This window comes from Cylas formicarius, unplaced genomic scaffold (genome assembly GCF_029955315.1).
Source record: "Cylas formicarius isolate icCylForm1 unplaced genomic scaffold, icCylForm1.1 PGA_scaffold_6__28_contigs__length_40554024, whole genome shotgun sequence".
In the NCBI taxonomy this organism is placed as follows: Eukaryota; Metazoa; Arthropoda; class Insecta; order Coleoptera; family Brentidae; genus Cylas; species Cylas formicarius.
The window spans coordinates 24,273,934-24,418,112 of record NW_026844347.1 but is presented as its reverse complement, the minus strand read 5'-3'; the positions used below and the strand labels follow the sequence as shown (position 1 = coordinate 24,418,112).

Sequence of the window (144,179 nt, the reverse complement as noted above, 5' to 3'; positions counted from 1 at the left end):
AGCTTCGCTTTTATATTATTTTGATAAAAATTGCAATTTCTGATTACCATTTTTATTATTATTATTTATCTATATTTAATATTTATTATTTTAGAAAAATGTAAAAATAATAATGCGTTCCGCTCGTGCCAAATTACGCTACTAAAGTGGGGTTTATCAAAATTGTTGCATAATTTAATTGAATATAGTACCTACTAATATACGGTACCCTACTCTAATCTGGGCGTCGCATGCGGGGACCCTATTTAAATAACTCGTATTGCATTTTGTAATAGGTTGCAAAATATAAAAATCGCGGATTTTTACAATAAAGGTGACGATGTAATTACGTACAAACACGTACAAACGGAATGATGAAATTTTTAATTATTAAATATCGTGAAAGTGGCAAAACTAAATGTCAAATTAAATGACAGCGACAATTATCCACTGCACGAGCAGGTGCGACACCGTGCAGGTAAAATCTGGTCGATGGGAGTTGTTCGTTTGGATGGGTAAAAACCATCTCGGGTGCAGATGCGCCCAGCAGTGCTTCGGAGCAGCTGTTATTCGTTCACGGCACAAGAAATTTTATAAAATTACAAATTCGATAAATATTCAATATTTCAAAATCGTAAAAGGTAGGACAGTTTTGAAATTTCAATTCCTTATGTATCCGTCCATTACCAAAACTTTATTTATGTAAAACAAGACGCCTGATGTTGTACCAATTATTTACAAAAGTACGATGTTGATGCTGAACATCTGCCTGTCAGTACGATGAGTTTTTAGCATTTGTTTGTTACTTGCGGTGTGTTTATTTTAATTCGTTACCGTATGCGCAACTTCCTAGTGAAAGTGCGCCGGATTGATGAAGATTTACGCACCTTTAAAGTGTAATGTTGAAAAATAACGCATTTGATTGCACGCGCTTAAGTGCAAGTTACTTGAAATAATTAACTAGTGAATCACATTAATAAATAAAATAAATGTAAGTGATAAAAAATTATCCAACTCAAGTAAACATCTTTTATTCCGAGATAACGAGCGCAGCGGATATATTTTCCAGACTAGTAACCACGAATTAAAGATTATAAAAAAGTCGGTACAATCTCCTTTGGCGTAGGGATGTGGCGACCCCACCGCCCAGAGGGCCACCTCTGCAAACAGCCAACCCGGTGCTTGGGGGGTAAAATCGAGCCACCCTGTCTCAGGGGGTCATAAATTCTGAGACCTGGTCCTCCAGGTTGGGGGTTGTACTGTAGGCCAGCAACCTACATATGGAAAAACTTTATACGCTGCGAATCAAACACTTTTGCCTCGGAGACGGACGGATAACCAGGATAATCGACCTAGGCTACGAAATAAGGATATTCTATTAGGCACATGGAACGTTTTAAGCTGGTTTAGACCAGGAATAGCTACAAGAGCGATCGATCAATTGGAAAGGTACCGGATGGACATTACTGCCATTCAGGAGATTAGATGGCTAGGCACAGGCAGTGTACAAATGCAGAACTCTTTAGTGTTTTGGTCAGGGTCTGAAAATATACATGAATTCGGATGTGGTTTTGTTGTAAGCAAAAAATATCGAACGGCTATTATAGCATTTAAGCCGGTGAACAACAGAATATGCAAACTCAGAGTGAAAGGAAGGTGGCACAACGTAACTATGTTCTCAGTACATGCCCCGACGAATGAAGCAGAAGGTGAAAAGAAAGACGAATTCTACGAGATGTTAGAACAGGAATATCGAGCAGCTCCCAGGAACGACATAAAAATCATAATGGGGGACCTCAACGCCCAGCTAGGAAAGGAAGACCATCTGAGATGTGTAGTGGGAAGACATAGTTTACACAACGTAACAAACGATAATGGGGACAGATTGGCAGACTTCGCAATAGCAATGAACATGTCGGTTAGGAGCACTCAATTCCAAAGAAAGAACATCCATAAAATAACATGGGTATCCAACGATGGAGTAACGCAAAACCAAATTGACCACGTCCTGATAGATGGTCGTTTTTCCAGTAATATTGAAGATGTCAGAAGCATGCGGGGGGCAGATAGTGACTCAGATCATTTCTTAGTAAGATCCAAATTGAAAGAGAAACTGTCCACCAAAAGATCAAGCACGAAAGAAACGAGGAAAAAATGGGACATAAACAAATTTACAAGACTTCAAAAGGTACAAGAATATAAAGAAGCAATTAGGAACAAAATGCAAATGCTACAAACTGAAACTACTGAAGAAAATGTTGAAGTCGAATGGCAACAATTAAAGACGATAGTAAGAGAAGCAGCTAGTGAAACTATAGGAACAACAACAGGGAGTCAGAAAAATGGATGGTACGACCAAGAATGTAAAAATATATTGGATGAGAAGACTAGAAAAAGAATGACTTTTTTGGAGAACCCCACGAATGAAAACAAGGAGATATTTAATATAGCACGTGCCAAAGCCAGAAGACTACTGAGAAAGAAGAAAAAGGAACATTTGGAGGAAAGAGTAAGAAGAATAGAGGAAAACAACACGAACAACCAAGTAAGAGAATTTTATAGAGGAATAAGAATCGGAAAAACAGGACAGACGATAAGAGAACTAAATTTTGTAGAAGATAGCACCGGAAGACTACTGACGTCGGAGGATGATATAATTCAAAGATGGGGGCAATATTTCTCTGAACTGCTTAATAGACAAGTAGATGGAAGTGACAAAGACACGCACTTCTATACTGCAGAATTGGAATTGGAACCGCCTACACTAGATGACGTTAAGAAGGCTATCAACAAATTAAAGAACTACAAATCCCCAGGGGAAGACGAAATTAATGCAGAACTCGTAAAGAACGGAGGAAATGAACTACACCAAATGATACACCAGATCATATCAACTATATGGAAACGCGAAAAGATGCCAGATGAGTGGAACAGTAGCATAATAATACCAATCCATAAAAAGGGAAAGAAAGCGGACTGTCGTAACCATAGAGGAATATCATTGGTAAATACCACCTATAAGATAGTGACATTGATCCTTGTGCAGAAACTAACACCATATGCCGAGGAAATATTAGGAGATTACCAATGTGGATTCCGACCGGGGAGGTCTACGACGGATCAAATCTTTATAGTCCGCCAGATTATGGAGAAATGCTGGGAATTCAATAAAGACATACACCAAATATTCTTGGATTTCCAGCAGGCCTACGACTCAGTCAACCGGGATCAGCTATGGTATGCAATGAGGGAATTGGGAATCCCATTAAAATTAATAAGTTTAACTAGAATGTGCGTAGGGGGCTCCAAAGCAAAAGTACGAATTGGTGAGACTACGTCAGAAATATTTGAAATACATACAGGCCTGCGACAGGGAGACCCTCTATCCCCTTTGCTTTTTAACCTGGCTCTGGACTGGGCCATGAAGAAAATCTCTCCCCAAATAACACCGGGTTTCGCAACGGATGGTACGAAACTTATGTTAGCCTTTGCCGATGACATAGATGCTGTGGCACATAATACTATAGATGTTAGAGAAATATTCTCCTCTTTTGAAAATCATGCTCAAAGAATGGGATTAAGGATCAACGAAGCTAAAACTAAATATATGATAACGTCTAAGAACCCCAGGCAAAGAATACGGCAAAATATTACAATAGATAACTACAATTTTGAAGTCGTAAAAGAGTTCAAATACCTAGGAGCGACAATAACAGATGACAACAGGAACGAAAAAGAGGTAGCCGCACGTATTGCATCGGCAAATAGGGCTTTCTATGCGCTATCAGGATTCCTTAGATCCAAAATACTTACAAGAGGAACTAAGATAAAAATATATAAGACCATAATACGCCCTGTTTTATCATACGGTAGCGAAACGTGGGTCCTAAACAAAAGAGAAACCGACAAGCTTCTGGTCTTCGAAAGAAAAATACTACGAGCGATTTTTGGATCAACCAGGGATATTGTAACAGGAGAATGGAGACGTCGAAATAATAATGAACTTGAACAACTATATGGTGTGGAAAACATAGTAAGATGTATTAAATCTGGTCGACTGAGATGGGCAGGGCATGTTGTTAGGAGCAATGATCAGAGACTCTTAAATATCATATACTGTGAAAGGCCAGAAGGAAAGCGATCTGTTGGCCGACCTAGAAGGAGGTGGAAAGACGCAGTTACGGAGGACGCGAGGAAAATGGGTATAACCCTTTGGGAATTGGAAGCTCAGGATAGACAGAGCTGGAGGACAATAGTGTATGCGGCCAAGACTCACCCAGAGTTGTAGTGCCAAAAAGAAGAAGAAGAAGAAGAATCTCCTTTAGCAAAATAATTGGTCAATGATGTTATCTACCAACGAACTTTGAAGAACGTTTATGCTGCACCCATTGTCAGAACGTGCTATCAAAAAAGCAATTACAGTATACATGCTGTAAACAGTCCAATTCGACCTTATTTAGAGACTAAGATAAGGCGATAAGAATATTCGTAATCTTAAAACGGAACATTGTGGTGAGTTTAGTCGCGGGCGAGGCTACTTAAGCTTCCGTATGTGATTTACTCTTAGCAGGAATACTGTAAATACTATAATTTAGTGCTTCACCTCTACTGAGGCCAAAGTTAAAGTCTCTTGCAAATCAATGACTTAGGAAACTTACACCATATTTTATAGTATATCATCCAAACACTCGAAACATGTAGGTATACTTGGAACAATTATTTCCATTTTTATTGTAGACTTTTATATCAATAAAAAGTTTTCACATTCCCTCGCCACCGTCCTACTATACCATCAAAATAATAAATACATATTTACAAACACACTGAATTCTTTAATCACTCTAGCCTAAAATCTTATCAAATTTTGGGCACTACATTTATTAGAACATAATTGAGATTAATTTCCACAATTTTTTTTTATTAATAAATACCAGAAAGTAAAAAAAATTAAGAAAAAATACATCTTATCAAATTCCGGTACAGTACTTACAATTTATGCAAAAATAAATATTTTTGTATAAGACATGACATTAGAAAAAGGACAACCAGAAAAAAATTAGATATTAATGACAAAAAATTAGAGCTTCAAACGCGGCGAATATTCTACTTACCTCAAAGACCAACATTGCGAGAGATTTCGTCTCAAATTTTGAAAAAAAAAGTCCAATTAACCAACCTACGTCACAGAACCATAACAAAACACGGAACACGAGAAGATTTGGGAAAAGACGAGTGCGTAAATAAACAAACGCTTTCGTACGTAAGCGAGGCGACCAATTCACGTCAACTGGCGACCAAATGCTTTCGATTCCGAACGGCGACTGCCTGCCTATGGAGACGACGTCAGTGATATCAGATCATTCACTCTCACAAAGCGCAGAGCAACTAGGTGGAGGAAGAAAGAAGCCGTGTGGGGGATATATTGTGCACTGCCCGCGGGCCTGATTTTGCTTCTTCTGGTGCGTCTGGGTGTCGCAGTTAATAGCTTTTTGAAGTTATCTTATAGGTATCCTTCGACCTGTCAGCGACCCTTAGGAAAACACTCGCTATGCGAAGAACCTTATTAGAAAAATGACTTCCGTTTGTTTTTCCTGAAAATTCTGAATCCGAAATCCGAAAATAAGGATTTTAATAGTATATTATGCAACAAGTGCGGTAAACGGCATTTGACTCACGAGTTTATTTGACACGAGCGGAGCGAGTGTTTAATAAACGAATGAGTGGAAAAGTTTACCGAACGTGTTGCATACTATACTTTTTCTACGACCGTTAGTTTTTGGGTACATTTTCGGAAAACACGAATACATTCACTGACATGACTGTCAGAATTGACAAACGTCAAAATTCAAAGCTTGGGAAATATATCCGAAAACTTCCGATTACTCCCAAACCCGTGCAATAAAATGTCCGAAATGGCTTGGATTCGTGGAAAACAAAACCGACGTGGTAAAGCGACATTTCCCGCACGCTAGATCGGTGAGTAATTAGGCATTTTACAGACGGGAGTAGAAAAAATCATATTAAGAACTGGAAATACTACGGATGAAGTAATATCGAATGTTAACAATAAATTTCTTGTTTTTTTGGCTATTAATAAATAGAAATAATATTCTAAATAATTATTCTAAATGGCTTTTTCATACGTGAACAGAGAGAATGAAAAACGAGCCACGATTATTATGCGTGCATTAAAATCAGTATAAAAAATAATCAGCAGCAAAGATATTACCAAAAATGTGGTTTCAAAAAAGCTTTCCTTTTAAATATAAATAGCGGCAACAATCAATCAATCAATCAATATCAGTTGGATAGAAATTTTGGTAGTAAATATATATATATAATTATTAATGCAAAGTATTCATCTAAAACCAGTAATTTAGCAAATAAGGCAAATTCTTTCGGTATCTGGTAGATAAATGCAGAAAATTGAAGTTTATTGGAAATATTTAGGTAAACAGTGAATGTAATTTTTAAGACAATGCACAAAAGCGATAGAGCATTCTATTAATATGAGTCTCTCCACTCGCTTAGTTATTGATGTTTCTGTTGTCATTCTCATTCTTAGTTCACTTATTTTTACCATAATTATGAGGAGCTGGGAAATAAGGTATTTCACATATAGTAAATAGTGTATTTTTTGTTCGTTTGTACATAATTTCGAGAAAATAGTTGCTAAATAATAACGCATTTTATTTTTTCAACTTCCTTTAAAAACCAAGTCTTGAATTTCAAATTGTCTGAATTTTTTATGGCTGGTGTACCAAAAATCATTTCTATATACTGTTGTATGTTTTTATCATCTTTATTGTATCCTGGATACAAGGAAAAAATCAAGATTCTCGAAGGCATCAAAATCGTTTAATGCTCATAAACAGAAAGTTTCAAGAAAAGCTTATATCGCTTGCCATCATTTCGACGAAAAAAATTTGTTTTAAGTGCCCCATCATTATATCATCGCTATCTAATCTAAAACGGCAAATGGTCCATCAAAATCGGGAAACTCCAGATAACCTAAATATTCTCGCAAGACGAGTGAGTCAGAAAGCAACTAGGTTTTCTCTGGAACGGGCGCAAAATCTGCTTTCTTTCACTCCCGTACCGCGAATTTATCAAATCGATCTATATGCTACGATAGAAATAATATTAATTTTCTAAATTAACATTTACGTACCTTGCGTCGTGTCTATTTCCAATGCAATGATTAATTGAACTGAACGCCAATACGTATCTGTTATCTATTAGAAACCCACTTGGCAAATTTATTTTGTAGATTATTGTCCAATGGAAATTACCTTTTCTCATCTAACTTTTAGTAGATTCGTTATTTTGTAATAACCTCCACGCGCGATATGAACAATTATTTTTTTATATTCGATACGGTAGCAACAAAAGGTCACCTGGAGTGTCCCACCATGCATGGTGGCTCAAAATTAAAATGCGAACATTACATGAAGGTGTAAGTAAATCTTTATTAAGGTGGGGCTTACAAAATTTTTCCCAATGGATGGAAACTTCTTAAAATTGTTTTTTTTTTTTACTAACAGACAAAATATGTATAGAGGCAATAGTTTTAATGATAGTAACTATTCTGTAAAAACTGTAAAAATTGTTTTTCTTTGAATTAATATTAAATACTCGACTTCAAAAAAATCTTCTAATACGTTAAAGTTAATATGGTTTAAACATTTTAAAACCAAACAAATTGATTTTATTACAATTCGAAGCATAAAAAATTTTCCCGTATGGTGTGGACTTTAATGATGACATGGTATTTGCAATAATATTCACGGTATTTCATTGAAATTTAGTAATCGCCGCAATTTACGATATTCCAATATAAACGAGTTTAAGTAAAAGGTTGGGGTAATGTGCAGTTAAATTTAATGAAAAAAAATCCTAAAAAAAATTTGTCTCTTTAAACAACATAAAGTGTTTTGAAAAGGGAAATTGAATTGAAGACGCCGAATGTTGTACCAGTTATTTACAAAAGTACGCTGTTGATGTTGAACATCTGCCTGTTAGTACCATGAGTATTTAGCATTTGTTTGTACCTTGAAAATTAGTCGTAAAAAGAGGTGCTTTTGTAAATGTTCTGAGAACTATTCAGTTTTTTCGAAAATTTTTGAATTGTTACGCAAATAACATCAGTAAAATATTTTTGTGCTTATGGGAAGCCATCTAAAAACGGATCATGCCAAATTTAATAATACATCAAACACACACGCAAATATAAACGAACAGTTTACAGAAAAAGTTGGTTTTAAAAGAAGACGACCTGAAAACGTCTTATAAACGGCACTTTAGACATAAACAAAGCGCAGTGGAGCGAGTTTTAGCGAAACAACAGGAATCCTTTCACTATTTATCTACCGAATCCGTGAATAAAATGCTTCAAACTCTGGAAATGGTGTAAAGGTTTAATGAAACTGATATTTAAAGTGATACTTTGCATACGCCCTGATCAATGCACATGGGTACTTAAGAATGGTAAGTAGAAAAAATATTTGAGGCCATTTCTCTTTCTATTAGAATACTACCATGAACCAAAATGTGACGAAATGTATCTAGTTAAATGTTAAAAAGCAGTGGAAATACAACTTAGAAATGGTAATCACGGCAGTAAGTTTTTCATGCAATATTTGCTAAACATTCCAGTCATATTTTTATTATATAATGATTAGCTTATATTGTTTGTTGAAACACGCTTAACTTGCAGCTATTTTAAAGTGATAAATTTGAACGTTTATCAAACCAACTTATCAAACGTGTTCTTAGTAAGCAGTAATTTGCTTTAGTTTCTAAAATCGTTATTGTTGGCAACCATTTACTTCAGGGGAGAGAGAGCCCTTAAGATTGTTATTATGGTGTAGCTGATAATAAAATAACTGATTAAATTTTCGGATATAATATCGGCAAATAAGAAATCATATTAGGTAATTCAATCCCTTATTCATTTAAGAGAGATTAGCTTTGTCCGAAACTATCAACAAATTTTATTTACAATATTCAACAAGAAACAGCTGGCGTTTAGTGGAATAGCAATTCAACTTTCAGCGGGAAATCATTCTATTTATGTCGACAGGGCGACCCTTATCTGACAGACGAATTATTTTCCAAATACGTTATTAGGCATGCTATCTGATTTTGCTGCAGACAATGGACTAAAGACTAGGCTCGTGATAACCCCAATCCGATTCAATAACAGATATTACCATGAACTAATTGACAGATATTAAGTTACGCCATAAAAGTTTACGACCGTTGTCGTCGAGAAATATACTTCGAATATGGACCTTTTCAATTTGTAAATGAATAATTTGTAAAAAAGTTGGAATAAAACATTTGATGTGAATTGAAAATTCGGGGCGCTCATTACCTACGAGAACAAAGGAACTAGTAGCACCAATTAGATATTTATCTGTTGTCATCTTTACATCATTGTTTTTTTTTTCACTTATATAATTACAAAATATAAAATTTTTAAATATTACAAACATCATATTATACTTCAAATTACAAAAAAAAAGACTATTGACTGGAATTTGAAGTCACTCCTGCTAACAGAAAACAAAACAGCGGTATTTTATTAAACTCGATTTAAATACGCTATTTATGGCAATCCCAGGAAATGGAAATTTTGATTTCGGAATTATCATATTCCCTGTTGACTGAAGCGTATGCTGTTCAGTATAAATGTCAACTGCACAAACCCATGCAAATGCGAAGAGTTGCAGCCTGTCGTGGAAGAAAAATTAGAACTTCAGCTTCAGAGCGCTTGTTTTGTTAATCAAGTTATTGTCATCAGCAGATAATTTACAGAGTTATGTAACGGTTTATTGTAGTAGTCCATACCACTTTAAAAGTAATAGTAGGTTAATTAAACATGGGTAAAAATATGCTTAATTTTATAACTGAACCATTATCATCAATTTGGGTGGCAATTTCTCTTACTCATAGTCACCATTAAAGATATGCGTTTTTTTTAATAGGCAACCCATCGAAGTCTTAGCAGAAACAACATAAAAAATATTCTTAAAACGTTTACCATACAAGGCGTCAATAAGTTATAATTTAAAAAAATATCACCATTAATATCGTAATGATGATTATGACGTACGATTTTTCTCTTTAGTTTTATAGGATTAGTTGAATTTTGTACAATTCTGACTGCAAACGTGAGAGACAAATTTCCAATTATCTCAAAAACTCTTTGATACATGACGGATATATTGTATTTTAGAAAAAGGAAAAAACTAAATACATTTTATTAAAACAAAAAATAAAAATAATAATAACTTTAACGTTAAGATAAATGAATTTACTTTGGAAAGAGTTTATAAAGTAAAATACTTAGGGTTTATGCTTGACGAGCATTTGGAATGCTCACATTAGTCACATAAAAAACAAAATTGTTCCCTTAGTTGCCGCGTTATACAGTAACTATTTTTCAAGTGAAATTTAATAATATAAAATTTATAATGCGTGTTTCTTGTCGGTTATAAAATATCTTATTGCAGTCTGGGGTACATGTAATAAAACAAACTTTAACAAAAATGAAAATAATACAAAATAAAATCCTTAAAATTCTATTTAAGTTAGATTACAAAATGCACCCTGTATCTCTGCATCTTCAAATTAATCCGATTGAAATTATGTTAAAATTTGTACAATCTACACTTATGTTTAAAATAATACAGAACAAAACTAAAAGCAACAAGAAAATAACCTATATCAACTAAATACACTCACACAACTTAAGAAATCACATTGACATACAGTTATGGAATGCCAGAACAAATAAAGAATTGCAAAATAGAATAAGTTCGGCCTCAAAACCTATTGCCTAACATTGTGAAAAATGAGACTTCTTATAATATTTTTCTTAAAAACGTAAAAATATTTCGACAATAAAATAATACATTTAATTAAATTTTTGCTTAATGCATTGTTTAGAAAGTTGCCTTAATTCAGGTCTAGATAATACAATAGTGAATTACAATATAATTATAATATGTATATGTGCCTGACTGAATAAAGTATTATTAATTGAAAAAAAAATAGATATATTTTAAAACAGCAACAATTTTTGAAAAAAAAATAGGGTCTATCACTCTTTTTCCTTAAAAAACTTTAGGTAACCCATATCTACGCTTTTTTGAAAAAAAAAACAGGGTCTACCACTCTTTTTCCTTAAAAAACTTTAGATAACCCATACCTACGCTAATAGTCAACTTAAAATTAACCACCCTATCTTGCAAACTAGAAATTTGAAAACATACAATCATGCACATCGTACAAAGTATGAACCCAATTAAATTAGAAGCACCCCTGTAATCTGGCAACAGCTTAGCAACTTCTATTTCGAATAAATTATAGCACAATCTCATCGGTAAATTGTAACAACATCGAGACAAATAAATAATGAAAACATAATTAATAACACACATATAAATCTGTCACAACCCAAACAGGTCGAAGTTTCCAACAATCCTCTATCTGATTTTATATAAACATTACTGGTGTCTCGTGTACATATGCCTGTTTTTAACTGAAAGATACTAATTTCGGTTTTGTTCTATAGAGAAAAATTTCTAATAACACTTCATAATCCCATTATTTAGTTGGGGCACGTACTTAGAATAAAAACTAAATAAGTCAGCACATTAGCTAAATCACTTCCGTGAGTTTTAAGACGTGGTAAAGCAGGTGGTTAACCCTTCCATTTTGTTCCCTTCCAACCCGTGAAGACACCCACGGGATTTTCTTTCAAAAGACCTCGCCTTTGTTGAACGAGTTTTAATATCAGCATCAAAATACATTGAACCCTTGCTGCTGCGCAGGTAGAAATTATCGCAAAATAAATCAATTTTAGGCGGACAGCGAACTTTGTACGCACACACATACATTTTACACTGATCGCCAAACGGTAGTGAAAAGAAAAGCAAGAAAGTAAAGTTCGATGCCATCCCTCGGACGTCATTAGGTGAAGATACTCCACGGAATGCAGCATTGTGTTAAATGGTCACTACCTGTCTTATTTAAATTCACGTTAATGAATTACTGATTAATTAAAGCCAGATTTTTGTCTTGTGTAGCTTAAATTATCAAAACGCAGAACTTTTGATTTAGTTGAGCTTGTTAATGTTTCTGGTGATACATATTACTACAAAATTCTTCTTTATTCATATCAAGCGAGTTTTTCTTTAGTATTGACGACAACCTATGATCACAGGTCTCCAGAACTGATTTCGATCTTACTGAAAGCACGCACAAATAGTACTGATTCAAAATTTCCGGTCCAACGAGATCCGATTATCTAAGATTCTATAATAGTGCAAAGTGGGTAGGCCACCCATGTTAATGAATAGTCAGACCTTGGTGGAATGGAATTCATAATTTTCAACCCAGTAAAAAATCCTATAAATTCAAGCTGCAAGCAAAGGGGCCGTCATTCCGGAACTTCCAGAAAACGACCCATCGCTCTGATTGTTCCTGGTCTCCCCTTTGCAATGTCTATGAAAGAGTACAGTATAAGTTTCGGAGGTATGTAGCATTTTAGTACCACTTAAATTGAGGGAAAGCTTGGATTACCAAATGAAATATCTTCGTGTTCTATGTTTTCAAATTTCCATGGTTCTCAGACTACGTACAAGATCAGCTTGATGTTCTCGATTCTCATAATATTAGATATTTAAGATTAGATTAATTGATGGTACGATACGTACACTGAGTAATTCAAATTCCACCCCCACCATTGAGATTTGAAATTACCATTTAGAAACTTTTTAAATTTCAAGTCAGTTCATTACATTTCAGTTTTTAAAAAAGGACATAAATCTGCAATCTGAGTTTTAAAGAAAAGAGGCTTTGTCATGGGAAGAAAAATGATGAGTTCCTTGACGTTTCTCGTAAACGTATAACACATGTTTCGCAATGTTAAACAATGTTAGTGAGTTAGCCTTTTTTTTAAAGGCGAACAATAAAATACCGTTATTTAAATGTCGTCAAATTTTAGTGTGTCCTAAATTCATTTCAGTAATTTCGGTCCTCCCGTAAGGCTGGGCTACGGTATCGATACTGAACAACTTAAAGTTGTTTATGCTTAGCTGCATTAGATTACGATAGCTCAAGAGATAGTTCATGAGGACTGAAATAGGCAGATGAATTAACGAAAAAAAAACTACTAAATAAATTCATAAATGTCAATTTTTCGTGGGGACAGTGACATCATTATTATTTTTATTCGATACCTATCGACATCGACATTATACGAAAATAATATATTCCCATTCCTAGTTAGCTCTCAACCGTTTGTTGGCTTTGTGATTCATTCATGTCTCGTATTTCGAATCTAAACAAAGCCGCTGAATGTATCAAATATCCGCGTTTTGCCACTGCAATTATACTCATTTGCGGTTATTGTTTATTTTAACAATTCCTATTTATTGCACGAGCATTTCACGCTGGCCGTTGTTTTTAAATGGCATCTAGTTATATGCGTTGCGTGCTTTTAGGATTGACGTCGATTTCAAATTTCTGTATTTGACAATTTGTTCCCGTATACATCTCTAGATATATTATATATATATTTTATATGTATATATATATTGTTGGGTTGGCAATATATATTGTCATTTTCAGTATCGGCCGAGCCAATTTGACGTATGTGATTCTAAATAAAGAAAAATAATTTCTAAGATGGGGATTTATTAAATAAAATGATATATAAAACTTTTGTGGTAGATATGGATATTGTGATATTGCGGATTGCCATATTGTATTTTAAACAAAAACAGCACCCTAATTATTGTCCTTTTCAGTAATAAACGAGTAACTCAAGAAGTTTATTAACATGTTTCATTCTATATTTTTTCTACCCTCGAAGACATGTGAATTTGCAATGCAAAAGGCACGTGTGATATGTGAAAAAACGATCGCTCCCAAACCCGTGACTAAAAACCGGCACCGAAAACCGACATTGCTCGCGATTGTGCGTAACAAAGCAGCGTATTAAAGCGACCCCAACTAAGCTAGGTGCCTTAACAGTTCGGAACAGGTCAATTATAGTTTTGTAGGACAGGAACATTATGGCGGTTAAAAAACAAAACTAGTTGCTAGTTACCTCTAGAAAGTACTTACGTATGAGCTCTTAATATTGATGGGAAAGTTATCATTACATTTTTGCATTTTCGATTTAGTCTCATATGTAAATCATATCTCATCACCAATAATTATTTTATTAATAATTGCTAATATATGAAATTGAACGTTCTACAAAAATGGTCTCTTATATTTTTTGGTAAATCTAATCATTTCAAAGATATTCGAGGTCAAAGATTGAAGAATTTAAAGAAAAATAACTTTTTGTTCTGAATTTTGTTATTAACTGAAAAATAATTATCGTGAAATGTTTTCAATTATTCTTATAGGAAATTTAATGTTCTACAAAAAAGGTCTCTTGTGGTTTATATATTACTCAAACCATTTTGAAGATAATTACATTTCAATCCCAATTCTCCCCTTTTATTCACAGTTTTTAATAAATATTTTCAATTTACTTATTGAATTTCCAAATTTAATTATACAAATCGACAGTCAGCACATAGTTCTCGATGTTTTTTGATAACTTGCAGTAAGTGTTGAAATTATTAAACAATGATTATGTTCACAGACCAGCAGCGTCACAGACCAGCGCTACTCAACGCTCTGCTGCGTCATTTATTTGAAATACTCTTCTTTTTCCTTATAACTCTCATTTGAAGCCGACATTAATTAAATCATATGGTAAGTCAAACATTTTGAACAAATTCAATGATTTTCGAGAAACGTCACTCAGATCGTTCTGAATAATCGAATCGATCGATCTCAGTTTTTTTAACCCTCGAATTTACACCAGTTATAAATTATCAATTCTTCTTCTTCCTGTGCCTTATCCTCAGTGGACGTTGGCGATTACTATGGCCCATCTGATTTTATTTGCTGCAGCCCGAAATAGATCCATAGATGTCATTCCCGTCCATTGTCTTAGATTTCGCAGCCACGATATTCTTCGTCTTCCAGGACCTCTTTTGCCGTTAAGCTTGCCCTGCATAATAAGCTGGAGTAGGCTATATTTCTGGTTTCGCATAACATGGCCGAAGTATGATAGTTTGCGTTCCTTGATTACGTTTAAGACCTCTTTTTGTTTTCTCATACGCTGTAGGACGGCTTCGTTGGTTACGCGGTAGGTCCATGATATTCTAAGCATGCGTCTGTAGCACCACATCTCAAATGCTTCCAGACGTTTACATGCAGCGTCGGTTAGAGTCCAAGCTTCCACCCCATGTGTTAGTATTGAGAAAACGTAGCATTTAAGAACTCTGACTCTGAGGTGTAAGCCTATATTTAGATTGCACAGCACGCTTCTCATTCGGTTGAAAGCTGTTCTACCCTTCTCAATTCGGATCTTAATTTCATTCATTTGTTCCCATTTATTGTTAAGAAATGTGCCCAAGTAGTTTATCGATGTAACCGTTTCTAATTGGGAGCCATTTGCATAAAACTGGCCATCAATATCTTGTTTGCTTATTATCATGACCTTTGTTTTATTTATGTTTAGGTGCATGTTGTAGGTTTCGCATACTTCCGTTACTCTGTCTATTAGCCTTTGAAGACCCTCAGCTGTGTCTGCAATTAGGACTGTATCGTCAGCGTACCTTAGATTATTAATGAGTACGCCGTTTATTAAAATGCCGTCCTCTGCATTCTCCAGAGCCTCTCTAAACAGTCTCTCTGAGTAAACGTTAAAGAGCAGAGGAGAGAGCACGCATCCCTGTCGAACTCCTTGGCGTACTTCAAACTCTTCAGAGAGTGCATTCTCCACCCGAACACGAGCCTTTTGATTCCAGTAAAGGTTAGATATAATGCGGATATCCCTGTCATCCATGCCTGACTGTCTGAGCGTTTCCAATAGTTTCCTGTGATTTACTCTATCAAAGGCTTTCTCGAAGTCGATGAAACAGGCAAAGACATTGCAGTTAACATCGCGTGCCCTTTGTATTAGAACATTAAGGCTAAACAATGCTTCCCGTGTACCGAGTCCGTTCCTAAATCCGAATTGTGTCTCTCCGATATGTTCTTCGAGTTTGGGATAAATACGTTCATGTATGATTTTTAGGAATGTTTTTAGAACGTGACTCATTAGACTAATGGATCTGTAGTCTTCGCATTTTTTAGCTGTGATTTTTTTCGGTATGGGGATAAATGTTGAAAACAACCATTCTTCTGGGATTGTGCCGCTCTCATAAATGTAATTGAATAGCTCTGTAACGAGGTCTAGGTGGTTTTGTTCTATGAGCTTTAGCAAGTCTGCATAAACTTCATCGGGTCCTGCTGCTTTGTTGTTTTTAAGCTTCCTGATTGCATGCGCAACCTCTTCCGTGGTTATAGAGGGCCCAGTTTCTATGATTTGTTCCTCTAAAGTGCCTCGGTTCTCGTCATTATAGAGTGCCTGCATGTACTCCCTCCATCTTTCTATCTTCTGATCAATCTCCAGTAGTGCCTCGCCATTTATGTTTGTGACCATCCCTGTGTTTCTAGGTCTGAATAAACCTGCAGCTTCTTTGATTCTTTTATGTAGATTAAACGAATCATGTTGGTTTTCCAGTTGCTCGATTTCGGTGCATTTCTCTGCCAGCCAAGCCTCCTTTGTCTCCTTGATCTTTCTTTTAATCAAGCTATGGATTTGTCGATATCTTTCTTCGTTGTTGTTTTTATATTTTCTTCGCTCCTCCATGAGGTCCAATATTTCCTCGGTCATCCATCTGGAGTTTTTCTTCTTCCTTTCTGTGAGAAGTCTAGACTTTGCCGTCTCCACTATGGTGTTCTTTGTATCCATCCATTTTCGTTCAATATGGTTATATGATTTTTCTTTGATTTCAGCTATTTTTCTATTTAATTCCTGTTTTGTTTCGGTTTTAACATTTTCGTCTTTAAGTTTTTGTGTATCCACTCGTTCTGCTCGTTTTGATTTTGCTAGCTTCTTTAATCGTAGTCTTAAAGTGGATAGCAATAGATTATGGTCAGATGGGACGTCTGCACCAGGGTAGGTTTTTACGGTTGTTATCGAGTTTCGGAACCTCTTGTTCACCGTTATAAAATCAATCTGATTCCTTACTATGTGCCGTTCATTATCAGCGGGAGACATCCAGGTATATAGACGCCTGGGTGGTTGTTTAAACCACGTGTTCGTAATTATAAAATTAAATTCTTTACAGAATTGGACAAGTGCTTCTCCTCTCTCGTTTCGCATTCCTATCCCGTATCTTCCGACAACGTCATCATCTTCCCCATAGCCGACCTTGGCATTAAAATCACCCATAAGAAGGGTGATCTCTTCTTTTCGCGTGTGTTTAAGAGCTTTCTTCATGTCCATATAGAACTCATCCATCTCTTCCTCGGTGCTTTGTGTTGTTGGTGCGTAAATCTGGATTATATTTAACTTGCAGGGCTTTGCGTTGATCTTCATTATCGCTACTCTGTCAGAGATGGGTACAAATCCTAGTACGGCACTATCGACCTCTTTCGTTACTATTATTGCGACCCCATTTCGATGTTGAGGGCTATCTTCTCCAGCATAGTAAATCTGATGTTCCTCTATTTCGCACTTCCCAGAACCAGGCCATCGCGTTTCGCTAATTCCGAGTATATCAATTCTCAATCGCAACATTTCCTTAACCGTGTTAGCCGCCTTTCCAGCCTGAAACATGCTCTGCACATTCCATGTGCCTACTCTTCTCTTTGATGTAGCTTTTAGGATACTGGCTGACCGGGAGATTCTTAGCACCCTCTCCCCATTTAAGGGGTGCCCGGGACTGAGGGCCGTGGTATTTTCATTTTCAGCCATAGTAAATATCCTGGGGAAAATTATTGTACCTAGGTAGTTTCCCGTTGCTTTCCTAGGTTTAGGGATCAGCCGCCCAATGTGGGTCAGACGCTGTTGGAGTACCGCTCCTGACATGGAGATCCGTCGTGTCCTGTGCTAGTTTTGGTCCACCCCGGGTATTTTATTTCCCCGGTACCCAGCATATCTGCTGAGCGTTCCCCTATCCGCCACCTGGGGAGGCGCCCGATGGGGGACTAGCAACCCCGCACGGAATTATCAATGAAATTGGCTTAATGATCTATTGGTGATATGATATGATTATTTATATATGACACTAACTCGAAAATGCAAAAGGATAATTTTCCCAATCAATATTAAGAGCTCATACGTGACAAGTACTTTCTAGAGGTAACTAACAACTAGTTTATGTGTGTCAGATCCAAAAAGAAAAATACTATTTTTTTTTACCCAAGCTAAGAAACAAACGCTCAATCCTACATTAATACGTGTTACAACCTGAGACGCTGTCTCACCTTCAGCACCAATGCTGGACCACATGCCCCCGCACTTACTAGAAAACTTCCTCGGTAGCCTGCAAGGTCACGCGGACTTATCTCCTATTGAACATTTGTGAGATATGGAGGAAGAAGGCCAAGTCGATTGTCGCATCTTATACTGAATGTACAACGACGTCAACTCTATGAGGTAGATTATCCTACCTACCACAGGCTGTAATAAATAAATTTGTTTGAAAATTTTGATTGATATTTGTCGAAATATTATTGTAATGTAATTTCTGTACATTGGCTGTCGGTTATTCTTTGTTCAGTCTCATTTGGATATGATATCATTGACTTTAACCTCGATACTCAGTCAATTAGATACCGTTAAATATAACCAAACGATCCGGTAGTACGTATAATACATACGAGCAAAATTACTACAGGTTTTTCGGTCGCAAAAAATGATTACGAATTGAGATATCAACACGTTAAGCGTCAGTAATTAGACATTACGAATCTTGTAACAACACACCACTAATCCCACAATTAAACTTCAAGTACGTACGCTCATAAATAAACAAGCAAATTATAAAAATGGGATTATTAGGCCAATAAGACATGTTTCATAAGTGTTGTCAATCCCACGTTTTCCACGATTTCAATCGCCCATTGATTTATTATTAAAAAAATATATGAATAATAAATGTACCATGCACGGCGTAACAGTTAACTTATTTGTCGGGCGAAATTATTGGATATGAATATTTGTTAAATTATTTAGTGCTGCTTTCACTTCGGGTTTCTATCGGATCCCCCGTCTATCACGGAATTTTCATATATCGTGATTTATTTCCGTGCCTACTACATGTTTCAAGATGAATTGATCTACAATTGTAAAATAATCAGTAATAATTCAATCAGGAACACAATCAATCAACCAAATTCCTTTTATTTAGATATGTATGGAACGGCTGATTAATGAATTAATAAATACGGCCGAATAGCAATCATCCTTTTGTCGTCTGCCATTTTTTCTTTGGTTGTCTTCGGCTTCACGGTAAGAAGTGACATTTCTACTATAAGGGTCTTAATTTGCTACATAGAAGAAATATGCGTTAATGCTTTCATAGGAGATGTGATTTTGATGACTTTGATGCGGGTTGTTTCTAGACTAGGGACTGGTACAAGGAATGGAACCTGGAACGAGGCTACAAAAAAAAAAACTTGAAAATTAAAAACCAATTAGGATGTCGAATTTAAACTATCCGGCACTAACATTAGAATAATGCACCAAAAATGTCAGGGCATATTGATTAAAAAACATTTCACATCACAAAATTTTTGTGAATGGGACGGCATATTTACGTTATCCATTACCCAAAGGAAACCCGACATTGATAAACTGCCTACAAAAATTATTGAGACGACTCTCGGAGCTGTCATAGCCTCTGCGGAATCACTGAGCTCCATGAAACGGGCAGTCAGATCAAGATAATGCTTTCATAGCTCCTTTGGGTTTCGGAGCCGTGACGTTGAGATGTTTACTATTGCTTTACTGCCTCTGTTTTATAAAAATTACTTTTCACAAATGTTCACACTTTCCTAATTTTAATTGCCAGTTAATAATTAAAAAGTACCCACATAGGGTGTTTCATTAAAAAAAAATACATTTTTAGTTTATAAGCAACATTCTCTCAAGAATAGTTTTTACTTGTTCAAAGGCGAAATCTATAAGGGTCATCGTTTTATAAAAAAAATTGGATAGAATTAACCTGCAAAATGAGTAAAAGTAGGCACTTACTAAGCGTTAAGAAATTATTTTATAATTCGAGGCGTTCAAAAACTTTGCTTCTTTGTAAATAAATTTCTAAAAGTACTTTCTCAAAGAAAATTTGCGTATTAATTATTGTCAGTTGTAAATATTCAATTTCGCTTTCAATTATACTAATCTGATAATTGCACACGACATTGACCGACGAATAGAATTTGCGTAAGTGACACTAAATGTAGGTCGACAAATTTATTTAAAAATATTTGGGTGCTCGCTCATTAACCAATTTGCAGATCAGGCAGAGGTGTATGTGTGACATACATTGTTTAAACAAACAGAACATATTTACGAATCTAATACTGGCCTCTTTATTGATCATATACCGGATGTCAACCAGCATAGATTCTTTATGTCGAAAGATAAATATTTTTTAATTTGGACTACATGTATGTTTTTTCCCAAAAACTAATAGTTGCAGAAAACGCGTATGCTACACATCTATAAACTTCTTAAGACGCTCGTTTGTTTGGGCCAAACAAGTCGCAAAACCAGACACCAGAAATGATGTTAGCAAATCTAATAGAAGCAACACAAATCATTTTAATTTAAAATAAATCAAAAAATATAACTAAAAACATTTATCGCACATGCAACCATTTTGAATCGAAAACTTTTGACAAAAATTATTAGGTTTATGAAATATGTCTCAAAGTTTACGGTCCCTTAGTTATTAGAACATAAATAAAAATTCATTGATTTTGCAATTCATTCATCATAAATATCGATGATTTTTTTATAATGATGATAAAATAAAATTGTCTCGGATGATATTCCAATTTAAATCTACTGTCGAAGAGATGCTGCAACTGCATAAAAAACACACAAAATGAAGCTGAAACTGTTTGTGAATCCAGTTTGATCTGCTAAAAAAAATTGATCTGCCAAAAATGACATTTGAAAATCCCCACATTTTTGGCCTGAATGATTTATAAATTCACTCAGTGAACGTATTCGTGCTGTTTTGCAAAAATGTACCCAAAAACTAATGGTCGCATGAGAAAGCATAGTGTGCTATTAAAACTTCTTCAGTCACTGGTTTATCAAGCATTGGCTCCTGTCGTGTGTAACTAAACCCATGAAATGACATTTATCAAACTTGAATAATATAGGTAGCTTCTTAATAATGATCCAAATTCCATTATATTGGTAATGAAGTTTATTATCCATGAAGACACTTTAAACTTATTGTAAAAGTGCTAACTATATTGCAGTTTTCAATAAGTTTTAATAAGTTACAATAAGATTTATTTGTAATAAAATGAACAAATAAATAGGATACGATATTTTATTATAGTTGATTTTTTTTAAACTAGGTATTTATCCAAATTAGTTAACCAGGCTTTTTCTGCAAAGAATCACCTCCACCACTCTCGTGGTACTTTGATTTCATTTACAAATATAGGACATATCCTGTGGACTTAAATCTAAATATTTTTCAACAACAATGAATATCCTAAAAATAATTTAGATATCGCTTGGCCAAAGAAACTTTTGATCATATACAACGAAGTTTTTCATATTCCACTGGTTTTCTTTTTTTAAGGGTTAGTTTTGTTAAGGGGCGGACTCTTAGAATTTCGAATACTCTAAACCTATTGGCATATGAATTGGGAGAGCAAAATGAAGAACGAAGGTTGAGTGCAAACTTATATCCCAAGTTTGAAAATTAGTACTAGTTACGATTTTGAAATAATAGAATTCTCGTTAATTCTGGGTAATTTTAGATAATTGAGCATGTTGTATACCATATATTCCACAAAGAAATGGTTCTCTGACCGGTGCATAACTTTACCGACAAAATTATAAAACAAATTTTGATTATTAAAAAAAATGTTGAACCCGAAATTGCAACCCAAACTTGAACCACTCCAATTAAAACTCTCAATTTGAGATTTTGTAATGGCTCGTTTCAGAATCAGCCAAATGCAATGGATTTAAATAAATAAAACCTAACGAGCCATGATGGGGTTCCAGCAATCTCGGACTGGGCAATCAGCGCGAAATCTCGTCACACGGCTCGGTACCGTGTCCGTTGAACCCGATACGATTTTCGTTTATTTAAATTACGTTCGCATATGCAAAAATTGGTTACTTCAAAACCGATGCCGCCAATTTGAATTACAGTAAGTCCGATTGGCTTCGAACCTTATTCCCACACAAATAATATTTACGCACACACAATAAAAATTACTCTGAATTTGCGGGACCGGTTTTTTTTTTGCACTTTTCTGAGAAGCGGACACTACATCAAGAAGAAGTACGCCCTCAAATCGCTAGGTTTATGAGATGAGGGAAATGAGGTCAGTAAAGTTGGCAACCACACCCAATCCGCGTATTTTCTTAGAATTGATTAGAACTTAGCAGTGAATAAAGAAAAATAGTGGGACGTTAGTGTTTAGTTATTTGCATATTATTAATGAAATAACTACAAGTGAACTACAATATATAACCACCAAAACAGGAAAATTAAAATTTTAATATAATATAACCGTTGGCTTTGATGTTACAGTGGATGCCGTAGCTATATAAATGAAATATAAATGTTTAATATTTCAAAATCACTGTAAATTGAGACCATAGCCATCAGAAGGTCCCATAAACCCATGGACCATTTTTCGGCGGATCACTATTTCGGCCAAGTTTGTTAACAATATCGTAAACCTATGCGATATACCGGGTGATGAATTGCCTAACGGAACATATGAAATTCCATGTAAATTTTTAGGTATCCGAATATTAACTCCCCTGTAAATTTTATTGCAAAGTTTTTGAAAGAGTCGGTATGATTAACTCAAGTACCGAGTTTGAATAAATTTTAATAAGCCAATCTTCAGTTATTGAATTATATATGATGGCACAACTGCAAAAGGTCAATACAACAAACACCAGCGAATACTTTCCACGACGCTATTTCAAAAACTTGACGACGTCAAGTTGGACAATGACATATCAAATAATAAATTACAATGAAAACATGCACATTTGGTTTCACAGATTCAAAACTAAGTATGCAGGTATATTATTATGTTTTTCTTAGGACCATACTCGGTTCTTAAGACCTCCTTATCTCTTAAAGCATTCTTGGAATGAATTTCTTTTAAAGTATGGTTTAAGCAACAAGGAAGCTTGAAGGAACGATTATAAATTTGACCATCAAGTCTTCAAAACTAAGTATGCAGGTATATTATTATGTTTTTCTTAGGACCATACTCGGTTCTTAAGACCTCCTTATCTCTTAAAGCATTCTTAGAATGAATTTCTTTTAAAGTATGGTTTAAGCAACAAGGAAGCTTGAAGGAACGATTATAAATTTGACCATCAAGTCTTTTATTAAAAATAATTTGTAATTATAATAAAAATACGGCTACAAAACATCGCTAAAAAGAAACATTATTTAAAATAAACATTAACAGTTAAACAATCTCCTAGTTATTGTGAAATCCTGTCACATTCTATGGAAATAGCGTTTTGTAACTGGTTCAAATTTTCAAATTTAACATTTTTATAGATAACACTTTTCAAGTGACTCTATAGAAAGTTGTTCGGCATGAGGTCAGATGACCTGGTTGGCCGAAGGATTCTGCACTTTGGGTCAATAGTATTCCCCTTAAATTATGGGCGGAACAACCATCCCTCTGGTACCAGATGTCCTGATCTTCGCAAACAACTTCTTCTAGGGCGGGTTTAATTTGATCTTGTAATAAGTCCAAATAGGTTTCTGCCGTGACTTATATAAAATTGCACAATAATATGATGTTCACAAATTCCCATCATAACATTAATTTTTTGAGGATATTGGCCTCGAGTATAAACAAAACGATATTCATTGTCTTGGCTCCAGTTTTCAATAATTGGTTAATTGTTGAGTGTTAATGTAGATTCAACAATGAAATAAATATATTTTTTTTAAATCTCTATTATTATTTGCGTGTTCCATCATTTCAAAACAAAATGCTACTCTTCTTTCTTCGTCGCTTTCGGTCCTGGAGCTCTTGGTGCTTTTTGTGTTTATAGGAAAAATATTTGTGTTTTTTTAATGTGCGTAACACTGTGGTTTGATCCTGATTTACCGTTTGACCAATAATCTTCTGCTCTATTATCAACATTTTCAGCTGAACATTCGCAGTTATTTATTATAGTGCCTTTGGACTCGAAATGGGTAAAAATACGTTTAAATGTTCAAATTGAAGGTATAGTTCTAGCAGAAAATTAAACTAAAATACTTGAAACACTGCTGTAAGACTGTTTCCTGCACTTAATTATGGTTACATAATGCATATTTAGCTTTAATTAAAGCGCGTTTAATAATGAATAACAATCACATATCCAAATATTGTTACTGGTGTTTAATTTATTACCTAAACTATAAAAATTTTCTAATTTAGCCATCGTATTTAATTCAATCACTAAAGATTGATTTATTATATACTATAAAATGTAGAGGGGAGCCAATACTTGGCCACCTAAAAATGTACATGGAATTTCCTATGTTCCGTTCGGCAATGGTATAGTCTGGATCATATCAATTTTTAACCAAACGAAGTTTGTCATTTTTAAGTGACATGAAAAAGCTTTAAAGACGGACATCTCAATCATGACATTAAGAGATCTCTTAAAATCGGTATAATATACCAAAAACCAAAATGGATGGTCGCCGTTGAAAAAGAGAAACGAACATAATAGGGATCTGTTTGGCGCTAACCTAATGTAAACGAAGCAAATGTAGGTGTAGACAAAGAGATAAATCTAATTTAGTGCATTCGAGTTTGCACATTGACTGGTCAATGCCTGCGAAGTTTAATATAGTTTACTTAAGTTAAAATTGTTACACATAAGGCGGCTATGACATTTTATGACAACGACTTACCGCTTAATATAAGTTGAATTAAAAATATATAAATTTACGTCAATTTTTTTAATAATATACGATGCAACAACTTTGTTTTGTGGCGAGTGACTTATCACACGTGTTGCATCGACTTGCTTCAAATGATTAAAAAATATCAACCTGAATAAAGCCATTTCTCCTTAACAACCAATCGTATTTCATATGTTTAGAAATAACTACAGAGTTCAGGATAATCGGAATGACAGTCGTGTAGTGAGAAAATATCTCAAGAAGAAAATCGAGAGGTAGGGATTGTACTTAGTATAATGCAAAATGTCCAAGTCAGTTTAACTGATCAAATATATACTACTGAGGGCAAACTTTTTGACAGTTTATTAGGCGCAAATATGAATTCTTGGAGTTTTGATTCATATTTGACTTAATCTTTATCTTATTCCTTCATTTCGTTGGTTGTATTTAAAATTTTAAAGTACTTTCAGTAATTAGTATATTTTATACTACGTAAATTAAAATTTAGAGGAAGAGGCGATGGATATATAGCTAAACGGAATACAAATATGATGCAGGTCTAAATTTGCTGTCTGAAGCTGTTGCCAGTTGCCCCCTGAAATTTCTTTTTACGCGAACCATAACAAAACCGTTTCAATAATGGAGGACAAGTCTCTTAGTCTTCTATGTAATTCATCTTTTAAGTATAAATATATAAAGATATCCCCTATAAGTCTTAACAGAACATCGAAAAATATGGACCCAAAAATCCTAAACCGCAATTAAATATAATTGAAAAGCTTTACTAAAACTATACGCCGCTACTAAAAGCTATTAAAAGCAGTGCACCAAAGATTCGTCAACTTTTGAATAGTTTTGAAAATTTTGTGGCTTCACATTCTTCTTTGTATTCTTGCGGATTTATCGAGGGCTTTATGCAACATATAACACAATATCTGTTAACGGAACTTTCCGATTAATGTTTCAAAATAATAATCATCATCCGAACATGGGTCAATATTGCAATGGAAAAAATTGTCTCTTCAAAACCTAAATAGGGCACTAGCGTTGGCAAAGATTTTTGAATTATGTACAGGAATGTTATTTGAATTTTACAAGAAGTTCGATCGAGTTAAAAATACAATGATACCGAGAACGCAAAGCAGCAATGTAAACAATGTTGTATGATAAATCTTTCTCATTTCTCATTTAGAAATTTGAACTGATTTGATGGCCCAGTCGAATCGAAACCAAATATAAACAAAATAAAAATTTAAATATCTAAATAGTTTAACTAAAAATTTGATTGTGCCGTGGAGATGCTATTTATTTAATTTTTAAATTTAAAAGTAAATCTACAAGGATTTTTTTTTGCTCGATTATTGCTGGCTATTGGATTGTGCCTGAGGGAAAGAAACTCTAAAGAGAATTTTTGAACAAGATCGTTAATTATAAAATTACCTTTAGACCCACGATCACCTAATCCCATGTGACTTAAAATTCGGCAAAGAATTTGACATACAAACACGCGGGCAACTCCATACTTATCGTTTCGACAAAATTGATAGAACTAAACTAACCACATGTCTACCAGGAATAGGCTGATTAAAAAGTCGAAGAAACCTTTGGTATTTTTGCGTTCGGTTGACACCCGACACCACATCACGTTGCTGTCTCTATGTCAGGGACGGTCAAGTACAACCCCTATGAAAGGAAGTCAAAAGCCCAACTAATACCTGGTTTAATATATATAAAAATATAAATGTTGATGAAATTGAAAATGAAAATTTATTTGATTGCAAAGAAATCGGATAGCAAGCAAATTAAACAATAAAATTATGTTAATGGTGATGCAATTGCTATAACAAAAACTGACTGGTCTGAATGCCTCTTTATTTATTTAACAAAAAACGATTTATTGAAATTAAGTTAGTAAAGAGCCTTCTTTAAAAAGTGTGAATTACTTTGTGTATTAAATATACCTTACCTAGTTGACAATAAAGAATTAATTAAATTTTAATGCAATATTAACGTGACATCCTAAATGATGCAAAAATAATGACCGGGGTCAAAACTTATCAGTTTGAAATTTGCCAAGCCGGAGTGGCTTTTATTTATTACTGCAATTGTTTTTTGTTTAGTTTAGCATTTTAAAACAAGATTTCGTTCAGTATAACGAATTTTTTAAAAAATGCGTCGTCAGACTACAATTTCTGAGATAAATTTAATTATTACTCGTCACAGAAATGGATACAGCCAAGGAGGCATAGCCCAAATGGTAAATAAATGTCCGTCAACCGTTCTGCATATCATTGAGCGATACCGAGACGAAAATAGGGTCGAGAATGAGTCAAAGTTAGCTCCAAATAAGATCTTCAATGAACATGAGTAAAGATGGATTGTAAAAAAAAAATCGAATTATCAAAAAAAAAGTGCTTTAAAGATGTGTGCAGAGGAAAAAATGCGACGAATCCTGGGAAAAAATAATTTTCATGGTCGAACTGCCAGAAATAAGCCTTTCCTTAGCCGAAGAAATAGACGCGTGAGATTGGCATTCGCTAGAGAGCATATCGATAAAGATTTAAACTTCTGAGATTCAGTACTATTTGCCGATGAGACCAAAATAAACTTATTTCGATCCGATGGAAAAATATCAGTATAGTGAAAACCTAAGCACGGTGGAGGTGGAGTGATGTTATGGGGCTGTATGTTATCTGCAGGAGTAGGTAAGATGCATTTCATTGAAGGAAATATGAACCAATATGTGTATTTGGATATGTTAAGACAGCATCTGGTTGCTAGTGCCCAAAAATTAAATATGGGTAACAATTATCGGTTCTATCGTGACAATGATCCAAAGCACGCGTCATTTCGGGTCTGCAGTTGGTTGCTTTATAACTGCCCAAACGTTATTAAGACACCAGCCCAGTCACCGGACTTAAACGTAATTGAAAATTTGTGGTTGGCAACAAAGTAAATAGTACTAGTAAAAAAAAACAGTGAAGTATGGAACACAATTTCCCCGTATACCCAGAAGACTACAAGCCGTTATTTCCATTGTGGTCTGCCTTTAACTATATACATACCATGTACATTTTTCGTTTTCTTTCAAACCGAAATGCGTGCCCTCAATATAATTATAAATAGATTTCCAGAAAGCACAATTCCAAATTGTCCCTAAGAAAGCACTACTAGTAATAATAATTATTTCAATTTCTTTTTTCTAATTTAATTCTTTTTGTTAATTTAATACATTTTTGTTGCTTACTTTCATTATTAATCCAACTGGTTGGTTTGTTAATAGACATCATTATTATTATTTAAGTTATTTGTCAGATCTCTGTTAATGCTAGTTAATAGGTACATATTTATTTTTTAAAGGCCTTGCGCATCCGCCTTGTTCGCTATTTAGTTCATTTAGTGGATAAAACTTATTGTAAAATCGAAATCCGGGACACATTTTTACATTTATATCTTATGGCAAATCTGCAAACTAATTACATTTACGCAATTATGGTAAATGTAACCCAATCTAGACTAGACGGTAGCACCGGCAGGCCACAAGTTATACTGACAATTAAAAGGGATTTAAATACATGATGCGTATTATGAGTTCAATTTGCATTTACTGAATTTACCTAAATAATTTTTAAAACCAGAGATAGAACAAGGCTAGCAGTGGCAAGGAGGCATGTATAGTACAAATATAGATGCTAAATCCACTATAAAAAAAATGTCTTTTCATCCAATTCGAAAAGAATGGGAATGTTTACACGCTAACCTGCACTTTGCGCGAATTTCTTTCGAAATAGCAATAGCAAAAATTTAAAAAGATCTCGGCATATTTCAACAAAACACTGCCCAAAAAGTACCACATCTATACGGGGACCGTCGAACTGATAACCTGTCAGCGGCCATGTTGGTTGTTGAATGCAGCAATGAACCTTTTCAAAAATGTTTTCATAATTGCTTCAGAAGTCCCTGTATTATCAAAGTAGGCAAAACCTATATCTCTACTACCTATACGGTTGAAAACCAGATTTGAAATGGCGGATCCTGCGCCATGTTTTTTCTTAATGGTGACTTTAATAGTATATTATAGCATATTATCTATAGTATATTATGCAACGAGTGAATTAAAAAGTTTACCGAACGTGTTGCATACTATACTTTTTCTACGACCGTTAGTTTTTGGGTATATTTTCGCAAAACGCGAATACATTTACTGACATGACTGTCAGAATTTACAAACGTCAAAATTTAAAGCGTGGGAAATATCTCCGAAAACGTCCGATTGCTCCCAAACCCGTGCGGTAAAATCCCGGAAATGTACGAAGTGGCTCGGATTCGTGGGAAACGAAACTGACATGGTAAAGCGACGCGTCCCGCACGCTAGATGGGTGCGTAATTAGGTATTTTACAAACGGGAGTAGAAAAAAATGTAAATATAACTTTATGAGCGACTAGATATCATATAGGAAAAATCTAAATGGAAAATATGTTTAAGAAACAACTGTAGAACCGGCTATAGACAGAACACTTACTCCTTCATTGAAAGCCTAGTAATTGCAAATGCAAGTTTCGCCTCCCAAATAAATGCCAGAAAGTGCCAATAGGCAATTTTTTTTTAAATAAATCTAAAAGATTCGTTACGTTAGAGAGCAAAACTACAACAGGTACATATTTACATAATACTAATAGCAATTTTTAAATTGTATTTTGTGCCTAAGCATTCCTTAACGTGTGTTGGGCTAAATTACTTTGATCATTCGCCCATTACCGACTTCGGTAGAGTCAGCTTAGAATTCAATACATGATCTGTTTAACCTTAATATTCAAATTTTAAAAATACCTCTCGTGGTAATCGGCATTTCGCATGTGGCTTCCGTCGTAGTGTGTTGATTGGTTATCTCATATTGGTTAGCTCAAATTCATTTAGAAACATGACGAAAGTTCCATTCAAAGTTGGTAAGTAATGATTAATACAAAATTTCTACAAATCTGAAGCGATTGTTTATTTTAGCCGATCTTAAATTGGCAGAATGGGGCCGCAAAGATATCGAGTTATCCGAAAACGAAATGCCTGGTCTTATGGCCCTTCGTCGTAAATATGCTCAAAGCAAACCCCTTAAAGGCGCCAGGATTGCGGGATGCCTCCACATGACTATTCAAGCTGCAGTTTTAATTGAAACTCTTATTGAACTAGGAGCTGAGGTATAGTTTGATGTTTAATTTTAAGTTTTTGCGCTTTTATTTCATCATCAGAATATGAATATACCAATAAACCTTGAATTTAATCAAAATCTGAAGTCTAAGAATATGGTATAAGATTTAAGTCCGTCATTATTTTAGCGACAATTTTAAAACCTCTTAACTTATAATTATGTTGTTAACAATATGAATATTTTGTTAAAAAGGTTTTTTGTTTTTTACGTAAAAATCCAATAATTGTTTTTGAATTGTGAAACAATTATCGTTTTCAGATAACCTTCAATATGTTGTTATTTTAAAAGCTTTGGGAACAACAAAAGACTTAAAATTATTTTTGGAATACCTCTTAACACAATTCTATTGTTATGTATATTTATTTCTCTTTAGTTATACCTCTTGGACGTTTTTAAAAAGAAATAGTTTCATGGTAAAATTTTAGAACCTCCTTTCAAACTCAAATGTTTCATCATAATTTATTATCTCCATTTAGATCATATGGAAATTATTTTTATAATTCATTTTTTTCTTTAATGGTTTATTATATTATTATTATTTATATTTGGCAGTGTTAGTAATGATACAAAAAGAAATCAAAAACATGTTTAAAAATTCTCCAATAGAAGGTAGAACCAAAAACATATCTACAAAGTAGAAAAAATGCTTTAAGTATTGCTTTGTTAGTGTTAAAATTTCAGCAATCATTTATGCTAAATGCGGGGTTTTGTCATATTCCCCTCATGTTCAGGTCCAATGGGCAAGTTCCAACATATTCAGCACCCAGGATCATGCAGCTGCCGCTTTAGCTAAGAGAGGGATTGCTATATATGCTTGGAAAGGAGAAACAGATGAAGAATTCATATGGTGCATTGAACAAACCTTAGTTTTTCCAAATGGAAAACCTTTGAACATGATTTTGGATGATGGTGGTGATCTCACTAACTTAGTTCACGATAAGTATCCACAATATTTGAAAGATATTAAGGGCCTAAGTGAAGAAACTACTACAGGTGTGCACAACTTGTATAAAATGCTTAGGGAAAAAAGGCTTAAAGTGCCCGCCATTAACGTCAATGATTCTGTAACAAAGGTAAATATCCTGTTTTACAGAAAAACTGTAAAATTTTGTACTTATCCAGTTGCTTCATTTTCAATACTTTGAAATTGAATTTGGAGGTCTAAATCTACCTTGTTTTTTCTCTAATTCAATTTCTTATGGGAACCTAGTATTATTGTACACCCTTATTGACAGAGTAAGTTTGACAACCTTTATGGCTGCCGGGAATCTCTGATAGATGGCATAAAAAGGGCAACGGATGTCATGCTTGCCGGCAAAGTATGTGTAGTTGCTGGCTACGGAGATGTGGGTAAAGGTTGCGCTCAATCATTGAGGGCTTTGGGTGGAAGAGTCATTATCACGGAAGTTGATCCAATTATTGCCCTTCAAGCTGCTATGGAAGGTAAGTCAGTTTATATAAAAGCGCCTAGGATACAACAAACAAAGAATTGATATTAATTATTAATGTTCTCAAGATAATTGATACTGCCTCTATTAAATTATCTTTTGTGATTACAAAGACAAGGAAACCTTCTCCACTGTTCAGTGGCACTTCTTGACTCTGATAAGCATACAGGCCATAGAATTAATTTTATCTCTACCTTTTAGAGGTGGAGAATAAGGGGTGCTGTTTTAGTTACTATTCAGTATTGCCATTAAGCAAGGCTTATTATACCCGTAGTAGGTTTCAGTACTGTTGCTCCCCATTTCACAGAAATGTTATTTGTTTCTAACCAAACGAAAAAGAAAAAATGTTTTACCTCTTATAGCTGATTAATAAATGCAAACGAACCATTTTGTGCAAAAAAATTGTGTTAAAAATTTTTGGGCAAGACTTTAGTTTTCATAGAGAGGAAGACTGACTCAGGTTTTCCACTCATTTGTACAATATCCTATTTTTTGGGGACAGACATGAGTCAGTAATTTGTACTTAAATAATTTTTTTTAATTTTTAATGTCCCTAAACCTTTCAAATCAAGAAAGCTCTGTAATATAGAGTGAATAGTTACAATTTTAGCATTTTCCCTAACTGGTGATATACATTAAAATACTACTTTAGGTTATGAAGTGACAACGATGGAAGACGCAAGCAAAAGGGGTCAAATATTCGTCACCACTACTGGTAATATAGATATCATCAAAGGGGAGCATTTGGCCAACATGAGAGATGATAGTATCGTATGCAACATTGGACATTTTGATTGCGAGGTCGACGTGAAATGGTTAGAAAAAAACGCAAAATCCAAAGTAAACATTAAGCCACAAGTGGACAGATACGAACTCCAAAACGGCAATCACATCATTCTCTTGGCAGAAGGTCGTTTAGTAAATTTGGGATGCGCCACTGGCCATTCTTCCTTCGTGATGTCAAACTCGTTTACCAACCAAGCTTTAGCGCAAATTGAGTTGTGGACAAAGCCAAACGAATACGCCGTTGGGGTGCACACTTTGAGCAAGTTGCTTGACGAAGAAGTGGCCAGATTGCATCTGGACCATTTGGGTGTGAAACTGACTAAATTGTCACCTGAACAGGCCAAATATATTGGTGTGTCGGTTGATGGGCCTTTCAAACCGGACCACTACAGGTACTAGACCGTCATATCCATCTTTTTCTAGAATCATTAAAAGCAAGCATAAATCTTGTACATCAATGTGTCAGTGGTAATAAATATCTCTGCTATGGGTTTTAAGCTGTGAAGTAAAATAAATTGAATTACAAAAGTTTTGTTACGAGATTTTTTTTACTTGAATTGTTTCTCACCACTGTTAATTTTTCAGATCTTTTTTGAACAAAAACATATGCTTGGATTTCAAATATTATAATTTCCAACTATTGGACAATAAGTCTATTATAACAATAACAGTGTCAAAAATTACATATAGTGTGACATATAAAGAGGTGATACGATTTCGTGAAACGGTCGGGATTCTTTTGACTAGTCTGACGATGGCGCATCCAATCCAAAAAAGACACCTACTACTTCAACTGCAAATCTTGATTACCACATATGAGTCTCTCGGATTTCGCTTATAATATGTGACGCTCTCTGCAACGCCTAAAAAACATTTTTTCTGTTGAAAGCTAATTTCAAAGCGATAAGATTTTAATCCTGATTGATACTCGCAAAAATTACCTTTAACATGTCCGCGGCCTCCTTTCTTCTCTGAGCAATATGCTCAGATTCATCCAACAACTGGTCGGCGTTATCTGATTTATATAAATGAGTAACCAATTCCGATTGCAAGTTGTCCTTAACGAAATTGACTAGAAAATGCATTATCGCCTTTGGAACAGTATCCTGGATTGATTTCCGAACAATATAGAAGTACGATTTAATCAAACGTTCTGAAATCATTGAACTACTGTTAAATCAACCATGGGCTTGGATACACTCGACACACCTATGATTTCACAGTCATGCTCCTCGTTTTCAGATAACTTCCGGAAACTATTACTATTTATAGGAACCTGCGGTAATAAATTAACCGGCTTGTCAGGACTCAGAACAGATCTGAGATCGGCTTCACCTCTGGCGTCGAGTATCGGACGATCGATATCGTTTTCTTTGGTTCCGTTTTGAACTGAAGTGAGGTTAGAGACCCAAGACGTTGCATCGTCGTTATTTAGTTGGGGATTACTGGACGATTTGGCCTAAAATTTATTGATTACCTATACGGAGTACTCAAGTTGCCTTGTTTAAGAAAAAAAGCATTCTCCATGATGTACGCACAAAAAAGGGTTTTAAGTTATAAATATACCTCTTTCCTTTTGCTTTCCGTTTTGAAAGACACGCGGGATGTGGGACCGTTTGTTATCTAAAAGGGGGCCATTTTAAAATATATCGTTACTGTTTTATCAAGTAACTTATCCAAAATGACGTGTTAATGCATAAAGCAACAAATCGTTATAAAAATGAGCACAATACCAAATGATTTCAAATAACCAGTCAAAGCATATCCTGCAGTTTACATAATATTTAAGTATCTAAGTACCAAAAATATATATATGCCTAATTAAATATTAATTGAACCTCATATCGCTCACTAAGTGCAATAGTGACACATCCACAAAATAATACTTCTCAAAAAATCCGTGATTTAGGAAAATGAAAACTGAAATATTCAGATAACTCAAATCAATTCTCCTCCGTATTACAAAATGTAGTGATATCCCTTTATAATTACATATTGATTTGTAATATTCTCTTTTAATTATTAATTATTCTCTAAATAGCTATTTTTTGATATGTGCACTCACTGAGCAATATTTCGAATATGTTGAACTGCTTTATGGCATTTACTAGGGACGCTTTCCTCGAAAAATAGTTTATTAGGTAAATCACAACATTCCATAAAGTGATGTTATAACCTGGACATTGACCACTTGAATATTCTCCCGCGAATGCATATCCACAGATAACAATATGCTAAAATTGGTGACGCTCATTTTTGTTATCGATTGATGAATTTGTTTATTATCAAAACCAAACAATTGAATATCGTAAATACCTCAACGACATTCACGAAGTCATAATAAGTAGATACGGGCAAGATATGAAAGAGATAATCGAAAAAATCTGCTTGATTTGTGGTCGAGGCCTTAATATTTTGAGCTCTCTACAGAGATAGAAAAAAAGAGATAAATATATACTATAATCTTATAAGAATATTCAAAATCTTTTGAGGCAAGTGGCTATTTATTCCATAGAATTTTTATTTAATATTTATCGATTGTAAGAGGTTGCAGCCTGTGGTGGGTAACTATTTATTTATTTATTTATTCACGGTTTAACCAATTTAATTAAGTTTTACAATCATTAAAAAGGTAGAGAGAAAGACAGCGGTATAACAGCTAGAACCAAACGAAAACAAAATATAACAATAATAATAAAGTTGTAGCTAACATTCTGCATAAGCACCACATAATCCTAACTAAACATCAAAATACTGTAATGGTCAACTGACCTCAAAAAATAGTGAATAAGCGCCACAATCGTTAAGGAAAGATCTGCGCACTTGCTTGTTGGTTTTCATTCATTATGTATAGAAATTCATTCAAATGAACTTACCAATTCCTGCGGTTCCTGAGCGTGTAGGGCAGCCATTTTCCCATACATACTTTTGGGTCTCCCAGGTCTGGATCCCTCTGATTTGATCATCGACGGAACCATGGCGATTTCTTTATAAAAATCCGGGTGTTTGGTGTTGATGTAAGCTAATTCTATGGCGACGAGGTTCTCCACCATATTATTGGTGGTGGGCAGCCTTCTCCTCAACAGGTGCGTGACCACGTCAACTATACTTTCATAGAGCTTTGGAAACCGGAGCATCTCCTGCTGAACCTCGCTGCCGCAGTGCTAAAAAGTGCAAAAACGAGGCTTAAGTGCATTACGTCGGGCGGGTGGATAACATACCATTAGGATGTCAAGTCCTAAAAATTGCTGCCCAGAAAATAACAAGTAAATGACTATAACAAATTACACAAGTGTGAGAAAATGGTTGTTAAATGACAACAAGTGTTTAGTTAAATTGCAGAATTTGATAGGTGCATTCAATAAAATAAAAATTCCAGTGTTTTTCCTTTGTTTCAATTTGAAACATAAGGATACTCTTCTATTTTTATTTAGTGAATCTCACGACATAATAGGGAGTTCACAAATGTCACTGATAACTAGACTTAAGAAAAAATTGAAATTGAGAATATAATCTACGGTATTCAAAGGGCTCGTGCAAAACTGGTCGCGACCTAGCAATATTTTCTAATACACCAACGCAAAATTAAAGATTAAGTTACCTGTATAATACGTTGCATTTCTTCATGGATTAGTTCAACACATCTCAAAGAAGGCTCTTCTAACCGCCTAATCTGTCTCTTGACTAGTAGTTCAAAAGACACCTCAGGCACAAAGAGTGCGGGGCGTGGCCCATTGGCATTCCTATAAAACATTACCTGAAGTACTACGTAAAATTATTTATATCAACCATAAGGTAATTTAGATTTAACAATAGTTTTAATAGTAATGTGTTGCAAGCCCAGCATGCACCTTACTACTTTCCATAAGTAAAGATACTTCAGAAAATTTACTATTTTATGAGAAAAAACATCTGGACCAAGATGATTAACAAATTAACATCATCCTATGCTTGATCAATATTACTGACAGTATTTCGAAAGACTACCCAGGAAATTACAAAAAATTTTTTCTCGTGCAGGTTTCAAGCTGCAACTGCACTGCAAGGCAGTAAGGAGACGACTGGCAAGGTTTGCACCTTGGCAACTGTACGAAAAAGAAAGAATGTTGAATGTTTAACAAAGATCAAATACAGGAAATGAAAAAAATTGTAAAATAATGTTCCAACTTACCTTATGGCTGTTAAAATATCCATTTTTGTTAATCCAGCAAGAGGATGTATTGAATCCAAAGTACGTCCAAAGGTTTCATGAAATATATAACATATTCTAGCACCACCACACAATTCAGTAGTTTCAATATTTCTAGCAGTGCCCTCAATTGTTGAACAGTATGCCGAGGCAAATTTGGTTATTATTTGCAGAAGAGTTTTGCTCTTATCAGAAATATCTTCCCCATAGGAATAGAGCAATGATTGGAATTGAGATATCATTAAATTTACTCTGGTCTACGATATAAAAGAATATTAACCTTCATTCAAATGCTTCATATTTTTTGGTAATTTTACAAGCTTATTTATATTTAATCATCTTATATAATTAATACCTTTATACAATTTATTAATACCCACCTTAAGATCAGGCAAGCAATCCCTAATGTGATGCATGAGAAGTCGATTTAAAGTTTTTGCTAAGTAGGGTGTGCCATTTCTTGTAGCTAAGGTAGGATATTTTGTTTGTAAAAATGTTGCTTCATCTTTTAATGACTCCTTTATACTCTTATTGTTAATAATATCCTGCTGAGATCTATTTACAACTCCTATAATACCCAACTTAACAGGTATTACTCGGCCACAAAGAATATCAATTGCATCAGTACCAGCATCCATTAAATCTAACTTTGTTACAACCGCTAAGGTTCTCCGTCCATCTGGATCTACATCTTTGGCGATTGCCAAACTCTCTGATGTAGCCATATCAGTGTTTGCAGTAACAACTGCTAATATTATTGAATTTGGGTTTGCTATGTATTTTGTTACTAGTTCCCGTATTTGCTGCTCAATGTCGGCAGGTTGGTCACCCACTGGAACCTGCCAGAGGTAACATAAGACATTTTTAATAAAAATTATAAAAACTCACCTTTGTTATTCCAGGCAAATCAACTAAAGTCAAATTTACAACTTTCGTGGAGTAAATTTTAAGATTGATAGGTTCGGGACAAATTCCTTTGTTACTTCCAGCAATACGATTGGTTTCTTCTTCAATCTCCTGCCTGATATCCTGAAATTCTCGAAAGATCTTGTCTTTGGCATGTAGGAATACTCCCCAATCTTCCAATTCAATAGTTCCTGAAAATTGGAAAGATATTTAGATTTGTTAATTCATTAACAGTTCAACACCTACCATCCTTGGCATTTCTATGTTCTTTGTCTTCTTTTGGACAATATACTAATTGTAAAATTAAAGGTCTCCTTGTAACAATACCGGTACCGCGAGGCAAAAACGACTTGCCCACCAAACTTTCTATTACTGAACTTTTTCCGGAACTCTATTGAATAGGTTATGTCATTTAGTAAACATTTAGCTAAAGTTAAGCATCTCATACCTGTGATCCAAGAACGACGATTTGAGGCAAATGAATGGAATCAGATCCCACTGTATTAAAGACATCTTGCAACTTATTTATGACGGGAATAAGGGCCTCCATTATTCAAAAAAATAATCAGAGTAAGCCACAAACTGCCATAAAATTATTCGGACCACAGAACGGATAAATGTCAATTAAGGTGATCAACATCACAGAGTAATAGGTTTTTACTCCATAGTTTTCTATGGTCCAATATTCTTTTTTTCTTTAATGCTGAAGGTCGCCAGGATAAGTTTTTGTCATGATTCATTCTTTTATTTATTTCTTATAATTATGCGGCATATGGCAAAAAAATTGTTAATTTTTGGGGACTTGTGACTCCAAAAGAATTCATGGAAAAGTCTGAAGGAAATCACAGATCTCAAAAACTTTCTAGATATTTCAATATATTTCGGTGACATAAACTGAGTCTTATTTACTTCTTAAGGAATATGCACTTATTACACAAACAAGAATATTGTCCAAAATTTTTAAAATACCTATGCTAGTCATTATTTTGTGATAAAGTTAAGAGTAATCCTCTTGGTCATCATTGGAAGTCAAAGCTAGAGATTGAGCTTGCTGTGCAGCTGCTTGAAGCTGTTCCCACTGTTGCTGATCTGCATAAGCTTGCTCTTGACGGGCCTTTGCAAACAATTCTTGCTGCTGTCTCAGAAGTTCTTCTTCAGGGATACCTAAATTTTCTAATCGTGTACTTTGTCTACGTCGCTTCGCTGCTACCGCTTTACAATCTTTCAATACAGCTTCTGCTTCGGCATGATAGTCACTAAATCCCAATTTATCAAGGGCTAAAAAAATTAGTCCTTATTGAACAATGAAATTCAATTGATTCAAAAAGCACTTACCCATTAACACATGTTCGGCATTGATGGTTTTTTTATGAAGTTGGTTGCAGATATCGTTTGCCTCAGAACTAAGAAGGTGGATGAATTCTGTGCAACAATTTAAAACCAATTCCCGAGCTTCATTAGCTATTCGAACAGATGGAACTAGTTCTTTAATCATTTTATTTATGCTCGCTCGTGGGAGTGTTAGCTCATCATCTTCGGTATTTCCGGACAATTCGGATGACCTAGTTGAATTTGCCATTAAAATGTAAATTCCTGAATACTCTCAAAATAAAAAGAGGTTATAACCATAGAAAAAAGTTTTGAAATTTAGTTTTTTCGTGGTTGTATTGAGTCAGTTTTTAAATGGGCGAAAATTCGTCCCAAAAAGTGTTTAACTAAAACTTGCAGTTCAAGCTATAAGCTCTTGTTTTGTTAAACTTTGCTTAATTTAGTTAAGAGAAAATGCTAATTCTATTATCTATGAATATAACCTCCCTAGGTTTAAAAGTTATTAGTTATTTCGTATATTATCATAACTTTTTAATGTATTAAGAAGCAGTTTCGCAGACGATACAAGCAGTTACTTATGACTACAATTTTGGATACTTGCTTTTCTGGGCTAAAATAAAATTCCTGGTTTTTGCACATGAATTGGCCGGTGAGAGTTAAGTAGTTTGGATGATCAAATTTGAGTACTGATTCTTTTTTTAGATATATAATTATGAACTTATCTGTGGAGAAATATGACGATAAAATAAAAAATGTGAAGAATTATGCCGCATTGGTTTAGTTATATTACAGAATCAAGCTGCAAAGGAAAGTAAGTGGCTTCCTTCCTAATTCCTAATGGGTAACTCAAAGTCCTTTGCTATGTACATAGTTGCCTCAGATTTGTCAAAGTTAAGTTGATTTTGTTTTTGCATCTAATTTGTGTTAGGATAGGGCAATATTCTCCTAAAAACTTATTCTTGCTTCAGTGCAAGCTGTCAATAATATATGTGATATACTTCCTCTGCTGCTATTAAGCTTACTATAATTATTATCACAATAATACAACTTTTCACTTGCTCAAATCTTAAATTAAATTCTGTCACGCTATAACACAATGTGAAAATATGGAACAGGGAATTCTACAAGACACATATTTATCATTCCTTTTTATATGGTTGCAGAAAAAATAAATTATTTCTTTATTCCTACTCCACTAGGGTGAAGTTTTATTTCCCGCACTATTTACACAACTGCACTGACAGGCTCAATGGAAGGCCATCGCATTTAAAATCATTAAGACAGGCTCTGAAATTCTGTTTAGAAACAGTAATACCAAGTAGAAATTAGTGCACATAGATGCTATAGTTTAATTTTCTTGGTTGTGTGTTTTCCTTTTATTGGAAAGGCTCAAACTCGTGTCAAAAATTCTTTTGCTTTTTCCCAACAGTTAAAATGGAAAACAAAATATCGAAGAAGGTGGACAGTAAGGAGACATATTGTAACTTGCCTGCAGGTGTTAGCGGAGACCCTGCTTCTAATTGTGATAGTAAAGATATACCAAAAGACGTAAATGTGCCAGAAAATGGAAGTAAAATCAAAATAGACATTGGTCAGAAAGGAAAAAGAGGGAGACCCAGAAAAAAAACTCTAGATCTTAAAGCCGACAATATTGACAGAGATTCATTAATAACAGGTAGGTAGAAAGTAAAATTTTAAATTTTATTTGAAGTTTGGATGTCATATATCCCAAATTTTGACATGCTTTACAATCTGTCTACTGATGTGGAGGGTGAGTCTATTTTTCGATACTAACAAAATTATCTAGGGCTTACTTGATTTTTTTCTGAATTATTATCAATTTTGAACACTGAACATATTCCTGTTTGTTATTTACTCTATCAGATAGACAAAAACGCTGGTGGGAAATATTTTGACCTAGACTGAACTAATAGTCATTAAATATTAATGATAAAATAAATATTTGCAAGTGCACTATGTTTATTATCAACTTTTTTTTAAGTAATTTTTTTGAATGCCAGTATGTGAAAGTAGATCACAGAATATAAAATATATATATATATATATATATATATATATATATATATATATATATATATATATATATATATATATATATATATATATATATATATATATATATATATATATATATATATATATATATATATATATATATATATATATATATATATATTATGAGAAACTGAATCTATTATGCAACCGCAATTCCTTTTCCCTGACCACATTTATAAGATAAAAAAAGTGTATTAATTTCAAATATAAATTAAACAAAATGATTTTAGACTCTTTAAAAATTAGATAAAAACTGATGTTTTTTTGGTATTTTTTTAAAACTATATGTTTCTTCCAAAATATTCGTGGCGTTGTAATAAAACGAATAATCCCTTGATTAGGAAAACGTTTTTCCCAAAAATGCACTCATCTTTGCAAGTTTCTATATCTTCGGTTCTTAACAAACAACCACTGATTGTGGTAGGTTTTGCTACGATTTCAAAATTGAAGAAATTTTTAGATGTTAATACTACTGTCACTAAAAGTCCCGACATAACTATTAAAAAGAAAAGAGGTAGACCGAGAAAAAATTCGCCTTTAGAAATAAAAATTGAATCATCATCAACTTCTACGGAAAGCACATGTGATCCGACAGAGAGGAAAGGTAGGTTCATTAAAAACGAAGTTGTTGAGTCCGACTTGGAAATGGAAGAAACAGTGATGTCAACCTCAAGTAGAGGTAGGAAACGTAGAGAATTGGATTATTCAGTTCTGGACAGCGATTCTTCCGTTTCTATTGATGATCAGCCAACAAAAAAAAGAAAAAAAATCCATATGATTCTACCTCATAAGACAAAATGCGCAAAAGGTGACGTTTCCCGTGAAATGGATGAATCCGATCCTTTGGAAATAAATAGCATTGTGGATACAGGCGAAGGCGCTGGCAATGTAGAAATTACAAATCAAAATAAATCTAGGTACAGTTTTACGGGTAATACTACAAAAATGTTAAAGCAGGTGTTTCAAGCAGCTCAGGGTACCTCTAAGGAATGCAGGTGAGATGTTCGTGTCATTTCTGCACTTTGGAACGCACAACATAATGGATTTTGTGCTATGTAGGCTCGAAAGCTATTATACACAATACGTTTGTTAGCCTCTAAACGTTGGAAATTTTTAAGACCTTTAAAAATAAAGTTGTAATTAAATTGTCAATGAATAAGACGCGTGATGCTTTGTATTGGAATTTTTTTATTATTCTATGTTTCGAGTTTTAATGAATAGTCAGTTATTATAAGTACAAAAATTTCCAAACATAACCAGAATTTGGGTAGAGAGCCACCAAAAGTGAACAGAAAACATGTTTTCAAAGTTTTGCAAATCCAAATTCCCAACATCTTGATTACATTTTAATATTGGGTTAATATAGAGCAAATTATCTTCATTTAAAGGACCACTGGCATCTGTGCAATATGACCGTTCCAAAGTGCAAAAAATAAATAAATATCCATTTTGATTGGGTTTGACTTTAATTTCTTAACAGTGATGATTCGTTTGGAGTAAAAGAAAACGACCGGGAAAATAATAGGTAAAGGGATACCCATTACAATTTGAGAGTAATCTTGGTTCTTTTAGTGATATAAAATCCCCTGCCGAAGGTGGTCCAGTTATTTGTATGGTATGTAACCAAACCATCGACTGGTCGGAATGGTCATATCACAAACAAAAAATTCATCACAACTTGGCTTGGCGGAACGGAGAAACCCCCATAGATATTCACAACTTCAAAGTTGTTATGGCTACTCTAAGAAATTTATTGAAGCAGCAAAATAAACTAAAGTGCCATAGGTGTGGAGAGAAAAGCACCCTTGCGAAGAAGTTTTATGATCATCTGGAGCTTTGCACCGGAGCTGTTACCGCTACGGGCAAAGTAACATGCGCTGTTTGCAAGAAAGTGTTGACGAAACAAGAATGGCCTTATCATAAGTATAAGTTGCATAATAATTTAGCTTGGCGAGTAGGAGATATTCCATTGGTAAGGAATTTGGTTGTCTTACTTTCTTGTTTTTTTAGCTTATATCCTTTTAAAGATTCTTAAAAAAAAAACTCACTTTTTGATATTTAAAACTGTATTTTAAAACTAGGATTAAAATATTTTTGTGTGTTCAGGTTTGTAATCCAAATTTTTATAAGAAGACAGTTAAGTTCTAAAAGGCAGCAAAAAATATAATTGTGACCCGTATATAATATGTGGTATTTGTATCAGAACACATAAAAGTAAGTTGATCTCTACTTGGAAGGTTTTGACTATTGAACTTTGCTCTTAATGTCCTGATACCAAATGGATATTTTATTCTATTCAACTCGGATTTCAAAAAGTTATCCACAACTGTGGTTGACTCAACATTGTCAACCACTCAACATTGTCAAATAATCGGGAATTGCTTATTTCCAATATTTCATGTTTTCCAGACTATAGATTTTACACTTTGAAAGTTTTTTTTCTATTAAATCAAAAATGAAAGTGTGTTGTGACACTACAGTAGAGTTATGGAAGATATACAGATCCATGGTCGATCAAAACTGTATAATCTAGTTCAATAAATCACAAATATTCCTTAGTAGATATTTTGGACTGTAATATGTCAGTACTACCATTGAGACTTAGAGATAGTCTTCCATAGTTCCTGAATTATTTGTCATGACGTTTTGCTAACTTTGATTTATTCCAACTTTTCACCAACGTTCCAACATATCAAATGCAAAGGCAAGCTCTTCTCTTGTGCAATAAAAATTGAAAATGTCCCAAGGGAAACAATGCATGCATCTTTTAGGATCTAAACGACCAGGATTTGGTGATGCGCATATTAAATCAGCTTTATAAATCCAAGAAACCCTTAAATTGCGAGAAATGTGGCGCATCCAAAAAATCTGTGGTGGGATATTTGTCGCATAAATCGACGTGTCAAAAATCGGACCAAGAATTGGAGGAAGTGAAGGTTCAGTGCAAGTTGTGTTTCAAGAAGTTGCTACCAGTCAGTTTAGAGTATCATTTAAAAACAAGCCACGCCCCTCCCAAAGCAAACCAATTGGATGAGAGAGATTGGACATCAGCCAATACTGATCAGGGTGATCTGAAGAGGAGAGCGGCTCAAAAGTATGGCAAATGTTTGTAATGTTATAAATTCAATTAATTTAATTTAATTTAATTTGTGGGACCTCGTACTAGGTAAGAATTAAAATGTATTTATGTACATATTATAAATACATTTTAATATGTGTTGTACTGTTCAGTATTAGGTACCTACCATAAAAAAATAGACGAAAACAACAGAATTGAGTTTGGTGTCAAATAATATAAATTACCGAAACTAGTATTTGTTGTGTTCATTTTATAATAACATTGTGTTTTGTTATTTCAATAAAGCAACTGATGGCTTCCATATTAATTTTTTGTTTGTAAAAAGTTCAATAAAATCCTGGTTTACAAAATTTTGAAAATTGAAAAACAATGACAACAACAAAAACTAAAAACTAAATGTTTTAAACCCAATAGATAGAGGCCTCACTAAATGAACCATAGCAGTCCACAATAAAACATGACTAAACTTGGGTAGGTTTTAATTGTTATAATATTTTTTTGTGTTAATATTTTAATTGATTGATAGCCACAAGGTAACTAATACTTTAGTTTTTAAAATTGCTAAATATTTGAATAGAAAAATTTATTTGCCGGATTAAAATTTGCCGGAGGAATATTTGTATTATTGAAGCTCATGCCACGTTCATTGTACTTGAATTTCTTAATTAACTAATTACTACAATTTTTTTCTCTGGTGTTTGTTGGTCGAATATTATTTCACTAAAAAATATTTCAAATAGTCAACATCATACAACAACATACAAAAGGTAAGTCGGAAAATATCTATTTAAATTAAGCGTAAGTACTTATGCTTGATATGTCCATACAGCAGACATATGGGATATTGCAAACTACAGAATAAATTATTTTTAAACGGCCAGAAGTAGATGGACTAGTTATTATTTTTCGAGTATGTACTAGGTATATTTTAGTATTTTTTATTTTCAAACAACACTTCCAATTATTTTAGGGCTCTTCAAATGATTAACAAGTATGGAAGAAACATATGTGCTGATGATATTGAAACGGTAAGTTTATTTTCCAGAATTTTAAGTTCGTTTTGCGCTATCTATAAAAATATTGTAAACAATGTAGCAGAAAGATACAAAACGTCTTTCTCTGCTTATTTTAATTTTTATATTTAATTAAAATAATAAATCACCCCGAACTTGATTTGTTGTTGCCATTTTAACATATTGCACATTAAAGGAATTTTACGTATTTACTTAGGAATACTCATTGCGATAGTCTTAGGATTTCAGAAGGTGAGAATGTTGTCACTAAGCTAACAATTACCAAAAAACACCCTGTGTAATCTAGTTTAATTTTTCTATGTCCTCTATTTTATTTATCTAATACCACAGAGTTACTCAAATTTTATTTTACCAAATTCATATATAGAAAAATCGGAAACTTCTGCTTCACGCGAAATGCCCCATATATGAGACGTTTAAAATACATTTGCAGAAGTACTTTACGCACGAAGACTTCAAGTCAGCTTCGATATCCACAGTGTTGGCGCAACAAGTCGAAAATGCGTCTACCATCACTTGCAAATTTCCAGAATGTATTTATACAGACACTTCGGTCGAAAGTTTAGCGGTGCATATGGACAGCTGTAATAAAAAACCTTCCCAGGTATACGTTTTAAGTTAATAATAAACCTTCATTATTTGGTCTTAACATTATTTGCATGTTCGTGGCTTCTTATTTTGAATTTGGATATTCTATTTTTTTTACACTATAAATGCTTTTATAAGAATATTTACTGAATAAATAAATCAGTTGAATGCTCATTAATTCACCTTGATTGTCATTTCGCGCATTTATTCTCCATAATTCTTCAAATTGCAGTTCTTTGCGTGTAAAAAATGTATTTCCATATTTGAACAAGAATCCGAAATTTTGAAACATCTTCATGCCGAGCACGGTATGAACATAGACGAAAATTTTGAAATTAGCGATGACGAATTGTTGGAAGATAATGCGGAGTATTTCAAACTTTTCATGATGGAGGAAAAAAAAAAGTTGCAAAAGAACGCCTGCTATAAAGGTATGATGGGTGCTTGAGCTGACATTCCACGGTCTTGCCTAAATATTTTTTTAGTTACCCCAAATTTTTTGCTTGGTCTGGGCAATAGGTCTGAAAAGCAAGGCGTATATCCGTTTTCGTATGACTGGATGTTGGAATTGTAAGTTCCTCTTAGTATTTTTTTAACCTCTTTATTACTAATAGATGAAATTTTTTTACACAGCGCGAATGTTAAACAGTAATATAATTAAAAATAACACTATTTAGTTCTGTAAGCGATTGGAACCTTGATGAGTGTTTAGTTATACTCTTTTCTTAGTTGATACTGGATTACTCCTACTACTTCTTTAGTATTAGCAAACTTTACAGAATAATTCAATAAAATTCAAATTTTTGAAAATGCGACAAAACAGTTGCAAAAATATTAAAAATATCAAAGCCAAAAACATTTTTCATTAATGCCCTTTATTTTTAGAACTAAAGTTATAACTTGTAAATAAAAAATATTTTAAATTACACTCTTAAAAAAATAAAATTCAATATATAGAATAGAATAATCAACACCTAGTGTTGATTATTCTATTCTACATCTCTAAAACTAAAAGAGGGAACCTTTTGACAACCTATGTTTTAGAAATATTTAACCATTTTTCTTTTTTTTTTTCTAAACGTATGAGGTAAATTTGTAGCTACGAGAACAACTGCAGCAATAGACAACTTTTTCCTAATTTAAAAAACGACAAAGGTTGGCAGTTGTTAGAATGCGATTTATTGGCCCAATATTTGCCTCAAACTCAAACATCTTGTTATGTCGCTGCCAAAACGCTTACAGGGAAGAACAATTCTGAAGGGTTAGAAGATTGCCTTTTTAAAAGAATCGATTTGTTTCAACCTGTGGAGTTATGTGAAGGTATTTTTTTTTAAATATTTTTCTTGAAGTGAAAATTCCTGAAGGAGTGGTAGTACCATTTGTATTCTTTCAACCTGCCGTTGTGCAAATGTAGGTTCATAACAAATTCGTCTTTGCTCCAGATGATACAACTATATTTTGTGGAGGGCCCATAAATGCGATGGCGTGGTTACCAACACCTTTCAACGAACCTGATCATCGTCAGATTTTGGCTGTGGCTTCATTTGGTAGCATGACTGAAAAATATTTAATAGACGCGAATTATAATTGTCAATCGCTGATTTTACTCTGGGATTTTGGAGTCTTAAAAAATAAAGAAGTAAACCACTACACAAATATTTCTATAGAAGGTGTTTGAAAAAGTTAATGCAAAGCTTAGGTGAAAGTGAAATTAGATACACAAATACACCAATGGGAAAGTTCTATCCATATGTCAAGTCCAAGCTGTACCTAACAAAAACCTACCTACACTGTATGTTGTTGTGGAATTTTTTATATTACTACTACAAGCACTAAAACAACTTTTTCAAACACTCAGTATACTAAAACTAAAGTACGATTGCATTTTTTTAGTCAAAATTAGTACCGTCGCTTCTATATGGTTTGGGGATAGATGAAGGACCAATATGGGATCTGGAGTGGTGCCCTTCCGGATGTTTTGATACTTCGAATGGGCCGTCTAAAAATCGTCTAGGATTGCTGGCGGTGGCTGCTTCCGATTCATTTGTACATATTTTTTCAGTTCACAATTTATTGGAGGAGGACCGGTAAGATATTTTTGGTGGATTTTTTTATAAAGCTAACTAAAAACTAAAGCGTAGTCCTTGGTATTTGTTTTTAACTCAATCTAATTCAATTAAGTAGTATTTTGTGAAATTTAATTTAATTTTAAATTTTCAGAGGCATGTTTTACAAAGGCACTTCAATTATTAAGCTCCAATTGAATTCGGGAAATGTAGCTGAAGTAGATAAATATTATCCAGTGAAACTATCGTGGAGCAAGGTAAACGCCATCGTGTTGACTTGAACCCGTGGCTTTTTATATCAATTGTAGGCTGCCGGACATAGATATATAGCCGTTGGCTATTCAAATGGTATGGTCGGCATGTTCGACTTAAACTGCGAGTCTAGTTTATTGAGAAGAACTAGCATAAACGGAGACGAAATAATTTTCTCTTATCTTGCGATACAGGCTCACCGTTCAAACATAACCGGTAATTTTATGTCATGGTATATTTTAATGGTCCCAGGGTACTCCTCAATTTTAGTTTTTTATTTAAAATTCCTAATATATAAGTACAATATTTTTTTATTTTTGAAGTTGCTAAAAAACGTTTGCGATCAAAACAACTTCTTTAACTAAACTTGAACTAAAGTTTTGATATTTTTTTTTCTATAAAACGTTTCAATTTAAAAAAAGTGTTGGTGATTAGGGTTGACCCTTAGCCACCTAAACGGAGGCAACAGGTGGCTAGCGACCTCGTCATTTGATAGAGAAACGATTTGGTGGGATTTGACCACCTTGGACAAAACGTCTTTTCAGAGAAGTACCCCTCTAAACGATTGCGTTTGGTTAACGCATTGGCTGTGTTGTGCAATCGCTGAAGACGAGTCCTGTTCTTCTGCGAAAAGTATGTCAAGCGCTTTGTATACTTAATTACTAAAAGAAAGCTGCGTATTGTCAATTAATTATTATAGGATTTTACTCACTGGCGAAGCCCATCAGAGATTTCATTTCGGAACCAGCCACCCTTACAGTGTCAAAATCCGGTATTAAGTGCTTGTCGTTTAGCGATTGGCTCAATGGGATTGTTCACGGTTCTTTAATGGGGGAAATTATGTCAGTGTTTCCCAATCAAATGCTGCGTAGCATGGAATCGAGACGGAATAAATTTAAAAAATCAGTACGTTATTTTTTTCATTATAATATTTGCAATTTGCAAAGCAATTAAACTTCATGAAGAAATATACGGTGCTGTTTGTGGATTCTGTAGTTTTGGCAAAAATTTGGTTTATTTTATTAACAAATTAATATAAAATCCCAAATATTATTATTTTCACGTTTTCAGTTACTCTCTTATGCAAGAATTGTCGCTAAAGCTGATATACAAGGAAACGTTGTTGAAGATATTTGTAGTTATGAACACACAATTAATAATTATGCCCTCTGTTTACTAGATTACCGACTGGTAAGGTGTAAATACTGTTCCTGATTGGTTAGTTTTTCATTTTTATTTTTCTGTAGGAAGATCCAGGAAATTTTCCGATTGTCAATACGGAAGTAGTAGACAGTGATAAGTTTGCAAATTCTTGGACGGAAATTTATCCATTATCGTCGATAAATAAAATTTCGTTTAATTCGAATCCTCAAGCATGTAGCTATTTCGCCGTGGGATATCAAGCAGGATTTCTGAGACTAAAGCATTTGTCATTTTTGAAAAATGAGAAACACCTTTTGTGATTTTTTTGATAGTTAGTGTCTATTGTTATTATTTGTATTTTTTTTTGTTAAAATAGATGGTCCTATGTAGTAGTAGAGAATATGTACTTTGCAAATAAAATATCAAAATATATTTCAATTCAATGTGTACATTAAGTTGTGAATTAAATTATGCTAAGAAGGAATATGATAATAAACTTGCTTTAATAAAATTGAAGTTTGACCTCGATTTTAATGCATAATATGACATATTATCATAAAGAACTACCAGGAGCATAATATAATAAAATTTTCAAGACAACCTTTAAAAACAAAATTACACTAAAATTACAACATGTCTCCCACCAAAAAATTACCAGTTAAAAATACATGTATTTGGCGGGCCCAAACTGCAGTTTTCTTGATGTTGGCAAAAACATTTTTAAAATCTTGTGGACATTGTAAATATTTGTTAATAAAATTGCAGTCAAAATCAAAATGGACGAAATATTTTTGAAGCAAGAGACAAAAGAAACTTGTGACTGGCGATTATCAAACTTGTTGCATAATATACTTTTTTAGAGTAGAACAAATTTATTTGTGATTAACGTAAATTTTTATTTTTAATATAAAATTATTATTATTGTTATTTTCATCTGGGATATGTATTTACATCGTAACACGGCGAGTATTTTTTTTATCGATTTACGAAAGTTGTTGCTTAATGTAAATTTTGTTATATGGAGGTGTTATTTTTTAATCGAAATTTTTTAAATAAAATAAAATTAAAATAGTTATGGCCACGTATCATATTAGAATTACCTCTTTTTGACCCAGTATGTGAATTGTAAATCAAAAATAATGCAAAGAGTGGTGAAATAGCTACGTTTATTGTTTACAATTTTTTTTTATTAAAGTTAATAAGGGTTACCTTCTTAGTGACTACGAAAAGCATTTAATTCCCTGCCCGCGTTGTCCAGTGCTTTATTACGCTAATTGGATGGGCTATCCATTATCTCTATAACAGGTTCCGATTTTATGGCTAATTTCCCAAATTTATTGAAATTTTGGTGCGTTGATGTTTCCAATTGTTGTTTGAGATGTTCGATTTGTTTTAGCGAACATTTATAATTTTTTTGCAGCCTCTTGTTGGATTTTATTAACTCGACATTGTTCTCTCTCTCGACGTACAATTTTTCATTCAGAAGTCTGAGACATTCATCTTTTTTCTCCATAGTATCTTTGTGGCGCCTATGCATTTCCGTACACTAAATAGCGTATTTTTAATTAGTCGTGCTAAATATTTTAGAGTAAAAATTAAATTAGCTAAAGAATTAAAAAGAATACCTATATTAACACTGTGGACAGAGATAGTAAATTTATGTTTTTTTTTGCGATATGATTTTTTTGGAATTTCGTTCTTAAAGAAGTGTTTAATGCTACTAATGCTACCTGTTTTAAAAGAACTTCTGTTTCTAAATACGGGTGGCTACCAATATTACTCTCATCAATAAGTTCGCACAACTTGTTGTTTTTGGCTGTAAGTAAAGTGGAACATAACTTTCCGAGGGTGTTTTTGTGGAAAAATTGTTACCGTCTAGTTTTACGCATAACTCGTCGAGAGCTAGGTTTGCGTCGGCTAACTTTTTGCATTTGTCCTTCAGCTGGTCACATTTTTGGATTGCCCTCGTAGACAGATCAATTTCTCTTGCCAGTTTGGAACTTTCCGCTTGGTTCTTTTTTACCATTTCGACTTCACTTCAATCAATATTCACAGGGTTACAGGAAATACTTATTATTTATATTTTAGTGTCTATATTTTCGAACCGCAATATGGCAATAATTGGAAGTCCTACTAACTATAAATTATTAAATGTACCGAGACGAAAATTAATGATTATCGTTTTTGTCATTTTTTAGGTTCCTCCATTCAATGACCATGCGTCTTTTTATATTTATATAGTTACAGAAGGTCGGTTCTAAATGTATAAATTATGGAGGGAACCGCATTGTTTGCTAAAAAATCCTAACAGGAAAGTCGAAGGATTTATTGGTTTTGTAAAGGAGTTCCTTTATCTCAGTTAGGCATAATTAGCAAATGTGACAATGATTAAGGCGTTGCGCTATAAGCAGGTGGATTATGATTAAGGTTTGAAACTTAAAAGATTCCGGGAGTTCGCTTTTATCGGACTTACTATTTGACATTATTAACGACCTTTTTGATGCCTTTTATTTTGTCTGAAATATCAAGTTGATTGGTGGATGCCTGCTTAAAATTTTCTTCCACACTAGAGAGATGTTTTTGAAGTTGAGCCTTTTCTAAGTACACACTTTGCAGATCCTCGCGCAAACTTTCAACTTTAGCCACCTAATTTAGATTAGCCTTAAAGTCATAAGTACAATTTTGTAATTGAATCATGGTACCGCTATTTTGTACTGAAGTTGAGTTTTCAACAGCAAGTCCCGTTTTTGTTGGCATTTCTGTTCGTATTCATTGGCCTTTTTAGTAAACACCTCCAATATTATTTCATTTTCCTCGAGAGACTTTTTCATTATTTCTAACGATGTTTTCAACGTTTGATTTTCATTCGTTAGTGCTTCCATTTCAGTTTTTAGTTTGGAATTTTCCTCCTAAAATATGCATTTCATTAGGTAAACTAACTTACAAACTAAAAGTTTAGATTTTCACGAAATTATATATTATGACATGACAATTGTTTCGACAACACCGTGTCTTTATCAAATGACATCTGATAAAGACACGGTGTTGTCGAAACAATTGTCATGTCATAATATATAATTTGGTGAAAATCTGAACTTTTAGTTCTTATTAATTTGGATAAATGGATTTTCATCAAGTAAAGGCCACCTCAGTTCAATTAACTTACAAACGTTTTAAAATTTCCGATTTTTGATTGCGGTAAAAGTAAAGATACAGTGGAACTTCGATAAGTCGAACTGCGATTTGACAGATGAAAATTTCGAGTTATCAATAAAAACTACAAATGCATGTACTTTTTTGTGAATGAACATTTATTCATTCATTTTTAAAAATGGGTTATACGTTACATAAATGCCCTAATATCTATGATTTTTGAACAAAAAATGAAAATTATGAAATATATATGTATTGTATATGTACCCGGTATATATAAACATAGTATGTGTGCACATATACATACATACGTATGTACATATTAAAGTTTACTCTTTCACTGGAAAAAAGTCAGTTATTTGTGACTGACGACCGGATTTCTTATTTTGCTTTTCAACAAAAGCTTCAATTTTATTTAAACAATCATAGAGGGAATCGGTTGTGTATTCACTGGTTTTCAAATAGGAACGCAAGGCAATCAACGAATTTTCAACCAATTCATTTGAAGGTGGTTGCTGAGAATCATCTTCCAATTCCTCCTCCATCGTGTCACTTTCACAGTCATCTTCGATGTTTAACTGTACCGGTTCGGATCTGCAGGACTCGATGGTATCTTCATCAGTAGGAAACTCTGAAGTAACAATATCCTCATCCACATGCATAAAATTGTTGATGGTGCTACCTTCTGCTGTACCTCTAATGTTTGTCCAAGCTTTAAACTCGATTTCTATTTGGATTTCGTCTTCACTCTTTTCTTTGAGGCGTTCACTTAGGAAAATGAAGGGAATCTCATCTTCTTCCCATTCAGAAAACTGACCAAAAACGGCTTTTTTAAAACAATTGGAAATTGTTTCAGGCTTAACGTCGATATTCCATGCGGTAGTTATGTCGTCAACACAATCCATTAGTGTAATGTTATTGTTTTTGTTTTCTTCGAAACGTTCCATTGCCGTGATGACCGAATGTTTATTTTTTAAAATTATAGACACTGTACTTGCCGAAATCCCATACTTCACAGCTACATCTTTATTTTTTGAGCCACTTTCCACTTCTTTTATAACCTTGAATTTTTGATCAACAGACAAAGCTTTTAAAGTACGTTTTGATGACATGTCAACAAATGCAAAAATCCAAAAATGTCTTTAATATAATGTGTAAATTGAATAGGGACAGTATTTTTGACTTAGTATTATATAGTAAGTCATACAAGTGAACTTACCAAGCACGGAAACTGAACTGCTTGCATAGATACGTTAAAAAGACAGGTTAAGATCGGTCGTAATTAGGGGGTTCCCCGAGAAAATTCGACTTATCGAAGTTGGCACCATTTGTTTCGTTCGAGTTATCAAGATATTCGAGTAATCAAGACAAACTAACACGCACGAGTTATCGAAGTTCGACTTTAATTCACTTTATAATTTAATACTTTTTTTAATTAGTTGGAGTCCCAAATATCCATATTTTTCAAATTCTGTCTTTTTCGTATATACATGCAAACAAACATTTATTGCTACCAAGGTTGAAAATATTAGAGAAAAATTAATAATTAATTAAAATTAAAAATTAATTAAATTAAATTTTTAGCTTCGCGTTATAATTTGTAATGTAGATATTCTCTTCAAATCAAGTAGGTTTATTTTTTGAAATTATGAACGAGAGTTAACATACTTAAAAATGCGTTCTTACCCGTTTTCTGTTAATCTCAGTTAAAAGTTCTCTGCAGTATAACTCGATGTTGGCAAACTCATTTTCAAATTCGTGTTGACTATTACTGGACATTGTTATAACTTATCGCAATCGAAATGTAAAAGTGACTTCGTGAATTGATTGACTGACGCGGGGGCTGTCATTTATCGTTGCAAGAGAGTGCCCTGGATGTATTAGTTTTTAAATCAAGAGCCCTTGGAATAATACCAAAAGTTTTTTGTAGGGTGAGTAGTTGCTTGATGTCTGTGTTGGCAGTTTTTGTTGAATTGTATCTTCGATTTTGACGTTGATGTTAGATAAAAGGTAATACTAAAATTTTACACATACACTTTTTTAAAATAACATTTATTCCTTAGCAAAATATTTACGCTACACTCTATTGTTCAACTGAATATCGAATATTTTTTAAACATTATGACTTGCTACTATATTCCCAGAATACCACAAATAAAATTTAAATAATCCTAAAAAGCAGTCCTACCTAACTTAAAAACGCAACTCGAATCTATGTAGAGATAAATATGTATGTCACCGTGGTTAGTAGGAACGCCTTTCAAAAATAGTTATAGTTATAGCTAATAGCGCCATCTTTTGAACGAGAGTAAATTATTGTTATTATTATTGTTATTATTATTATTTTAGTATATTATTGGATAATCTGTTCCGCCATAAATTTCTTGTCATTTTTATACGAATTTTTAGTTTAAAATACAGCTCCAATTACAGCCATATTGGATATATCATTAGAGGGATTTTTAATTGTCTCCCAAAATAGTTGTTCCCACCAGTATAATAATAATTCTAGGCTAAAACTCAGCTGCACGAATTCAAATATGGCTGTAAAAAATGGGAAAAATTATTAATATCTGAAAAATCGCTAAAGATATGGAGAGGCATTATAGGTTATTTTTCAGAGATGGATGCAACAAGATATAGCATTTCCGCTTGTGCATAGAATTTGGGGAGGGTTAGCCAGGCACGTCACTATCGAACGCCTCTAACCAAAAAGTTTTATTTAACATTTTCTAGTATCATGTATGTATGGCAAGGATACGTCAAATCGTTTTAAAGTATTTGGCGAAAATAATTGTTTGACCTAAATCGTAACAATATGTGGTCATGCGAATGAATCACATTATGTGAACAAATGATTTAATACCTACTCTCAGTGATATTAGTGGCATTGGAAGAAGCAGTACACGCGCAGACGTGTTTTGGGTTTCCTGAATCAAGGTAAAATGCTATTTGTGTTTTGAAATTGTGACGCGACATTTGTTATTCAAAAATATTTTCTATATATAGAACACATTTATCTATCAATCTCCCAAAGCTTGGTTTCCCATTATATTATAATAACCGTATTTCTTTGAACCGGACAAAGACTAAGATGATGTTGTTTTCGCTTAGGGATATGAACAAGAGCTTATTGGTTGGAATGCAGGATAAATCGATTAATCAGACTAACGTTGTCCAGTATTTGAGTTTGTTCACAGACAGTAATTTGTCCTGGATATGCCAAATTTATTCCGTATTAAACAAAATGGCTATGCATACTTTTGTTATTTGGCGACTGCGGTCGAGTGTGGATCTTCAGCTTTTACTATTGTATTATTTCGGATATGTTTAATCTTGCCTATCTTACGCTTATATGCTGGGAAAACTCCTCCAGAGTAAAGTTTTTGTCCAACAAACACGTATTGTTCGAACAATGTTGGAGAAGTCTCGTGGTCACTCTTGTAGAACCCTGTTCCCAAAATTAAATATTTTAACGTTTCCCTCTTTTTTCATATTAAAGACATAATTTATTAAATACATAATTTACATAAGGAGTAATCTAATTATTGTATGACCAGAATTGATGGAGATTTCAATTTTAGAGCCATTCTTAATTTGCAGGTGCCAAGTCAAGTTATCCAAAGTAACTAACAGCCCTATGATTTTACCAATAAAACTATATAAAAAGTTGTCTTTGTCCGTCAAACAGATATTGCCTGTCCATCTATTTAAAAAAATAACAGGTCATTTTGAATAAGAATGTTTTTTATTCTATTGATGAATACTTTGTAGTAATGCCGATCTCTCAGAGTGATATACTTTGTGCGTTTGTATGTATCTGTTTTTAAAGTTTGTATTTTAGTGTTCTAATGTATTTTTTTTACTTGTTGACATTACCCGATACTTTTGTTAAAAGTCAATGGAAATAAACATTATTATCTATCTTAATTGCAAGTTTTATCAAGGATTTATCGGTCTTTGGATACATAGGAAACTATAGTTTCGCAGGTCATAAATAAAATCCTTTAGAGTTAACCCAGAAATGATCTATATTGCTGAATTGAAACACAGTTATCTTTATGGTTGTAAATGTATTGTTCTATTGAACGGTCGCACGTCACTCGTTCCCATTGCGTCCGAACCTCATATGTCCGTAGTCGTCGAACTGTTGGTCTCGTTTGCCGAATCGAAGGTGCCCGTAGTCGTCCTGTTGCGGTTGCCGTTTGGAAATACCAAATTCGTCCTCATCTGTAAAAAGTAAAAGTTAGTACCATTGCTCAGCACATACTTTTAGAGTAATCGAGCAGTTAGTTTGTTGCATTAATGGTTTTCCCATTACACACAATTGAGATATCAAGCAACCTTTCAATATATTGTTTAAAAAATATAGTGGTATGGACGGGCTACAGAAATTATAATTTTTTTTTTGCAAGAATAGCACACAGTATGTTATAAATTCGATTAACTTACGATTACCGTTAACTTACGATTGGACTAGTTTTCACTAACACTTAAGTTGTAAGATAGACATCTGAAATTGGGGTGGTTTAAAACAATTTTACGCTGATGCGATGCGGAAGAGACCTTCAATTTGTAAATGATACGCCCTTCATTCTTTTAAATTTGTTGCCTGCTTACTCTACACCGGATAGTGGCGCTTTTCCATTTGTTTTAGTAAAGTAAGCAAAAATTATGAAAATATGACCGGGGATGCGGTAGAAAATAAAACAACAATGGATAATTTCGTGTCTAATGGACAACAAGACAAATTGTTTCAACCATCACATTATCTCCTACAATTTTTGTTTTTCTTTAAGCTTAAATTATTAATTACATTATTTTTGTGTACCTTTATGACTTTTTAATCATTATCAATATAAATTTTAGATATAGTTATTATAGAAACCTACTTTTTTTTTCATTACTATCCTTTTTCCGTTATTTTCATAGGTGTCAATTCTATGAAAAAGAAATGAAATTGACAGACATACTAATTGTTGTTCGACATCTAGTTGGCAGCTAGGAACATTAAAAGTGGAAAAAAAGTTATAATAATTGAAAGATGAAAGATTTAAATTGAAATTTCATTATATATCTCCGTTATACTATACGAATTTTCAGGCAAACCTAAACTTTTAAAACGCGGTGTTCAACGCAGAGTTTTAGAGTGAAATACAAGTAAGAATCACATCAAGTTAATTAATCAAAATATTTTTAAAGTAAGTAATACCAACCGTCTAAGTCATTTAGAAGTGGATCAGATTTGGCTGGAAAATACTGATTGTTATGCCTGGATATCATTCTCGTTGGGTTCTGACCTCTGCTGTTATGGGAGACAATATTTCCGTCTCGCATGACGCCGAAACTTATCCCGAACTGGTACATGAATATGAAATAAAATATCATCACCAGCATCATGCTGGAACAAAGACTTTTCATTTCTGCTCTGAAAGAATAAAACATGTATAGGTACTTTTATTTTATTATATTATTTAGTTATATAATGAATTTAATAATATATAAGTAACTTAGACTATTGAAGACAACTGACGAATTTTTAGTTTACCCCTTGGCGAATTTTGAGGATATACAATATTCTTGCACGCATGCCCACAAATTTTACAAACCACTCTGGCAGAATGGTCAACACACAAAATTAAATCGTTGTTCGAAAACTGATTGGAATATCAAATTGTCAGTTATTTTTGGGTAGATAAAATTGTTTTTGCAGTTTTTTACACCTATTTAACATTACAGGTAAAACATTAAAAACATACAACCCCATAATAATTCTCATAAGCATAAGCTTTCGGGCTATATAATTTTGTTAAAAACAAACGCAATGCAATGTAGAAAAATATATACATTTGTTCTCAAGTATAATTTTCATAATAAAAAATATAATTTTTCTCTCATTAAAAAATCTACCGAAAACACCCGATAAATAAAATTAGTTGTGTTAGTGTGTAAGTTGGTGTGTTATAGATATATTAAATTTAAGCACGAGAAAAAATCGTATACCATTTGACTTAGTAATTATTGTCCAGCCAGTACTGCCTGTTGTTGCAATTTGTGCCATACTTTTAATAGTTTTCTACTCATTGAAACTTTTTTATTATTTCTGTTACTAAAAATATTCCTGTAACATCAAAAGTACGAACATAATAATGGTACATAACGCTAACTAACTAAAAAAATGAGTCTTACCACCCCTTGACATTCGACAAAGTCAAGACACCAACTATACTTCGCCTGGGTCTGTAGCAGCTTTTATATAATCCGAATGAAGCCAAAATGCGGCAATTGTAAATTCATGGTGCGATTTTTCTAACGAATTGAACGAAGTAATTTTTTGACAGATTGTCGATAATAAATACGTTTAGCGCTTTCGAACAGTGCAATGTCGACGAAGAATATTTAATATTCGAAGTTTAAAGGGAAGGCTAATTTTAGCTGACATGCTGGGATGATCGAGAAAATGTGCTTTTTCGCTTGCTTAGGAATTAGGACGATTTCTTTAGAAAAATGTTAATGACAATATAAAATGAAACGCGCCATATTTTGTTTGAGCTTATTAGGATTAAGCATTTTGTATCAAATAAATAATCCAAAAAAATCCCTACATTTCCCAATGGACTTAGCAGATACAATTCGAGACTAATATTTGGGACGTGTTTAGTTCAACATTTTCAACATGACAACTAGTAAGAGTGTTTTGAAGGAATTTTGCTATCAACTTATAGCAGCCAGATGCACAACAATTAGTATTACTTAAAGTCACCTCATATGGTCAGTATTTTCATTACAGGTTTGATCGTTCCCCAAGACTTTCAGGCTCTTAATCTTACTGACAAAATACTATCAGTAGTATTCAACCTAATCCTGAATCAACACATCAATGCACCAATCAATCAACCAAATATTATTTTGGCCAATTAAAGACATTCTATATCCACAGCATGTTTTTTTTATTATTTATATCAGATTAGTGCCTACTTATATTTTTATATTGTACTTATACCTACTTATTCTTTTAAAATGAAATAAAAAAAAACTGACTTAATTTTACCGTATCTGTTTTACAGATTATTTCCATATTTTTTTTGAAGAATAGTAAGCGAACTATCAATTTGGGTTAAGTCAATTTTGGAAATAGGTCGCACTTTATGTATAAATGGAGTATTTAGGTGCGTTTTGTGAAAACTAAGCAAATGTCGTACTTGTCGAAAAATGTACAGGGTGATTTATCGGTAAGTGTCCATACTTCGCAGGAATATTTATAGCACATACCCAGTGGTCTCAATTCACCAACTTTAATGTGACAATATTTCTAGTTACCAGGATACAGCTAAACCACTAGGTATAAAAAATAGTTTGACGAATATAAAATTTTTTTACTGAAGTTTCTCTCAGTTTATAAAACTGTGTCTTTGCGTAATAACAGACTTAATTTCTCTATTTGTGCAGTTTAATAGCGTAATCTTATCAAATCTATCGGATATTTTTACGCTCCTTCCACATCATAAAACAGATTTTCGATTTCGGCTTTGTATTTAATGCATACTTAACCGAATTTTGTTTATTTATAGTGATCCCAAGAAAAGAATTTGACCAAATCAATAAAATAACCTGCATTTTCATAGCTATTGGATATTGCTCCGTAGAGTATTGGTGGTTTGTGTATATTTTTGTTTTGATTAGGTAAATATTTTTCAATGAAACAACTCTTATCCAACGAACTGATGATACATTTATTGTGTCATCACCTAGACATATAACATTAAAATATTGTATTCTATTCCTAAAAGTACGTACATATTTACTTAATTACGTGAATTACCAATTTCATTATCCCTACAAAACATTTTGTAAGGTGCAGATTATAATATGGAATGTTTATGTACAAAAATAATACGAGCTAGTGCTTATATTAACAAAACGTCATACTGTAGTACTGTTGCACTCTCTTCTTGTGCAGATAGAATCGTTTCTGTTGCAGTTTCCAAGATCTAAAATAAAAAACTTTGTTACTTCCGGGTTACTATAACAGAGACGTCGAATTTTGATAAACGTTCACTATTTTAAAGTCGTAATGTCTTTTTTGAAATGCCCGTGCATTCGAAACCCTCTTATCGAGATTGACAAAAGCGTTGTGTTTTATTAAACGCTTTTCGAAAAATTTTGTGAATATACTTAAAAATGTTGATTTATACCGTGAAGTTCTTAATTTTCAATTCAAAGTTAAATATATAATTATTGAGAAATTCTAGCATATTGAAACATCACGTAGCTTGCAATATGACAGTATTGAGGTTACGAAGACGAAGTTTACATATCCACATGTTATGTTACCACTAAATGCCAAGTATGCACTAGTTTCTTCAACTAAACTGACTTTTTGACATACTTTTTTACCTAAAATAAGTATTCATTAGATCCTAATGTATTTATTTTTTGGTGAATAAAGTACTCTGTGCTAAAATTAAGAAGCTGTGCGAATCAGTATTAATGCGTATATCCCTAAAGATACAAATGGCAGAAGGGTGGAATTTCAAAAAAAATAAATAAAATTCTGAACTTGTAAGAAAATTTGTTGTATTGCTTCTAGCAAAAAGATATGATGCGTTTCAATACTTAATATTGAAAAAAGTGTGGAAAATGTGACATAAATTTAAAGAAATATGAAATTTGAATACTTACTGCCGGCAACACCGTTTCTATCGTATGTGACCAAAACTGATGCAATTTTGGGTCTCCTGTCTTTCTCCTTTTGACTTTGCCTCTTAAATTTCAGACTTCCAACGAGACTGGACGTTTGTCTAACGAATTTGTTCTGCTGTCTGTCGCACTCTCTCGCGTTTTCAGTCTTTTTTTGTGCAATCTTTGTTTCCAAACTCGGATCCGGTATTAAAAAACGTTCTTCGTTTGTGCTCTCGTTTCTCTTGAATATCATCTTAATAGCGGACGAAATTTTCCGGCTCCCGAATGCCACTTCGTATTGGTTTTTGATCCAGTGTTCCATTTTAAAAGATAGTTTTGTATTCGTTTGATGTTGTAAATGCAACGCAGCGATTACTAAATCGGAAAAACATAAGGGACACAAGAATAATTTAATTATTGGGTTACTCTTAAGGTTTCCTTCATCGAAAATAACGACATCGTTACTACAATTTAGAGTTGCGTATTTTGTGGATAACCTTCAAAGTGATATTTAATGCAAATTAGAATATCTTTGAACACTTAAAAACATCGGAAATTTGTTGAATAAAAAGTGCGTTTAAAGCTCTGTTTGGATTTGATGATCAGTATTGATTTTGTATAAAAATGAAATTTTAAAAATTATTGTAAGAGTTAAAAAAGCAAAGGGGGCTTAAAGCGTTGCAATAAATCCTCCATTCTCCAGAAAAAAATCTTTGGTTGGATATGCAAGGTTGCCTTCACAACTAAATCTTGTAGCTAGTATTGCATTTTCTTTTTATGTTAAATATACATACCTAAACAGGGATCCCTTTTAAATAATACCACTATTGCCGTCTCCGAAAAGGTGACAGTGTCGGTTTATGTTCATTTAAACAGTATAATAACAAGTTTTATAAACGACACTTCAGATGAGTTTGTAAAAATGTTGAATGAGTTGGACAGTATACTTTTTGTACCACCGTCATAAAAAAATTCACTTTAATAAGTTACGTGATAAACGCAGAAGACCATCGGAACCATCAGAACTGAAAACTGCCAAAATACCATCACTGCTTTAAATATCTAAGGAAAATATCCGATTCCTTCCAATCCATGACTAAAATACCGAAAACGCTAGAATTGGCTAAAGTGGTACCTTGCACATGCCTGTGTAGAAAATAATGACATTTGCTTTTATATATATATAATCAAAATTTTGCTTCTTAAACACATAAAACTAATGGATATATGAAATTAAAAAATTATCTTTTTTTTGTAATTTAAAATGATCATAATTATGTTTTATGGATTCTTTAAATATTACAAGTCGCAAAAATAAAGTATTCTGACTTTTCAAGGAATTACAATAACTGCAAATTTTGATAGGTGTACTACATAATAATTTTCATGAAGCCATAGCCATGAATACATTTTCATGAAGTCAAAAAAACTATTCACATTGCGAACTGTAAATTAAAATTTCTTCATAACTAAATTGCAGAATGTGTATTTAAAGCCTTTTGCATCCTTTCTCTCTAAATAATAGTGTAATTCTGGTTCAGGAAGTACAGGATGTATGAAGTTAAAATTCTATTTCTTTGTTTTCCAAGATAGGCTGTATTATCAGCATTTTATTTTACAATTTGTTGTCATATTTAACCCCGACTAACTAATGTTAAAATGCGTAAATAAGATACAAAATGTATTTTTTTGTAGATGAAAATCCTTATTATTTAATATTTTTAACATTTCAATCTGTTAATAAATAAAGAATACTGCTGATTCGGCATTCAAGGATTACGTTTAGACTTGTCAGAAAACCTTAAAGGAAAGCAAAATGATAAAAACCGCTTTTTTAAAAAAGCAGTGCCTCCGAATTTGCACAAATGTAAAGTGACTTCTTTTCGAGACCGTTTCAAATTTCCTCCCCTGTTTGATGCCCATAATTAAAATAAGCTGATAAATAACTTTATTTATGACAGCATAGACAAAATGGAATTTTTTGCTTAATTTGTAGCGCTGGTCATTTACACTATTATCGAGTTTGATCTTGATTTGGCTGAACATATCAAGTAAGTAGTTTATAATAGTGTTACGGGTTTACCCCTACTAGCCGTGACGTGGACACAACATCGTCTCTAGGCATACTGTATATCGATTCACTAAGGATAAAAGGATAGGTGGATATTATAAAAACGCAACATTATTGTTAGTAACCTTTACTTTTTTGAAACATCGTTGTTAGTGTTTAAGTTCACATAACATACAATATATCAATTCAATATTATGATTTTGAAATAATGCTCAGTGAACAGATTTGGATATTTTAAATTTTTGTACTTTCGCGAAAATAAAAATTAGCGAATAATCTTACAGTATTTGTTTATGAACTAACAACAGTTTTATAGAGATTCTTTAGACTTTAACGACTCATTGACTAATGTTAATGCAGTAGTCCTTTAAATATACCTCAGAACTATTTTGATACACTGCTAAGACATTGTTAGTGCGACGTGAAAATGAATAAGAATGACATCACAACGTTACGAGTTTATCAACACTGTTAGCTTGCTTTTTGGTGACTTTACCTTTAGGGGAAATAGGGATGATACGGCGTATTGTGGGCACATATCAGACAAACTTTACTCTATATGTGAAAGTATAAAATTGAGCCTCTATTGTATTATGTGTCCATTTGAGTACATAGTAACAATGTTCTCAGGATGGATCCATTTTCTAATTATCTTACAGTTTTATAGAAGTCGCTTAATGCAAAGTATAATTTGTTATTTGAACAAAACCTTTCATTCCTCGTCATCTTCATTATTTATTTTCTACCCTCCTCAATAGGGTAAAATGTGTATGATTCCATATGGCACAATGTACACAGGAAGTAACAAATGGAATGTAAATTGATATTTTATTTATTACAAAGGTAAGTTTATGCTTTTAAAGCTTTAATCGGAATTTAGTGATATAAAAGTTTGCCTCATTTTATGAATAGAAACAATAAGAAGTTCAAAAGAAATTTAGCTCATATTGGATAGCCAAATTAGTACGAGCACTGCTAGAAAATTTTACCAAGTCTATTGTTTCCTAAAGGAATGTCTGGAATATCGCTGAATGGCTATCGCATAAAGATATAAAAATTAAGTATAGTTAAAATCGTAATTAATTATTTTTAAAGTATTCACTATCAATAAAAAATGTTTCAAAAGGGTAATAAAACATATTCCCAGATGGACACAACATTTTTCTTTGTTAATTCATGGAGCTAAAATTTAAATCAATTTATTTAAATAAAAAAATTTATATCATGCCATTCATAAGATTTGATAAAAAGAAAACATGCCTGCGTGTTGGCCCATTTTTCCCCATCGGCATGAACGACCAAGAACAAATGAAGATGGACAGGTAGAGCAACAAAATTATGCAGCAAGAATAGTTATGATACATCCATTCCGTTGTAATTTTTTGTTAATTTCTCATAACAAAAACACTAACAAAGTCCTTCGTCCTCCGCCAAACAATTTTCGCGTGAATTTACTTATATTCTGAATACGAGCAATTCACAGGGTCGAAGCGCAGCTTCTTAGGTATGGCTTAAAATAAATACATAACATATATATACAACATTAAAAGTATATAATATAAGAACAAAAATAATTTAAGTAATACTCAAAGTTAATGCGTAAAACATAAGACTAGGAAAATATTACATGATTTTAGAAGGTTCAGTGGGCTAATGCAATCGGTAGTGTAGCTATGTACAAATTAGACTTCTCCTTGTGCTCCAATGTTAAAAAATTTGGCAACACGTTCTCAGAAATCAAAGTGCCGACGATAAAATTTATAAAAAAATAATGGATTCGTTTTCGAAAACATCGAAAACTAACGCATTTTCGAATGTAAGAAGGCACTACACGAACCTGTTCAAAATGAAATAAAACTTTTCAAACTTCAAGATTTTAACTCACACTTTTTGTGTAATTATACAATATTTGGTTTGATGCCGTTCGAACTTAAGACCTTGTTTACGAAATTGACAATGGCTGTGGCAGGCTGATCGGGGTCTAGTTCAGCAAATAAATGACACTGGTTGTCGGGGTTAGTCACGTTGGGCTTTCTCGCCACGTAACCAAAGATTCGGCTGAAACAAGTTAGGCGACTACAATATAACAAGTGCAAAAACATATTTCATAGAACGGTTAAGCATTCACAAAAATGCTAAGTTAATATTTTTGAAAAGCTTACAGAAAATTTGTATTATTAGTGAAAACAAACACCAAATGGTTGGTTTTATTTGATTGTTTTTTTCATCTGTTGCAATGTCTTGTAAAGCAAATTGCCTAAGTTAAAGAAAATGTAAATCACAAAATTTGAAATTGAAAAAGAAAACTAAGTCATAATTTACAGTTTAATTAAAAAAAAAAACAATATCTACATTTTCTTTTTAGAATCGTGTCTTCAGAAAATGATGGAACGTCCGATGGGACATTAAAACTCACTTGGAACTTTTCGCTGAACCCGTTTCCTCCGCATTAACTAACCAACGGTGTTCTTCTGGATCTAGACCGCAGTGCGATATTGTGTTAATTGGATAGTGTTTTCGGAAAAATAGCTTCCTTTTGTTATCGGTCAACGTAATCCCTTGCCCGTTAACCTTGAAGTGAACTATGGCTGTGTCGGGTAGGGGCGACATCTGAAACAGCTGCATCACCGCTTTTTTCATGGCTTGCGGACCAGTTAACGACTCCATTTCAATAGTGCATAAGTAAATAACATTGCACGCCGCTCCTTGTACTTGCAACTGCTGAAGCTGAGCTGCCTGCTGACCTTGGGCGTCGTATCTTAACAATATTTAATGTAATGGTCAAGCATTATGCATTTGAAAAGGATATAAGTAGCAAAATAGAATTGGTGGATGAGCTTCATGTATATAAATTAAAGCTTTAAACCTTAGTTCTGCAAAATGTGTAACAATTTCTTTTTTAAGCATTTGGGTCTTGATATTATAAAACATACAAGAGAATTTTTTTCTAAACTAACTAAAATGACCACGGTTTGGTTTTCTCGTAAAAAATTAAATCTAGGTGTGGACATGCTTCTCATAATAAGAATGATACTTGACGCTCCCGTGAGCAAAATATCTGCATTTAGTAAAAATAAACGATAAACCTATTGTCAATTTAATTATTAGATGCTCTTTACTGCCGTTGCAGGCCCAGGTTTTCTTGTAATTATACTTACTTTAAATCGCGCTCAGGTAAGACGAGCCGACAAGGCAGAGCTATTTGCGTTATCGAATGTTGATAAATCAGAGCCGAAAGTGAGCTGAAAATGGGTTCATTGGGGCACCCTTTTAATCGCACTCCTTTCGACGTTGGCTCGATCAGAAAATGTCGAATTAATTCGTCGGATGAACCCTTTACTTTCGTCTGTATATTCGACGGCACTGTAGCCACCCTCAATGCGAGTCCAAAGGCACCAGGAAATGAATTCGAGTCCCTAACGACAAAAGTGCCGGGCAACTGATCCCGCAGCATGTTTATGGCTGAAAGGAAACATACACAATAGTATTTTCCACAGTTCTATGTTTTATGTGGTCTAAAATTGATTACTTCCCACCAAGTTAATACATTGTCACAAAAGACGCAGTCACAGTTTGTCACAAAATACTATCAACGTGCGCTACCTGATATTGCAGTTTTACTTTTATTTGTTTATAAGAATTTTTTGGATCTTCCAAACTACATTAAATTTACAAATGCAAAAAACTTGTCTATAACTTTAGATAACTACTGTAAAATTAATGTCATTTGAGTAAAGTAAAAAGAATTTTGCTAATTTATATAAAATATATTTTATACTTAGACATTACAAACTTTTTACTAATAATTACTAAATTTTTCAAAATTTCGGGAGCAAAATATAGTTCAAACATTTTCAACATTCGATTTAAGATTTTGGCAGTTATTCTTAAATAAATCGCAATACTTTAGTACCGCGGGGTTTTCCAAATTTGGTCTAAGGTGATAATAAGATATAGACGACATATAATATTACATTACATTGGGTATTATGTTGTATTAATTGATTACCTTCTTCCCGTGTTATAGTAGGTTTGTACCAGAATTTGCTGGTGTCCCGAACTATTTTAACGTGAGCGGCTGATACTTCCTGCGGTGACTGCTGCTCGCTACTGGACGATATCGAGCCGTGTCGTGAGTGACCGTAGTAAGACGTGGGTGACGCGGACCCGTTGTACTCTCTAAAACCCGAAGCAGATGCGCTTCTTAATGTACTTTGCGAATATTCGCTATCGGAAATGCCGTAAAATTGATCGTTGGGGGTCAAGGGTCGGTCCTTTCTAAAATTTAGAATTGGTAGGTATTGATTCCTATACTATTGATGCTCGTTAGGTCTATTGGGGAAATAAGATCATTAAGAAAACTCACCGCTGGGTTGTAGGACTTTTAGGTGGCAATCGCTCATTGCCCAAATCAAATTGGACGGTCGGTGTCGGAGCGTTGAGGTACGGCGTTCGGGCGTGCACGGGAAAAGCTGGCGTTTGGGGACGGGGTGACGAACTATGCGACGGCGATGTTTCATTGTCGTTCGACGTCCTCCAAGTTTGGATCGACTCTTCTCGATACTTGAGAGAACAGAGTTTTATTAGCACTTTTGTTGTTGTGCACTGTTTCGGCGCTCAAGCAAGTTTCACGATTAAAAAATATATGCTTTGTCACGGTCAGGTAAGTACATGATAAATATATTTTAAAAAAATTGTCGAATCTTCATTTAATATCATGCATCTGCAGAGAAAAGCAATCAGCACGTAAACAGGGCTATACGCTAAGGGCGCGCTTTTTAACAAACAAAAATACAATAAAAAAAAACGCAGAATGGCGAAACTTTATTCGAATTCTTTGATTAGCACAACAAGAAGTCGGAATGCTAGTGACGGCAGATATATTGAAAAATAAAATCTTCGACGGAGAACCGGGGACGTCGAAGTTATGTAATACAACTACTTTGAATGTTCTAATTACACGGAATATAACTTATATTTTGTAAGTTTCGTAACTCTTCACTAAAATAATATTATTTTTTGCATTAAATTTAAAGGCGCACTTTCTGCTAAATAGGTTTATTATTAAACATATACGTTCCAAACCACACCTATCATAAAATTTTTAAACCCTTACAAAACTACATTGTTATTAAGCTAATTCAGTAATTTTTTGAGATATCTTCTCATTTTCAAATTTGTTATTTATCTCAACTTGAAAATAACAAGTACATAAACAAGTAAAGAAGTTCCCATTAAAAAACGGGCTTGTTGAAAATTTATTTTAACTTTAGACAAACTGGAGACTGGAATATGACCATTTTTTAAGAAGCAGTTATTTTGCGGCACCCTCGACCAATAACCTTGTACCTACGTAAATCTTCGACGCTATCCGCGCTATGTAATGTAAATAAAATATAGAAACAAAAATCAAAAATAGAGCGTGTTAATACCTGCTGCCATGCTGTGTTATTAGGACTGTTACTAGAGTGCTCAGAGCCACTAGACAGGTTAGCGATTAGATCGTCAAGAGCGGCTAGCCGAGAGTTCTCATCCAGCATGTCGCGTTTAATACCCACCCTGCTGCTTTGCTGGGCGCTACGCGACATTCCGGGATCTTGTCCGGTTGTCGAATAGTGACGGTGTTCTACTACGGAAAGTAATCGGTTATCTACCTGGTCTCTATCAGTTCCAACGTCCGATGGTACCCTTATTATTTGTCCATGGGGGTTAGAGGTTAGAGCAGTTACTGGGTCGGTGTTCTGCAATATTACGGTGCTTGTAGGTGATTACGGGTGGTGTAATGTTGTCAATTTAATTATTTTACAATGAAAATGACTCTTAGAACATATAAGCGTTGATTTGTTCGCTCTGGGCTGGTTTACCTACGAATATAAATTAAATTCGTAATAGCTGTTGTCTTCATGAATGAATCATAAATATACGAAGTAATACGTTGGTACTTTTCGTAAAAGTTAAACTAAAATGTTAAATTAATTAAATAAAACAAAAACAAAAAAACCCGGAGGCGAAATTTTATGAGGTAAAGTGGAAAAAGACACTGTCGTGTAAGTGCAAGTGCATCGTCAAATAAAAATATCACCAGAATCAGTAGAAATTAAAAAATTTCTGCCTGATCGTAATATAAATTCAGAGTTTTTAAAACTAAACATATACGAAAAATAGAAATCAATGTTGCTACTAATGTAAAATACTAAGTAATATTAGAAATATTTAACTCTTAAAAATGATTTAGACTAACGTACGCCTGTCGAAGAATTGAGTTTTTCTTGTACCAACAATCATTTTAGTGTGATTTTGAACGTTATTTTAATATTTATCAAAAATCATAAACCGCTGTTGGGTGGAACTCTCATCAATATTTTCAAAGCGGTCCTGCAATATCACTTTTAAACAAAATTAATAAGAAATAGTTCGATACAGACGTGAAAACTGCAAGCTATTGCAGAGTGTACCGAAGTTTTCAAATTTGTATTTAAAACATCTGTAAAAAAATAAACTGGTGATTGTGAACTCTAATCGCTACCAAAGGAAGATTTAAGAAAAATGATTTAGTAGATAGAATCTATATCATAAGAGTTCATGATGAACCCCAATTGAAGTTACCTGCGAATATTTCGCATGCGCTGACTTGACCATCATAAAAGGCCTCTCCTGTTGTGAAGCGTACGACGATTTCAATGTGCTAGTGGTAGAATTTGGCAGCACCTCGTAATTTTTCTGCATGGTGTTGATATGCAAGGGGATCGTGTAGTCATCGTCATCGTCGGGAAAAGCTGTGGTGTCGCTAGTGTAGCCATCCAATCTGTGGCTAGCCGTAGGCCTCATATGACGCGACTGAACGGTTTTCAGTTCGGAGAGCAACCGTATTTCGTGTGGGTGGCGTTCTTCGCGCAGCTGCATTTCCCTTCGATCTTTCAGCTTTTGTTGCTGCCGCTGCAACCATGTGAGGTTTCCATTTCGCGTAGTGCTGGAACAATTATAACCCAACTGGAAAGTCGAAATATCTTGAACGGATTTCGATAAAATACCATATATTATCAGACAATCTTTTTGATGATGATGAAAGTTTCTGACATAATGAAGATAGTCTTCTTTAACGAAGTGGACTAGTGTAACATGTAATTTACAAATACAATTCTAAGCATAATATGTTATTAAACTATTATATAATACCAGTATAATATATTTTTTGTGCTTGTTACTCTAATACTTTCGTCACAGCTTTGGAAGCGATGGAATGATTTCGGTAAATTTTGACCGTGCTATTTTGACATTTGTCAGGTGTCACAGTTCACTCACAAATTAACAAAAACTAATGGCCGTAGAAAAACTTCAGAACTATTGAACGAAAATTTCAGCTATCTGTAATACGAGTATAACATTATTTCTCAAAAAATAGGATCTGAAATTCAAGAATGCAATTGCACCCCCTGGCGGTAATTCTAGAAACTTAAAAACAATTTCAGCATTTTTTTTGGGCCGCTTTAGTTATATAAGTTACATATAATTTTTCATTCCAAGTCTTTACAATTACTTTCCGAGAATGCCCGGAACAATACGTTAGGTGCCATTATAATTCTTGATAACACTGCCTAAATTTTTAATATCATTTTATATTTGTCATTAAATAACTTACTAGATAATATTTAAAAATATGTAAACATTTATTTCTTACAAATAAAAACATGAATACGGATCTGATACTTGGAGAGTCACTTGCTGCAAAATTTATGACAGATAAGTAGTAACTCACAATAAGCAACTTAAAAAGGCAATTATTTGGAGACCGACTATATACAATATCTTCCAGACATTTTTTCTAAAAACGGTCCTAAACTAATTATTTCCTTTATATATCAGTCTTCAGTGTTGCGCTGCGTGGTTGGTGTGCTTTCCCGCAATAAAGCTCGTGACCGTACCAAGAAAGTGGAACAGAACTTTCTAATACCATATACCCTGAAGTAAACTATGGCAGATAAGACCCTGCCTAAGTTTCTGCATTCAAGCGAGCAAATACGTACATAACAAATAAAGGGCATATTCCGAATGTTTACCATATTTAGTTCGCTCGCATATCAAGTTATTTCGGACAGTTAGTTCCGACAAATATCCCGTCTTTTAACCGTTATCGCAACAGGAGCGTGTAACGTATTCTTGGAAGCGAGCGGTCATAAACACAGAAGTTTTCATTTTACGTCACCTAGATAAAATGTTTTAATTGTTCAAGAGGAAACCAGTACATAAACTGGTTCTGAGGTTTAATTTAATCGAATTAATTTACATAACATACTGAGAATGTACATGTAAAATTAGCAACAGCGAAAAGATATAAAAAAAAAATCATTTTAAAATAAAACTTTGTTATAACTAAAAATGGCGTATTTAAAACTCAAAAAGTCGTTCTTTCCGCAAATGTCCGCAGGAATTGGTAACCAAATAGTAAATTATGCAATAAGTGCGGTAAACGGCATTTGACTAACGAGTATATTTGACACGAGCGGAGCACAGCCGAGCGAGTTTTTAATAAACGAGTGAGTTAAAAAGTTTTTCTACTCCCGTTTTCTACCTAATTACGCAACGATCTAGCGTGCGGGAAGCGTCGCTTTACCACGTCAGTTTCGTTTCCCACGAATCCGAGCCACTTCGGACATTTCCGGGATTTTACCGCACGGGTTTGGAAGCAATCGGATGTTTTCGGAGATATTTCCCACGCTTCGAATTTTGACGTGAATTCTGACAGTCATGTCAGTGAATGTATTCGTGTTTTGCGAAAATGAACCAAAAACTAACGATAGTAGAAAAAGTATAGTATTCAACAAGTTCAGTCAACTTTTTAACTTATTGGCTTATTAAACACTCGCTCGGCTCGTGTCAAATAAACTCGGGAGTCAAATGCCGTTTACCGCACTTGCATAATATACTATTACCGAAACTTGTTGCATACTATACTTTTTCTACGACCGTTAGTTTTTGGGTACATTTTCGCAAAACAACACGAATACATGACCGTCAGAATTGACAAACGTCAAAATTCAAAGCGTGGGAAATATCTCCGAAAACATCCGATTGCTTATAAATCCGTGCGGTAGAATCCCGTAAATGTCCGAAGTGGCTCGGATTCATGGGAAACGAAACCGACGTGGTAAAGTGACGCTTCCCGTACGCTAGATCGGCGGGTTCTTGGGTATTTTTACAGAAGGGAGTAGAAAAAAATATTTGTTAACAAATATTTCATGTAATATACGACGTTTTTGTATGGCTGTATTGGCATGGAACTAGAAGTAAATATATCGTAATCCAAATAAACAATTTTTTAAAGTTAAGGCTTGAAAATGTGTTCCCTTGTTGCAAATTCAGAAAAAAGCGGTAAAATAGATTTATGATATATCCAGGTGAAGGTATTAAATTGCGCCACAGAAGTATTTCTGCGAAAATTGTCAGTATTTGTTTAATATATGGGAACACCGCAAAAATTAATCAGCCTTACAAATGGCGATAGGTGTGTTGTCTTTTCGAATCGGTTAAAACTTATTTACTATCAGTGAAACCGACAAAGAGTGAATAAAAGTTAGGAAAATGACTGTGTGTAAAATAATTACTAAATGAAAAGCATGTGTAAAAGAAATCGAAAAGATTTTTTTTCTTGGATGGAAACAAAAATTTTACCTTGTGTATTGTAAAGAACCCAACACCATAAATAAATTATGAAGAGGTAAATTGAACAGTGTACTAAGTATTATTAATTTTTGAATGGTGTGGAATTGTATGTAATATAAATACAGAATGGGGGCCTTTCACAGTAGTAATGTTGAGAAACTTTGGCGCTTACCTCGTATACACATATCCGAAAACGTAAATATTTGCGTTCGAATTTAGATATAGTGTATTTTTAGCAACCAATGTATACCTAAATTTACTTAATATAAGAGCAAACAAGAGTCAAACATAAACATTTAAATATTTTCAATCCGGATTTTATGCTCACGTATTTTAACAAAGAACCAACAGCAATTCCCAGTCATTGGTTTTGCAGTAAGTTTTGTGTAAATTTATGTGAAGCATCTTTTTTTTTTTAAATAAGTTCATAACTGAAACCTGTTTTGAGATTGTGGAGCAAAAATTATGTCTATTAAAAACTTTCTTATTTACAGTTAAAATATTGGAAAAAAACTCTATAATTAATCGATTATTAGATTATTCTAAAACAGATAGGTTTCCAAAAATTTGCACATATAATTTATGCTTGTTGCCGATTAAGATTTTTTATTAGAGATAATTAAATTAATGAAAATTAAATTAATAAATTTCGTGTTGGGCGATTATGATAACGCATATTTACGAATCAAGCAAGTATCAAAAATGCTCCACCAAGTCCAACAACAGTCGAAACACAAATATTGTTCTTTTAAAACAATTACACTAAAAATAGCGTTTTGTACTTTTCACTACCATTTTAAAAAATGTTTTCGCGGATTAGGAGTTCGAGGTACCCCACAAGTTAAAATAAGGATAAAATTTTTTTATTAGACAGCATACTAAATGAAATGTGGTTTGGTTAAACTTTTTACCCTCCATTGAATAAATTGAAACTAGGGATAAATTTATCCTAAAGTTTTAGTTGTTGGTTTTAAGTAATTTTAGCTACAAAATTTGAAAGCTTGACATTTTTTATTCATTATTATTATTATTGTAAATACTTTTTTCTACTCCCGTCTGTAAAATACTTAATTATACACCGATCTAGAGCGCAGGAAGCGTCACTTTACCACGTCAGTTTCGTTTCCCATGAATCCGAGCCCCTTTGGACATTTCCGGGATTTTATCGAACGGGTTCGGGAGCAATAGGATGTTTTCGGATATATTTCCCAAGCTTTCAGTTTTGACGTTTGTCAATTCTGACGGTCATGTCAGTGAATGTATTCGTGTTGTTTTGCGAAAATGTACGTAAAAACTAACGGTCGTAGAAAAAGTATAGTATGCAATACGTTCGGTAAACTTTTTAAGCCATTTACCGCACTTGTTGCATAATATGCTATTACAGTTTTCCGGGTTTAATAGAGAACAATAATTTTCTGAGTGTTGGGAAACATAATTTTTACAACGCTTTTCCAGAATAAATTACGTGGTTTGTGTTAATTTTATTATATTTTGCAAGTTGCTGAAGTCATCACAGGACATGCCAACTTCGGCGTTTCTATTATCTGCGATGTTCCCATGGGAAGGAATTGTTATAAATACATGTAAAACTTGCTTTGTATTAATTCTATCGCTAGTACTAGCTGGTAGTAAAAGGTTGTAGAAATAAAATCTTAGCTCTCATTAACCAAAATAATTTTCATTGGGTTCCAAGTTTTTAATAATCTCTATTCGCTTCCATCATTGATGTTCTGAAAAATTCTAATATGCCGAAAATTATGTAATATTTTATTGAACAACATTAAAAATGCGGAATAACAATAATGATCTCGGAACCAAAACATACCTTTCCCCCGCCTCCGTTGAAGCTAGGTGGTTCCTGAACTGACGACTCTCCGAATCTGAATACGGACTCTCGATGAAGTTCGACTTGTAGATAAGTCGGTCCGGGTTGCTCAGTGCATCATCAGTATGGCTCCTTTTTAGCGGATCGTTGTATCTTTTTCGCTCATCTTTGTAGTACTCATAGCGTTCCTCACGTTTGATGGGCCGAGCGTTTAGAGCACTTTGGGTGAAGATATCGTCGATGGAGTCGGTATCGCGAGGCGAGCTTTTGCGCAGGAGAGCTGGCGAATATGTTCGTCGGTCTAATGAGGAGTAATGCGCATTCTTGATTGGGTCCGGATCATTTTCGAAATTTGGCACTGGTTTAGGTGATGCATACACTTGTGTCTGAACCTAAAAACAAAATTAAATCAATGAGTTTGTTATTATTAACATTTTAAATCATGAAAATTACCAAATAGGCGCCACATAGAATTTCAATTATAAGCAATAATTAAAAATGAACAACAAAGTGGATAGCCGTAAAGTGGGTAGTTTGACGCATGTTGTTTTCGTTTCTAAGTCTACGTGTTGACAAATTCTTTCGTCGGAAGGAAAGGATTTGGAGAGGCTCATGAATTGGCGCGCAGACTTCTTGGTTTTTGCATAATTGTCATTATACAGGATGTTTGGAAAAGATGGTACAAATCTTAGGAAAGTGCATTTGTTTTTCTTTTGAACGAAGGTGCTGTAACATTATAGGTTTTGACATAATACGGAAGTTAAATTTTCATAACTTCATTTCATTTCAATGTACATAAGTTTCTTATACCAGTTTGGAGAATATGTTCTAAAATTTTGTTTCGATTTTCCCAAATATCCGGCTTTGTTTAATAGATAAATTTTTATTATCTGTATTAGCAATAGTTTCCACAATAAAAACGAGGTATTTCTCTCACTCGTCAATCGCATGAATGATCAAAATATTTGGAGATTACATTCGTTGTTTCTTACTGGTATCAACTTCTTGAAGAAGCGAATGAAATTCAGCTTGCCCTTTTAGCCATTAGTGTTTATTAGTATTTTTAACGAATGTCTTTATTTCGGGTATCCGACTAGGGAAAAACGGAATCAATCCTTAATATTGAATTCATATAACGAAAGATTTTATCAATTTATAGACCGAATCTTCGTGTACTGTATATGTTATTAGTGTATCATATCAATCTCCGAAACATCAATAAAAGTAAAGACATTCTGGACTTGGATGTTTTCCGTAAATTTTAAAAAGCACAGAACTCCTTTATTCACCTTTTTCCTAACCTTAAACAAAGCTGGTTTTCCTCATAAACCACTTAAAATTGAAAGTCCTTCATATTAAGAAGAAAAAGAACGTTTATTTTCAGAACTCATACTCAAGGTTAATTTAGATTAGATTAGATTAGATATATATATATATATATATATATATATATATATATATATATATATATATATATATATATATATATATATATATATATATATATATATATATATATATATATATATATATATATATATATATATATATATATATATATATATATATATATACACATTCGAATTTGATTGGTTTGCACTCTACTCTCTACCCGCTTATACAGTGTGTCCAAGATAAGGATGCGCAGCATGGGGATCTCGGAAACTATAAGAGATACAGTGTCGGTTAAATTAGACAAAAGTTGCGCATTTTGATACCGAACAAGATCCCGTTTTACAAATTTGAAAATTCCAAGCCGTTCCGGAAATATCCGAGAAAAACCGAAATATTGCGATTTCGTTTTTATTATTTTTTAAAGCTATTTGAAAAGATATGAAAAAACGGAAAACACTTTTCCATTGGCACTTTTTAATCTCTCCAAATTGACGTTAATAAATTTTCATTACAGCGTTTCGATTCCATGGAACCACCATCAACTTTGATTTTTCTTATGGGACGGAAAAAAAGTACACACAGTATTAGGTTGTGCTTTTCATTGCGAATTCAACGATGTACGATACAATACGGTTACTTATGTTTTTATCCAGAAAAATGGCTTTTTAATACATTTCTAGTATTTTATTGTAGTAGGCCATGAGATCCGAACGGTGAAAGGCAAAAGAAAATGGTTGACAAGTTCGAGTTAATGTGTTTATTTATTTACTAACTCTAACTGTTCATTTAACATAACAACTAAATCCAACAAGTTAATGAAAAACAAATTCTATAACAAATGTTCGAATAAATGACCTCCATTTTCTAGGCATAAGTACGCCCGACTTAACATTTCAGGAGTAATTTTATTAAACGCTGCTCGTACTGATTGACGTAATTGTTCCTCGTTGTCAAAACATTCTTTGAATACCTCATTTTTTATGTAGCCCCATAAGAAAAAGTCCAAGGGAGTTAAGTCCGGGGACCTTGGAGGCCAAGGTGTTTCACTGTAAGTCCCAATGTATTTTCCATCAAACCGTTCAGTTAAATATTGGCGAACTTCTCTGGAGTTATGGGCTGGGGCACCATCTTGTTGGAACCAGCAGCCTTGCACAGCGCCTAGCGGTAAATCATCTAAGGCATCTTCTAAATCGTGCCTCAAGATGTCAAGGTACCGCTCGGAAGTTAAGGAATTATTATAGAAAATAGGGCCTATAATCTTGCTACCAAAAATCCCACACCAAATATTAAACCCAAAGCGAACTTGATGTCTGGATAGTCTATTAACACGTGGATTTTGTTGCGACCAATAGTGTGTATTGCGCCTGTTATAAATACCGTTATTGGTCACCATACTTTCATCAGACCAAATCACTTTATATGGAAAATTAAAACTCTCACCACACATCCTGGTATACCACTCACAAAAATGTCTACGTCGTTCGTCGTCACCCGGTTTTAATCCTTGACATATTCTGAATTTGTAAGGCTTAAATTCATTTTTCCTTAAAATAAACTGAGCTGTAGATTTAGCTACCCCATTCTGGTCTTCAATTTCTCTGGTAGAAGTTTGTGGATTTTCGATAACAGATTGTAGAACAATGTATTGGTTTTCTTCATTGGAAGGTTTTTGTCGGGATAATGCAGGCTTCTTAAATGATCCATATTCTTTCAGATTAAATAACAAACGCCGAAAAATACTCTTGTCAGGTTGTCTCCGCTCTGGGTATTTGTTAGAATACATACGCTCGGCTTCCACACAATTTCTTTGGCATCAGATGTAGCAAGACAGCATATCACATTTTTCTTCGTTTGTAAAATTACCTCCCTCCATTGTAGAACAAAATAAATTAGAAAAAGACAACAACAATAAAAATACAAAAACAATAACTAAAGGAATAAACTTATGATCGACTGATAACAAAGACAAATAACATTAATGTGTCATTGAAATTGACTGGATGTCATTTTGTCATGGCCTACTCCATTTAAATGCTGAAATGTATTAAAAATCCATTTTTCTGGATAAAAACATAAGTAACCGTATTGTATCGTACATCGTTGAATTCGCAATGAAAAGCACAACCTAATACTGTGTGTACTTTTTTTCCGTCCCATAAGAAAAATCAAAGTTGATGGTGGTTCCATGGAATCGAAACGCTGTAATTAAAATTTGTTAACGTCAATTTGGAGAGATTAAAAAGTGCCAATGGAAAAGTGTTTTCCATTTTTTCATATCTTTTCAAATAGCTTTAAAAAATAATAAAAACGAAATCGCAATATTTCGGTTTTTCTCGGATATTTCCGGAACGGCTTGGAATTTTCAAATTTGTAAAACGGGATCTTGTTCGGTATCAAAATGCGCAACTTTTGTCTAATTTAACCGACACTGTATCTCTTATAGTTTCCGAGATCCCCATGCTGTGCATCCTTATCTTGGACACACTGTATATTCTTTGAGGGAAACGAAGCTAAAGGATAGCCAATGTTCCGCGACAATTCTTGTTGGTGAAAGAAGAGGAGATTTCTATGGATTCTTGGATGACAGGTTTTATGATCCTTTAAGGTTAGTAGGCCTACTAGGTTTTTGTAATCTTAACTGCGAATCAGGTTTTACCTTGCACCAATATGGGCATCAGTCATCCGCCTTTAGATCCGTCTCCTTCAAGCAGCAGTACATAAGCAGGTACAGAGTAAAATGCGAGGTAGTTTCAGTTAAGTCCTGAAGAAGTCAACATGATGATTGGCGAAACAGCAAGGTTCATTTATCACCAACCGACATAGGAGGAATGCAAGGAAGATTCATGTGAACTTTAATTTTTAAAGAAAAATAAATAAAGTTAAATAACTAAGTATTAGCATTATGTTTTTTTGTTTTATTTCCTATATTTTGTATTCTCTTCATGTTTTATGCCGACGTTCCAATTAAAGTTCAAATTTAAAATTCGTAGGCTGAATTGGTACGTTAATACTATTATTTTCTCAATCTGTTAAACTTAAAATATTTTTTTAGTAACACCATAATAATTTTGCATCGCTTCGCCAACTCCTGCGTGTGCAAAATTGAATGAAATTCAGTATATGACAATAAAGTTTTATCGAAAAATTAATATTGTTCAGCCAAATAAGGGAAGTCTCGATAAGTACTCAACTGGTCCCGTGTTTCCGATACATAAAATTTACCATTGACAAAACCAGTCTTAACAAAAAAAAATCTATATTTTTAGCTGTCCGAGTTGGCCATATGGCGAATGGTCGAAATAAAGTCAACTATGCAATTTTCGACCTTGGACATTTTCTTTGATACGGTGTGGGCAGACCATTTATTTATTTGTTGCTGGCTTACACCGGTAGTTATATGGCGATACGCAACGAAATAAAGATGGGCGTAGCAATAATTGTTTGTTTTTCTACATTGTTTAGTTCTAAATTGCATTTGATGCCACGCGCAAAAGGTACCGCCCGATAGTATAACAATAGAATTGGACGAAGCAATTGTAGTTGTGCATCTTCTTAAACCAATTACAAGTCTGTTGAACATACTTGTCAGATTAGTTAATCAAGATCCATCTGATATACGCATGGATCACTGAATAATTTTGACTTTGATATTCATGTTATACGTCTGTCTCGTATATTCTTGTTTCTCTTCTCCTATTCCATGCTAGAAATAGAGCATTTCGAGATTTCAAAAAATACATTTTTCTGTGGTGAGTCATTACAAAAATAATAACATTCTTATTAAGATTTCATAATTGTGTCACTTGTTTTTATAGTAAAAAAAAACATTTTAGTTCTCGTTCGTCTCTTCCTACAGAATGTATTTAAAGTAGTCACCTTTTTCTTTCCTAATAAATAATAAAAAATATGGTACTTGTATCTAATCCTAGCACCAAGTAGTACTAAAAAATTACTTCCGAACTAGTAGGCTTGATAGTTGATACAATGGTAATAAAATGGCCTCAAATAAATCTTTTGATATAAACATCAACTCCCAGAACATAGACACCACACTCGCATTATTTTTCTACATATAGGTAAATAGTTTAGCGGTGGGAAACCATAAACTGTTCTGAAAAAGATATCCTGCTGGGATAATTATAAAATTCGTAGTAAATAGATGTCTTCTTTCTCAACAGTAGCTACTGAAAATGGAAAACTGCCGATACGGTAAATACATGATCTGTCGTCGAATACCAAATCCGAGTAGGAATGAATAAACATTTTCTTATAATGTCCGTACGAAGAAAAGTGACATGGTTTGAATCGGTGAATCAGATGTAAACCTTGGCATGTGGTGTAGTTAGCGGGAACAATGAAAGCCGGATCAAGTTATTTTTCTACGTAAAACCGCTTTAAATAAAACATTAAACGCAACTATAATTAGTGTCCTTAGCGGACTAAATGTCTAGACAACACAATAAGACAAAGGCATAAATTGGGTCATATCGATCTAGAATAGAACATTTGCATAACTGTCTATCCAAAGCTTAATAACTAAAACTTAATTTATGACAATTTTCATACCCTAAATCTGTCAAATGCAGACTACGTTCACTGTTCAGTAGAAAACGGAATTTGCATTTATTTTAAATGAAAACTATTTCACGGAAAAGATCGTATGAATTTAATTAGAGACTGAATGACCGACTATTTCATTAATTTTTGTATATAGCATCATTGTTACTAACGATTTGAATTATTGCAGTTACAAAAGTAGGAAAGTGCTAGTGCTACAAAGTGCTACAAAGGATCAAGTTTATATGTACATGCATGGGGAAATTTGGCTCTATATTGTCTGAGAGCACGAGCCGGACTTTTGTTATTGGTGATGTAACATTCTAATAGGTAAACTTTTTTCTTCTTCATATACTTTATACAAAATAGACTCACAAAAATGGAACTTAATAAAATAAATAGAAAATGGAAGTCCGAAAAAATACGCTTAAAACATTATAGTACACTTGTCAAAAAATCAGTAAAACAGTAAACAGGTAGGTTTCTATATATTTTTAAAGACATGTGGTCTATATTATTAAGAATTTGAATATTTTTTTTTTCATTTAAGGATATTATTTACAAGATTCTTAAATTATGAATGTAAAAGAATTTATGTATTATTGGAAAATAATTGCCAATTAAGCCAAAACGGTAAGTCAGAGACCCGTACTATGTTATATAATTGAAATTGCTATTACAGTGGCTATTCGAAAATCCAATAATATACAGAGTGTCTCTTTTAAGAAAATTGAGAAAAGTATAATTTTGCGAAAAGTGGTAACACAATTTGATCACTACCTAAACAAAAGCATTATTTTCGTAAAAATAGTAGATGGAAAAAAGTTTAAAAAGTCAATATGCAACCCAACAATGCTGGTTTAAACATAACCGGAATTTTGAAGATGATCGCTAATAAGTTCGAAACGGTGCATTACAGACCCATACTCATATATATCGGTATTTATCTTTGAACAGACTATTCAAAAATGCAATAAAATGTAGGTTTTACCGCCCTGTGTATTAAAAAGTGACCATTAGGGAAATAAAAGTCATTTTAATAGAAACAATTTTTGTATTTAATTTTTTTTTGTAACCCCCGTATGTTTCGAGATAATGTATAGATCCCTCTTAAATGGGCCACCCTGTCCATCGTTAAAATAATAATACTACCCCAAAACTAAATTTAATACTAAATTAATTCTATTAATTTTTCAGAAAGTCTATTTAGTGTTTCACATAACACAATTAAATTCTTATCAGTTATTAGTTACTACCATTTTTTGGAATTATTATAATTATTATATTTTTATCAGTTATTAGTTACTACCATTTTTTGGAATTATTATAATTCATGTACCATTTGTTCTAGTCTTAATTTTGTTATGCAAAAATAAATATACAAAAAAAGTTTATTAAAATGTCTATTAAAGAATGCACATTTACTTTTTACAAAACTTCGAATTTGCTAATGTTTCGCCCATCGTCCTGTTAGCTTGACTTAAACTGTGATGATTGGCGAAACGTTAGCAAGTTCGACTCAGCAAAAACCGACGCAGGAGGGATCCAGAAGTTTTATAAAAAGTTTTACAATTGCCTGTGGAAGTTTCTTTGAAGAAAAAAAAATGCACGTGTTTGTTAATTTAAAAATCTATATAAAAATAACATTAAAACCAAATAATAAAGAAGTGAAATAATTCACGATGCAAAAAGATAATCTGATATCAGCCCCAATGATTTCTATGTTGTCCAATGCAAATGGTAAACTTTTTATTCTAATTACGTTTAGAATGGATATTAATGCCGTCAACACACTCTTGTAGGAAGCGCAAACAAAAAATAAAAGCTCACCTTAGCAAGTACGTCACCGGAACTTTTATTGACGCTAGCCTTCCGTACGAGGCTCGGACTTGACAACTTCCTGGACTCCCCGATCATGTCGGCGTTTATTCCGTAACTGAATGGCGTACTATCTTCCCTCGCGTGGTATGGTATACTATCTGGGTCTTCGTACCGTTCCTTGTAGTTGTCCCGATGCTCGTAACGCGCATTATCTCTATCGTAACCGTGACGCGATTCTGTCGGTTTCAAATCGGGAATGCTCTGGACCGTCAGCATCATATCGGATAGCAGTTCGTCGAGTTCGCGGTGCTGGTCTTCGGGCGTGAGGGGGGACGATTGGGCGGTCGACGGCGGGGGACTACCGGAGGCGTTCGTATTGGCGTTCTGATGCTGGTGCCCTGCAAATATGGCCATGCTATGGGAAAGCGATCGTATGTATAATACGGTCGGTTTAAAAGGGAATATACAAACAAGGTGTTCGGAAATGTCCCTGGCCAATTGTAAGAAGCTCTTATTATACACGGTGTACGGAGTACAGGTGTGAAATGTATTTGGGTTCACACGAGATCCAAAAATATGGACGATTTCGTGCACTTTTACACTATTTTGAAAGATGCGGTTTTCGCAATAGTCTGCCACTTTTTTGTGAAACACATTATTTTTCATGATCTGAACTTCCCCAGAGGTTTTCGTTTTTAAGATATGGAAATAATTTCTTGAATAGGCAGTGATTACCTTTTATATAATTTTTATCGTAAAATTCAGTCCCGCAGAATAATTATACGAGGTCAGGTCAAAAATATATCGTTCTAAATATTATCTTTATTGAAAAAGGTGTTTCGGTTAGTTTTGGTTAGTTTAGTTAGTTTATATAAAATTAAAAAAAAAAAAACAATCACTGGGTACACTCTTTAACCGATTATGATTACTTAATAAGTTTTTGTGGCTGGCATGTTTTCCCAATTTTGGACTTTTTTATTGTCGTTTTATGGAAAATAAAATAACACAAAACACGATACGAATATGTACTGGAACTTCGTAAAGCAATCAAAGCCTTCAAAAAAAAAAACCGATTTATTAATTTTATAATTAATTTTTTTTTAGAGCAAAGTTAAGAAAGTGTGTTCTGTACCTCAATTCGACCTAAAAATGTTAATATTGCACATTAAATATAATACTTTAATTATTTATGTAATTTGTCTTCGGTAGATTAGCCGCATAAACTACCACTTGAAATAAAAAAGCAATTTTTATATATATAGACTTTTGACCTCTTTTTTATAAAATAAGTGTATTTTTTTTTTCAAATTTCATCTTTGAAGCCTTAAAACAAAATTTAGAATAATTTCTAACATATTAAAAAAAAGGCAATTTTTAAATATTTTTTTCTGACAATTTTTAACTTTATTTCTTATAATCTACAAATTTCCATTAATAAATTCGAAATCCGACTTTTTATATTTTCCAAAGAAACTTTTACATTGATTATAAATGCAACTTGCTGACTTTTCAGCAATCATTCTGTTGGCTTCTTCAGAGCTAAACTGAAACTGTATATTATATCCTATATACTTCCATTTTTGAAATATTTTATTATTATTCAGGGAAAATTAGAGCTTGGAAATTTGAAGTGATATTTGTGATTTTTCATTGTACTTGTAATCATTAAAAAACCTGAATCATATTGCCCTGGTAACACTTCACGCTATATCTTTTTTTGAAGTCAAAAACTGCCTACAACGTTCTTCTCATATATTAAATTAAATTAAATGTACCTGCTGAGGAGATGCCACTGTCCATCGACACCGCCAATGGACTAGAAACAGCCCCAGGAGAGAGCTCGGGCTTCTTGGTGATGGTCGCGTAGATGCTACCGTCTAAAGGCCCAAATGTGTGATTTGCTTCGTCTGCAACAAATTTTTATTTCAACGCTTTAAATGTTTTTTATGGCTCACACGAATTCAAAGCATTCGAATGACTTTCTTGATAAATGTGAACTTCATCAGTTCAATTACTTTGTACAAATAATGGGTATTAAGAAAAGTACTTAGAAATACAATTCAGTTGTGGCAGACGAGAACAACACGCTTAAAGGCGATATTTTTGCAGGAAAAATCAAATCAAAACGTTAAGTAGTTTTAAGAATTTAAATAATTCTCCTGTGATCGTTAACTATCCGTATATATTTACGGACTACAAGATAATTCATATAAGATTACAATGCACGTTACTATTGTATAATTTCCGCTGTTAGTCTACAGGCTATTTAAAATGTCAAATAGTTTAGCGCTATTAGAACTGAATTTTAAATGATTATTCAGCCCCGAAGATAGGATTAGAGTAATTTATCGCTTTTAAGTATACGCGGTGCCTTTTTATCGAACGCTTGACATTTTATTTGCTTGCTAATTGTTTGTAATAGACTGGACGTGTTGCAATTGAAATAAAACATCGCGTTTATTGCAATTTGCTAGAGATAACGTCAAAATGTCAAAAAGTAAACTTCCGGTGTTTTCTATAGAACTGAAATGCTAGTAAATGTAAGTATTTTTTCTTTCTAACTATTTTAAGAATGCTTTCGGTTTTACAAATTATGAAATCACAAAAAGTCATGGTGAAAAAATTTGGGTGTGTAAATGAAAATACGCAAATTACAACGTAGCTAAATTTTGACATTTAATTCGAAGACCTAACCTTATAGTTTCTTTTTATTTTGTCTTCTATTTTTATGAGCATATCGATGACCAATTTTTGTTTCATCTATGAACTTTTTAACATTTAACTAATTAATTAATTAATATTAAATATTCCCCTAAACAAATTCAAAATTAAAAGCTTGAGTGGTTACGGAATATTAAAATAATTTCCCAAAATACTACACGTCATATAAGCCGAGATATAGGTCACAACTAATTTGCATAGAATGGATATCGCGTTTATTGCCATTAAAAATGTGGCGCGATGCAAGACTTTTTTGCCTATGGAGTTGTTGAAATATTTGAACAGTTACTATGATTATATGAATATTAATATCGTACCATATTGGATGATGTAGTGACCGTAAGGACGTTAAAAATTGATGCGTCCCGGGCGGCTATGATATTTTCGTAGAACAGGAAATGATCTGCACATGTTCCTAAATTTCACAGACTAAACTGCGCTTTTTCTTCTTTTTTAACTGCGCGATCTGCACACATTTGATTCGTTATAAATAACAATAACGAACGAATACGATAAAATTATAAAAATGAGTTTCTATTTGAAATAAAAATTAACGAATTTTTTATTAAACTTTTCAATAACAACAAAAACCGACGAAGGAGAAATCCAGAAGTTTTGTAAAAAGTATAACAATTAAAAGGCTTTCAGGCGCAGAAATCGGGCAGTAGACCTGCAAACGTCACTTATGGCGTAACATTCAAAATATGTCAGAAACTGTAAGATAGGGATATTGACCTATCAATCAGATCAAAATAAAAAATGTTTTAATATAGAGCGTATTCTGTTGACAATAAGTTCTTACAAAAATACAAACATCTTGTATACATGACAATATAATTATTCAATAAACGGGCAACCCGTTTAAATATGAGATATTTAAGTGTTTAATTTGAATTGAATTTAAGCCATTTTTTCCTATAAACATACATTTTAAAACGTAATCATTTCACAGCTATATTTAACTGACAAGCAATGTGCTAGCAAGCAAAAACAAGATGGGGCAATTAAACGGACGTCAGAGAAGTTACAATGGCTTTAGTTGGGAATAGGTGCTTCTTATATGTTTATGGGAAAAATATATTTTGATCAGACAACTCCTCTGATACTTTTGCAACGAATTTTAACACTCTATATAGACCGTTTCCGGTAAAACAAACATAACTCGCCGCAATCTATCGCGTTTCGGAAGAGCACGTGCAAAAGGTAATAATAATAATAATAATAATAATAAACGGACTCGTTCGCCCACCACAGCTGACGTTGTCGATACTTGGTTCATATTAATACCGGTAGACCTTGACAGGCTCGCCAGACAATCGTGCGTAAAAACTTGAGGATACGCGATATCCACGTAGGGCCAATTAGATATTTAATGCTAGACCGCGAAATTAATAGGGTTATACAACTAATGAAACTGCTATATAGGGATACCTATTAAAGTATTGTATATTTCAATTAACTTAGCGTATAATAGTAAGTATATAGTAGTAATATGTTTGACATCGTAGCAATATAAAAAATACGCCAAAGTTATACGATTGAATTGAAAAAGTAAAGTATGTCTCATGACCGGTGAAACAACTTTTGCTTGGTTAATATATCTAATATTATTTTAGGTTTTAGAAATCAAGCAATCCTTAAATTCCTGATACCTTGTAAAGTTAAAAGGTTGCTTAAATCGTTATTTTTTTTTATTTGTCCAATTAATTAATATCCTTAGGCAACTTTCATCTCACACATTTGTTTCCAAATAATTTTTATCTTACTTCATTTTTTAGGCTGCCGGCAGAAAATTTAATGTGACTCATACGAACCCTAAAAAAAAGAGACCAAAGGGGGCAACCAAAAGTAAATAGATTCCCTACATGTATAGTTAGTTGCATACTCAGAGTACACCGTTTTCATTGGGTTAGTTTTGGTTAGTTTGGTTTAGTTTTGGTGGTTTTCATTGGGTCATAAAACCCAAGAAATAAGTATACCAAGTAAAACAAAACACTGAATTGGCGTACTCACTTTGCTTACACACACTTTCGAAAATGTGCTTCTTAAACAACGATCACTACTGCCACTGATACGGAATGATACCTGTGTGCGATAGCCCTAATGAGAAATTCGTGGAATACCACCCGTACCGTCGGTGTTGCGACACATCAGTCCATGGTATTATCCATTTGGAATAAAATTGTCAAGATATTTTTAGTCGTAAGAGACTATATTTGTTATTGCTGTATCGTTTTCGCGTTAGTTTTGTGTGAGCTAGTTCTCGTCTGGGGAACGTATGCAGCGGTATAAGTTTCCGAGGCATTGCTATGAAACGGATTTTATGTTTAAAATTAAATAAATAAAATTATTTTTTTTTTTCTGTTAGTGGCACATATGTGATCAGCAAATAAACTTGCGTCTATACTCACGTTGAAAATGAAAAAATGAAAAGATTTAATGTAGGAGAAAAACGCATAGGGAAAAATAGATAAGTATTGATGATTTCTTCCGAATCTAATTCGGATTGAGGTGGAGTTCAATCTTAGTACCGCGCATTTTCACGACATTCAATTCATTAGGATCACATATGTATACTTATGTAGTATGTTACTGTGATTGTAATACATGTCATACGTGGTAAGAACCGTAGCTGAAGCTTTGTCGGCAGACTGTCGACGAGTAAGAGGATCAGATGCGGTTACCAAAGCAGAAACAACTACTAATAATCTGATGCAAACTAATAACAGATGTCAATTTTCTCGATTCCATTTACAGAAATGGCGTGGCCCGGGGCGCCGATTCGTGTTTACTTTCGTTAAACATCCGTCTACGCCATTAAGCAAACGCTGTCAGTTATTCGTTGCCTTTTACGGTGCATTTATAACACTTTAAAAGTTGATACGGTTAGATTAATAACGCCGTAATGGACGATGCCCTCTGGTCGAAACTATCTCTTCGAGATGAATGCTGCGAAAAAAATCGGGTCATCTTTTTCGTAGCAGGGTTTGCAAGTAAGTTCGAACTTCAAGGAGTCTTCTGTTGAACTATTTATGCTCTGAACTATTTTTAAAAATTATAAGTTACTACGTTTTTCTAAGTTTACTAGTTATTAGCTGACTCATGTTCGAAATTTATTTCTATTAATATTTATTTATAACTATTAAAGAAACTGTCCCAAAATTAAAAACTCATTTCGATGCGATCGAGAAATCATATCAAATCTCCGGATTGACCGCAGTATCTCAGCAAGGGCTCTAGAATCACCAACTCTGTCCCAAAATTTTCCGGCACCCAGTACTCCAAGAACCTTTTCTCAGGGGTAGATAAAATGGGCATTTTCGATTTAAAGGAGGCTAACAACCTCTATCGCATCGCTGGTAACAATATTTTCACAAAGCTTAATTTAATAACTTTGTTCCCAAAACTCTTTATTTTGTTACGTTAGTGCCTGTGTAGATAACTGATATTGTATTACAATAAACAATTAAAATTACCACCCAATTTATATCGCAAAAAAAAATGCTATTCCGAAATTAAAAATATCTCAAAATGTTCAAAACCACTTAGGAAATAAACATTGTTCCAAAATTATCTGACATAAGCAATATAAGTCTTTCAAAAAATTGTGAAAAGTATTGAAAACAACACAAAATTGGTACAGTTGTCTGAAATATAAATGCCAAACATTATTGAAATGTCTCATTCAATTGTATTTTAGGATTTTAAAAACTTGTGTACTTTTCTGCTGTCTAATTACGAATTCGATAGACAGCCAAGTCAAAAGTCCAACTGGCGAAGCCATTCAAGACCAGTTTCTAACATTATAGTTACTCTGACTTTTTTGTATCTCATCTGCATATTTTTGTTTTTCAGGCGAAGACCTATTCAGTGATGTTTCAGTTTTTAGTTAAAAAAATAGACCCGGGAGATAATTTACTCACCACCAACACCTAAAAATAAAACTGCACTACCGACGAAGACTGATTGATACCTTAGTGAATTACTTCACAATCACTAGATCTACTCCATCGACTTGCCGTTCGTACACTGAAATAGTACGATGAAATATAACCCAGAAATAAAGCCAGCAGTCTTTCCGTTCGAATTCGTTTGGTTCATAGCGAAACTATATTTTTAGAAGCGGCTTATTACTGTTCGTTTGTAAAACCGTTGTAGGTGCGTGGTGACGAAAATAATAAGCTGGCTGGTTTTGTAATCACCCTTGCACAATTTTTTCGTTTCTGGAAAAGCACTAATTTTTGTTATATTTGGATTAAAGTAGAACTCTTGCCCGTTGTCAAGTTTTTCGCGAAACCCCTCGGAAGTAGAAACTTGAAAATGATCCTGTCAAGGTATTTAGATGAACTAGAGGTTATTTTTGGAGAGAAAGTAATGATTCTTTAAGGAAAAATATTAATAAATATTAATATATGAATATTAATAAATTCAATTTCAATTCATTTCGTAAGCATATCACATTTGAATTGAATAGGTTATGTTTAATTTTTACGTTAAATCTTTTATTTGATCTGTATATAGATTGCAAGCAAATATAACACGTGGAAAACTATACTGATCTATAAGTGATCTTGCTGTATAAGTTAATGTCAGCAGTTGCTTTCTAATTTTTGTCTGAAAACGGAAAACAAACATATTTCATGTACATTTGCCGTCGCGCCTCTACTTTTCTACTAGTCATTTAAAAACGGCACATTATTTTTATAGCTGGTTTATTCAGCATTTTCTTTAAAAAAATATCGTTTTCCTTTTAAAATGACGTTTGCTTGATCGTGGCCTGTCAATAGGATCAAAAAAATATTAGAAGTAGGCTACAACAAAAATTAACGCTGATGCGATCTTATGTAACAGAGTAATTACTGTCATAAAATTGCGAGGATTAATTAATCGTGATGGTAAACGTTAGAACGAAATTATCGACAAATAATTTTTGGTTTTGCTGTGGTACATTTGTTAAAAGAAAAGTTGTACCTGAATCGGAATCTTCTTCGTCGAATTCATCCAAGGTGAAAGGTGTGTCGGCTCTCACTATGGGGTCATTCGACAGGGTAAATGGGACTGCGGGTGTTGGGGCCGGCACTGGGTGTCTCGCGTCACAACCGGGAGAAAAATGGAGCTCGACTGCTCCGTCAACGGGAAATCGGGGATCTGAAACAATTGAAGTATTTTATTTAGGTAGTTCAAGCGTCATTACATGCAGGCTTATTCACACAAACCGCTTTTTACAAGTTTACTAGGACTGAGAATAAACTGCAAACAAAATTATTTTTATAAAGCCATACGCATAAAAAAAATTTTTTTTTTGAGTTAATGAAGACTATTATTATAAGATCCCTGTTGAGCTACTTGGACTCGATCGGATGCACTTCTTAAGGATTGCTTGTCAAGAAATGAAAAAAATGTTTCTGCCTCATTTTTATCTAAGCTTGGGATCCCAAGAAGAAAATGCGTATAAACAGCATTAGAGAATTATGCCACGTGAAAAAAATATATAATAGCTCCTCGCATCGGGACTCCGAACAGTACTCAAGAAATGTATATCAGGAATCATTATTATAATTTTTAGAAAAGTGAAATATAGTAAAAACGAGATAAATGTATGTATGGATAAAATGCATCCCCATCATATGTACTGGATTTTCCTTTCAATTTGAACGATCAGTCATAGCAGAAAATTGAGCTTGCAAACAAAGAGGTCGTTTAGGTGAGTATAAAAATATATGCGAATTTTATTAAACTTGACCGACCGAAGAAGCGATGAATTTATAATATCTATGACAATGGAAAATTATGCTTTTAAATTGCGATTTACATATGTTAACTTTTGAAAGCTATCACTGTCATTGTAAACTGGGAAGTGATAACACTTTAGACGTAATATTTGCTCGAGAATCTGCGAAAGCTCACTAAAGCAGCTGTAGTTTAAGCCATTTATTATTACACCTATATTCAAGGAAGTCACAAAGGCGTATAGTTAAGTTATATCCGTTGTTTAATGTGTGTACAGCAGTTAAAAAAGACGAAGAATGGATTGCAAGAATAAGAATTTGACAAGTAAAAAAGAAAATTCGTGTATTTGAAATAAATGTGTTTACAAAAAAATATTTTCTCGAATTACCAGACGTGTCAACATAAATAATTGTTCGAGTACATTCGTGCGCATTTCATTTTTTCTTTTATGTTCAGTACGTGTTGCCCACATTCGTGCTAGTTATCGGAAGACACGTCGACTATAACATTATTAAAAAGCGTTTTCGCAAAACGCGCCTTTTAATCGTCGCATTCTTTCGTGCAACATTGCTCATAATATAAACTCGATGCATTGTACGCATCGCGGCAGCAACAATACGATGCAGCAGGAATTCCAGCAGTTCCAATTCCCAATTACAGTAAAGACATTTTTCATTTTTTTTGTACGGCTGGAAAATTTTTGATACGGCAATTAGTTACCTTAACCCTGTATATAAACAGATGAGGCTTTCTCAGGAGAGCCCTACTTTATTGCGAAAAAAGAAATGAAATAAACAAAATTTCACAAGCTCTTTTCGTTTTTGTGACACAAAGTATTGTTCAGCTCTCGGAATAGATATACGAGGCCAGGTCAAGTACATCCTGGTAATTTTCGTTAAAACTAAAGTTAACGTGGCCTTTTTAATGTGTATATTTATTTCAAAAAACAACCTCAAAAATTAGCTACTTAATATATTGATATTTTTAAAGTAGCATTAATTCTATGGCAAATCTGCTCAAAACATCAACGCTTACACCAAAGACTTGGAGACCAAAATATTCGATTGCTTATCAAATTTGTATAACTCTGATAACAAATTTTCCTATTTTCGAGTTTTCTAATAAAGTTTTATGCAATATAACGTTTAAAAAACAATAAACCTTCAAAAATCTTTAAAAAAGGACTAATTGTTATTTCCTTTATAAATTACTTTTAGATAATGGAGATAATTTTATCTCTTTTTAAAGCAAAAATCAATAATTTTATCGCAAAGCTTAATTAAAATAAATAATTAAATCTTAATTTTGAACCTTAAAGTATTAAGTGTCTTATAATGATGGTAATGAATTGACCGGGCTGAAATTAAATTAAACAAATCGTTTTTTAAAATATTGAATTCTGAAGTTGTTGCGTAGAATAATTATATACAGAGTCAATTTTTCATATCACAATTATTTTCAATTACAATAACACCTTGTCTGTCTTCGAGCGAATTTCATTTTAATTAGTGATTGCTCTGCACCACACTGGAGAGGAAAAAACTCTTAAAAGCAACCAACCGACGTCATTTACTGTATTTACTGTATGGTTGTTGTACAGTGTTGCCAAATTAAACTTTTCACAGGTTAGTTTACAATTATATAAAAAAATACTTAAAAAAAAGACCGACATTTAATTTTAAGTTTGATTCTTTTATAGATGTTCATGTTTACTACTCAGAAAACGTAAATTCTCATTCAAATTATTTTAAAATATAGATTTTGCGATTCGCAAGGCGATGATTTAATAACAAAAGAAGAGTTCGAATCGAAATTTGCTCTAAAACGCTTCATTTGCCATTTGAAATTTTAAGTTTCGTTTAAAATGATGTTACTATTTGTGACAAATTGTGACAAAAAACTGATGAACGTAACTACTAGTGGTTAGATAGAGTGCGTCGATAGAAAAAAAAATTGACAAGGAGGTGACGTATTTGTCGAAAAAGGAGAGGACATTTTTTTATTTAACTTTGCTACTTTGCTACTTTACCCAGAGTAGCTTCATTAATGTTTAATCGTACTGTTTGCTACAATATAAATGTCTATTTAAAAAATACTCCCTAGGCCAATTTTCGAAAAAAACTGAACTGAAATTGAAACCAATTTTAAATGATGCTCAAGTCTTAATTAATTTGCCACATTTACATGCTGTGGAGTTTGATTCTTTTTTTAGTAACCGTAATGTAACGCAGAGTGCGCTCTCCAAAATTATTATATTATTATAATAAGAAGGGATGATGGCTTTAAATCTTAAATCCACTTTTCACTTTTACCTTGTCAAACGCTGAAATGCAATAAATAAATTTAAAAAAATACCTGGTGCCATACAAAAATAACTCCTTAAAGAGGGAATGAAAGCACATTCACAGAATAAATAGATTCAAGGAAAAATGGCCACAATTTTCGGTAACGAAATGATCTCATCGATGAATGCAAACCGTTATTTTCGCGCTCACGGATTACGCGTGATCTATGTATCTACTGATAGCTGTAATCGATATCGCTTATCAGCTTATATCGCAAAAGAATAATAATGTTTACAATAATTTATAGGTGCATACGTGCCATATTTTGTCGCACGTTATAATACGTGGGAGTCGGATAACGTTAGATTTGTTTTTTTTTTATCGCCGGATGTTGATCGTAAAGTTCAGCGTCATAAAAAAAAAAAACGGTTACGTGAATTTTAATAATAAGTAGTTCAGTGGGGCTGCATTTTTTTTTAATTACCTTACCACACCTTCTTCAAGATGCACGTGTTACTATCCATAGAAATCTGCTCATAAAAATTTTTGAGGAGGGATATTCAAAGGGGGTATACTAGACGCCTCCCAACAGATCCCATTTATTACTATTGATCACTTCATTGATGACACTATATCAATAGCACTAGCACGGGTTAGGAAAAAAGTATCTTGTGGTCCTGACAAAGTTCCTTGTTTGGTTGTGCGAGATTGCACATATGCTTTGGTTCAACCCATGTCTCTTATTTTTAACTCAGCCCTAGCAGATGTCTAGAAAGAGGCCTAAAAGAGGGAAAAGCATCAAATATATCCAAGTCTTGTATCGATAATATCGCCTTTTGGGAGGGCTTTCGAAATGTCGCTGCATGATAGTACTTTCAGCCAGATGAAACACTTGATAAGCCACAAACAACATGATTTCTTTAATGCACCATCAGTAATTAGACTTACTTTACAGAATTCACTGTTAAAGCTTTGGACGACAGGAGGCGGGTGGATGGGCAATACATAGACTTTTGGAGGTGGACCGCACTGTACTGCTCTCTAATGTGTGGATTTTGTGATGATCTTGTAACATTCATAATGTCATATATGCATAACAGAATCCAGTATGGTCAGTAGCAGCATTTGTCAGGGTACCAATTTAGCGCAATTGATGTTCTTGCTTTTCATTAATGATATAGTAGCTAACATTGATAGTCAAATTTTGCACTTTGCTGATGATGTGAAATTGTTTAGAATGACTGATAGTGTGGTGGATTGCGTGTCTCTTGAAAATGATTTGGAGATTATTGGTTCTTGGTGTGCTTCTAATAACCTACCCCTGAATGCAGATAAATGTTTCGCAATGACATTTTCAAACAAAACTGATACTATAACTTTTAATTAGCATCTGGAAAACGTATTATTAAGAAAATGTGACAATTTTAAACACCTGGGTGTAACTTTTGGCGGTGCACTCAAAATGATGGGTTTCATATTGAGAAATTCTAGAGATTTTGCAAGGGAACATACTTTAAGACTATTATACTGTAATTATTGCGCTCGAAGCAAGAGTATGGTTCAACGGTGTGGCAACCACTATTTGGCAAGTACATCACTTAAAATGGAACACGTGAGAAAGTTTCTGAAATTTCTTCACTTTCATGTAAATGGTTTCTACCAGGCTAAGGAAATGCCACAAAGTGATTTATTACTAATGTCTAAGATTTCGTCACTGTTGAATCGGACGAGGTACCTTTCATTTCAGTTTTTATATAAACTTGGCAATTCATTAGTGGATTGCCCCGAGTTGCTGAGCCAGCTGAACTTTCATGTGCCTTCAAGGACTGTAAGGGGATCACCTGTATTTCACCTAGTAACTCTAAGAACCAATTTTCTGATCAATGGTCCTCTCTATCAGTTGATGAAATTATTGAATGACTCTTGTAATGATATTGACGTTTTTTGTCTTAGTCGCTTACAATTTACCACATTAATAAAACATAAATTTGAAATAGCATCGTCCAAGCACTGTCACTACAGACAGAAATGTTATCGATTATTTTAAAATTTCAAAAAATGCTCGTACGCCCGAGGCTATGTTTAGCCTTGCAATGTCGTTGATACGAGAGTGTTAAAATCGGCGATGATGGAATTCTCGTAAAAAAGCATATCTAATCGTTTTACTAACTTTATCTTTTGTCATCACTTTAGAAGTATACCTAAACGTTTCGAAAAATAATGTTAAAAAATAATACGTAGCAAAGGTTTAAAACTACCCTAAACAAATTTTAACAAAATCAAGTGTAAACTAAAAACTAGTTACCAGTGTGAGCATAGCAGCTAAAAATTGGCAGCCAAAATTACGGAAAGAGCTGATGAATCAGTGGCGGCGGAGTTTTCAAAACCAGTTAAGGAAGCAACTGATTCAAATGAAATAGATCTTTCGCTTACGTTTCCAGAGAAAATATTCGGTTGAAGCCTCGTACGGGTGAAACTAAAAAGTTGTAAATATTTTTTTCTACTTTAATCGAGATTTACACACTACAAAATATTTATAACTTTTTAGTTTCACCCTATAGCAACTCTCGTACTGGACTGCAAGGGAATATTTTTACTGCAAAACCAAAACTAACTTTTGTGGGCACTTTTTCATCAAGAAATGAAAGTGTGTAAATTTAGATTAAAGTAGAAAAAAATATTGACAACTTTTAAGTTTCACCCTAAGCAACAGCCATACAGGAGTGCAAGCGAGTATTTTTACTACAAACGAAAGCTAACATTTGGAAACACATTTTTATCAAGAAATAAAAGTGTGTAAATTTCTATTGAAGTAGAAAAAAATATTGACAACTTTTAAATTTCACCCTATTGCAATAAAAATGTTTTTCTAAAAACGAACGCGAAAGATCTATTTAATTGGAATCAGTTGCTTCCTAAACTGGTTTAGAAATCTCCGCCGCCACTGGTGGTTCGGCTTTTTCCGTAATTTTGGCCGCCAACTTTTAGCTGCTAACTTCAAACTGATAAACTATTTACGAGACTACTGCACTTACAGGGCAGTAGTTTCGTCTATATACTGGTTTAAGCTGTTCATCCGTGACGGAGTTGGGTGCAATCAACTTTCATAACGCACTGTCCCAAACGATATGTCATTAGGTCAAACAGAGACAATAGAATTTAGAAGTTTCAACACCGAAAGATCCTCTTCTGCATTCAAAGAAAAGTTGAACTTTGGCAACATTGAATTCGTATTAAAATAAAACCCAAGCAGAAAAAGTTAAAGATATATAAAGCTTTTCTTTCAAAAAAACAAAACTGGAGCACTTTGATCATGAGATTGCATAGATAGTTAAATTCGAAATGACCGCCTTATTGTTTTAAAATTCGCTTACCATTGCAGGCATAATCCAGCTCCTGTTTCGTAAAGCTGAGGGTGTGATCGGAGACCGCGCACGTGTGAAATTGGCAGGCAAAAATCGTTTCTCTGCCGGTGCCCAGGTCTCGGTGATAGCATTTGATTAAAATGTCTCCGCGAAGTTGAAGGCCACTCTTTCGTTCGCCAGCTATGTTCACGGTAAAGTGAGACACGCCATTTGACACGTAATAAACACCTGAAATGCAATTATCATTTTTAAAAAATGTATTAGTAATTTTAACTAAATTAAATATATGTTTTTCAAAATCATTTTTCCAATAAATTAGCGAAAGGTGGGCAAACCAAAACATAATACGAAGAGGATTATGTGGAAAAGTAAACTATAGTAGCATGTATATTGTGCAAATGGAGTTTATTGATTAAAAGGAGTGTTATATTTTTTAATAAATAAGTTTAAATAAAATGAGTAAAAATGTTCAGATATTGAACAACATGACATGGTAAGCGAAATCCTCAATATTTTGAATTGATGCTTTACCCTGAACATAATTAAAATCAGAAGAAATAGAATTTGATGTGTTTGAAGTCATTTTCCTGTTCAAAAACAAAATTCAACAATACGTGGTCTGAAAAATCAATTAATGATCGAATTTGTTAGGAATATTCATGTTCTTAACTTAAGAGTATAAAATAGTTTTCAAAAAATATATACTAAACATACCTGAGGTATAAACTGGAGTCTGTCCTTCGTAAAGCTTGAGAAAGGCCTTGCATCCACCGTTTTGGAAAACTGGGGCACCCAAAACCGTCACGTGGGTCAAATAAAGAGGAGCGGCGTTGATTTTAATGTTGTGCGACAAAAGACCGGCAAAATAATCGACGTATCTTGAAAAAAAAAGAAAAAAATATTGTTGTGAATATATTAAATAATATTTTTTAGTAAACCTGGTCTATTAAAATGCTGTCACAAGCAAATAGTCGCGATATCTTGATTTTTTAATGTCTAGTCCAAAATTTTTAGCACTTGCGAGAAATATTTCACATATTGAGTAAAATATTCGCAATTTTACCCAACCATACCGAACTGCATACAAAGTATACAGGAAACACTGTAAAAGTAGAAAAAAAAATTGGAAATTGGAAGTGAATGTCACTTCCAGATTTGGTGCAAAATTTTGATTATATATTTGTATAAATCTGCATTTATTTAATTACGATAGAAAAAAAAACTTATGATGTAGATTGCTACAATTACATATTAAAAGCTGAATTAAACGTTTCTATTAATTTAAATTAATTCTAAATCTTATATTGCGAATTATTGCAGATATTCTCAATTTGTTCGTTTTCAAACTACCAACCTTCGGTTAGATGGCAGTTGCAAAGGACCAATATTATCATCCAAGAATTTCCTCATAGAGAATCTATCCAACGCTTGTTCAGCCGTGCCGCATATGCTAGAATAATGCATGTAGGCTGCGACAATCACACCCAGCTTTTCTTTAGAACCCCTGTAAAAATGTTTGTTGTTGTGTTGTAACGGCTACAAAATTAATTCTCCCTACCTTGCGTGTAATACCGCTATTCGGTGCTGATCCTTGGAGAGCCACGAATCAATTTCTTTGCATATGCTACAGAGCCTCTCTAAAGGGGGTGCCAAGTTAGGGGTCCAGCTCGCTTCCGTCACGTTTTTGTGTTCGTTTCTCAAAGATTTTTTTGGTTCCGATAGGTTAAACACCTGAAACAAAAGATATGAAATGTTAGAAAGCTGGCAGTGCAACAACTGGACTTAACCGACTTATACGTAATTACACTTTCTATTAACTATTTCTTTTGCACCTAGATTTGTGTCAACTACTTTAGGTTTCATGATTTAGGTTACCACACATATCGTAGCATTCAACCGATAGGAAATTTGGTCATACCGCAAAGCGGGAAAAGTCATGAAAAAGGTAATGAACGAATAACATTCGATTACTCATACGTCTTCTATAGTCATTATTTTAGTTTTTTTTTATATTTCCATTCAACAGTTTCTGATATCATAATACCCATCCATCATCAATTGTTTCACACCCTGTATAGAGATTTTTTGGTTCAAAAGTTTTTAGGAAGACACCAAAGATTATTCCAGATGTTGTCAAAATTATACTTAATATCTGTTCGCCCAAAAAACAAAAATAAATTCTGGTATCTATATATTAAAAAGCAACCCGGAGATTTATTAAGTAAAAGACACATATCTCAGGTTGTTTTTGTAATCTACCTTCACCGACAGACCAAGAGTCGTTTCGAGTTATTTCGGGATTTCCCATGGCGGCGCCTAACCTTACTTTTTGTCTTTTTTACGTCTGTTGAGAGGCAAATCAACACCAGGTAAAAAGCGAAATATTTCAAACCAAAACGCTTTATAAATTTAAATTAGAATTTTCTAAGGTAGATAGAATATGAGTCAAAAGTTAATTCAGAGAATGGAAAAACATATCGATAAATAATTAAATTAACCACTAAGCACGTACGAATGGGTAAATTACCCGTGTTACTGTTAGAATCTATAAAGTTTAAAATTAAAAATTAAAAAAATGAATACCTAAAAGCAACTAACAGATTAATCTGATATATTTTTGGAGTAACAGTAGTTTAAAACACAATTTCAACCAATACTCATGTTTTGATAGAAAAACTGGACTAAATGTTTAATTTTTTGGTTGATCTAATTTTGAAGAAAAAAATTTTGAGCAAAAAAAAAATTATAAAATAAAAAGCATATTTAAATTGTAATTACAGTTGCAGTGTTGACTGAAGAGTAATAATAATAATAATTTTATTTCTCAACAGAAAACTATGTATCGAAAAATGCATAGTAATATTACCACAAAAATTGTATTTAGCAACCGGATTGACTAACTGCATCGATATATCAGGTGCATCACGCTTAAAAGAGTTCGCAATCGACATTGCAGTGGTATAAAGTTAACGTTGACTAGTCGGCAGTCAAATATATGACATACATTTTGACAAATGATTTTAATTAGAACAGGCTACGTTTATAGGAGAAATTTACCATAAAATTTAAAGTTACCAAATCATTCCATTGTAATTTTGTATTTAATTCAATTACAGATACTTTTGTGCAGCATATTTCAAAAATTTCAACGTGATGCGAAAAAAAAAATTTCTATAGGAACGATGTTATTTTTTTCGACATTTGCAATTAAAATCTGTAATCCATGTCTCCTTTTTCTGTATTTGCGATAAAGTAACATAAATAATCGATCCACCCATATACGAGATTATTCAATTAATGCCGCGTATACAACGGCCTTTTGCCATAATTATATAGGTAAGGTAAAATGTTCACCTACCATATAATTATACCCATGTTTGTTCATGAGCATGTGGGCCGCTTGCCTTTGACTCTGTCTAAATGAGTGCGGAGAGACGGAGGGTGGAAACCACATCGAAATAATCCTTTCGGTCACGTAGCTCAAATCCATGCTTGCTGTCGTCGCCGAGCCAGATCTTCCCAGTGTCAATTGATTCCGGTGAACATCTCGCCCGTTATACGTGTTGGATCTCAACATCTGCAATAAAGTTCAAAGTTGAAGGAAACAAAAAATAGTTATGAACAAGTAAATGTGAAAATATTAGAAATGATAAATTAAACTAATTTCGAATAAACTTCGCAAAAACTCCAGGAATTGAAAGAAATACAAAATTTTGTAACATGGATATAACAAAGGGAAGTTTTTATGTATTTGGTGCAAAAATAGTTTACTCACTTTTGCAGTTTCTTCATTTTCCTGCGTCTTGGTATCGGAGTGCTGAAACGAAAACAAAGAAAATTACAGGACTGCAAAAAGTTTCATTAGCAGTTATAGCATCAAATCAAAATTTTTGGTTAAAATTTGTTTAGCCGAATTAACAGCAATTTTGTGAACTGTTTAAATGAATATTAATAATCAGATAGAAAAGATTGGTATTTTTCATTTTGATTATATTTTTGCATTTCGATGAAATATCCATGGACAAAGGGCAAGTTAGCAACGTTTCTGGGATTTCATGGATTCGGTGAAACAATTGTTTGGCAATCCAATTTCCTCCCAAATTAACAAAAACATGTCTATTTAAGTATATTACTATTTATATGTGTACCTTTATGTTAACTACGGATCATTGTCTATAGTTTTTCAAAAAACTAATCTGCTATAGCAGTTAACTAAATCTTATCCAACAAAATTACATTATCAATAACCACCCCATCCTTTCTGAACTGTAGGTGTACCGCTTTTTCTGGTAATGACGCAACGCGGCCAAGAAATATACGAGGTTAGCGCCAAAATTTCCCGGCCTGACATAGATGCAGCTCCAGTATCACGATAAAACTTAGTCTTCTTTTAAATATGTATCTTAGTAGGCTGCGAACAAAAAATTAAAGTCTTGCGTCAAATAGTTTTTTATTGACAGCATTTTAAACAAGACCTGTCTGAAAAAATGTCGCACATAACGCAAATTGAGTATCGAGCAGTCATAAAGTTTTTAACAAAAGAAGGCTTAGCACCTAAAATTACTAAAGAAAGATGGTGTATACGGCCAAAGTTCTCCTTCGTATTCTGTATTCGAATGGGACAGGAGGCCCTTGAAGATGATTCAAGAACTGGTCCACCAGTAGAGGTCATAACGGAAGATATTGTTGCAATTGTGGAAGAGGTGGTATTGAGTGATCGACGTTTAAAGGTTAAGGAAATCTGAGAAATTACTAAGCTTTCTGATACAAGTGTTAGTCGAATCCTGCATGCTCATTTAGGTATGCATAAAGTTAGTGCAAGATGGGTTCCTAAAAACCTTTCGGCTATTCAAAAACAACGCCGTGTCGAGTGTGCGCTGTTTTTTCTGGAACTCTGTGGGTCATAACCTAAGAATGTGATAGAAACTATTGTAACGGGAGATGAAACTATGGTTCTCTATTATGACCCTCTATCGAAAAAAGAATCAATGGAGTGGCGTCGTAAGGGTGAAGCACCTCCAAAAAAAATCAGAGTCTGTCAGTCAACAAAAAAGGTGATGGCCACGAACTTTTGGGATTGTGGAGGAATTCTTTTGATAGATTTTAAAGGAACTAATACCACTGTCAATGGTAAATATGACGCAACATTATTACATAAATTGCGAGACTGCATACGTGTAAAACGTCGAGGAAAACTGACCAGAGGTGTGCGTCTTTTGCACGATAATGCACCTGTCCATACTGCTGGTGTTGCACAAGCTGCCATTTTAGGGTGTGGGTTCCAACAGATAGATCATCCTCCCTATAGTCCAGATATGGCCCCCGGCGACTATTGTTTGTTTGGATATTTGAAAAAGGACTTACGTGGACGGCGGTTTAACGACGAAGTTGAGTTAAAAGAGGCTGTTTTGGCTCAGCAGACAAACCAAAAAAATATATTTTTAAAGAAATTGAGTTGTTAATAAAGAGATGTAATAAGTGTATTGAAGTTAAGGGGGATTATATTGAAAAATAATAAAAAATTGTTACTCTACTTATTCAGGCAGGAAAATTTTGGCGCTACCCTAGTATATTAAATTCATTACAGTCTGATAATAAATTTGAATTTTCTCTATTTAGTTTTCATGAACCTGTAATAGGATACGCAACATGAATGAGCAGCACCGATTTAAGTCGCTATAAGCAATGAAGTCACACTATTGAAAACGGAAATTCTTTGGGGCTGTACTTATTAAATAGAATCAAGAAATTTCAGCAAGTTCAGATTTGACAGTAACAATAAACAATCAAATATTGAGAAAATTGTTTTTTCTTGAATTGAATCAATCCTCACTTCTTAAAATATAAATTATAATTATTTTGGTCAATTTTGACGATGTTCATAATGCTTTGATTGATGGTTACCTCTTTTTTAACTTTTTTGATAATTGATTTTCTTCTAATAATTTGACAAAATGTCACCACCATATATGCTGCAAGTAATTCACAGTTGAACTAAACCGCCATTTTTATTTGGATATACAGGATCTCAAATTTTTGTTTGGATATTTCTACGAGCACTTTTAACCATAACGCATTTACGACAATTCAAATGTTGTCAGTTCTGAATTTTTGATTCCCTCGAAAACAATCAACAAGTGCCCACTGCTTGAGTACATTTGTCAAAAATTATAAATAAGAAAGAAGAGCAAGGCAAATACTTTCACCTGTCTATTTTCAATGTAGAACGACACGTGCCATATCGTAAACGCCAACCTATACAAGATCTTGGGCGTCATATCAATCAACACCCCTCCGTCATCCGCAGTGCGGGAGCGTTCGAAGGGTAAACGAGGGTCGAATTTTTCGACGCGCATTTCGTTCTAAGGGTTAAAGAGTAAACCAGTCAAAAGATAACGTGTACGACAAACCGTCAGAAGGTTACCTTAGTAGTTCATTATTATATATTTTTTATAAATCCTAGGCATCAACTGTTAATATTTCATAAACAATTTAAAGAGAAAACATCAGTTTTTTTTCATTTTTTGCAAATATAATGGAAACGGTTAAAGCAATCTCAATGCTGGAGGGATGATCTGCAGAAAATCAATAAATACGCTATTTTTGGGGTAATAATAATAACACTAATGAACAATAGACTGGTCAAAATTGTAGAAAACCCAAAAGTTGTTATAATATTTCTTTTTGTATGTTCATTGGGATTTTTTTTATGAATGCTGGGTTCTACTCACTCTCAACAAGAATACTCTAGCATACAAAATAAGCTGCAGACCCGCCACACATTATAGTTTACCGTTATGCAAATGCAGTTTCCTAGGAGATCTCAGTAAGTATAAGAGCTATGGAAATATAGATGGCACATTCTAGAGCGTATTTAGAGTAACGCAAAAATGTTTTTTTTTTGCGATTGTGATTAAAGATGCGCACTTTAAGCACTTTTTTGAGTAAAATTGGATGCTTTAAACAGATATTGTTATTTGTTCTTGGTATTTCTATTGTTGTTTTTTATATGCAACTCATAGGCAGTTAAACTTGTTAAATAGAGCGTTTGTGTTCTTTTTGAACGATGAACAATCATGAAAGAGAGAAAAAAAGAAGACTATTCACGAGATAAAGAAAGTGTCAACCAAAAAGAAGATCTTGAAAGTTCAAGTGTCAATTCTTTTTGGTATCTTCTAAGACAAGAAAAACTTTTTGATATGTATTCAAAATAAAAGACGATAGCAAGTCCTGGTTTTCATCACTGATTCTCTAAAAAAAAAAGGGATCACCATCCATAGCACTTGGCAGGTTTATTTCGCTCAACTCAGTTATTATTTGCGCAAATTTATTAAATTCTTATCTACCAGCAGTACTACATCGTGCTAGTTTTTAAGAATTCGAATATATAATAATTTTGTTCTCGATTCTCGAAACACGGAATGTTCGAATCATTCGAATGAAAAATAAACGATATCTGTCGAGATGTATACGAAGTATGAATAATTTAGTGATCCCATTTGCGAAATCGAAATAAACATTCGCAACTGCTCTTCTTTGCAGAAAAAACTACGCTGGTGTTTACTCAATTAGAAAAATCATTCGATGTCTCAATTATCCGGCAGAGCGATATCCGCAATTCATCCCCATACAGCGTCAAAATTGCTCGAATATTGTTTACACAACTTTTCCCTTCAAATTATTGTTCTCAATCGTTTAATTACAGACTAACTTTCTTCTTACGGAACATGCGCTTAATATTTTTGACTGGCTTACACCGATAACGGCACTCGCTAACACTCGAAATCTGCAAATATCAACTCCCGATTCGTAACCACACCTTCGTTAATGCGGCACACGAGTACAACGAACACCAGACACACCCCTGTAACGTCTCCCTCATCGCACTTCGGACGTCTGGATCGCGGAGATAAAACTCCCGTTCGCTAGCTTCGTGAATCGTCGGAGAGGATTCTGGCTGGCTGTGCATCCGGAAAATGCACAGACCGGCCTCGCTCTTCGGTTTATTTTGACGGTTGCCGTGACAACGCCCAGCATCCGGGACGCCGCCGCCGCACCGGACGTAGCGGGAAAATCTTCGTCGTTGGTTACGTAAACGCGAGCTTGAATAGCTGCGCAAATTGCTTTTTAATAATGGAAAGGGCGGTGTAATACGAAAGGGAGCGGAGGCCGATGAATTAAGGGCGACGTAGAAAGAAAATACGTTACGTTGTCACTGCGCAAGATAAACGAGTGGCAAAGGAAGGAGAAGCTGGTTCCAGATGCGTCACCGCAAAATGTAAGTGCCTCGTCCGAATACTCTAAGCCTTGCTGTTTCCGTTCTCTTCTTCTTTGCACCCCAAGTATCTCTAAAAACATTTGTGAAATATTCAAAAGTGTTGAATTGACTTGAATAACGCGAGCCTGTCACCTATTTATTTAAAAATCTTAAATGGAAGGAAGATCAGAAGATCTTGATTTTGTTTTTTTTTAAATCATTTTTGAAAAAGAAGAAATAGAAGTCATCCTTTTCTCTTTAAGTTAAGAAAAATATTTTTTATAAAACTGCACTGCATTTTTATGCAGTAAAAGAAAGTCAACTGAGGAGCGTTTATTGAAATTAAGTTCAATAAGGAACTTGAACAGTTTTTTTTTAATTTCTTCAATATTTAAGATGCAATAAATAATTCAAGTTGTGACACTATTCCTTTTGGACTACATTAAATGCGCGGGAATGGCCGTGATGTCATACCGCTGCTTTTCGATCGAAAAGGCGACATGTTATAGTGTTATGTTATTCTCGGGTTATAGGCCGAGAATTATATTATTTACGTTTATTTTTGGCTCGTGTAAAGGTGTGTTTGTATTTTATCTCGCCAGTTGCAGTTGGAAGCAACACAAAAACAATATTAAAAATCGTTCCATCGTGTTTGAGTACAACCCGCAAAACGCCAGATAAATCTTTTATTCCTCTACCAGAAAATAAAACCCGCCGTTTTTTGTTAACACTATGTTCAGATCTTACTTTAGTCTTAACCGTGCAATAGTATATTACGCAATAAGTGCGGTAAACGGCATTTGACTCACGAGTTTATTTGGCACGAGCGCAGCGCACCGGAGCGAGTGCTTAATAAACGAGTGAGATAAAGAGTTTACCAAACGTGTTGCATACTTACTTTTTTTACGACCGTCATGAAAAAAATGACAATTTAACAAATTAAAAATAATAACAGATTATTGGATTACTAAATTTCGTACCATTTAAACAAAATATTTTACTAGTGGCCATTAAACCTATTCGTTTATCGTTCCGATCGGTTCTGCTATTGTTATCTTTTTTTAACTGTGTGCGTGTGTGCGTTAGATAGAGAGAGATGTATTATTGGATATGTCATATAAACAACGGAATAAACACAATTTTAAAACGTTATGTTGTTTATTTAACTTTTACAATTTATCATTAAGTAGTTCATTTAAAGAAAAAGACTGTAATTGGAAGAAAAACCCTCCAAGGGTAGAGCTTTTAAGATTAAATTTTTAAGATCGTGTAAACAAGAAAAAGCAGGACTTAACCTTTAATTTTGTTTTATTTCTGATAATGACACACGGATATTTGAAAATGGTTCAATTGGTCTAGGCAAGATATTAATATAAAAACTGTAAAAACCACTAAAGTTCATGCGAACGGTATGTAATGGGAAACTTAAAAATTATAAATGTCACTTTACTTACCGAATAGTCCACTAGATTTTAATTGTAGCTTATAGCACGTAGTATTTAAATTGTGTGATATATTGTATAAAATTTTTCTATGTATTTGGAATACATACAGGAATAGACAGACGTCAAAATTCAAACCGTGCGGTAAAATCTCCGAAAACATCCGATTGCTCCCAAACCCATGCCGTAAAACCCCGGAAAGGTCCGAAGTGACTCGGATCCGTGGAAAACTGACATTGTATAGTGAAGCTTCCCGCAGGCTAGATCGGTATGTAATTAGGCATTTTACAGAGGGGAGTAGAAAAACATTTTTAACTCTTCGAATTTGCAATCATCCTATTGGAGTCTCCACAGGAATGGCTTCGTGATCTATATAAAATAAAAAATATACTTTTTCACTTCAGTCCGTAAAATGAATAATTACACAACGATCTAGCTTGTGGGAACCGTCACTTTACTACGTCAGTTACATTTCCCACGGATCCGAGCCCCTTCGGAGATTTCCGGGATTTTACCGGACAGGTTTGCGAGCAATCGGATGTTTTCGGAGATATTTCCCACTCCTTGAATTTTGACGTTTGTCCACTCTGACGGTCATGTCAGTGAATGCATTCGTGTTGCAACACGTTTGATAAACTTTCTGAGTCACTTATTTATTAAACACTCGCTCGTGTCAAACAAACTCGCAAGTCAAATGCCGTTTACCGCACTTGTTACATAACATACTATTACCTCACTTGTTGCATAATATTCTATTAAAATCAGTATTTAGGTTTCCACTAGCTTAAAAAAAAATGTCACCATAAACAAAATCGGCTTCTGTCATTTTCAAAACTTTCTTTTTGATACTAAATACAAGATAACAAAAGCAAGCGTTGTCGTTTTCTAATGGGTTCTCTCTCTATGCTGGCGCGTAGTCTTACGAGCGAACTGGCGTCACAACCGGTCACGGCCAATGACAGCGCGTTAAAAGAGGATTTGAATTTTATAATTTTTAATTGATTATATTTGTTACATAGAACTGCGAAATTGATTTGTTTCTGCGAACTGTAGTTTTTTAATAGTATAACCTTACTTTTATAAGCAATATTTTTCAAATTCAATTTCGTTTAAGTTCCCTATTCAAATAAAATTTACTTTTAAAAAGTGTAAATTCAAATATTGTTCATCTTGTTCTAGAAATTAATTTATTAGAAATTAATTAATTCCAGTCCACATTAGCACTAACTAATGATACCGCAGCACATTAAGGAAATGGCATAAATTTTATAGAACAAAAAAGCTATTGCAGATTTCAAAAACCAAAAAGCCAGAAGGTATTAAAATGACCTTTCGTACACTTCATGGATAAAAAAGCAATTATAAAATATGCACCGTTCGATATCTTTAAAGCTTCATATATATTTTTTGTATCTCTAATAATAATGACTCATACTGAAAAATTACATTACCCCATTATATTTATTTTAGAGTTAGCCGCGCAATCGTAACTTCTTTGCAATAAATAAACATATTTCTTAACAAATCACATCCTGATCTATTTTAAAATTTATTACTGTAATAATGTAACGCACATATGTTGACGCTCACTGGTGATTTCGCTACATGTGCAAGTTATTTCCCGTTCCTCTCTGCATTGTTGGAGAAGTTATTATAAATTCTTAAAAACGTCCTTTCGCATAAAATTATTTAGAAATAAAATTAGAGGCCTATACCTATTTAAAAAAAAATGCGCTCATTTAAAAGTTTGCCACCAACAATAAGATGAACGGAAAACCGTTTCTTTTTTTAAACAATTGACGCTTTAACTAAATCCATAATAGTCTGAGGTGGTAATATCCAAAGTTCCAAAAATCATATTCTGAAGAAATAAAAATGTTTCGGTTAATAATTGCTTGGCACATCTGGTATATCGACAGTGAGAATTATTTAAATAAGTTTCACAGATATTTTGATGATAAAACAAAAACTCAATGTAACGATTTTTTTTTAAAAAAAAGCTCAACTTAATTCAGTAGTTTATTAAGCAATACACGAAGAAAATAGCGTACATTTTCGAAGAAAACGACAAATTTGCTGTTCCACATATATATTCAAATTAAGTGCCGGGGCCCTCTAAAGATCTCTTACAGAAATCTGCAATGCCAAGTTTTCGTATACGTGAGTATATTGTTAAGTGTTGGTGATATCGCCGGTTTGGTTGACGGGCCGGGCTTTGCACATATTTATTGGACAAACATTGAACCTTGAAATAACCTTAAAATTTGCTTATGTATGCAGGTTATAAAGCTTAAGCTAACGAATCGTGTTTATTCCAAAAATAGGCATGATGTAATTCCTTATTTGCACTACCGATCACTGCCTTAGAAATTGACGACGTTTCGTGCGTGTATTCAAATTTGGTATCCGCGGATTAGTCTGAGAGTATTTTTTTTAAAACATTCTTACCGTTACGTTTGCAGTGTTTGCAAGCTTAATGGATGATATTGTTGTTCTGCCAACATTATATCCAACAAATAAGACTATGTGCTAAGCACAGATCTAACACAATTTCAAATTTCCATTAAAACACTTAGATAACGTTTCAGTCAGTTGAGGCAGAAAGCCACGGATGCTGTGGAATAGTCGCTATATATAATAGGTTGAGTGATCCATTCCTTAATATAAGAAAATATAAATCCTTTTAGAAGATAATTTAATCCATATGGCTTGAATAAATTTTACGAACATAGTCACCAGAAGATACCAAAAATCATTCTGATGATAAATCTGATAGAAATGGTGCCAATACTTAATGTAAGATATTTAAGTTGTAGCCATTCGCGTTCACATTCCTGAAATGGGAAACTCGCAATTTGCTTCATGCTATGTCACAGGAAAGTCACAGATTTTTTAAAATATCGCTAGTATTGCTAGTAAGGTAGGCAAATATATTTGCATGTAAGCGTTTTTGGACTAAAAATTTATAAGAACTATTATTTAATTTTATTTGTTATTTAAGTAAACCCATTTTTTTTTGAGATGTTTAGGGATGCGAATGAATACTTTTTATTTAATATTCCGCATGCAGTAATGAGTATTAGATATAGCAAGTTCAGGATTGTTCGAAACCATATTTAAGTAGAGGAATAATATACCTACTGGGAATTGCGTTAAAACGAATGACTTTTTGACTATTATAATATCGCTAATGTGATGGCTGATATGTTCCAAAGGCCGAGACGTGTATCGACCTCTTTAAAAATTATCCCAGACAGTATCAATTTTCAGTATGTATTAACTAAATAAGCTTGTTATAAAAGACAGGTTGTCATGCTTACAGTTAGAGGCTGTGTGAGACTTATGAGACTTATAATGCAAACGAATTTGAGATCAATCTGTGAGTGTATATCAGTTTATCACGTATAACATTAACCAATGCCTTGTGAACAAAACATGCGGGAATATACTACATTGCAATCGCAATTGCGGGCTGCAAGTATTGTTTTGGATTTTCAGATCATTTTGACATTGTCATTGAATTGTCGAATAAATTACCATGAACAATTAAGCGAACAATTTAAAAAGGTGGACTTAATTGCATAGTGCTTGCGTGACCCTTTGTAAAGCAAGATTTGATTATCTCAGCTCTAATCTTACGTTACTTTTGATTTACTTCACTGGGATAATTATATGGTTTCCGCTCGGATACACCTCCAATTTCACTTGCCACTGAGCTAATAATTCAATCAGCGTCAGTGGATCTGTTTTTTACCGATCTACCACTTCCAGTCAGTCGAGCATGCCCCTATAAATAGTAGCGTGGCTGATCATAAACAGGCCTCGCTCGCTGCAGAGAAGAAAGAATTAAAAGTAAACATGGCTGGAATGCGGCGAGTGTTTAAAAGCTCTCGAGTTGATTTGTTTAGGAAAGGCTTGGCATCTTTTTCTTCGCCTCGAATTTAGACAAATCCTCGAAGGTGTGTTTGCGATGTTATTAGACAGACGATTGTATAGTTAGCATAGACCAGTGGACGGTTAGAAATCCGCATTTGGATCGCTTTCGACGGGTTTGTGCCTTCTTGGTCAAATGTTTACTTTTCTCCTTTTCTGTATGCAGCGTTGGTGTCGACAAAATGTTATTGTCGTCGTTAGAGTCTAAAAATACTGATTCCAAAGTATAATCCAATGACCGTAAAGGAGATCCGACAGGTTTTTAATGTTTACGGGACCAACATATAGATTACATTTTATACGCGTAGCACATTTTTGCATAAAATCTTACTCGTTTTTGCGAAAACATACTCTTTTAATATATGTGTTATTATATTGTTTAATATATATCACCTTTTATCTTTACTTCGATCTTACGATACAATTTTTTTTACGATCATGAGAGATATTCGAATGTTTGTAGTGAAGTTGATTATTAATTTAGTTTCTTTTAATTGTAAATAACCCATAAAATTTAATTTCAATGTTCGGCAAACAACACCTCTTCTAATTAAGATCTGGCAAGAACTCTGCTTTTAATATGATAGTAGGGTCAAATCGAGGAGCACATACAGAGCTGGGATAATAGTAGTTCTTATTAGTAGTTCTAACGTAGGGACCAAATGCTTAAAATAATGGATTATTTTACGCTTACTCCACTGAAGAATTTCGATATTGTTTGAGTGAAATGAGCGTCTGGTCATAACATGTGAGAGTAGGTTAATATTTCATACTGGACAACGCAGCATTACCAGTCATTTTTGGGGATACCTAGTTTTCGTGCTTGCTAAAGCGTGCGTGCGTTATCATATTGACGAAAGAGTGAACTTCTAGTAAGATAATTCGTTAAATTTACATTTGTCGCACAAATGAAAAATTTAGGTTCAAATATTATTCTCTGTGTGTGATTCTTTCCAAGAGTGCCGAACTCATTATAAACACTTCCCGAAAACCGAAGGTCAATTGTATTGGTTTATTGAGGGTAGATAGAAACAACTGACGTCCAGTTTATAGCTTTGATTAATTGGAAAAAAGGGTGCTCCATAAAAAAATAAATCGTATTTAATTGTTGCAATGATTCGAATTCAATTTTTTTCGATTTTGTGAAGATCCTACTGTTTCATTTTTTTTTCTATAACTTTGCAGACGGTGGTCGGAATTAATCGGAAAAAAAATGATAACGCCACTACATGCGATTTTTTGTAATTAAATACTTCTAAATAATCGAGCCCATGACTTCCCAATTACCATCTACGGGGTGATCGTTTTTAGATAAATTATAATATTTTGGTAATATATGAACCATACTCTCTTTCAGAGAAGACGGAAATATCATTTTATAGTTGACAATTAACGATACACATTTTGGTGTAACGTCATTTATTCCAGATTAGAGTCTTTCCCATATTCCCCAAATAGACAATCAAAACGATCTACATAGTTAGAGCGTCGACCGTCGACTCCGATTTATCCTTTTTATTGGCGACCAGAGACTATATTTTTAACTAGAAGCTATGTTACGGCTTCAGAGCAAGGTAAATCAGTTGTTACAAGACAATTAAGGACAGGAATTAAGTGTAAAACAAATCATTAAACACACGCCGGTATGGACTAAAATTGCCGCAATGAATAGATTAACACCGCATAAATAACAGTTATTAACAGGTTAAACCTGCTGGTTAATATAGCAAATACAATCGTTCAACTAGATAATCGCAAAACAATTACAAAATTCTGTGCATGATTCGACTTGTTTTGATTTGGTTTGAACTACTTTATTCCAAAATTCCAAATTCCACGACCCTCTGACTAGATTAGATATGAAGTTAAAAGAAGCTTATTGGTATCTGAATATTAACCGATGGACTAGTTTCCTACAAGCGTACAACGCAAAACGGGTTGCCTTAAATGGAACATGGCAATAAATCGTCGTATAATCCATGTGCCTTGATAAGGTTAATACTCTCATAGAAATTCCGTTAGATTTCAATAAATTTGATCAATAAAATGGACCGAATGTAATTGAAATCGGTTTATAGACAATAACTTAAGAGGCTTCAAACATTCGAGAGCAATTGATGTGGTTTGGCTACTACTTTTAGTCCAAAATTGTTTCTTGCGAAGTAAAATTTTGACGATTCTAAACATATTAAGAGCTTTCGAAAACTTAGTGAAAGTTATCTCTAAATTTAAATATATATAACCGTGGTTAGTTGACCAACATTTTAATCCCAAAAAATATTGGTGACATATTGGTTTTAAATGTTGTTTTAACAATTCACATTTAGTTTTTGTGTTATCCAAGACGAAATTTTGGACAATTCTCGTAAATTAGGAATACTAACTTAGGTTAATAGGATAATAATATTATTCAGGAGACAACCCAACCATCTGGAATCATTAGAATTGTGATGGACCTAACGGGGTTTTTCAACTTTAGTTACATTATTCATAGCATTTGCAAAATTTTAACAAAAAAATGGAGGCACAAATACATGTAAAAATTGCATGGTCCCTACCGAGCTCAAGATTAATAACGACTAAAATGAGGCTTGATTTCACGCAGATAACTTATATAGTTTATTTAGTGACGAGCACGCAATCAGTTTCTCCGTATAAGGATGGTTTGATTCTCCAATATTAAAATGAACGGGACAATTTTCACATCGCATATAGACAGTATTGAAATTTCACCGTGGTATTTACGGTGAGAGTTAAAAATTACGCCACAACTAGATTAACATTATTAAATATAGTACAGTCCAGGTTTGAAGTAACTGAAGACGTTTATCAATTGGTTGCATACTACTTTTTCTTTTTCTCGTTCTCGTTTTTGAAGTGTTAAATAGACACTTGGGTATTGTTGAGTAGAAAAATAATATTTTCGAATCAAAATTATATTTTTACTGAATTTTCCCATACTAATGACAATAATTTACCGTATTTACATAACAATCATTAAGTTATTCTATTCCAGACTGACAATTAATGAGCTGGAAGATTAGGATGTACATGGGCTACCAATATGGCACGAACTTAATTCAAAAAAATGCCAAAAATAACCGTCACAGAATAGAGTGGTGGGAAAGAGAATCAAGGAAATACTGTGTTACTCCACAAAATTTAATAGCAGATCTTTCCGTTTCTTTAGTATCTACACACAGTTATGATTAACTATTTAAAACTTTAACCAAGAAAGTTTTACTTTTACTATAATTATTATATTTTTTGTATACTAATACAAAACCAAGCAGGGTTTTTGAGCATAATTCTAGGTGCAGGTATTGATAGTGATATGCAACTAAATTTTGATTAAGGTAGAAAAAGTAAATCTTGGCAGCTGTTTTGTTGCGTACCCTCATTATTTTTTTAATTTCAATCTTATATGTATTTTCCAAAGTCTAGCACTGTACTCGTAATAATTATGCAATTATGTGATATTAAATTTTTGCAAGCCGACCCTGTACCTCCTTATTGCGATTTGAAGTTGTGATTTACGCAATAGGGTTTCATTTATTGCAGTAGAACTTGACGGTATAAGTTGAAGCAAACTGCCTCAAGGAAGCTTTAAAGTTAGTGCTTATTAGACTTGTAATCTCTGACTGTACATTAAGCTCGAAATCTCAAGATGCTTGATTTGCAATCATTAACATCAGAAATTAAAGAGCTATTTGAGAAAATATTAAAAAACATTTTGAAAAAGAGAATAGTGAAGAATTAATTAATTGAATATTGTCTACGTCGTCAAATTTTACCCCAAGTGCTTAATTGCGTAGGCCACTCTTTTCTGTAAGGCGACATTGATTGTATATTTCTCTCTTTATTTTTAAGTAAGTAATACTCGTACTCAATAAAACAAATAATGACTGATCCCAAATTACCGAGCAAATTATATAAAATGATGCCATATCAATATCAAAATTTGCCTCACGGAGCGAATCCAACATAAAAAATTTTGATTGCACGTTTCGTGGCTAAACCGGATTGTAACTAGGAGCTGGGAGCGGATAGAAAATTGGGTTAATGGGATAAACACGTATATATAAATATATCGATTAGATAAGTTAATATGCACAGCCGAAAACACTTACGTTAGCGATTTTCAAGGCTACTGGGGTTCTAGTTAATTAGGTTGGTTAACTTGAGCGTCACCTACTTTATAGACCTTAATTAAACCCTCGTATCGGCGAAAAAGCAGATTGCGGTAGTTTTGCGCAGATATTTACGCAGGTGATGTCGGGAAAAATGCGGTAATAATCCCGGCTTGAAAGAGTTTACTCTGCGGCAATTGAGTGGAAAATTTATTGGACAGAAATCCCGACGCCAATAGTCGAGTGTTTTCATAGATGGAAATTTAATATCGGAGATTTATGTCGAAGCGAATGGATCTTGTCTGGGAAAAGAGTATTAAAACGCAAAATGATTCTGGTCATAGAGATATGAGAACGTATTTTACGAAACTAAATAAAATTTGAGTGGTTAATAAGTATATTTTTATTTTCCTTTACATTTCATTAATATATTGGCTGGCCTTAAATTGAAAGGATAACAAAAATTGGACGATTTTTTTTACTAATCCGATTTGACCATAAAATATCAGCGAATGGGCTATGAAAAATGTATAATAATGCAAGGCAAAATGGTTGATTTACTAATAACACTCATTGCATGTATACATTACATAATATAGATAGCATGAAAAATGTAGATTCATTAAGCACATTGACATGGCAAACTGTAATATACATGTTTAAAATAGGATACTATTTTCAATACGCCTTTTTAAAAAATAGAATGTTAACGATTTTTTTGGATTTAAACTTATAATTGCCTTGCGTAGACGCAAAGGTAAAGTTCATGGTAACTGGATTTCCTAGGCTTCATAGAGCAGCAGTTTTAAGCAGGGTATAAACTTCAGTCCCGTGAAAGTTTTTTTTTACAACAATCAACAAAGATCAGCAGCAACTGTAAGGGAGTGTAAAATACATGGTTTTCTAAATTTAGATAAAAATATTTACACCAGCATAATACTTATAAATAGATTGCAGTTTTAAAAATATATATCAAAATGTCATCGTCATAGCTTATATTGTACTGCCTCGGAGAAAGCGTTCAATGATTCAATGATTTCCACATGTTTTTCATACGTATTGTTATGTTACTGCGCCTCAGCGATGGAATGAATTATTATAACATATTTTTAATTGCAAAGATTTGCGGATTTTTATATTTTTTTATTATCGGCGTTAATTCTATGAATTTCTATGCAACTCTAATTACGTACTTAGAATTAATGACTAGCAACTGAATGATATATCGTGAGATGCGCGGTAGCGGTGAGATGTTATATACAAAGGGATTAATGTGGCACGAAGGGAAAACAATTACGAAAGAAAAGACACTTTGGGGTCGTGCTTCTGGTTTTATACGTGATTAAATACATAACCGTAGATTATTAATGTCCATGTAAAATAATAGTTAACGGTATGTAAGACAATGTCATTAAGCATAGCACAGTTCAGGTTGCAGTTTTGCAAAATGTTTGTTGTCTTATGTCATATATAAATTTAGAAAATGTTCATAGCGAGATTACTGCAATATCAACTCCTTGTACGTATTCGTTTCATTTTAATATAATTTTTGCTTCAAAAAACTTGTAAATTAATAAATTATTTGTGATGTGGAGTAATATAATATACTGTTATTATCGAGTATCTCACAGCACAAGCGAAGTGAAGTTGCTTATATATCGGTTATTTTCATAAATCGTAAATTCTGGTACCTAACAAGCTTTTTTAAATAAGAATAAATATAGCTAGTTATATACTAATACTAGATTAATTTAAAAGGCGGAAAATTTTATGAATACACTTAAATATAAATCCATATAATTCGAAACTAAAGTTGTGGGCTTTATACCAACAAATGACTCTATCAACTCATAGGAGAATGATCGAGACTATGGACTATGCACATTTTCTGAAAAAGCAACTTATGTAGAAAAACCATATTGCCATTTTAAATTTAATATTGTTTACAATAAGACGTTTGATGGATATGATATTGCGTCAACTGAAGTTCTAAGCATTTTGTTCTTTCGTACAGAACATATATCACATTTTGGGGTACAATCAGTGTGACTAGTTTGAAAGCGTATGATGGCCAAATCGTAATCAAAATCGTTACGGAGCAAAAATTTTGTCAGATTTCTTTGAACTCACAATTCACAAATTCGCAGCCCTTACACTAAGGGTCAATCAAACCTCATCTAATTTTCTAAATCCAGCGAAATCCAAAAATATTCACTAGAATACAATAATTTAATGAAACATAAAATATAAACATTGTTAAAAACAAATAAAAAAAAGAGGCAAAAGTAAGATGACCCATGTCTCGTGTTATTTAATTGAATCATAGTTTTGCAAAAAAATAATCATATTTCTTCAATTCAAATTCTTGCTCACAACATTCAATTTCTTACTATAAAACTCTCTTTGCAAGGACATACAATTTTTTTTGTAGTTGATCTAATTACCATTTTCGTAGTGCAAAAATCAATGAATCTTTATGTTTTAAGTTTATGAGAGCTTCGTTTATTATGAAATCATTTCGGTTGAACCAATCTGCAATCCGGTGCACTGCATCCTTGACATGGGATACGGAAACAACGACAGATCAGGTCCACTTACAGGCCAAGTCTAGGTGCAGATTATTCCCCATGGCTGAAGCGACAACAATTATTCCAGTCGGCGTCACAAAACCGCACACATCGCGACAGCACTTGAATTTCCACGCGGACCGAAGTCACTCAAAACCGTTTCGCAGCGCTCTCAGCGTGACTGCTGTGGTCGGTGTCGGCGGCGGCGTCGCGACGGTAAAAAATCCCAACAGAACGAGAATACGCGACCCTCACTACGACCAGCCGGCGTGGATGAGTGCGAAACTGATAGGGTACTGTTCGAAACCGTTGGTGTCCGTGTGGGTACTGTTCGTGTTTTGCTGGTGCAGCAGAATCCGCGAGCACGTAGAGAGGGACCGGTTGACGGCGGTACCGACGAGAAGGCATCCACGACCCGCGAGATTGCCTATCGGCGAACGAACTTCGCGTTTGGCGTTTAATCTTCCTCTATTTTGCTCGTGTGTCAAACGATGGAACGCTATCGGATTTCTTATATGTATATACGGGGCCTTCCAGTTTTATCGTGAGATAGAACGAATTTCGGAATCGCATCGTATATTTAAATACGGGGCGAGAAAGAGAAAAAGGAGAGAAAAAGAAATAACAATAATAATACCGCAAAACAGTCAACTATTGAACTTACTTTACAACGGTGGAGAACTTTGAGTTGCTATTACAGGTTAGCACACCAAAAAGACCAAAAACAGTATACCGGGCTTCTAGTGAAGCTGGAGTATGAAACAGCACAGACCACCACACACTAGTTCTATTGAAAATGGACAAATTGACTTACATTGAAGATGTCACAGTGCTCACGAATTTATTGTAATTTGTACTTACTATATAAATCGACGATTTTTTATACAAATTACTGTTAGGGATTTTTACATAAAAGATTACTTTAAACTTTAAAAACATACAAAATTTGTACCATCTCTATCGCACTATCCTCAACTTAGTATGTTAAATTTGTTATGCATATTAAACTCTGTTGAAATTTGTAAGTAATTTGAAATATGGCGAGGGCCTCGTACCCCATAATTAAGTTTAGACATGAATTTTAAAGTTTATTATTAATGGTACAGGGGCCAAGGAGACCACGGCAGTGATTTAACTCTGCAACTAAGAAGTTCCAGTTGTTTTTTAGTTGACAAGCAATGTATGCAAGCTTGGAAGTAATATGTTCTCGAAATCTAAGTTTATAGTCTAAACACAAGCCCAGCCTGTCACATAAATCGGAAAATTTCAATGGCAACTTTTCAAAAAAATTCCTTGCCAACGTACCAAATCAACATTTCCCAAAAACTATAGCAGACGACTTGGTGGAATTAATTTTAAATAAACGGTCATGGTCTCAGCCATAAAAATTTGTTACATGGGAATTAGATCAATCATTTATTTGTTGAAGATTACTGCCACCCATTGGTAACGCTAACTTCGAATACTACGCAAAAGTCAAGTTACACGGAAAATCGTCTAATACCTGTGCTCTAGATAAAAGGTCGTCGATGTCAGCCGAAAAGCTGCAGTTTAAGTAATCGCAGATTGGGCGTTTACACATTGCCCATCAGAATTATAAACCAGTTTTTTAGCACTATCAGAATGCTGGTGAATAATGTAAAACCGTCAGGCCGACTGAAGGCCACCGACGAGCAAGAAACGCGATTAGCGTCAAGGAAGAGAATCTTGGCGAGACGGGTATAATCGGTGACGTAACGCGCCAAGAATCCTATATTCGATGGACTGGAGCAACCAGCAGGAGGCATTGAAGAGCGAAATGCTAAAATGCTCTTATTACTTTAGACGAACTTTTTTTTTAGCTGAGATTTGATTTTCAACAAATGACTAGGTACTGTTTAGCTACGAATATTAATATGACCATCACGACATAGTACGAATATAATCAAGTGATATGGTGCAGAAAACATGCAGAACCATCAGAACTGACTAACGTCAAAATACCATCAGTATTTTAAATATCAAATAACTAGTCAAAATTATCCAACCCGTGATTAAAGTACCGAAATGTGCTAAGTGGCTGGCGACAGTGTGTAATGAAGCTGACGTTTTGAAGCGACACCACAGGGTGGTTAATATAACCTAACCCTATACCTTATCTCAGAATATATAGGTTGTACGAAAAAATCTTGAATACAGAAGTCATTTGGTTTAGTTTATTATATTTTTGCATACACAGGGCACTCAGTGTTGCCTGGGTGAACACAACTTTCGATTTTTGGATTCTACTAAAGTTTCTACGAAAATTTCATATATAATATTCTATACCTAAGTCTAATGGTTTTTGAGATATTTAAGTTTTTTCCTAATAGGAAATCTTTATTTCATAATTTGGGTTTAATACCTTGTTGTCAAGAACCTACTTAAATAGAATTTTTATAATATTTTGATAACTAATAATACAGGGTGTTCAAAAAGTAAGATTAAATTAAAAATGAAAGTAAGAAAATGATTATTTTTGGAAAGATTGACAAATTAATTTTCTTATATGAGGATTTTGCTTCCAGTTTCAAGCTTTGTTATAACTGACAACGAATAAAATGTCAAGAGGGCTATGAGAAACAAAAAGCCAAGAATCTTACAGGCTCCCGATAAAATGTAATTTCATCGTTTTTATTTTATTATTGTCGCAAATATGGCTCCATATACTGTTGAAAAGCGCCTACAGTTATATGAATGCTTTATTCACAATAAAAAATGTCCAGCTTTGGCTCTTCGGGAGTACCGGCAAGCAGTACCCACTAAACAGATTTTTAATAGAATAGTGCGTGACCTACAAAATGGTTCAGTCATAAAAAACACAAGGACGAAATCGAGAACTGTCCTTACTGAAGAAAAACAATTAGATATTCTGCTGTATTTTGAGGAGAACGAACAAAGTTCCCAAAAGCAATTTTTTCAATCTTTGGAAAACTAAATATTTTCAAACATTTTATACAAACTTACCCTTATTTTTAATGGTAAATAAGATAAAATTATGAAATTTGGGGTTTACATTAAAAAAAAAAAGATTTGTGGTTAGTTTGGAAGTTTTTGGAAGTTTTCTTAATTTAGTATTTAATCTTATTTTTTGATCACCCTGTATTATTAGTTATAAGAATATTTTAGAAATTCTATTAAAGTAGGGTCTTGTCGACAAGGTATTAAACTCAGATGAAAAAATAAAGATTTCCTTTTAGGAAAAATTAGTCATTAGACATAGATATAAAATATTATATATGAAATTTTCCTAGACTTAATGAGAATCCAAAAGTGTAATAATATACAGAATGTTCCATTAAAAAAAAAAGAAGTTGTATTTACCCAAACAACACAGAGTGTCCTGTATATGCAAAAATATAATAAAATAAAACTTCGCTTCAAAAATGACTTTGGTATTTAAGATTTTTTCGTACACCCTATATATTCTGAGATAAGGTATAGGGTTACTTTATATTGCCCACCCTGTACTTTAACCCGAAACTGTAGTAATTTCATTTAAATAAAAGTGTCAGCGCAATCTAGTACTCGCTGGTTCAATTCTTCGCGAGGGTTTATTTAACTTTGATACAAATGTACACCAAATGATTGAAGAAACCCTACCCGACCACCCAGTTATATAAACAACGTTCATTAAACATTTTCCTAAAACCCGACGAAAATGATTAGCTGCCAACTAACCACAACTGCATGTTTTGCCTTTCGTTTGTTAGTACTATTAATTTTTGAGTAATTGGAGGTTAATTTTTTTCCTCTATATTTTGATCTAAAACTGTCAAGCTACAAAGTTATGCTTTATCATATACCTAAAATCCTGAACCATAATTATAAGGATTTAATTTTTTTTTATTACATAAATGAGCTTTTTCAGTCAAATCCCATTACCTCAAAAATGCATTAAATCGATTTTTTAAAATATTACAAAAAATTTAAAACTCGATCTTATTGCTCGTCAGTAAATTTTATCATTCCCCGTGTCAACTTCATGTTTTTTTTTTAAATTGACGTGTTTTGTGTTACATTAGAAATTGAAAATTTTGGATTTTGTTGGATTAATTGCTAAAATGAACTGAACTGATAATGTTGGTGTTAAGTTTCTGTAGACAAAACAGTACTCAACGCTCAACGTGGTTGGGATGCTGATGATACCCCTGCGCGTTATTCCTATTGTTGAAAAATTTGAATTTTGATTTGCTAAAAGGAATAATATCTCTCTATAAATTATTAACATATTATTATATTTGATTCATTTCCTAGCCGAGAAGTAGTAAGCTAAGGCAGCAGCCAGGAAATTAAACTCTTGATAAAAAAATGCTCCAAACGCAATTTTCTAATGCTGCATGATGAAATATGAAACATTACACCGGCTTATAGAAGAATCAAAAATAAACTTTTAAAAAGCGGCATAACTGTTTTAATTAGTTTTCAAGAACTGTATATCCATATAAAGTGTGGACGTTGCCCAATAAGGAAGGTGTCAGTCATTTTTTAATTGCTAATTTCTTTCTTCTCAACTTATTTTAATTAATTACGAAATATCTAAGCTTCGGGTTTCGGGAATAGTATCGACGTATGCAAAGGCATAATTTATTTGAAATTAAAGTCAAGAAAAAAAAACACAAATTGTAGATAGTAGGTTTATAAAAAAAAATCAATTAAAAGCCTTTCAGTTACTTATAGACATTTTTTTTTCCAAAATTTCATAAATCTAAAAAAAATTAGTCGCGTAATAGAATTAATAAATAAAAAATTTGAACGTCTTATTGGCAAAATGTTCAGTGTCAAAATGTGTGGAGTTTCAACCTACAAAATTTAACTGAGCCAACGGATTTATCGTACGGGAGAATATTATTAATTAAACGGCACATAAATTAAAATCTACGAGCCCCTAAATATTAGGCAATGAGCGCCTAACTATACCATCGCAAGTAATTACGTTGCGCAATCTAGTTAATATCTCGTTACTGGGTTATAAAGTTTCCGGAAATCACAAAACTGATGCTCGATTCGGAACGAGCGCATTTGAGATTAACCTTATATGCAGTTGGTACAATCTCGAGTTATTTACAATCCAAATAGAACTATTTCCTATTCCCTACGCGTATAGAATATCGCCAGTTCAAATAAATAAGAAACACAATAGTAGAAATAAAAATAAAAATACGACAATAACGTCATTTCTGTGAAATAAGGACGAAAGTCCAGAGTGAATCTGAAAGGACGCATAGTTCCTATTTCAGAGCACAGGAAAACAATTTTTTTTTCCGCCGATGATTTTAGAACTTTAGCTATTCGAATACAAAATCCGCTTTTCAACTTTCAATTCTTTAGATATCCTCTTTGCATCAGGCAGACGTGAATTAAAATGTCTATGAAACCCTAGTTAATCAATTTAAAAGCTATAAATTTATTGTGGATTAATCGATAGGCTTCAACTCAAAAAAAAAATATGAATATGACACAATAGTTTTGATCTTCTCATTTGTGAAGCTTTAAGACTGAAAAAGTCGACCCTTTCTCCTACAGAAATAGAAAAAACCATTGTATTATATGCTAAAGACTACAAACATAAAATAAAGATAACCAAAACTAAATTTTACTTTAAGAAAATTAAGAATAGTGCAAATAAATCCAAAGAAATATGAGGTATTGTAAAGAGTATAGAAAATAAAACTGAAAGGTATTAAATTGTTCGCTTACTTCAGAACAATTTAACTCCTATTTAGTAAACATATCAAATAACCTCACCACTAACTTACAAATAACAGATCTAGGCTCATCCAATGCTACAACTAAATATATACATAATGATGTGTCAATGTTCCTGAGTCCAGTAAGTATAGAAGAAGTGAGTAAAATGTGTTTGGTCTTAGTAATAAAATTTTGAAGAAGATAGGTCCGTCTTTCAATTATTGTTAATAAATGTTTTCTTTTGGGTACATTCCCGAAGAAACTAAGTCAGCAGAGTAATACCAGTGCTCAAGATGGGAGAAGATAATGATCCAAACAATTATAGGCCAACCTCCATAGTGACATCAGTAGTGAATAAGTACAATATAGGCTTCCCCCACTCCTCTCCCTTTTGTGGGCGTGTCCTCCTTCCCCACGACTCTCTAGCTCCTCCCCCTTTACCCATAATCCCTTGAAACTGGCTCCCATTGGATAAGCAAGCACCAATGGGGTTTAATCAATCTCCCCACCTCTAGTTTGCGATGGCGGCGAAGCCAATCAGAGCCCAGATATTTTCCCACCCTTAAGAAAAGCAATGCCGTCAATGAGACTTGATCATATTGTTCGCGTGACCATCTGCACCCTCTAGCGGTTCGAATGTAAACTAGTGTCCCCTCTTGGAATAAGATTTTCTTTAATAAGGTAACCCCACCTAGTGAATATTGACCAAAACATTTATTTTAAAAACATACTTCTGCGAATGTGTACCCTCGCGGGTACAAACTGTACTTTTATTGCGCACAAAGGACAGGGGAAATAAAGACGAAAAGTGTTGGATTTCTTTTCTCGGAACTGGAAGCTGGCAGGCACCAGCAATAATATCTGCAAAACAAAAACCTGGTTAAAATTTTCATTAATAAAGTAGGATATTAGAAACCATATACCTTTTTAATTAATAAGCCATCTACCGTGCGTTAACTTCATACATATTTCCGCATGCTTCTGTTTTAAGGTATCGTGAAATATTTGACTATTTATCTGGGAAAAGTTCATATGTCGAAAATATTATGTGTATGTGGCCGTGGTAGGCTTTCTTTGCTATTATAATTTTATTTTTATTATTTAATATTTACAAAATTAATTTATCTATCTTATTGATGATTTTGATTTTCTTTGCTATTTTATTATTTGTTTTTATTATTTAATATTTTCAAAATTAATTTATCTATCTTATTGATGATTTTCAGATATCGCAGTCAACTTTACTATTTCATCAATTTCTTTTATTTATTGCTGATCTTTGAGAATAGTGTACATACTTTTTTTCGTAACTTATCTGTATCTACCCTTTAATTTCCTATCAAGCCATAAAGCAAACTCGAAAGGCATCTTAACTAAAAACTCATATACTTTAAAGCTGCTGCTACTACTACATAAAAGTGTGTTTCTATGCCAATCTCAACAACAATGAAATCTGGACGCTTATACTAATTACTGTAATACTCTTCTCTGCTAACGCTCTAGGAGACGCTATTTGAACCCTGTTCAAAGAAAAACTTCTACAGCCCAAATAACCTCTCTGAACCACACTTAAGCGCATCACTCTTTCACTGTCTTGAAGCCTTCAGATTAATATTCCGTACTAACTACGTATGCCATACACGAAACGTTCTCTTTTCTAATTTTTTTCTATGCGCTACATTAACGAACAGGATCTAAACTTTTCTGTCTGTGTATTTTGTTAGCCACCTTAAAAAAATTAAAAAAAGGTATGCGAACCTAGAGGATATTTTCCATATTTTTCACAATTGGTGACAACAATTAATGCAAGTATTATTTTTAATAATAACCCATCTTTCGCTATGACACGAAAACATCGACTTTTTAATTCTAACTTTTCTCATAGAGCTTCCCTTTAGTCTCTATCTGTTCTCTAACTAAATCCCCACCTTTTTGAAAAACCAACCTCTAAAAATAGTTAATTTTCTCTAATTTAAATTTGTACGTTTTCCGCAATATGTGTGAATATTTTCGCTAGAACATTTAGTTACTTAGTACATGTCCTAATCAATATTTTAAAAATATAATTCTAATGATACGTGTTTACGATTTGAAGATAACGAAACATTCCCCAGTTTCATAAATGAGAGCTCACTGCCAAACTACCAAACATCACAGTACAAACTACCGTACTACGCCCCCCTGGACAAAATCAGGTCAGTTAGCGTCATTAATTCTACCTGCGTTAACGAATAACGTATTGTTAATTAAGGTTTAATACGTAGAAAATTTAAGTAACAAATAATTGCAATGAAACTCACTAACATCATAAATTATTAAAAAAAAATTAGAACAGTTGGAATTTACTGGAGTAACCAATTTGGCACTAAAAATGGAAATTTTCGATACTCTACTAGGTGCCTACAATAAATTTTACTATTATTTTTAATGCAGAGACACAACGATTTTCTAGTTCTGAATTTGATCAGGGGTATATGACCATAGTTTACGCCGACTCTAAAAGGCATGCAGTCTATTGTTTTTGAACGCCCCATTTTGTGTATTATGTTCAAAACAGAGACTCTCTGGGCTTATGACTACAGCTACCAGCTACTACTTTCAATAATATTAACACAAAAAAAAGTAGGTGGGATTTCTATAATACGTGCAAAGTTTATGTGAAACTGACTGGAAGACAGAGTAATGCACCAATATGTTACTAAACATATTTCGATAGAATTCCGTAAGAGCTTACCTCCAAGTTTCCTCATTTAGTCAGTCAAAGCATCAAATGGGAAATTCCAATCCAACATATGTAGTGGTGGAAATATATCAATCGCCTACGTTACCGACGGTACCCGAGTGAAGCTTCTGCGTCTTCTTTACCCCACATGCCTACTTAAAAGATACTGGTCTAAGTCTCAATATTCCTGTTAAAAAAAGAGAGGTTCTATATTGCCATAACTATGTGTTTTCAAAATTTTACCTGAATGGTTCGTGATTCCTTATATATGCAGTGTTGGCAGCAATGTGGCGACGACTACGCTGAAACTTTCCATATCTCGTGTCCCCATGACTGGTCTGTTTCATATATCAAACCTCACCTCGCACGGGTTTGAACCTCCTTTAAAAAAAAAAAACAGGCAAGACTTATACTTATATCAAAGTAATACGAGGAACTTATATTTTATGCCAAAACTTATTTCATCACCTCCAAAGGGGAGTAGGGGTTTCTAAAGTATGGTAGGTACATCTCTTTCATTTTTTAATTAAAAAAGTGACACAATTACGCGACGTAACTCGATCCGGATCGTTAACGCGTCTCAAGATGGGGGTTTAGAGATGCTGAGGTCATTAAATTGATTCACTATTACCAGTACACACTGAAACCCCTTATTTCCAAAATAAAAAAATTGTTAACTGTTAACACAACAAAAAAAACTATTTTCTCACCAATTATATTTCTGGGTCGTTTTCAGAATTTGTCCAACGTAGAATCCCAAGAGGATAGGGCCGCATTTTCGAAAAATGTTCATGTCTCCCCACTATGCATTTGTACAAGAAGCAGGGCCGGATTAACAGCAATTATATTCTTGTCAGTCAACATACAGCCGCCGATTGAATTCTCGGATTCTGCTTTACTAGTTGCCATGGTCTGTCAAATATGTTACTTAAAAATTGTATATTTTTTTTTTACAAATAATATACCTTTCCTAAAATAATTCCGCCTTTGTCAAGTGGGACACGGGCACGTCTGTCCGCTTTGAAAAGCGCAGGCGTATGTATCTTCCAAAATGATCCAAGCAGGCCCGGATTGCCAGCAAATACACAACTCCCCGATTCAATTCTGAGATGTTGCTTCAGGAGTTACCATGATCTGTCAAATATTTTAATTAAAAAAAAATCTATTATTTAGCAACAATATACCTTTTTAAAATAATTTCGTCTTTTTTCAAGTTCAACAGGACACGTGTGTTCGTTTCAGTTGGACAAGGGCACGTCTGTCCGCTTTGAAAAGCGCGGCGTATGTATCTTCCAAAATGATCCAAGCAGGCCCGGATTGCCAGCAAATACACAACTCCCCGATTCAATTCTGAGATGTTGCTTCACGAGTTACCATGATCTGTCAAATATTTTAATTAAAAAAAAATCTATTATTTAGCAACAATATACCTTTTTAAAATAATTTCGTCTTTTTTCAAGTTCAACAGGACACGTGTGTTCGTTTCAGTTGGACAAGGGCACGTCTGTCCGCTTTGAAAAGCGCGGCGTATGTATCTTCCAAAATGATCCAAATTGTTAACCTTTTTTTGATTCCTCGTTCCCCGATTCAATTCTGAGATGTTGCTTCACGAGTTACCATGATCTGTCAAATATTTTAATTAAAAAAAAATCTATTATTTAGCAACAATATACCTTTTTAAAAATAATTTCGTCTTTTTTCAAGTTCAACAGGACACGTGTGTTCGTTTCGAAAGGTTTCGTAATCTGTAGCTCTGTCGAATTCTCCAAAATTCGTTAAACCTTCAGATATTTTCAAAATTTGTCCAACGCAGACTTCCACTCACGCAGTTTCGAAAACTTTCTGGTCTCCCCGCCATGCATTTGTACACGAAGCCGTTCTGGACTATCAGCAAACAGCACATCCGTCATTTTTCTTCTCGGATTCCGCTTGACAAGTTACATCGATCTGTCAAATATTTAATGTAAAACAATCTTATCTATTACTTTTACCCAATATTAAGTACCTATTCAAAATTAGTAGCGCCTTTTCGAGTTCGAAAGGTTTCGTAGCCTATAGCCCTGCCGAAATGGCATTGCATTTGTACACGAAGCAGGGTCGGATTGTAAGCAAACAGCACCCCGGTCACTTTTCTTCTCGGATTCTGCTTGACGAGTTACATCGATCTGTGGAATATTTAGCGTAAAAAAAATTATCTATTACTTTTACCAAAAATGAAGTACCTATTCAAAATTAGTAGCGCCTTTTCGAGTTCGAAAGGTTTCGTAGCCTATAGCCCTGCCGAAATGGCATTGCATTTGTACACGAAGCAGGGTCGGATTGTAAGCAAACAGCACCCCCGGTCACTTTTCTTCTCGGATTCTGCTTGACGAGTTACATCGATCTGTGGAATATTTAGCGAAAAAAAAAATTATCTATTACTTTTACCAAAAATGAAGTACCTTTTTTCTTTAAAACAGTTCGTCCTTTTCGAGTTTGAAAGGTTTCGTAGCCTATAGCCCTGCCGAAATGTCATTGCATTTGTACACGAAGCAGGGTCGGATTGTCAGCAAACACCACAAGCGTCACTTTTCTTCTCGGTTTCTGCTTGACGAATTACATTGATCGGTCAAATATTTAATATAAAAAATATCTATTTTACCAAAAATACGTACTCTTCTAAGATAAATTAGCTCTTTTCGAGTTTAAGAGGACACGTATGTCAACTGTAGGATGTTTTATTTTTATATTTTCCAGTGTCTATAAATTAATAAACAACAGAAGCTTCCGAATACAAAAATTTCAACATGAGTTTTTTTTTCTTGAAACTTAAAAGTTCTAACCCCTAAAACCATATTTTTAATACGCTGGCGGACGTATAACAATCCCCAAAAATTACCATATTTAAATTGTTACTATTGACATATTTCTATTCCGAACTGAACTCAATACATGCAAAAAAAAAACTAGCGAATGTTATTTATTATCTCCGATGGGTGGATGATTGAGAAACGTTTAAATAAATCTACCTTTCTGTCTCTGTTTTTCTATATAGGTCACTCATTCTCTCTATCTGTTACTTTCCACAATCCGAATTTACACTAGGCCCCCCAAAAATCTTGTAAAATTTTATCTGCTTAACTTCTTCGCGTTGTTCATATGGCTGAATTTTTTGGGAGATATATCGTGCGTTATTTGTATTAAAATTCTGTTTCCTTTTTACCTACTTCAAAAACGTAAGCGAGCATTTTTGGTTGTTTTATTAAACAAAAATTGATACTAAACAAGATCCGTCTCTCCGACCTCAGCCTCCTTTGATCACTCCCCAATTTTTTTTAATTAAGTATAGAAACCTCGTCGAACATATACATAATACTAGGTCAAAATGTTACGCGGTTACTCATTAAAGTCGCAATTCCGAAAGCTTCTTACCTATCTTTTTCCAGTCTTTTTTGTTTTATTTATCCGTATATGAAACACACATTGAACACAAAACTTAAACTCGTTGACGATATTGCATTAAGCAACAAACGCGTATAACAGAAACGAACCCTTAACACAAACGCTTCTTTAAACTTCGACTGACACGTGAAACAACCCGCATTCCTACGAAAGGCAGGTAAACCAAGCAGGTCAAATTTTAAGCTACCCTCCAGTGTCGTCATAGGTTGGGGCATAGTAAATAGCGAATACAACAAAGCGGTAATTTATAATAATTTAATGTGCATTTTATTTAACTTAAGTTGTTTTGTAGAAAATGAGATATTTCTACAATTAATCAATATACTACGAGTACTTTGCCGCTTAATTACTATTTTTGAGAAACAAAAGGAAACGTTAGATTCCATTCAAACTTTTTCGGTTTTCATGATATCTCGCGTTTATTTAGAAGCTAATGGCCTGTGGCCTTAACCAGACGTTTCCAAAGCCTGGTTCTTAACAAACACGAAAAATAGAGTTATATTGCCACCGAAAATCTGAATTTATGTTTAAAAATGTAACTTCCCGTATTTAAACTATTGCCTGCATTGGCGCCTATATTTTATAGTTTTTTTTTATCCTATTTTTTTTGTTTTGCTTGCAAATGTGTGTCCATTTTTCGGGTACTGGATTTTTTTTTCTCAAATTATTACAAATTACTCAAAACGGAGTTAAAAAGAGACGAGGAGAAAAGGGAAGAAGAACCCTTATTTCTCCGACACTGACCTCCGATGTTTATAAAAATTGACGCCTTGACACCCCCCCCGTGAATATTTTACAAAGGATTTTTAAAATTTAACTTCCAAATAACGCATACTCTCGCCTAGTGTCACAGTTTTGGGCCCCATTTTGCTATGGTTAGACAGGTTTATTCTTGTACATTGTCGGGACAAAAGAAGCATCTCCTTCATCCAAATTGACTTTTTCATACCTAATACAACAGCTGCCGGGCATCATCTCGCCTTAATTGTTTCTATTGAATTAATTTTAGTTACAAAAAATTAGATGATCGTCAAAATTGGCATAAAAAGATAATCAAGATTTAATTAAAACAAGAATATGCACAAAAGAAAAGAGATAAACTCCGACACGGGAAACAAGGAAATATCGCTGAAACGGCAACTGATCTAGCGCGCGCCTTTTTTAAAAATAATAATTTTTTCAAAAGAATTCTAGGCTAAGCTAAATACCTGGTGCAACAAAATATTGAAGGATCTTCATGATCCTACCTGTGAGCGAGTAGAAAATTATTTGCAAAGAGGATAAAGGTATATCTTAATATAAATAGTTTCACTATTGTTAATATGTCCCCTTTTAAAATGGCGCATTATTTGATACGTACTTTTTTTTCTTGTCAGAGCTTGTCTAAAACAAAAGCGGGATGGATGGAGGTTCTCCGTCAGGTTTTTTTCCTGTCGAAACAAGTTTGTGCGGCGTTCGCTTTGGATCTGGGGAATGGGTGGGGTTATACATATATAAGCTATAAGAAATTTTAATTTTTTATTCAGTTTCCACTCATACAATTTCGTGATAAGTGCAGAGTGAGAAAAATGTCCGAAGTCGAAAATTATCCAACGCAAGCATTGGATTCGTGGGGAAGATTTGTGGTCAATGCGGAAATAATCCGCGAACAAAAATACATTTACGAGGTAGCAATTACGCTGCCGGAATTCGGACTAGAAATTACCTCAGGTCTTAGCCCCGCAAGAATCTTCGCTCCGGCAGTGAAAGTGAGCTTTCTCCCCTACGTTTTGTCGGAGAAAAGAAGCATTTCGTTCGACGAGATAGACTTCACAGAATTAATACAACAGCTTCCACTGTTATTGTTAGCAGGTCCGACTGGTAAAGTTATGTATTTAACCTGCTTCAAACTCAGCTGTCTACAATGTGATGGTGAAGTCTTGGTCAAGATTGAAAATAACGAGGGTATACTCTATATTTCGAAAGACTGGGTACAGGAATTAATTACCATAAGCAAATTGGTATTTAAAAGAATACGAGTACTGTCTCGTTTGAACTTTTACGAGTACTACGATAGAATATTGTATTTGACTATACATGAAAATTTGCTGGAAGACGCCAAAATCTTTCCGCATATAGAATATTTATGTTCTACAGAAGAGAGTGAGCAGAGCTACTGCATGGAGGACTACATGCGTTTTGGAAAAATGCAGATAAAACAAGATATCAACAAAAGGATAGCATGGGACATACCTGTGTTTTAATAGAAATTTACCTGTAAACTAATAATAATAAATGTTTTTTTAAAATTCAGTGTGTGTGTATGTTTTATCCTTACCCCCATAATAAATAGTAAAAAAAAATAACTTTATTAAAGAAAAAAAAAATAACAACAAAATATAATCAAACAAAACATAGTACCACTGGAATGAAACCTTCAGAAATTACCCCAACAACGGAGATTCTCGCACATAATTTACCAAAAAAAAAAAATTTGCAGTGGAAAAGTCAAAGTTCAAAGCTGGCGATGCAGTGAGCATAATATTTGGTAGTACGGTTTTTGTAAATCGACTTCATAAAACGAAGCTTTGATTTAACGCCCCTCCATATCTTCCAAAATATACGTAAGAGGGAAGGAACCACTTACTTTAACAATCTTGAAATTTTCGGGGGTGTCCAATTAATTTCATAGCTTTTGTCAAAAACCGATTTTGTGCGAATTATGCTCACTGCATCGCCAGCTTTGAACTTTGACTTTTCCACTGCAAATTTTTTTTTTTTGGTAAATTATGTGCGAGAATCTCCGTTGTTGGGGTAATTTCTGAAGGTTTCATTCCAGTGGTACTATGTTTTGTTTGATTATATTTTGTTGTTATTTTTTTTTTCTTTAATAAAGTTATTTTTTTTTACTATTTATTATGGGGGTAAGGATAAAACATACACACACACTGAATTTTAAAAAAACATTTATTATTATTAGTTTACAGGTAAATTTCTATTAAAACACAGGTATGTCCCATGCTATCCTTTTGTTGATATCTTGTTTTATCTGCATTTTTCCAAAACGCATGTAGTCCTCCATGCAGTAGCTCTGCTCACTCTCTTCTGTAGAACATAAATATTCTATATGCGGAAAGATTTTGGCGTCTTCCAGCAAATTTTCATGTATAGTCAAATACAATATTCTATCGTAGTACTCGTAAAAGTTCAAACGAGACAGTACTCGTATTCTTTTAAATACCAATTTGCTTATGGTAATTAATTCCTGTACCCAGTCTTTCGAAATATAGAGTATACCCTCGTTATTTTCAATCTTGACCAAGACTTCACCATCACATTGTAGACAGCTGAGTTTGAAGCAGGTTAAATACATAACTTTACCAGTCGGACCTGCTAACAATAACAGTGGAAGCTGTTGTATTAATTCTGTGAAGTCTATCTCGTCGAACGAAATGCTTCTTTTCTCCGACAAAACGTAGGGGAGAAAGCTCACTTTCACTGCCGGAGCGAAGATTCTTGCGGGGCTAAGACCTGAGGTAATTTCTAGTCCGAATTCCGGCAGCGTAATTGCTACCTCGTAAATGTATTTTTGTTCGCGGATTATTTCCGCATTGACCACAAATCTTCCCCACGAATCCAATGCTTGCGTTGGATAATTTTCGACTTCGGACATTTTTCTCACTCTGCACTTATCACGAAATTGTATGAGTGGAAACTGAATAAAAAATTAAAATTTCTTATAGCTTATATATGTATAACCCCACCCATTCCCCAGATCCAAAGCGAACGCCGCACAAACTTGTTTCGACAGGAAAAAAACCTGACGGAGAACCTCCATCCATCCCGCTTTTGTTTTAGACAAGCTCTGACAAGAAAAAAAAGTACGTATCAAATAATGCGCCATTTTAAAAGGGGACATATTAACAATAGTGAAACTATTTATATTAAGATATACCTTTATCCTCTTTGCAAATAATTTTCTACTCGCTCACAGGTAGGATCATGAAGATCCTTCAATATTTTGTTGCACCAGGTATTTAGCTTAGCCTAGAATTCTTTTGAAAAAATTATTATTTTTAAAAAAGGCGCGCGCTAGATCAGTTGCCGTTTCAGCGATATTTCCTTGTTTCCCGTGTCGGAGTTTATCTCTTTTCTTTTGTGCATATTCTTGTTTTAATTAAATCTTGATTATCTTTTTATGCCAATTTTGACGATCATCTAATTTTTTGTAACTAAAATTAATTCAATAGAAACAATTAAGGCGAGATGATGCCCGGCAGCTGTTGTATTAGGTATGAAAAAGTCAATTTGGATGAAGGAGATGCTTCTTTTGTCCCGACAATGTACAAGAATAAACCTGTCTAACCATAGCAAAATGGGGCCCAAAACTGTGACACTAGGCGAGAGTATGCGTTATTTGGAAGTTAAATTTTAAAAATCCTTTGTAAAATATTCACGGGGAGGGTGTCAAGGCGTCAATTTTTATAAACATCGGAGGTCAGTGTCGGAGAAATAAGGGTTCTTCTTCCCTTTTCTCCTCGTCTCTTTTTAACTCCGTTTTGAGTAATTTGTAATAATTTGAGAAAAAAAAATCCAGTACCCGAAAAATGGACACACATTTGCAAGCAAAACAAAAAAAATAGGATAAAAAAAAACTATAAAATATAGGCGCCAATGCAGGCAATAGTTTAAATACGGGAAGTTACATTTTTAAACATAAATTCAGATTTTCGGTGGCAATATAACTCTATTTTTCGTGTTTGTTAAGAACCAGGCTTTGGAAACGTCTGGTTAAGGCCACAGGCCATTAGCTTCTAAATAAACGCGAGATATCATGAAAACCGAAAAAGTTTGAATGGAATCTAACGTTTCCTTTTGTTTCTCAAAAATAGTAATTAAGCGGAAAAGTACTCGTAGTATATTGATTAATTGTAGAAATATCTCATTTTCTACAAAACAACTTAAGTTAAATAAAATGCACATTAAATTATTATAAATTACCGCTTTGTTGTATTCGCTATTTACTATGCCCCAACCTATGACGACACTGGAGGGTAGCTTAAAATTTGACCTGCTTGGTTTACCTGCCTTTCGTAGGAATGCGGGTTGTTTCACGTGTCAGTCGAAGTTTAAAGAAGCGTTTGTGTTAAGGGTTCGTTTCTGTTATACGCGTTTGTTGCTTAATGCAATATCGTCAACGAGTTTAAGTTTTGTGTTCAATGTGTGTTTCATATACGGATAAATAAAACAAAAAAGACTGGAAAAAGATAGGTAAGAAGCTTTCGGAATTGCGACTTTAATGAGTAACCGCGTAACATTTTGACCTAGTATTATGTATATGTTCGACGAGGTTTCTATACTTAATTAAAAAAAATTGGGGAGTGATCAAAGGAGGCTGAGGTCGGAGAGACGGATCTTGTTTAGTATCAATTTTTGTTTAATAAAACAACCAAAAATGCTCGCTTACGTTTTTGAAGTAGGTAAAAAGGAAACAGAATTTTAATACAAATAACGCACGATATATCTCCCAAAAAATTCAGCCATATGAACAACGCGAAGAAGTTAAGCAGATAAAATTTTACAAGATTTTTGGGGGGCCTAGTGTAAATTCGGATTGTGGAAAGTAACAGATAGAGAGAATGAGTGACCTATATAGAAAAACAGAGACAGAAAGGTAGATTTATTTAAACGTTTCTCAATCATCCACCCATCGGAGATAATAAATAACATTCGCTAGTTTTTTTTTTTGCATGTATTGAGTTCAGTTCGGAATAGAAATATGTCAATAGTAACAATTTAAATATGGTAATTTTTGGGGATTGTTATACGTCCGCCAGCGTATTAAAAATATGGTTTTAGGGGTTAGAACTTTTAAGTTTCAAGAAAAAAAAACTCATGTTGAAATTTTTGTATTCGGAAGCTTCTGTTGTTTATTAATTTATAGACACTGGAAAATATAAAAATAAAACATCCTACAGTTGACATACGTGTCCTCTTAAACTCGAAAAGAGCTAATTTATCTTAGAAGAGTACGTATTTTTGGTAAAATAGATATTTTTTATATTAAATATTTGACCGATCAATGTAATTCGTCAAGCAGAAACCGAGAAGAAAAGTGACGCTTGTGGTGTTTGCTGACAATCCGACCCTGCTTCGTGTACAAATGCAATGACATTTCGGCAGGGCTATAGGCTACGAAACCTTTCAAACTCGAAAAGGACGAACTGTTTTAAAGAAAAAAGGTACTTCATTTTTGGTAAAAGTAATAGATAATTTTTTTTTTTCGCTAAATATTCCACAGATCGATGTAACTCGTCAAGCAGAATCCGAGAAGAAAAGTGACCGGGGGTGCTGTTTGCTTACAATCCGACCCTGCTTCGTGTACAAATGCAATGCCATTTCGGCAGGGCTATAGGCTACGAAACCTTTCGAACTCGAAAAGGCGCTACTAATTTTGAATAGGTACTTCATTTTTGGTAAAAGTAATAGATAATTTTTTTTACGCTAAATATTCCACAGATCGATGTAACTCGTCAAGCAGAATCCGAGAAGAAAAGTGACCGGGGTGCTGTTTGCTTACAATCCGACCCTGCTTCGTGTACAAATGCAATGCCATTTCGGCAGGGCTATAGGCTACGAAACCTTTCGAACTCGAAAAGGCGCTACTAATTTTGAATAGGTACTTAATATTGGGTAAAAGTAATAGATAAGATTGTTTTACATTAAATATTTGACAGATCGATGTAACTCGTCAAGCGGAATCCGAGAAGAAAAATGACGGATGTGCTGTTTGCTGATAGTCCAGAACGGCTTCGTGTACAAATGCATGGCGGGGAGACCAGAAAGTTTTCGAAACTGCGTGAGTGGAAGTCTGCGTTGGACAAATTTTGAAAATATCTGAAGGTTTAACGAATTTTGGAGAATTCGACAGAGCTACAGACTACGAAACCTTTCGAAACGAACACACGTGTCCTGTTGAACTTGAAAAAAGACGAAATTATTTTTAAAAAGGTATATTGTTGCTAAATAATAGATTTTTTTTTAATTAAAATATTTGACAGATCATGGTAACTCGTGAAGCAACATCTCAGAATTGAATCGGGGAACGAGGAATCAAAAAAAGGTTAACAATTTGGATCATTTTGGAAGATACATACGCCGCGCTTTTCAAAGCGGACAGACGTGCCCTTGTCCAACTGAAACGAACACACGTGTCCTGTTGAACTTGAAAAAAGACGAAATTATTTTAAAAAGGTATATTGTTGCTAAATAATAGATTTTTTTTTAATTAAAATATTTGACAGATCATGGTAACTCGTGAAGCAACATCTCAGAATTGAATCGGGGAGTTGTGTATTTGCTGGCAATCCGGGCCTGCTTGGATCATTTTGGAAGATACATACGCCGCGCTTTTCAAAGCGGACAGACGTGCCCTTGTCCAACTGAAACGAACACACGTGTCCTGTTGAACTTGAAAAAAGACGAAATTATTTTAAAAAGGTATATTGTTGCTAAATAATAGATTTTTTTTTAATTAAAATATTTGACAGATCATGGTAACTCGTGAAGCAACATCTCAGAATTGAATCGGGGAGTTGTGTATTTGCTGGCAATCCGGGCCTGCTTGGATCATTTTGGAAGATACATACGCCTGCGCTTTTCAAAGCGGACAGACATGCCCGTGTCCCACTTGACAAAGGCGGAATTATTTTAGGAAAGGTATATTATTTGTAAAAAAAAAATATACAATTTTTAAGTAACATATTTGACAGACCATGGCAACTAGTAAAGCAGAATCCGAGAATTCAATCGGCGGCTGTATGTTGACTGACAAGAATATAATTGCTGTTAATCCGGCCCTGCTTCTTGTACAAATGCATAGTGGGGAGACATGAACATTTTTCGAAAATGCGGCCCTATCCTCTTGGGATTCTACGTTGGACAAATTCTGAAAACGACCCAGAAATATAATTGGTGAGAAAATAGTTTTTTTTGTTGTGTTAACAGTTAACAATTTTTTTATTTTGGAAATAAGGGGTTTCAGTGTGTACTGGTAATAGTGAATCAATTTAATGACCTCAGCATCTCTAAACCCCCATCTTGAGACGCGTTAACGATCCGGATCGAGTTACGTCGCGTAATTGTGTCACTTTTTTAATTAAAAAATGAAAGAGATGTACCTACCATACTTTAGAAACCCCTACTCCCCTTTGGAGGTGATGAAATAAGTTTTGGCATAAAATATAAGTTCCTCGTATTACTTTGATATAAGTATAAGTCTTGCCTGTTTTTTTTTTTTAAAGGAGGTTCAAACCCGTGCGAGGTGAGGTTTGATATATGAAACAGACCAGTCATGGGGACACGAGATATGGAAAGTTTCAGCGTAGTCGTCGCCACATTGCTGCCAACACTGCATATATAAGGAATCACGAACCATTCAGGTAAAATTTTGAAAACACATAGTTATGGCAATATAGAACCTCTCTTTTTTTAACAGGAATATTGAGACTTAGACCAGTATCTTTTAAGTAGGCATGTGGGGTAAAGAAGACGCAGAAGCTTCACTCGGGTACCGTCGGTAACGTAGGCGATTGATATATTTCCACCACTACATATGTTGGATTGGAATTTCCCATTTGATGCTTTGACTGACTAAATGAGGAAACTTGGAGGTAAGCTCTTACGGAATTCTATCGAAATATGTTTAGTAACATATTGGTGCATTACTCTGTCTTCCAGTCAGTTTCACATAAACTTTGCACGTATTATAGAAATCCCACCTACTTTTTTTTGTGTTAATATTATTGAAAGTAGTAGCTGGTAGCTGTAGTCATAAGCCCAGAGAGTCTCTGTTTTGAACATAATACACAAAATGGGGCGTTCAAAAACAATAGACTGCATGCCTTTTAGAGTCGGCGTAAACTATGGTCATATACCCCTGATCAAATTCAGAACTAGAAAATCGTTGTGTCTCTGCATTAAAAATAATAGTAAAATTTATTGTAGGCACCTAGTAGAGTATCGAAAATTTCCATTTTTAGTGCCAAATTGGTTACTCCAGTAAATTCCAACTGTTCTAATTTTTTTTTAATAATTTATGATGTTAGTGAGTTTCATTGCAATTATTTGTTACTTAAATTTTCTACGTATTAAACCTTAATTAACAATACGTTATTCGTTAACGCAGGTAGAATTAATGACGCTAACTGACCTGATTTTGTCCAGGGGGGCGTAGTACGGTAGTTTGTACTGTGATGTTTGGTAGTTTGGCAGTGAGCTCTCATTTATGAAACTGGGGAATGTTTCGTTATCTTCAAATCGTAAACACGTATCATTAGAATTATATTTTTAAAATATTGATTAGGACATGTACTAAGTAACTAAATGTTCTAGCGAAAATATTCACACATATTGCGGAAAACGTACAAATTTAAATTAGAGAAAATTAACTATTTTTAGAGGTTGGTTTTTCAAAAAGGTGGGGATTTAGTTAGAGAACAGATAGAGACTAAAGGGAAGCTCTATGAGAAAAGTTAGAATTAAAAAGTCGATGTTTTCGTGTCATAGCGAAAGATGGGTTATTATTAAAAATAATACTTGCATTAATTGTTGTCACCATTTGTGAAAAATATGGAAAATATCCTCTAGGTTCGCATACCTTTTTTTAATTTTTTTAAGGTGGCTAACAAAATACACAGACAGAAAAGTTTAGATCCTGTTCGTTAATGTAGCGCATAGAAAAAAATTAGAAAAGAGAACGTTTCGTGTATGGCATACGTAGTTAGTACGGAATATTAATCTGAAGGCTTCAAGACAGTGAAAGAGTGATGCGCTTAAGTGTGGTTCAGAGAGGTTATTTGGGCTGTAGAAGTTTTTCTTTGAACAGGGTTCAAATAGCGTCTCCTAGAGCGTTAGCAGAGAAGAGTATTACAGTAATTAGTATAAGCGTCCAGATTTCATTGTTGTTGAGATTGGCATAGAAACACACTTTTATGTAGTAGTAGCAGCAGCTTTAAAGTATATGAGTTTTTAGTTAAGATGCCTTTCGAGTTTGCTTTATGGCTTGATAGGAAATTAAAGGGTAGATACAGATAAGTTACGAAAAAAAGTATGTACACTATTCTCAAAGATCAGCAATAAATAAAAGAAATTGATGAAATAGTAAAGTTGACTGCGATATCTGAAAATCATCAATAAGATAGATAAATTAATTTTGAAAATATTAAATAATAAAAACAAATAATAAAATAGCAAAGAAAATCAAAATCATCAATAAGATAGATAAATTAATTTTGTAAATATTAAATAATAAAAATAAAATTATAATAGCAAAGAAAGCCTACCACGGCCACATACACATAATATTTTCGACATATGAACTTTTCCCAGATAAATAGTCAAATATTTCACGATACCTTAAAACAGAAGCATGCGGAAATATGTATGAAGTTAACGCACGGTAGATGGCTTATTAATTAAAAAGGTATATGGTTTCTAATATCCTACTTTATTAATGAAAATTTTAACCAGGTTTTTGTTTTGCAGATATTATTGGTGGTGCCTGCCAGCTTCCAGTTCCGAGAAAAGAAATCCAACACTTTTCGTCTTTATTTCCCCTGTCCTTTGTGCGCAATAAAAGTACAGTTTGTACCCGCGAGGGTACACATTCGCAGAAGTATATGTTTTTAAAATAAATGTTTTGGTCAATATTCACTAGGTGGGGTTACCTTATTAAAGAAAATCTTATTCCAAGAGGGGACACTAGTTTACATTCGAACCGCTAGAGGGTGCAGATGGTCACGCGAACAATATGATCAAGTCTCATTGACGGCATTGCTTTTCTTAAGGGTGGGAAAATATCTGGGCTCTGATTGGCTTCGCCGCCATCGCAAACTAGAGGTGGGGAGATTGATTAAACCCCATTGGTGCTTGCTTATCCAATGGGAGCCAGTTTCAAGGGATTATGGGTAAAGGGGGAGGAGCTAGAGAGTCGTGGGGAAGGAGGACACGCCCACAAAAGGGAGAGGAGTGGGGGAAGCCTATATTGTACTTATTCACTACTCCCCTACTTCGTCCTCGCCTTATTCTTTCTCTCGCGCACATCCAGAAAAGTCCACTTTCTTTTAACGTAATCTCACAGATGGAAGCCATAAACCTATATTACTCGGAAAAGAGTTTTCTATTTCTTTTTTCCCTTCTTATAAAAATTTAATATTACTTTTGGTGGGTCTGAGGGACGAGGGCGGCGGAACGCGGCCTAATATGAGGAACATATTTTGATATTATTTTTCCGGCTCGATTTTAAACATTTTTATTTTGTTTCTTTCTGCGATCGTTTCGTTTTGTTATTGCGTTTACTGAACGGACCCTGCTGACGGCATTTTTATTGGCTTCGTCGACGAATATCGGCGGCACAAAAAAAACCCTAATATTATTTTCTTTTAATCATTTTGCATTTTGTGATTTATTTGATTTTCGAAACTAACTGTGGTACCCAATAACTAATTACATTAGGCTATAGGATGCGCTCAAACAGTGCAAGGTTCAGTTTCGTACTGTCAATAATAATTACAATCCGGATTGAAAAATCACGATTCTAACTCTTACACATAAAGGAAACTAAAGGGTCAATTAAAAGTGGCTGTCAGTGTACCAACTGAAGATTTCAAGTCAACCCCAATATGAGCAAATAGATCCAGGTCGTTTCAAACCAAGACCTTATGCTTTCCAAACAAATTTAAATACCACTATAGAATCGTTTTTTCAACTTGCTAAAATTAAACAAAGAAGGATGAGGTCGAAATGCCAATACGAGAAGCATTATTTTCTTCCTCTGCTTAAGACTGAAACAAAAATTCTATCTCAAAGCTCGTCGCCTGAAAAATCTCCAGTAGCTGCTTGTACCACAATCCATTATGCGAAAGCTATATATACTATCTCAATGTTAAGCTTAACCAATGAAGCACTCACTTTTAATGGTAAATAAATAAAAATAGGTGAGTCTTACTATTTAATTTTTATTCGCGTTTTCATTAAATTTGAAATTCCTTTTTGCGTTTTACACAATAAACATTGCGCAAGAGATTAATCACTTCGCTCTACGATTGACAATAGTGCCCCAGACACGATCCCAAAATGTAAAACAATTTCCTTCAGAAAATTAAACCACAGCAGAATGCATGTCGAGCAATAATCACCCCGCCGCGTAATCATAATCCTCATCCCCCTCGTTGTTTAACTTCCATTTATCTGTTTAAATCAGGGTCGGTCTTAGATAAACATTACCAGATGTATTAAACATACATTCATTGTACTCGGATCATTATCGTTAGCTAAAGGAACAATAGAGCATGTTGTGCAATATATTTTGCATATCGAACTGGAAGCCATTATCAACTCTTGATGTTCGATTTCGCAAGTGGGTAATATCGAGTAAACAACAATTTTGAGATTTTATATATAGTCGCACCTCCTTAGTAGTAAAGAACATATTAGTCAAGAAAACAATTCAATAGCAAGAATACTGAAACTTTATAATGCCCGTTGTGTATTAGGATAAAAGTCAACCTCTATCTGCACACACTACCTATGCTCTCCAGCCATCAAGAGCAGAAAACGCAGATTTTTAAACCCATGAGCATAAAACGGTGTAGCATTATAGAAAATTATGAGAAAATTGCAATTTGTAGTCCTAGAACAATAAGCCAGAAAATACACAAAACTTGGAAACATTTTGCAAAAGCAATTTAGACTCAAATTGACCAAATGAATATCTTTATGTAACCGAGATCACTTTTAAAAATACAAAAGCTTAGGTACAAAGCGAATAGCGAGTAAATTATCATTTTTAGAATATTGAGAGTCTTTTAGTTACATATATCCCAACCGTTAAATTCCTTAGTAAGAAACAACGAAAATTTATGAAAATTGTAAAAGAAAGTTTAATAAGTTTTCACTTAAAGAGACAATCTCGATGACCGAAAATTATTTATAAAATATTTTACTCTGATATAACCCGCAATTTTTAACCAGTTGATAAAGCTTTTGTTGAGAACTGTAGAAACGAATGTTGGAAAACATTTTCTTCTAAATCGATAATCAACAGTATCCAAGGCATTCGAACGAACTTTTAATAAGTTATTAAAAATTGACGCTAATCTTTCAGTTCCGTGCCTTTTCATTTGTGATACTTTTAGAATGGTTATAATAATATGCCTAATGTCCACTTAAATATTTACAAAGCAAGAATTTCAATATTATTATTTTAATAGGGTTAAAAAGAATAGATTCATACTAAAAAATTAATAAAGTATGAATAAGTAAAAAAGTGGACGTACCCCCAAATATACGGATATTAAAACCAAGTAACTAGAGGTTAATGGGTTGATAAATCTCAACTTTTAGATAATTATTTAATTTTTTGTCGTCGTCGAAAAATAATATTTAAATTTAAATAGACAACAAATAACGTTTAAAGAATAGATAAGTAACGCTTATCGAAAATTACTGCCGTTGTTTTTTCGTAACGTTTACATACTGAAACAAAATATCAGATAGCAAGAAAAATATTTTTTGTACTCTCGTCTGTAAAATACCTAATTACGCACCGACCTAGCGCGCGGGAACGTCACTTTAGCACGCCAGTTTCGTTTCCCACGGATCCGAGCAAGTTCGGACATTTCCGGGATTTTACCGCACGGGTTTGGGAGCAATCGGATGTTTTCGGAGATATTTCCCACGCCTTGAATTTTCACGTTTGTCAATTCTGACGGTTATGTCAGTGAATGTACTCGTGTTTTGTGAAAATGGACCCAAAAACTAACGGTCGTAGAAAAAGTATAGTATGCAACACGTTTGGTAAACTTGTTGAGTCACTCGTTTATTAAACACTGGCTCCGCTGCGCTCCGTGTACCTCCCGTTATTTTGGTATTACGATTGACGACACGGGAGATGAGGCAATGAGACAACGCAACCAAAACAAATAAGATAGGGAGTATATAATTTAAGATTTTATCATACTTAACACCCCAGTAGAGTAAAACTACGAAATTGCAAGATTGATTGATTGCAAGAGATTGAATTCATTCCCGTTATTATAATATCCAAGAAGCACATATTAGTCCCGTATGTTAACCTTAAACACTCAAAACAGCTTTCCTGACTTTAGACTTTGTTTTTACAGAAAATGACACAAGCCCATTTTATTATTTAAGTATTATGACACGGTTTAAAATACCTAAATAAAATTTATACCACAAATAAAAGTGATTGATGACAAAATTGTAATATTTTGTACAAGAGCGTCACTAAATTGCTGTGAACTCAAATTTTGTTAACAATAACTTTCAAGAATGAATCAAAGGTATCTTTGTCCCTAAATTTTATTCAGAAATCATAATAAAAGAACGATTTTTCGTAACACCTTCTGAAGAAGGCGTTTTCTGACACCTAACCAAACTAATGCTATTTTTTAACGTTTTGTTGACCCCAGAAATTTGCAAAGATTTTTCGAAACACCTTACGATTATTATGAAATTTTGTGGTATATTAAATAATAATTAAATAATTTAGTACAAGAAAAACGCTCGAAAAGAGAATGGTCGTGTAATTTTACCTCTGAATCTAATATTAAGTGATGACTCGATTTCAATTAATCAAAGTGAAACAGAAAACAAAAATCAGTGAAATAGAACCAACATACACAAAATGCGGCGTTCAAACGAAAGTTCCAAAAATGCCGCCGTTCGTTAATAATAATTAAAAAAGTACTAAGGTATCGAATTTCTTTTGTCCGGCCATTTCGCAAATCAGTCCGAACCACTTCCTTTATAATCAACAAACTCCATAAACGACCGGGGCCGGTTGTAATTATTTCGCATTACTAATTTTATCGGGGATGATAATGAAGGGCTATTTGGTCCCCCCGATTTCTGTTTTTAATATTATCCTCTTTCTCCGTGCCGGCATAATTACGATTCCGTGGCTATTTTATGTAAATAATTTACGTGGACGTGTTTCGATTTCCCCAAAGGCGGAACGAATATTTATTTCCAACACAATATGGAAAAAGGATATTACGGAGAATAAGAAATGATTTTGTACGAAATCAGGTGGTAAAAAATCTAAAAGTTGTAAAACTATACGATCACTCTTCTTGTGAATTATCTATTACATAATACACATACATTTCGAAAACTGCATCTGCTTAGCTGATGTAGCACTACCGTGCAGTTACTGGTTGTCATCCACATCCTCAGAATTCGCAAAAGATTTTTAAAAAATGCTATGAATCGATCCATTCCTAGCGATATCGATAAAACAAATTAATTAAAAAACGGTCCGAAAAATTGTAAATGAAACATTGCAGGATACTTTGCAAGTTTAATAAATTGATATTTTTCATTGAGACAATTTTATCATTATAAATATCCTAGTCTAACTATAGGAATTTCTTCGAGAAATAAAAAAGCAACATAGATCTCTTATAGTATGTAACTATAAACAAAAAACGCTGAAATCAATTCAGAATAATCAGAGACATCTATCAAGTCCGAATACCTATTTTGTTAGTTTGATATTGTACATACAAACATACATAC

General features: G+C 33.8%; 9 protein-coding genes and 3 long non-coding RNA genes across 27 annotated transcripts in view; 4 read left to right on the top strand and 8 right to left on the bottom strand.

The window, feature by feature from the left end:
- LOC132703171 (dual specificity tyrosine-phosphorylation-regulated kinase 4-like) overlaps positions 1–5,286 on the bottom strand; it is a 108,468-nt gene extending 103,182 nt beyond the window's left edge. Inside the window, exon 1 of the mRNA XM_060672300.1 lies at positions 5,091–5,286. Coding sequence (XP_060528283.1) covers positions 5,091–5,105 — 15 coding nt within the window. The 5' untranslated portion in view covers positions 5,106–5,286. The remainder of the gene's footprint in view (positions 1–5,090) is intronic.
- Positions 5,287–29,853: 24,567 nt separating this feature from the next.
- Positions 29,854–32,990, top strand: LOC132703084 (adenosylhomocysteinase-like). Its single transcript, XM_060672147.1, has 5 exons — positions 29,854–29,981; positions 30,037–30,227; positions 30,970–31,311; positions 31,474–31,681; positions 32,339–32,990. Exons 1-5 carry the CDS (start codon positions 29,957–29,959, stop codon positions 32,869–32,871), a joined length of 1,299 nt encoding a protein of 432 aa, XP_060528130.1. The 5' UTR covers positions 29,854–29,956; the 3' UTR covers positions 32,872–32,990.
- A 98-nt stretch (positions 32,991–33,088) lies between these two features.
- Positions 33,089–38,176, bottom strand: LOC132703899 (dynamin-1-like protein). Of its 5 annotated transcripts, XM_060673420.1 has the most exons (12): positions 38,016–38,176; positions 37,814–37,958; positions 37,550–37,758; positions 37,042–37,500; positions 36,644–36,918; positions 36,074–36,215; positions 35,694–35,720; positions 35,349–35,636; positions 34,039–34,095; positions 33,682–33,931; positions 33,414–33,625; positions 33,089–33,335 (listed from the first exon to the last, which is right to left on the bottom strand). In XM_060673420.1, the coding sequence occupies exons 1-12, from the start codon at positions 38,115–38,117 to the stop codon at positions 33,279–33,281; spliced, it is 2,223 nt and encodes a 740-aa protein (XP_060529403.1). In that variant the 5' UTR covers positions 38,118–38,176; the 3' UTR covers positions 33,089–33,278. The 5 variants fall into 5 exon arrangements, with proteins under 5 accessions (XP_060529403.1, XP_060529405.1, XP_060529407.1 ...); XM_060673422.1 differs by lacking the exon at positions 34,039–34,095; XM_060673424.1 differs by lacking the exons at positions 34,039–34,095; positions 35,694–35,720 and adding an exon at positions 34,789–34,892 and having other exon boundaries at positions 35,345–35,636.
- A 250-nt stretch (positions 38,177–38,426) lies between these two features.
- On the bottom strand, positions 38,427–39,570 carry LOC132703442 (protein Dr1-like). The gene is made up of 3 exons (XM_060672697.1): positions 39,498–39,570; positions 38,903–39,129; positions 38,427–38,845 (listed from the first exon to the last, which is right to left on the bottom strand). The coding sequence occupies exons 1-3, from the start codon at positions 39,533–39,535 to the stop codon at positions 38,565–38,567; spliced, it is 546 nt and encodes a 181-aa protein (XP_060528680.1). The 5' UTR covers positions 39,536–39,570; the 3' UTR covers positions 38,427–38,564.
- On the top strand, positions 39,205–49,649 carry LOC132703441 (uncharacterized). 2 transcript variants are annotated; one of them, XM_060672695.1, is made up of 20 exons: positions 39,205–39,545; positions 39,599–39,707; positions 40,326–40,571; positions 41,433–41,967; positions 42,453–42,497; positions 42,545–42,944; positions 43,744–44,066; positions 45,022–45,079; positions 45,519–45,689; positions 45,906–46,104; positions 46,159–46,243; positions 46,773–46,993; positions 47,116–47,312; positions 47,567–47,760; positions 47,894–47,996; positions 48,048–48,207; positions 48,427–48,624; positions 48,692–48,897; positions 49,063–49,182; positions 49,239–49,648. In XM_060672695.1, exons 3-20 carry the CDS (start codon positions 40,331–40,333, stop codon positions 49,452–49,454), a joined length of 3,672 nt encoding a protein of 1,223 aa, XP_060528678.1. In that variant the 5' UTR covers positions 39,205–39,545; positions 39,599–39,707; positions 40,326–40,330; the 3' UTR covers positions 49,455–49,648. The 2 variants fall into 2 exon arrangements, with proteins under 2 accessions (XP_060528678.1, XP_060528679.1); XM_060672696.1 differs by lacking the exons at positions 39,205–39,545; positions 39,599–39,707 and having other exon boundaries at positions 40,430–40,667; positions 49,239–49,649.
- A 650-nt stretch (positions 49,650–50,299) lies between these two features.
- On the bottom strand, positions 50,300–52,356 carry LOC132703439 (uncharacterized). The gene is made up of 6 exons (XM_060672694.1): positions 52,301–52,356; positions 51,837–52,043; positions 51,608–51,780; positions 51,007–51,170; positions 50,865–50,950; positions 50,300–50,680 (listed from the first exon to the last, which is right to left on the bottom strand). The coding sequence occupies exons 2-6, from the start codon at positions 52,014–52,016 to the stop codon at positions 50,405–50,407; spliced, it is 879 nt and encodes a 292-aa protein (XP_060528677.1). The 5' UTR covers positions 52,017–52,043; positions 52,301–52,356; the 3' UTR covers positions 50,300–50,404.
- A 3,955-nt stretch (positions 52,357–56,311) lies between these two features.
- LOC132703814 (drosulfakinins-like) lies at positions 56,312–58,541 on the bottom strand. 2 transcript variants are annotated; one of them, XM_060673303.1, is made up of 3 exons: positions 58,477–58,541; positions 57,504–57,715; positions 56,312–56,517 (listed from the first exon to the last, which is right to left on the bottom strand). In XM_060673303.1, exons 2-3 carry the CDS (start codon positions 57,706–57,708, stop codon positions 56,387–56,389), a joined length of 336 nt encoding a protein of 111 aa, XP_060529286.1. In that variant the 5' UTR covers positions 57,709–57,715; positions 58,477–58,541; the 3' UTR covers positions 56,312–56,386. The 2 variants fall into 2 exon arrangements, with proteins under 2 accessions (XP_060529286.1, XP_060529285.1); XM_060673302.1 differs by having other exon boundaries at positions 57,504–57,710; positions 58,477–58,497.
- Positions 58,542–60,024: 1,483 nt separating this feature from the next.
- On the bottom strand, positions 60,025–61,296 carry LOC132703966 (uncharacterized). Its single transcript, XM_060673542.1, has 2 exons — positions 60,970–61,296; positions 60,025–60,278 (listed from the first exon to the last, which is right to left on the bottom strand). Exons 1-2 carry the CDS (start codon positions 61,289–61,291, stop codon positions 60,211–60,213), a joined length of 390 nt encoding a protein of 129 aa, XP_060529525.1. The 5' UTR covers positions 61,292–61,296; the 3' UTR covers positions 60,025–60,210.
- Positions 61,297–63,158: 1,862 nt separating this feature from the next.
- On the bottom strand, positions 63,159–116,897 carry LOC132702969 (tensin-1-like). Of its 7 annotated transcripts, none has more exons than XM_060671914.1 (18): positions 116,760–116,897; positions 100,175–100,216; positions 99,758–99,976; positions 97,958–98,130; positions 97,754–97,903; positions 97,114–97,277; positions 96,409–96,627; positions 89,991–90,167; positions 84,074–84,205; positions 82,308–82,696; positions 74,526–74,917; positions 69,647–70,010; positions 68,473–68,781; positions 67,407–67,603; positions 67,050–67,318; positions 66,199–66,502; positions 65,457–65,798; positions 63,159–65,098 (listed from the first exon to the last, which is right to left on the bottom strand). In XM_060671914.1, the coding sequence occupies exons 3-18, from the start codon at positions 99,974–99,976 to the stop codon at positions 64,939–64,941; spliced, it is 3,960 nt and encodes a 1,319-aa protein (XP_060527897.1). In that variant the 5' UTR covers positions 100,175–100,216; positions 116,760–116,897; the 3' UTR covers positions 63,159–64,938. The 7 variants fall into 7 exon arrangements, with proteins under 7 accessions (XP_060527897.1, XP_060527895.1, XP_060527892.1 ...); XM_060671912.1 differs by lacking the exon at positions 116,760–116,897 and adding an exon at positions 104,219–104,661 and having other exon boundaries at positions 67,050–67,219; XM_060671909.1 differs by lacking the exon at positions 116,760–116,897 and adding an exon at positions 104,219–104,655.
- A 7,449-nt stretch (positions 116,898–124,346) lies between these two features.
- LOC132703653 (uncharacterized) lies at positions 124,347–126,248 on the bottom strand. Of its 2 annotated transcripts, XR_009619112.1 has the most exons (4): positions 126,125–126,248; positions 125,870–126,071; positions 125,403–125,540; positions 124,347–125,346 (listed from the first exon to the last, which is right to left on the bottom strand). It is a non-coding gene; the product is annotated as an uncharacterized LOC132703653 (long non-coding RNA). The 2 variants fall into 2 exon arrangements; XR_009619111.1 differs by having other exon boundaries at positions 124,347–125,540.
- Positions 126,249–135,147: 8,899 nt separating this feature from the next.
- LOC132704003 (uncharacterized) lies at positions 135,148–136,244 on the top strand. The gene is made up of 4 exons (XR_009619205.1): positions 135,148–135,590; positions 135,641–135,833; positions 135,884–136,079; positions 136,130–136,244. It is a non-coding gene; the product is annotated as an uncharacterized LOC132704003 (long non-coding RNA).
- A 126-nt stretch (positions 136,245–136,370) lies between these two features.
- Positions 136,371–139,510, top strand: LOC132703648 (uncharacterized). 3 transcript variants are annotated; one of them, XR_009619109.1, is made up of 4 exons: positions 136,371–136,553; positions 136,883–137,020; positions 137,077–137,251; positions 139,125–139,510. It is a non-coding gene; the product is annotated as an uncharacterized LOC132703648 (long non-coding RNA). The 3 variants fall into 3 exon arrangements; XR_009619108.1 differs by having other exon boundaries at positions 136,883–137,251; XR_009619110.1 differs by having other exon boundaries at positions 136,883–139,062.
- Positions 139,511–144,179: the final 4,669 nt, after the last annotated feature.

What these genes read in the sequence shown, in the direction of transcription:
- LOC132703899 (XM_060673424.1), bottom strand. Translation starts at nt 38,117, where the DNA reads ATGGAGGCCCTTATTCCCGTCATAAATAAGTTGCAAGATGTCTTTAAT. An exon ending in GGAACCGCAGGAATTGGTAA is followed by an intron (nt 34,893 to 35,344) that starts GTTCATTTGAAT and finishes CTCTGTAGAGAG; the next exon opens with CTCAAAATATTAAGGCCTCG. An exon ending in GCATGACTGTGAAATCATAG is followed by an intron (nt 33,626 to 33,681) that starts GTGTGTCGAGTG and finishes CAATGATTTCAG; the next exon opens with AACGTTTGATTAAATCGTAC.
- LOC132703814 (XM_060673302.1), bottom strand. An exon ending in ACTTCTAAATGACTTAGACG is followed by an intron (nt 56,518 to 57,503) that starts GTTGGTATTACT and finishes TACTTTTTACAG; the next exon opens with ATGAGGACGAATTTGGTATT.
- LOC132702969 (XM_060671909.1), bottom strand. Translation starts at nt 104,368, where the DNA reads ATGCACAGCCAGCCAGAATCCTCTCCGACGATTCACGAAGCTAGCGAA. An exon ending in ATAGCGGTATTACACGCAAG is followed by an intron (nt 97,904 to 97,957) that starts GTAGGGAGAATT and finishes ACATTTTTACAG; the next exon opens with GGGTTCTAAAGAAAAGCTGG. An exon ending in CGCATGCGAAATATTCGCAG is followed by an intron (nt 68,782 to 69,646) that starts GTAACTTCAATT and finishes GTAATATTGCAG; the next exon opens with AACACCGACCCAGTAACTGC.
- LOC132703966 (XM_060673542.1), bottom strand. Translation starts at nt 61,291, where the DNA reads ATGGAACACTGGATCAAAAACCAATACGAAGTGGCATTCGGGAGCCGG. An exon ending in TAGAAACGGTGTTGCCGGCA is followed by an intron (nt 60,279 to 60,969) that starts GTAAGTATTCAA and finishes TTTTTATTTTAG; the next exon opens with ATCTTGGAAACTGCAACAGA.
- LOC132703441 (XM_060672695.1), top strand. Translation starts at nt 40,331, where the DNA reads ATGGAAAACAAAATATCGAAGAAGGTGGACAGTAAGGAGACATATTGT. An exon ending in TATGACTGGATGTTGGAATT is followed by an intron (nt 46,244 to 46,772) that starts GTAAGTTCCTCT and finishes GTAAATTTGTAG; the next exon opens with CTACGAGAACAACTGCAGCA. An exon ending in ACCTGTGGAGTTATGTGAAG is followed by an intron (nt 46,994 to 47,115) that starts GTATTTTTTTTT and finishes TCTTTGCTCCAG; the next exon opens with ATGATACAACTATATTTTGT.
- LOC132703442 (XM_060672697.1), bottom strand. Translation starts at nt 39,535, where the DNA reads ATGTGCAAAAACCAGGAATTTTATTTTAGCCCAGAAAA. An exon ending in TTTTATTTTAGCCCAGAAAA is followed by an intron (nt 39,130 to 39,497) that starts GCAAGTATCCAA and finishes AAATTCAACTAG; the next exon opens with GTCATCCGAATTGTCCGGAA. An exon ending in TGCCGAACATGTGTTAATGG is followed by an intron (nt 38,846 to 38,902) that starts GTAAGTGCTTTT and finishes TAATTTTTTTAG; the next exon opens with CCCTTGATAAATTGGGATTT.
- LOC132703439 (XM_060672694.1), bottom strand. Translation starts at nt 52,016, where the DNA reads ATGGAAGCACTAACGAATGAAAATCAAACGTTGAAAACATCGTTAGAA. An exon ending in AACTTCAGTACAAAATAGCG is followed by an intron (nt 51,781 to 51,836) that starts GTACCATGATTC and finishes AATCTAAATTAG; the next exon opens with GTGGCTAAAGTTGAAAGTTT. An exon ending in CAGAAGTTCTTTTAAAACAG is followed by an intron (nt 50,681 to 50,864) that starts GTAGCATTAGTA and finishes TACGCTATTTAG; the next exon opens with TGTACGGAAATGCATAGGCG.
- LOC132703084 (XM_060672147.1), top strand. Translation starts at nt 29,957, where the DNA reads ATGACGAAAGTTCCATTCAAAGTTG. An exon ending in GAAAGTTCCATTCAAAGTTG is followed by an intron (nt 29,982 to 30,036) that starts GTAAGTAATGAT and finishes TGTTTATTTTAG; the next exon opens with CCGATCTTAAATTGGCAGAA. An exon ending in TCAATGATTCTGTAACAAAG is followed by an intron (nt 31,312 to 31,473) that starts GTAAATATCCTG and finishes CCTTATTGACAG; the next exon opens with AGTAAGTTTGACAACCTTTA.